This window comes from Bos taurus, chromosome 22, assembly GCF_002263795.3.
Source record: "Bos taurus isolate L1 Dominette 01449 registration number 42190680 breed Hereford chromosome 22, ARS-UCD2.0, whole genome shotgun sequence".
NCBI classification, from domain to species: domain Eukaryota; kingdom Metazoa; phylum Chordata; class Mammalia; order Artiodactyla; family Bovidae; genus Bos; species Bos taurus.
Window position 1 is genome coordinate 58,316,236 of NC_037349.1, and position 140,643 is coordinate 58,456,878.

Here is a 140,643-nt window from a genome sequence, read left to right on the forward strand (position 1 = left end):
CGCCTGCATTGCAGGCAGGTTCTTTACCAGCTTAGCCAGCAGGGAAGCCCTTAAGAGATTTCCTTTGTGGGGTGTTCTTCACACCTCAGCCTTCAGCTCTCTGGGACAACGTCGGCGCCCAGAGACCTCAGTTAAGGGCACACGTGCCCTTCAGAGAAGCCCACGACGCCATGAGGTCCCTCCCAGCCCCGGAGCTACTTCCTCTGAAGGAGCCCCTTCTCTAGGGCGGGAGCCGAGGTCGTGCTGGCTTCTGAGCCGCCGGCCGGTCCCTCCCCGCGGGCAGCGACGAGCGGCCAGACCCTGGGGTGAGAGCGCCCCCTGGCGGCGTCTGGCCTATCGGCTCCGACCTTCCTTCAGTACAGGGTCGGGGGGAGGGGAGAGGCCAGGGGGAACCGGGGTGCCAGGCAGCAGGGAGCCCCGAGGGCAGAGCAGGGATGGGGCTCCAGGCAACAGTGGGAGGGGATGACTCCGAGTGCCGGCTCCGCCAGCTGCAGGGGGACCCCTTCCGGGGGGCCCAGGCTTCCCGTCCCCCCAGACCGGGCAGCGGCAGGACCGGAAGACCTTCAATCACACCCCACACTAGCCCCGGAGGGTCAGGGACCTTCTGGCCATGCGTGCTCGGCCAGGAGGCAGGACCGGGTTTCCTGAGGGCTCAGGGTGCATCGTCACCTAAGTGCAGCCAGCTGATGGAAATGCCCGAGCTGGGGGTGCAGAGAAAGGCAGGGGACTTGCCTAAACACACGGGTGGGTCCAAATGCCTTGGGCCCCCGCGCCCCCCACCCTCCACCCACCCGGGGACGGCTGCCTTTTCATCAGGTGTCACCACCTGGTGGAGCGAGCGACTGGCAGGAGGGTCGGTCAGGAGGGTGGCCGGCCTGGCCCTCAACAAGCACAGACCTCAGGCGGCATTCTTCCCCGAAACCAGGCAGTGGGCCGCCCCCAGAAGTCAGCCCGCTCCGCGTCTAACAAAGGGCAGTGGAGGCTCCCTCCCGCTGGAGCCTCAGCCTCTGTTTCCATGGCAACCCTTCTTCCAGGACAAAGCGGAGACTCAGAATTACCCACAGCCACCCCCTGGCAGCCGGCGCCACCAGAGGGAGGGCCCAGGCCATCGGGCGCAGAGGGGAAACTGAGGCCTGGAGAGGGCCCGCACCCTGCTCCGTGTCCCCCCGACTCACCCACGCGTGGCCCCCCACGCAGCACTCATCACTCCATAGGGTCTGCAGGCGTGGACCTCGGACGGTGACCACACAACTAAATCTGTAGGATAGCATGAGTGGAAGTGGTTTGATGAAAATATAAAAGGCTGGGAGGAGGAGTAATGCCAGCTGGGGGGTCGGGGGCCGGGGCCAGGACTCCGAGGGTCTTAGAGGCCACAGTTAAGGAACTGCCGTTTGTCCTGGGAGTGATGGCAAACCCACGCGGGGAGGTAGGGACGGAAGGAACACAGAACAGGCATGTTATTTAGAGTGAGGAGAAGGTGCTGGGCAGACGGGCGGGGCAGGGCTCAGGAGGAGGAGGCAGGCGAGAGGGGCCGCAGAAGAGGAGGAGGTGGGGTTCTGGAATGTTCCGAGGGTTCGCAGGCAGGACTCTGACAGCGCGGATGCCGGGGCTCACAGAGAAGTCCGGCTACTCCGGATTCCTAACTCGACACCCGGGGGACTGGGGACACCACTGCCCGTGTACCCCGTGATCCACCTCCGGCTCACTGGGCCCTTCCCTCCGTCCGCTGTGACTTCTGCAGCCAGCAGCCCCCCACCAAACCCCCTCCCCTTCTTGAACACCTGATCCACCGTCAGTGTCTGAGGACCCCTGCTGACAAAGTTTCCGCATCAGCTCCCCTCGTCTGGAGGGATGGACACGAAGGTGGTCAGTGAAGACCCCTGGAGGAATACGGGGTGGGGGGGAAGGGGCTCCCCAGGCAGACACAGACAGCTGGCGCCCCCGCAATGGCCAGTGGACACGTACTGTCCGAGGGGGCTGAGGAGTGCCTACGGAGACTCACGCCCAGTCACGGTTGAGGAAACAGGCCCAGGGAGGCAGGATGCCCCGGCCAAGGTCTCAGCTGGCCCAGGCTGGGCCGGCCACTGCCGGGACGGGGACACTGCATCTACTCTGGGCCCAGCATGCCGGGCGCCTGGGGTCTCAGAACCCCTCTGCTGCTGCTGCGTCCTCCGGGCCAAGTCCCGGCGCCCAGGCCTGACCAGGCTCTCTGCAGGGATGGCCCAGGGTTGGCCCAGTGGAGTCAACCCGCTGCCCAGCTCTCAGGCATAAATCCTCATGCGGCTGACAGTGTCCTGGGGCCGGTGCAGAGACCCCGCCCTTCCTGCCAAGTTCCCCAGGGTCAGGGCGGCTGGGTGCGGAGGACAAGCACATAACCTTGGGCGCAGCTGGACCGGACCAGCCTTGAGCTTCCGATCTGATAAATGGACCGAGGAGCGGATGAGGTGGGGCGTGGCGCTGACCTTTTAGGGCTGACACGGAGAAAACCGCTGAGGTCCAAGCCCTTGGGGGACCCTCAGGGGGAACCCCCTCTCAAGATCAGGCTGATGGGAACCTGGAGCTGATGTTTCAGGTTCTAGGGGGGCCGTGAAGCTCGCAGATGGACCCCAGCCTGGGACCCCGCCCCAACGGTCCCTGCTCCTCCTGCAGCTCTGACTCAGCCTGGACAGTTGGGCAAACTCTGATCACCACCCGAACAGATGGAAAGGACCCCGCCTTTCTTTCCTGGGTGGGTGGGTGGGGGCGCGCAAAGATGTTTGTTTCTTCACTCAGCAAACATTTTTTAGAGCCTGCTTTGTGCCTGCCTGCTGCTGAGAGCTAGGGAAACGGAGATGGTGTCTGTGTGGGTTTCTCCTGAGAGGGGCTGTGCGGAGGCCATGGGGTGCAGAGCAGGACGCACCCCTCTGTGTGCCGTGGAGCGGGTCCACCGGGCACTCCCGGCACAGGGGACAGAGGGGCACACGCCTGGAGGTGTGGGGGCGCTTGAGGGAGCCAGGGAGGGCTGGGGCTGGGGTGGCGGGAGCACCAGGGTGGGCTGAGAGCGATGGCAGGCGTGGAGCTTGGACATGAAGCCAGGGAGGCAAGGACGAGGAGTTGGGTGGGGGTGCGCACGGGACAGGGGTCGGTGCAGAGCGCCCCCTTCCAGCCCAGCCTCACACCCCCCCTCTCCTGAAGTGACAGGCAGGGATTCGGAGGCTCAGAAAGACCCGCCCCTCGTCCGTGGCTGCACTTTCTGTGTGGCCTGTGCAAAAATACTCAACCTCCCTGGACCTCAGTTTCCGCATCTGTAAAATGGGGATGATCATGGAGGGGCTTCCCTCATAGCTCAGTTGGTAAAGAATCTGCCTGCAATGCAGGAGACCTGGGTTCGATTCCTGGGTTGTGAAGATCCGCTGGAGAAGGGATAGGCTACCCACTGTAGTACTCTTGCCTGGAAAATCCCATGGACAGAGGAGCCTGGCGGGCTACAGTCCATGGGGTCGCAAGAGTTGGACACAACTGAGCGACTTTCACTGTCACGGGAGGAAGGATGAGCTTGGTGATGCAAGAAGCTGACACACCCAGTCCATCGGTGTCTCTCAGAGGAGGCGGGGCAGAGCCCCTCCCAATTCCACATGGAGACGGCCGGGCAGGGCAATGAGAACGGCTGCAGGTGAGGCGGCTGCCGGAGCCCAGGCATCAGAACAGACCCCCTACACACACACACACAGACACACACAGACACACACATGCACAGACACACACAACACACACAGACACACACATACACACAAAGACAGACAGACACAGAAACACACACACACAGACACCCACATACACACAGAGACACAGACACACACACAGACACACACAGAGACACACACACACACAGAGACACACACACAGACACCCACATACACAGAGAGACACCGACACACACACAGACACATATGTACACACACAGACAGACACACAGACACGCATGTACACACACAGACACACACACAGAGACACGCACACACACAGAGACACACATAGACACACATGTACACACACACACACAGACACACAGAGACACACAGACACACACACACACACACAGATAAAGCACATGCACACACACACACAGAGACACAGACACATATACACACACACACACAGACATACACAGACACAGATACACACACAGACACACACAAAGACACACAGAGACACACACACATACATACACACACACACACACCCTGCACCCACCCTCAGATGCTCGCTGCTGCTTCCACCCTCAGGCTCACTCACCTAGAGACGCAACCACTGATGCCCCTTAAGCCCTCCATGCGAGGGGGAGGCCGTGCACCCACCCACTGCTCCGTTTTTCCTGGAGAGTGCAGATCCAGACGATCATTACACAGCCAGTGCCTCGCACGGAGTCCTTGCTGGTGTCGTTCTTCCTCCTGGGAAGCGGGTCTCAAACGCTGTGTGTGCGTGTCTGCGTGTGCACGTGTGTTTGTGTGTGCATATTTGTGTGTGCACGTGTGTCCCAGAGACACCTCTGGCAGCCTGGAGGAGCCTGTCGGTTTTTAAAACGCTAATTTAGATTGAAATTATAGTTCTCAAAACACTAAAAAGAAGTCTGTAATACGGCACAACGTGGGCCTGCTTCCTAGCGCCGTGAATAACACGATCGGCGGCAGGTGGTGATTTGCAAAGCACTGATGAGCCCCGGTGCTCTTCTGAGACACCTGAGAGAGACGGGAACACAGCTAACGCAACTGAGCGTTCCTGCCTGCGCTCGTACCGACAGCAAATGCTCCACTTCCACTCGAGGTTAGTGACAAACAAACCATGTCATCTTTGCACGTCTGTATTCGCAGATGCCCCTGATTCCTGCTCCACGACCGCGCCGGGTGCTCTGCCCAGGCCTGCCCGCCCAGGTAGGCACAGGCTGTCCGCGGTCTGCGCCTGCGCGGCCTCCCGCAATTTCCTGAGCCGCCGCCAGGTGTCGCCGCGCACACGTCTTGGCTCAGAGAAGCCCGAGCGAACCCAGAGACCTCACCTCCAGGCTGGGGGCGCCTCCTGAGACTCAACTCCGCACACGCTATGCACCCCCACACTTCCGCTGTGCCCACAACACCTCGCACCCTCGTGCCTTCCTGCGTGCTGCTTCCTCCGTCCCTAAGGCCGGCCCTGCCATTCCAGCTGGGCTGTCGAAGCTCACTGGCCACTTCCTCCAGGAAGCCTTCCATGATGCTGCCTGCCATTCCAGCTGGGCTGTCGAAGCTCACTGGCCACTTCCTCCAGGAAGCCTTCCATGATGCTGGTGTAACAGCTCCTGAGTATTCACAGCCCCCTCGCCCCCTGCGGCTTCCTCATCACTGCAGTGACTGTAGGAATGGTCGTACCTATTTCTGTGTCCAATTCCCACCAGACTGGGAGCTTCCAGGAGCTGGTTAGGGTAATGCGGTGACTTTTTTTTTTTAATAGACTACTTTTTCATAAGTTTTAGGTTCACGGCAATATTGTCTGGGAAATGCAGCGTGCCCACCTCCGCCCTCCCTCCACACAGGTGCAGTCTCCCCAGCCATCAGCATGCCCCACCACCGTGGTGTGTTGTAACCGTCGATGAGCCCATTTCACTGCACCGTTAGTAACTACAGTCCAGTTTATACTTAGTGGTGCACGTCCTCTGGGATTAGAAAAATGTACAATTACACGTGTCCACCGTTATAATACCATAAAGAATAGCTTCACTCCCTTAAACATCCTCCAGAATGCACCGGTTCGCCCCTCCCTCCCTGCTAACTCTTAGCAACTCCTCGTCTTTTCACCGTCTTCACAGTTCTGCTTTTTCCAGAATGTCACAGAGTGGGAATCACACTCTGCAGCCTTTTCAGATTGGCTTTTTCACTGAGTCATAAGCACTGAAGGTGCCTCCCTGCCTGTCTTTTCATGACTTGATAGCTCATTTCTTTACACTGCTGAACAATCTCCCATTGCCTGGAGGCACCAGCTTATTTATGCACTCACCTGCGGGAGGACATCTTGGTTGCTTCCTAGTTTTGCAGTATGAATAAAGCTGCTATAAATATCCATCTTTGCATTTTTTATGTGCACACAAGCTTTCAGCTCAGCTGGGTAAATCAAGGATGGTGACAGCTGACTAAAGAGTATTTTTAATTTTATAAGAAACTGCCTGGTATCTTGAGGAGTAGCTGTACAATTTTGTGTTCTCACAAGCAGTGAATGAGAAAGCCTGCTCATCCACAAGCTCACCAGAATGGGGCGTCACCCGCATTCAATATCTTAGCCATTCTAACAGGTGTGTGATGATACTTCCTCGTTTTAATCTGTAATTCCCTGACAACATACAATGCGGGGAATTTTTGCACCTGCTTCCTTGCCATCTGCAGGTCTTCTCTGGTGAAGTGTGTGTTCAAACCTTTCGCCCATTTTTAAGTTAGGTTATTCATTTTCTTACTGTTGATTTCTGAGTTCTCTGTATTTTTAGAGAACTCTCCTTCTTTTGCGTATGTCTTTTGCCAGTGTTTGGTCCCTTGTCTTCTAGTTCTATTGAGCCATGAGCTTTTGCAGTCAGGCACACCTGGGCCGGAATCTATGACCTTCAGCCAGTCCCACGCTCTCTCTGAGCCTCAGTCTTCGCTTCTGTGGAATGGGAACAGCAGCCCTCACTCACAGGTCACAGCGGGATGAAAAGCAATCTTAGCAACGCAGAGCCCCAAGCACAGAGCTGAACCCCTGCGGTGCCTCCAGGCAGATGCTGGTGGAGCCCAGGCATGTCAGTTCTCGGGGCTGGGGGGGCACCCTTTGCCCCCAGTTCCACCATTAACGCACCCGGCTGTCAACAGCGGTCCCATCCATGGCAGGGCAGGGCAGGGCAGCAAATCCGTCTGCCAGGAAGATTCCTGTGGGGGGGAATTCTCGGTCCCACAGATACAGTAGAGGAGCAGACCCCAGGAGACCTCAGCGTTGGGCCTGGGGACCCACTGCTGTTGAAGCAACGGGTGATCACTCTGCTGGGCATCACCCAGGCCCACGTCCCTCGAGGACCACCCCTCACTCTGCATCCGGTGCCCCCCCACCTGACCTCCCACAGACCTCCAGCCTCCAATGCCACTACACACTCCCCTCCAGCCACACAGGCCCGTGGTCAGGGTCTCTCGTGTGTCCCCATGAGCCAGCATGGACCCCCCTGCCACCAGAAACACCTTCCCCCACCCCACCTGTCCAAATCCATCTCTCTCCACAGGTTGTGGGCAGAGCTGCCGGGCTGGGCTGCAACCACGAGGGGGCACCATTGCCCAGCTCACGTGCCTGGGATGTCGGGCCTGCTGGAAGGAGCCGCCTCCATCCCACTGGCTTGCAGAGCAGCAGGACGGAGAACACTTGCCTCACAAAATCCTGGAACGTCCAGGGCCCCATCCCATGCCCAGCGGACCTTCTGGGCCCAACCTGCACATCTCCTGTGACGGGGAGCTTACCACCTCCAGCCAGGCTGTCACGGCCTTGCTGTGGCCTGCTCTGCAGGAGCTATGAGGTTATATGAGGTTAGATGAGGAGCCATCACTTCATGGCAAGTAGATGGGGAACCAATGCAAACAGTGAGAGACTTTGTTCTCTTGGGCTCCAAAGCACTGCCAGTGGTGACTGCAGCCATGAAATTAACAGACACTTGCTCCTTGGAGGAAAAGCTATGACCAGCCTAGACAGCATATTAAAAAGCAGAGACATTACTTTGCCAACAAAGGTCCATCTAGTCAAAGCTATGGTTTTTCCAGTGGTCATGTATGGATGTGAGAGTTGGACCATAAAGAAAGCTGAGCGCCAAAGAGTTGATGCTTTTGAACTGCTGTGTTGGAGAAGGTTCTTGAGAGTCCCTTGGACTGCAAGGAAATCCAACCAGTCCATCCTAAAGGAGATCAGTCCTGAATGTTCATTGGAAGGACTGATGCTGAAGCTGAAACTCCAATACTTTGGCCACCGGATGCGAAGAAGTGACTCACTGGAAAAGAGCCTAATGCTGGCAAAGATTGAAGGCAGGAGGAGAAGGGGATGACAGAGGATGAGATGGCTGGATGGCATCACCGACTCAATGGACATGAGTTTGAGTAAGCTCCAGGAGTTGGTGATGGACAGGGAGGCCTGGCGTGCTGCAGTCCATGGGTCACAGAGTCGGACAGGGCTGAGAGACTGAAATGAATTCAATGAGGTCATAAGGGGCCACTGCTAAGTCGCTTCAGTCGTGTCCGACTCTGTGAGACCCCAGAGATGGCAGCCCACCAGGCTCCCCCGTCCCTGGGATTCTCCAGGCAAGAACACTGGAGTGGGTTGCCACTTCCTTCTCCAATGCATGAAAGTGAAAAGTCAAAGTGAAGTCGCTCAGTCGTGTCCGACTCTTAGCGACCTCATGGACTGCAGCCTACCAGGCTCCTCCGTCCACAGGATTTTCCAGGCAAGAGTACTGGAGTGGGGTGCCATTGCCTTGCCACAGGGGTTACCAAATCAGCATTTTAGAACAGCTTTACCTTGGGAAATTACGAGGAGGAGGAAGCCTGGGGTTTCCAAAAAAGCTGAAAACCTACAAGTTCGGGTAAAAACTCTCAACATTTACATGTTGCTGCAAAGCTTTTCTAAAGATGGTGTCAGTCATGCCACGGAGCACGTGGGCCCTTGGCTCGCCGGGAGGGGCCCCAGTGTGGGGGGAGCTGAGTGAGGAAGCAAGCCTGGGCCACCCACGCGGGGCGCTCAGACACACCGCCTGCACAGCCCAACGGCCCTGGACCCTGGACACTCAAGCTTCCCCGCTGGGCGACACTCCCGCATCGAGGCTGGGAGGAGGTTATCACACACCTGGGACTCCACGGGGAAGGCGTGACCAGAACCTGTGTGCAGACGCCCCCGCGCCCTGCCCTGCGTGTCTCCTTCCTCGGCTGACTTTCGCTTGTGTCCTCTCGCTATCATCTGTTCCGTGGATTCTGCCAGCACGCATGTGCGTGCGCTTGGCCAGTTGTGTGCAGCTCTTTGCGACCCCCTGGACTGTAGCCCACCAGGCTCCTCTGTCCATGGGATTTCCCAGGTAAGAACACTGGAGTGGGGTGCCGTTGCCTTCTCCAGTGCATGAAAGTGAAAAGTGAAAGTGAAGTCGCTCAGTCGTGTCCAACTCCTAGCGACCCCACGGACTGCAGCCCACCGGGCTCCTCAGTCCATGGGATTTTCCAGGCAACAGTACTGGAGTGGGGTGCCACTGCCTTCTCCAGGGGATCTTCCGGACTCAGGGATCGAACTCACACCTATGCGTCTCCTGCACTGCAGGCGGATGCTTTACCACTGAGCCATCGGACACATCCCTTTGCTGTGAACAAAGCTGTAAAGCCCAGCGCGTTTCTGAGTTCCGTGGGTCATTACAGCGAATTACGGAGCCGGAAGGGAACACAGATTGAGCTGGCAGCTGCTCTGAAGTGAGTGTGGTCCTTGGATATCGTAGCTGGCGTCTGAGGATGTGATGGCTACTTTATGTAGCAACCTGACTGGATATTTGGCTAAACATTTTTTTTCCCAAGTGTAAATGGGAGGGAGTTTCTGGAGGAAATGAGCATTTGAACAGGAAGGTGCAGGAAAGTCGCCTGCCCTCCTCACTGTGGATGGGCTTCGTGCAGTCCGTTGAGGGTCTGAGCAGAACAATACGGCAGAGGAAGGGAGAAGCCCGCGCCCCCTGCCGGACTGTCTGAGCTGAGACGCCGACCTTCTGCCCCTCACGTGCTGGGCCCTCAGGCCTTCCACTCACACCGCACCACCCACCAGCTTTCCTGGGCCGCTAGCGTGCAGGCGGCAGGTCATAGGACTTGTTGGCTTCCCTAACTGTGCAAGCAATTCCTTATTTTATCTATACACACACATGTGCACACACACACACATATACATAAGTTCTATTTCTCTAGACAACTCTGACCGGCACACAACGGCAGTTGTGAGGGGATTACTTCCTCACTGTGCCATGTGCCAGACGTGGATTTGGGACCAGAGGCTCTCCACTTGAGAGACGATTACCGGCTGGATACTTTGAGACACTCAGTTGGCCCCATGTTGGGCCAAACGCTGACTCACGGGTGGTGGCCAGTGGCCTGCCATAAGTCAGGCAGAGGGCAATGGACACCCGGTCTACAATGCTGTCCAGTCGCTCAGCCCTGTCCAACTCTGTGACCCCATGGACTGCAGCACGCCAGGATCCCTGTCCATCACCATCTCTCGAAGTTTACTCACACTCATGTCCATTGAGTCGGTGATGCCATCCAACCGTCTCATCCTCTGCCGTCCCCTTCTCCTCCTGCCTTCAATCTTTCCCAGCATCAGGGTCTTTTCAAATGAGTCAGCTCTTCGCATCAGGTGGCCAGAGTATTGGAATTTCAGCTTCAGCATCAGTCCTTCTGATGAATATTCAGGATTGATTTCCTTTAGGACTGACTGGATTGATCTCCTTGCAGTCAAAGGGACTCTCAAGAGTCTTCTCCAGCACCACAGTTCAAAAGCATCAATTCTTTGGTGCTCAGCTTTCTTTATGGTCCAACTCTCACATCCATACATGACCCCTGGAAAAACCAGAGCTTTGACTAAGCGGCCCTTTGCCGGCAAAGTAACGCCTCCTACTCTCGAGACGGCCATACGGGCACCTATGAAAGTCACTATGAGGACTGGAGACTGCGTGCTCAGTCGCTCTGTCGTGACTCTGTGACCCCCTGGACTGCAGCCTGCCAGGCTCCCCTGTCTCCGGGATTTCCCAGACGAGAGTACTGGAGTGGGTTGCCATTTCCTTCTCCAGGGGATCTTCCCGACCCAGGGATCAAACCCGTGTGTCCTGCACCGCAGGCAGCTTCTTTACCACTGGACCTGGGAAGCCCAACGAGGGGTGCCTAACACTTGTTGCTGTTCAGTCACTAAGTCCTGTCCGACTCTCTGTGACCCCATGGGCTACAGCACGCCATGCTTCCCTGGCCTTCACCATTTTCCAGTTTGCTCAAACTCGTGGCCATTGAGTCGATTCAGCCCGGTGGTGGACACAAATGTTCAAGAACCTGTAAGAGCCTGGGCACAGGAAACAGTGTGCCAACTTGAACCAGCCAATCACGTTTCTTCAGACCAAGGATCACACATCACAGCCATAGTGCCAATGACAGGCAGAGACCTTCTCCTTGGAATGCTGCTTAGACAGAGTTAGACTGGCATCCGAAATGCTGGCTGTCTAACATGGCGTGGGGAGATAAAGCCATGACGTGCCGGCTTTCAAGGTTTCCTGGGTATTCGTTCAACACCAGGGGGACGAGGGAGGTCCCTGCTAGACGGATTCCTCGGTGTTTCTAGGTGGTCTGCAGTGACAGAGGGAGAGGCAGGGAATGCTATTACGAATACGCAATTCTTCCCACGGCGGGAGGACACTGCCATGCTGTTATCTCAACCTTCTTTTTCTGTATCTAACGCCAGGAACAAGGCTGCAACAGTGGCCTGATTCCTAAACAAGAAACTAAGACCTTAAAACCCCGGTGGCAGAATTCCAAAGGGCCTTGCCTTCAACCCCTCTGGCAAGACCAAGGCGGACGGTGGCTGCAGCCGTGTCGCCCGCTGGTAGGGATGACCCCTGGCTCTGTGTCTGCAACCCTACCTGGGGGGCAGAGTGGACTGGGGGAAGCGCTTGCTGGACGGGCACTGCTGCCTTCGGTCTAGACCAGCACCATGGCCAAATGCGATGTCCACTGTAGAGGTGAAGAATCAGGGTACAAACAGAAAGGGAGTCGCAGCCAAGGGGAAAGGAAGAATTGTTATACAAGAGGGAAAGGCGGTATTACGTTTGCCCAGCACCACATGACCATCTCGGGACTTGGAGAAAGAGACGACGTCATCTCTCAGCTCCATCACGCCAGACGTCTGAGAGCTCACGCCTGCCTCTGGAGTCTGACAAGGTGGAATGGAGGCTGGGGACCCCGGCGGACACGTGGTCACACGAGAGACGATGCAGTGGACGAATCGCTAATGACAGCTGGGACCCCAGCCTCAGTCTCATTCTGCAGGCGACTCCTGCCATGTGTCCACGTAGCCCTGGCACCGCCGGTGAGGCTATAAAGCCAGTGATAACAGCCAGATACGTGCGGACACTGAGCTACAGCTTCTGAAGGATGGAAGACACCAATGGAAAGTGGCTGGCCTGAGAGAGAAACTGGACTTGCCTAATCGTTAGCTAATTTCTCTGCTCAACAGTCCCACACACATTCATTGTAAGGTGCGAACAGTGGCAGGTTGAGAGGTCAAACAGGTAACACGTCCATGCGTGCGTGGACGCGAAGTCATGCCCAACTCTGGGCGACCCCATGGACTGCAGCCCGCCAGGCTCCTCTGTCCATGGCATTCTCCAGGCAAAAATACTGGAGTGGGCTGCCATGCCGTCCTCCAGGGGATCTTCCTGAACCAGGGGTCAAACCCACATCTCTTACATCTCCTGCACAGGCAGGCAGGCTCTTTACCACCATCACCACCGGGGAAGTCCCAATACTATACACAGATGTCCGGTTCCTGGGTGATGTCCAAGGTGACAAGCCAGGTGAGGGCCACACTGGGCGAAGGAAAGGGGGGACCAGGCAACGGGGCAGGAAGAGAAGCAGAGGCAGAAGTGGGCGTGTTCCCGCTGCCATCCTTCCAACGGGAGGCGAGGGAAGGCTGGGGACCGCAGACACTGGGGAACACCATCCCAAGCACTTCACAAAAGGAAGCAGGTTTTCTTTTTTCACTTTTTTACTTTATAACCCTTTGGGACTATTTGAATATATATATATTTGCAATATACATGTGCTACTTTTATAATTACACAAAAACACAAAAATGATCTTAAAAAAAAGTAAAGAGCTAATCACAGTGTAACATGAAACACAATATCATCGTTGGGGACGGGTCACGCAGTTGAGTCCAAAGCTCCGACTGGTCGCTCTTTCCGGTCTTGGTTGCCATGTCCAGCCTCCGATCCTCCGACCCCTTCCACGGGGCACCAGCGATGGCCTGGAACTGCCCTCACAGCTCCGTCCCGGGCCCAGGAGAGGCCAGAACGCGAGGAAGGAAGTCAGCAAATAATTAATTTACAGGGTCGGAGGAAACCGGCCACAGCGCCAGTCCCCCACGCGGCCGGCGGGAGCGTGGAGGCGGGTGCGCGGCCAGGGCGCCGGACCAGCGGGGGAACCCGGGCTCCACGCGCTGTCCACGGTGGGCGCCGCCTCACAGGGCAAAGGCGGTGAAGAAAATGTGCATCTTGGCCAGGAAGGTGGTGACGGAGCCCTGCCGCCAGAGCTTCATCTCCACGTCCAGCGCGAAGTCGCGCGGCTCGCGCACGGTGCGCTGCAGGAAGACCACGCCCGTGTAGGCGTTCAGGCGGCGCGTGCCGAAGTAGCCCTCCTCGTTGCCCTTGGTGATGGTCAGCGCGATGGTGTCGCCGGCGAAGGCGGGCACCGGGCTGATGCGGAAGATGTGCGCGGGCACCAGCAGCCCGGTCTGGAAGTTGAGCCGGTAGTGCGTGATGCGCGCGGGCGCGTTCTGGCACTCCAGGAAGTCGTGGCACAGGGCGCGCTCGCATTTCCTGCGGGGCGCACGCGGGGGCGTCAACCGAGGGAGGCTCCTGCTCGCAGCTCCCACCCAGCCTCCACCCGCAGCTCCGCCCTCGGCAGCCCCCAGCAGCCTGAGCTGGGTCACCTGACCCCCGTCGGACCTCAGCTTTCCCGTCTGCAGGATGGGTTAACAGCCACGCGGTGTCATTGGTGAAGTTATAACCCAGGCAGCGCGCGGCACAGTGCCCACAGCGTCTGGTCCCCGCGCTCCTTCCTGTCTGCCTTCATTCTTACCTCCCTACCCCTAGTTTTTTTCCTTCCCACACTATTTGCATGGATTCCCTGGCCATGGTGTTTCTATTACTCTAATTGTTTCTCAGATTCCCTTTTCTCCCGTAATTGACTCTCCTTCTGAGCCGTTTCCCCCACTGATGGCCTGCCCTTGTCCCTCTCCGAGTATCAGAGAGCTCTGAGTCACGCCTGCCCCAGAGGAGGCCGGGGAGCCCAGCCACACTACAGGGTGACCACCAAACCCCATGGGACCCCTGACTCGATTTCCAAGCTCAGCAATAATCTGGTCTCTTCCTGGCGCAATGAGACTCTGTCTCCTCCATCACTAAACCCCCGTCTTGAAGCTCAGTGCTTCCACCAGGGGCACCAGGGCTCCGCAGTTCTAGAGGATGCTCTGAGCAGAGTTCCCAAACGGGGGCACCACAGCAGGCAGGACCAGGCCACGTCACGCCCTGTGTAAACTCATGACCTGTTCTCGCTCATCACGTGTTCTCACCCTCCCTGGGGTTGGCGCTACCATCACCCGTGTGGCAGGCAGAGCAGCTGAGACCCAGGGAAGGGAGGCCACTGGCCACTCGACACACTCATGTAAACACCCCACCACATCTGCACACTGAGCCGCCCAGCACTGTGTATTAGAGAGCACGGCACAGGGTCAGTAGGGCAGCCAGGAGTAAACCGCGCACCACGGGCGCGTACGTGCCAGGAAGGGCCGCCTGAGGCGGGCCATGCGTGCAGAGGCAAAAGAGGCTGCAAAGCAGAGAAAGCAAGCTCGGAACACCCGAGCACGTCCGCGTGGCAGCACCGTGCAGAGGACGGATGCCGGACACTCTGGCAAGCACTTATGGAAACGTGTGTTTAGTAAGAAAAGTGAAAGTGAAGTCGCTTAGTCATGTCCAACTCTTTGTGACCCCATGGATTGTAACCTATCAGGCTCCTCTGACCATGGGATTCTCCAGGCAAGAATGCTGGAGTGGGTGGCCATTTCCTTCTCCAGGGGATCTTCCTGACCCAGGGATCGAACCTGGGTCTCCTGCATTGCAGGCAGACGCTTTACCATCTGAGCCACCAGGGAAGCCCTGTCTTCTTTAGTAAGAAGACAGGAAAAACGGCAAAATGCCAAGAAGCATCACGAGAGAATGTGGTCACCAGCCTGTGAGACAGCCCCCACGCCCCTCCCACGGTCACAGCGTGTGGGTCACCTCCCAGGTGACCCCTGCCCACCCTCATCCACAGCGCTGGACTGTGTGGCCAGTGGTAGAAGTGACGATACGGCGGTTTTAGGAGTAGCCTGGGTCACGAAGGACCGTCTGCTCCGAGACCCAGGCCCCCAGGGCGGGCTGGGGGGGCTCGGACGAGGGTCTCCATCACTGTGACCCATCACTGAGAAGGTCACTGCCTTCTCAGTGACCCGGGCTGGGGAGCTCTGGCCCCACCGAGAGGCCGAGGTGGTGAGGCGCTGGGGCCTCCCTCCCAGAGCCATGAGTGGGCAGCGGGATCCTGAAGCCCAGGCAAGCCTCCAGTGGACGTGGTCCCACGGGGCCCGGAGCAGAACCACCCAGCTCAGCTGCTCCTTGGTCATGACCCTCCAAACACCGGGGAGGACGGTAACTACTTGTCATACTTGTTAAGATGCTACGTGTTGGGAAAAACTCGTTACACAACAGAAAATGAGCATGTGCATGTTTGAGAGAGAGATGGAGGTTTTTTTTATGTGTGTGTGAGAGTCTTCTTTCTTTCATTCTCTCTGCTCCAAACTTCCTGCAAGGTGCTTTTTTTTGCACCATTTATGGTCAGTCAGACCACACCCCGGACAGGGGGCCTGGGAAGACCAGGAGGTGGCGAAGGCAGGCGCACTGGCCACCTGGCCTCTGCCCCGGGCAGCGCGGGACTGGTGCAGGGTGCCCGGGCCCAAGGCTGGGGCAGGGGGACGACTCACGTTTCAGAGACTCGGACGTAGTTCGGAGGGCAGTCGAAGCGCAGGCAGCGGAAGCCACCCTGGATGTTATGGCAGGTCTCGGCCTCGGAGCAGTTGTGGGTGCCCAGCGCGCACTCGTCCAGGTCTGTGGGGAACAGAGGGTGATGGGCGGGTTTACGGGGGCCCCGGTCTGGAGACCCTCGTCCCAGCACCCCCAGCCCGCCCTGGGGGCCTGGGTCTCGGAGCAGCTGGTCCTGTGGGTGCACAGCTCACACGTCCCCACCTCATCCACTCTGGACAGCAGTCAGGGCCCGGAGCCTCTGCTGTGGGGCTGGCACCGGGGAGGAAGGCTCAGGGGGAGACAATCTGAACGGACACAGGTGTCCAGCCTGAAGCACCTTCAAGAGCCAAAGTCACTGCAGCGTCTGAGCTTTGAGACGCCCCTCTGGGTTCCGCCATCAGGCAGACACGGCCTCAGCCTCCAGAGTGAAACCACGCTCTAGGCACATGAAGTCATCATTCCCACCTGGCTGTTTAGAGCGGGTGGGATCCTTGCCTTTTACAGAATCTAGAATGGTTATTTTTTTTTAATTAAAATTAGTAATAAACTGTGGAAAATTCTGAAAGAGATGGGAATACCAGACCACCTGACCTGCCTCTTGAGAAACCTGTATGCAGGTCAGGAAGCAACAGTTAGAACTGGACATGGAACAACAGACTGGTTCCAAATAGGAAAAGGAGTATGTCAAGGCTGTATATGGTCACCCTGCTTATTTGGCTGTATATGGTCACCCTGCTTATTTAACTTCTATGCAGAGTACATCATGAGAAACGCTGGGCTGGAAGAAACACAAGCTGGAATCAAGGTTGCTGGGAGAAATATCAATAACCTCAGATACAGAGATGACCCCACCCTTATGGCAGAAAGTGAAGAAGAACTAAAGAGACTCTTGATGAAAGTGAAAAAGGAGAGTGAAAAAGCTGGCTTAAAGATCAACATGCAGAAAACTAACATCATGGCATCTGGTCCCATCACTTCATGGCAAATAGATGGGAAAACAGTGGAAACAGTGGCTGACTTTTTTTGCGGGGGGGGGGGGGGGAGGCTCCAAAAATCACTGCAGATGGTGATTGCAGCCATGAAATTAAAAGACGCTTACTCTTTGGAAGGAAAGTTATGACCAACCTAGACAGCATATTGAAAAGAGACATTACTTTGTCGGCAAAGGTCCGTCTAGTCAAGGCTATGGTTTTTCCAGTGGTCACATATGAATGTGAGATTTGGACTCTAAAGAAAGCTGAGCGCTGAAGAATTGATGCTTTTGAACTGTGGTGTTGGAGAAGACTCTTGAGAGTCCCTTGGACTGCAAGGAGATCCAGCCAGTCCATCCTAAAGGAGATCAGTCCTAGGGGTTCATTGGAAGGACTGATGTTGAAACTGAAACTCCAGTACTTTGGCCACCTGATGCAAAGAGCTGACTCATTGGAAAAGACCCTGATGCTGGGCAAGATTGCGGGCAGGAAGAGAAGGGGATGACAGAGGATGAGATGGTTGGATGGCATCACCAACTCGATGGACACGGGTTTGGGTGGACTTTAGGAGTTGGTGATGGTCAGGGAGGCCTGGCATGCTGCGGTTCATGGGGTCACAAAGAGTCAGACACGACTGAGCGACTGAACTGAACTGAATATTAAAACAGTAATAACAGTAAGAACTCTGCAGCCAGGAAGCCCTGGCCAGCCCTGGGTTCCTCTTCTGTGGGATCCTCTCTGGGGAGGTCTCCCACCTTCGGGACCGCTCCCCAGGATCCCTGTCGCACTCACAGGACAGGGCCCAGAGTGGAGTCCAAGCCTCCAAGACTCTAAGCTGGGTCAAGCAGCAGAAAAACCGCCACGTTCCTCATCCCAGGCGTGGGCCCCGGTGAACCTGGCCACCAGCGGCATTGGCCGTTCTGGGCTCACGTGCTCGGTGTCATGGCTCCGGGCACACGGCAGGCTGTGAAAGGCTTCCTGCGCCTGCTTGGGGGCTGCCCAAGGCCCCGCCGGCGCGGACTCCGCACTCACCCTTGCAGGACCTGCCGTTGGCCGTCATGGTGTAGCCGCGCTCCGGGCACGTGCACTGGTAGCTCCCCGGCACATTGATGCAGCGGAAGGTACAGAGGATGCTAGCACCCTGGGCGCACTCGTCAATGTCTGCCAGAGAGAGGGTCAGCCCTCAGGAACCCCCGGTCACCCCGTCCCTGCCCCGGCCAGGGAGCCTGGGGGCCCTTCTCACAGATGAGGACAACGGGGCTGAGAGAGGACAGAGCCGCCCGTGGCCACACCGGGCCCACATGCCCGGGCCGCTCCGGGCTTGCTGCGGCCGGCTGAGGGCCCATCAGGTACCAGACGTGGCCTGGACGAGGCACAGCTGACCCCTGATGACACGGGTTTGGGCTGCGTGCATCCACATGCATAGGGACCTTTTTCAAAAATTACTGTGGGATCCACCCTCGGGCCAGTAACACATGTGGAACCACGGATACAGAGGGCGAGCTGTAAAGTTACACGTGACTCCAGGGGCGGGGAGGCCCTGAGCCCTGCAGGGTTCAAGGTCAACTATGTAACTTAAACCTTCACCCCGCTGAGGTCACGACCATCATCTCTGCTTTGCAGGGAAGGCGCCTGAAGTCAGACTTGGGGAGCCCCTGTCCAGGTGCCAGGAAGCCGCGCGGCAGGGATGGGACCGCCGCTCCGACGCTGAGGCCTCTGTGTGTCCGGAGCATCCCCTCACCGCGGCGGGGGCTCTCGAGCCTGGCACACGGGGCAGTGCCTCCGGGCGGGGGCCCCGGGCGGGCCAGGGGAGGTGGTACCTGTGCAGGTGTGCCCGTCCTCGGCCAGCTGGTAGCCCTGCCGGCAGTAGCACTGGTAGGAGCCGTAGATGTTGGCGCACTCCTGGCTGCAGCGCTGGGCCTCACACTCGTTCACATCTGCGCACAGACCGGCCGAAGGTCACGGAGGAGCCCGCCCAGACCAGAGCCGGGACCGAGGTCTCGCTCATGTGGAGCCTTCTCTCGAGAGACCATCGGGTCCAGCCTCCGCCTGGGGCTGATGGGGAACCCGAGGTCCAGAAAAAGGCAAGGGGTCAGCCGGGGACATGTGGCGAGGCAGAGGCGGGAGTGGTGGAATGCTGGCCTGCTGCCTGGAGGAGGCACCACAGTGGTGCGTAGATCCCCCGTGGGGAACTAGATGCTGGTCCAATGCAGGTCCATGGCAGCTTGGGCAGGTGGCTCTGAGAATGTCACCTGAGGTGCTGACAGGGACCTGCCCTCAACCCCCTTCACGGGGCTGGGGGAGAAGCAAGAGCCGGTCTGCGGCGGACGGGGAGGGAGCGAGTGGAGGACAGTGAGGGGAGCACTGGCTGGACCCCGAGCTCTGTGCAGGAAGGGACTTGTCTCTCGTTCATGCCAGCCGAGACCTGCTGAGCTCTGACAAGCGCCGGGTCTGTGCCCAGCTTGTAGACACGGCCCCAAACAAGACAGACAAACACCCCCACCCTCTGGAGCTGATGAGGTACAGAGCAGCTGAGGGTGGCCCTGTGCATGAGCATGGGGTGCTGGGGTATGAGCAGGGTGAGCCGCGGTGGGGTGGGGCTGACATCGCACACGCCCTTGGGGCCGCCGCCTGACCCGTGACGCTCACGGCCTCTCCGCACACACCGCTTTCACACGGAATGACTGAAGGCACTAACGAATGCATAAGTGCCTGGTCTCCTCTACCAGGCTCCGAGGCCACGCTGGTTCCTACCTCGCGTCTACCGTGCAGCCCGAGAAGTGGGCGAGGTAGGGACGAGGGGTGGGTGAAGGCAGAATGGCCCGGCCCCAGAGCTCTGTGCCCACCTGGCCCGGCGGAGGGGCTCAATGGTGACGGGAGCACCAGTGACTGAACGGCAGCCACAGGGTCTGTCTGGGGAGCCCATCCGAGTGCCGTGCGACGGAGCCAAGCCTGGCGACGCTCCGCTGCCCCTGGGCTGGACTTGTCCCAGGGAGGCCGGCTCTTTAGCCAGGCCAGGCAATCAGACGGAGGGGCCTGGCCTGCCTGCGGGTCTCAGCAAACTCACCTCCCCAGTAGGGAAGGAAGGAGGACACCTCTGGGGAAGGTGCCGGGAGAGACGGCGCCAGCTAGGGGAGGCTGGAGACCCCACAACCCCTTCACCCCCTCGACCCCTCCCCCTGCACTGAGCAGCCTGGGACCTCCGCCTCCCCTACCCCAGTCCCAGCAGACCTGGGACAGCCCCTCACAGGTCCTCTCTGTCAGCCCCGGGGCACCCCGTAGCGTGTTCTTTTAAGTTTAAACCTACCAGGAACATGTAAAACCCAGCAGGATTTATGCGTGATAAATATCTGGGATGCTGGGATCTGGAAAACCGTGACTGGTCCGCTTGCACAGCACATGGCCGGGTGGCATCAATGGGGTGCTGCGGGGCCGCGGGCCTGTCTCCTGTCTCGCTCACTTGGCTCCCTCCCCAGACCCCAGGGCACCGCAGTGGTGACCGGGACCAGAGCCTACCAAGGGGCAGAAGCTGGGCTGCCAGCCCTGCACACGGGGAAACTCCCACCTCTGGGCGTGCAGACAGCACAGCCGGCCCCCGCTCTGAGACGGGGGTTCCTGCAGGAAGCGGCGGGCAGCCGAGGGTGGGTGGGGGGCCGCCATACCTTCACAGTGCTTGCCGTCGGCCGCCAGCAGGAAGCCGGAGGCGCAGGAACAGCGGTAGGAGCCCAGCGTGTTCTCGCACGTGTGCTGGCAGAGACGTGTGGGTGACGTCCAGCACTCGTTCACATCTGCAGGCGGCAGGTGCGGGGGCTCAGGAGGGCAGAGGGGCCTGGATGCCAGCCCCCACCCCAACCCCGGGCAGAGGAGGGACCCAGGGACCCAAAGGAGCGAGGGGGAGGAAGGATCAGAGCAGGAAGCAGCCGGGGCACTGTAGGGAGACGGAGGGACGCACGGACAGACACAGCCGAAAAGCAAGAAACGAGGGCAACAGGAACCGTGAGGGGAGCCTCATCTGGGCAGACACGCCCAGAGAGGGCCAGGCAGGTGGTCAGAGCAAGGCTGGCTGGGGCCTGGGGCAGGCGGGCACTGCTGGGGGCACGTCCCAGCCACCAGCCCCACCTACCAATGCAGGTGCGGCCGAAGGCGTCCCGCTGGAAGCCAGGCTTGCAGTCACAGCGGTAGGAGCCGGGGAGGTTGTGGCACACCTGGCCCTCGCCGCAGCGGTGCACACCCGTCTCACACTCGTTCACGTCTGCAGGGGGAGGCCAGCAGGGCACGCTGAGGCCCGAGCTCTACCCCCTGCAGGAGCTGCCACGCCCAGGGCCCCCAGGAGGGCGGAGGCTGTGGGGGGAGCGGCAGGCCTCACCCACACACTTGGTCCCGTCCTGGCTGGCGTGGTAGCCGCGCCCACAGATCACCGGATTCCGCTGGCACGTGTAGGAGCCCACCGTGTTGATGCAGCTGAAGCCGGGCCGACACGGCTCGGAGAGAGATGTGCACTCATTGATGTCTGTGGAGGGGGTGCAGGTGACAGGGAGCCGGGTGCAGCCCCTCCTGGGGCCCCAGGCCAGCCCAGGTCAGGGCCGGAAGGTCAGACCCCCCCAGTGCCTGTGTCCCAGGACCCAAGGGTGTTCCCTCCCAGAAGCTGGGCACTGTTGACCAGGTCAAAACAGATGTGATGCACCTTCATCCAGCCCAGTCCCACAGATGGGGGAAACAGACTAGAGAAGAAGCAACTCAGCCATGATCAGACAGCTCAGGGTAATGGGAGCTTCTGTCTGCAAAGGCCTCCGGGGCCCAGGCACTGACATTGACAGGGAACACGGAGGCTGGGGGAGGGAAGGGCAGCCACCCAGGCCGCCCCGATCTCTAAAGCCCTCAGAGCCCATTCCCCCAAGCACCCTCCCTGAAGACCACACCCCCCCCCCACCCCGGGCCGGCAGACACAGCCGGGCAGACCCCGCTCACCCACGCAGTTGCCCTCGGGGTCCTGCAGGAAGCCTTCCAGGCAGCGCTGCCGAGCCTGGCAGTAAAAGGAGCCCTTGGTGTTGTGGCACACGGCGCCCGCCTGGCAGTTGTGCGTGCCCAGCTCACACTCGTCCACATCTGCCACAGAGACAGGGCCGGGGGTCAGCGGCTGGCGGGCACGCACCCGCACACCCCTGCCACAACCTTGATGTTACAAAGGTCTCCTGCATTGTGGGGCACCGCCGTGGCCCGTGCAGCAGTGATGGTGATGTCACCCCTCTCACTGCCGCGCACTCTGAGATGTACGTCTTTACTCAGTGCGCGTGGGAACCCAGGGCCGGGGCCAAGACGAGCCCCCTCCCGCATGGGGGAAGCTGAGGCACAGGCACAGTTCAGCGCTGCTCCTGGGCCGCCGGGCTTGGAGCTTCCAAGGATGGAGCCGCCAGACCTGCGTGTCTCCACTGTCCCCACCTGCCATGCGGCCCCAGCGGGTCACGGCCCACCCCCGCCCCGCCCCATCCCGCCCCCGCTGCCAGACCCACAGTTTACAAAGTGCCGGCCTGTGTCCCCCCCACCCCGCAACAGGCACGTCGGGCTCTTTCCCCAGATGAGGAAGCCGAGGACGGAGTCAAAAGGCGACACGCGGGGCTCGTGGGACGGCCGAGACTTCATCAGCCTCCTGACGGCCAGGCCCACCTCGTGTGTCTGTCTGTTGTCCATCCGTCCACCCCCTCTGGTTTCCACAGCAGTCCTGTCTCTAGGGGGCCCATGCTGGGTTCGAGGACCCCCTCCAACGACCCCCAGAAGCCTGAGGACACAGCCTCTGCCTGGCCACTCTGGTCTAAGGAGGATGCCCTGGGAGCAGACGGCCAGGGGTGCTGGGTGTCCAGGGAGCCAGGACCGCTCCCCAGGGGTCAGGGTTCTCTAAAGGGGGCTCGCCATTGGTGTGCGTGTGCCCTGGGCGTGCGTGGGTGTACACAGGTGTGCAATAAGGGGTCTGGGCTCCTCTCCTCTCAGCTCATTTCACCCCTGCTCTGAGCCCAGCTCAGGGCCTGGCACAGAGTGTGTTCAGCCACTTCCCTGAGCTGATGCCCAACCTCAGAGTTGGTTCCCATCAAAATTTTCTGAGCTTGCAACAATGGAGCACTGCTCTGGGTCTCACCTCCTGGGTGACATTCTTCTGGACATTTAAATAAACTGTCACCGATCATGTGTGAAACAGACTCCCAAGCCCTTGCCTGCCTGGGCCTGCCAACCCAGCAGCCTCCTTGCACTGGCAGTGTGCCGCCAGCCAAGACTGCCCTCTGCTCCTTGCACCAAGGCCCCCTCCTCCCCTCTCCCCTAAGGGCTGGCACCCTTCCCAGGGGCTCTACATTCTGTAGGTCCCTGCCTCGGCATCACCCCCACAGGGGGCTGGCCTCTTTGAACCCCCAACTAAAGCAAAACCCAGCCTTAGCCCTGCCATCCTGGTGTGCCTGTGAGCCCCTGCCTCCCTGGTCAACAGACCAGACAGAGAAACACGCCCCCGCAGCACCCCCACCACCCAGAACCCTGCCGGGCCCATAAACGAAGCCGGGGAAGCAGCTGTTGAAATGGCTCAGCAGAACTTCTCTCTTCTGAGGTTAGAATCTTCTGGTTAAAAAGGACAGAAACGACCCTTCTGTGGGAACGGAGGCATGAAAAGACTAACATGACCCAGACACGTTTACCTCGCCCCTCCCCCCCGCCACCAGTTTGGAGGCCACCTCTGCCCCCAAACACCATCGTCTGTGGGGTCTCTTAACGGGCCAGAAACCCTGGAGCTTGGAACTTTCTTGAGGGAGCAAGCTCTGAGCGGCCCGTGGGGGAGGCGGCGAGAAGGGTGAGGGGGTGGAGCGGAGCTTGGCGAGGGGCTGGGCGGAGCAGGGTGAGGGGGGGGTGGGGGGGCAGAGCAGGGTAAGGGGTGAGGGCAGGGTGAGGGGGCGGGGCGCGAGGCGAAGGGGCGGGACAGGGTGAAGGGTGGGGCGGAGCATGGTGAGGGGCGGGGCAGAGCAGGGTAAGGGGCGGGGCAGAGCAAGCTAAGGGGTTGGGGCAGGGCAGGGTAAGTGGGCGGGGCTGGACGTGTGAGGGGCGGGGTGAGGGGAGGGGCGGGGCAGGGTAAGGGGGCGGGGCGGCGGGGCAGGGTGAGGGGCGGGGCAGGGTAAGGGCGGGGCGGCGGGGCAGGGTGAGGGGCGGGGCAGGGCCTGCAGCCAGCCCTCCTCACCTGTACACTCGCCATCCTCGAGCCTGTAGCCCGGCTCGCAGGTCAGAGCCTTGTAGCAGTGGAAGGAGCCCACCGTGTTCACGCAGTGCTCGCGGCGGCTGCACGTGTGCAGGTCTGTCACGCACTCGTTGATGTCTGCGGGGAGGGCCAGGCCGTCAGGGGCTGCGGGGTGGTCCTGGGGACGGCAGCAGCCAACCAGTCCCGCCCTCAAGGTGCTCGCCTGCCAGACAGCAGCAGGCTCTGTGCCACCACCCATTCAACAAAGATTTATGGAGCACTTGCCTGGTGCCAGCAGCACTGTGCTTGGCCCCAGGGCACCGGTGAACTAGACAGACAGGAGCCCTGCCATGGGGCACACTCAGAAGAGGATGCCCCACAGACAGACCTAAGAGGGAGGGTGGTCTGGAGTCTTATGGAAGAAACAGTGGGATGGAGGAGACCAGGAGTATGGGGCACGAAGGGTCATCAGGGCAGAGGGCACTTGAGCAATCATCTGAAGAGACCCAGGACGAGCCAAACACACATCCCAGGCAGAGGGGGCAGGTTCAGGGTAGGGTCCAGATGGTGTGGTGTGGGAAGAGGTGATCAGGAGACGCGGGGGGAGGCGGGAGCCATCGAGGGTTCCAGCAGAGGAGGAGAGTGGACTGACTTGTTTGTAACAGGGGCCCCTGGTGGAGAGTGAACACTCCAGGAATGAGGGGTTCATAGAATAGGAGATGAAGGGGCTGAGGCTGCCATCCACGGAGGTGAGGAGACGCAGTCACGTTCTGAAAACAATGTGAAAGTCAAAGCAACAGATCTATGATGAATGAGATGAAGGAGAGAAGAAAAAAGAAGCCAAGGGGTCTTGCCAAAGCTTCTTGGCCAAGCAGCTGGGCAGCTGAGGATGGGGCCAGCTGAGGGGAGCAGGCTCACAGAGGAAGGCTGGGAGCCCTGGAGGTGACACTGAGTTTGAGGGTCAAGGGCCAGCCGGGGTCCTGCCTTGGAGTTCACAGAACGGGTCTTAGTGAAGCTGGGACTGGTGGATGCTAAGGTCAGCTCGGGGACAGGACAGGCACAGAAGAGGCCTAGGACGGACGCCTGGTGGGAGCAGGCAGTGGGGAGACGTCCCGTAAAGGAGGGAGAAGCAGCCCCGGGGGGGGCGGCCTAGGGGACTCAGAGCGGTGATCAACGCAGACGTCCCACAGGCGGGAGCTAAGCACGCGCGGAGGACAGCGCCTGCCGACCCCACCCGGCCGCGGAGACGCAGCAGTCCTTGCTGATTCCTTCATTCCCTGGACACACCTCAACCAGCACCTATTCTGTGCTGAGCCCAGGTGGCCTAGCCGCGTGGGGGCCCCCCGAGCTGGCAGGGGAGAGGGGACAGGCGGGTGGAGACACTGGGGAGGAAGGCGGCACGGTCTCAGAAGCACCACCTGCTCGGGGGCTGGAATGTCAGGGTTGCTCTGGGGGACACTGAGATCAGAGCTGATCCTACAAGCAGGACGGGGACAAGGTGGAGAGGAGGGGTACCGGGCTGTGGGGCATGTGTGTGTTAGTCACTCGGCCGTGTCTGACTCTGCGACCCCATGGACTGTAGCCCACCAGGCTCCTCGGTCCATGGGATTGTCCAGGCCAGAATACTGCAGTGGGTAGCCTTTCCCGTCTCCAGGGGATCTTCCTGACTCAGGGATCGAAACCATGTCTCCTGCATCGCCGGTGGATTCTTTATTTTCTGAGCCACCAGAAAAAAAATGCTCCCAAAGTCCCAGGTGAGCCGACTGGTGTATAAGCCGAGCCAAGCCTGGTTGGTGGGGATGAGGGAGAAGAAAAGGGGATTCTGGACCCACAGTTTCCAAGAAAGGCTTGGCTCTGCGAGATAGAGACTTCTGATTTACAGGCTGGACTGACACTTTCTCAGGACCCCAGAAATGTCGTGGGTCAGGAGCTCCCCCATCCCAAGTCCCCACCCTGCTCCGGAGCCTGGGAGGAAGCATGCTGAGGGACGACAGCAGACGCCACTGACTGCACGGCTCACTAGGGATCCGGTGATTTAGAGAAGGGGCCCCCAACCACACTGGTCTGCGGGCTGTTAGAAGCCAGGCCACGCAGCAGAAGGTGCGCCATAGGCAAGCGGGCACCACTCCGCTGCCGTTCCCCATCACTCGCGTTACCGCCCGAGCCGTCCCCCTCCTCCCCGTGGAAACCCTGTCTCCACAAAGCCAGTCCCTGGTGCGGAAAAGGGTGCAGAGCGCTGGCTTAGAGGAAATGCCCTTCCATGACCCTGAACACTCCTTCCCAGCTAAGGAAGTAGGTCTCACTGAGGGGATGTGACCGGACCAAAGTCCCACGGCCTGCACGTGGCAACAAGAACAGAGCCTGGAGTGCCCAGCCCTCTCCTCACCCCCGCAGAGTGGGCCGCAGAGCCAAGACTCCCATCTTCCCAAAGCCCGGCCCACCTGGAACACTCTTCCCCAGGGCCCGCGCCAGTCCTCAAAGGACAGGGCACAACAGGCCAACAGAAAAGCACAGGGGTGCCCCCACAGAGGTCACCAGCCTGTCTAAAGTCCTCTGGACTCGGCACCACTCAGTCCTGTCCCACTCTGGCTTACATACCTCCAGTGATGGGGAGCTCACTACCTATACAGGCTGCCTCAGTATAACACATTTGTTGAATCATTAGTATGACATCAAACTCTAGCAAGTTGTTTACACAGACTCATCTAAGCAGCACAGTGACCCTTGGAGGTGGATGCTGTTTCTCTTTTCACAGGTGAAGAAACTTGAGTCTTAGAGAGATTAAACGACTGGTCCTGGATCCTACAAGTAGAAAGTGGCAGAGCCAGGGCTTGAACCCTGGCCGTCTGGCTGCAGAGACCACACTCCTCACCCAGGCACCCATCTCCCGTCTCACCAGCCGAGGTTAACAGAACACGCCTGGAGCTTACAAACGCACCACAGAAGACACGTTTGTGGACAGACAAGTGATGCAAAGAATGAGTGAGTGCTCACGGACGAGATGAACATGTGCGTGGAACAAGGATGAAGAGGAGACCGGGGTCCAGGCAGGATGACATGGAGGGAAAGACTGAACGAACGACCATAAACCTTGCTGAATGGAGGCACCTCTGTTCTTTAATCCCAAAACCCGTTTTCCAGCCCCCGGGCAACCCCTTTGAGAACAAAGTCATCTGTCCAGACCACCAGGAAAACGTGCATACCACATCCTGGGAGGGCGCTGGCAGGCCCCGCGGACCATCCTCCCAGACACACACACAGACACGACCCAGACGGGAGGAGCTGCCGACAAGCAGGCTCTGCAGGGCTCATGTTGTGCCCACGACCGGGGACCGGGGGGCAAACATGTCTGCAGTGGCCACACAGCTGCCCAGCGGTGGTGGGTGAGGCAAAGGACATGCCCAAGGTGGGCATGGTCCTCAAGCACAGAGACAACAGGCGGGGGCGTCTGGGCGCAAGCCGTTCCCACCTCCATGTGCTTCCTGCCGCGGCTCTTCCTCCCCGCGTGCCCTCCTCATCTCCGGCGTCCCTGCCGTCCCTGGAGACCCGTGCCAATGCCGCCTTCTCCAGGGAGGGTGTCCAGACGCCGCCGGCTGGAACGGCCTCCCCCTCGGCCTGTGCCCCTGCCATAGCATTTCCCAGTCTGCCCCATGCCCCGCTACCCTGGGTCCCTCTCTGGTCAGGTCCATGATGTTTCCTCCGAGAAAACCTCAGATGCCCCCCTCCAGCCATGGAAGACCAGCTGCCCAGGCAGCCATGGCTCAGGGTCACACAGCAAATGAACACCCAGCTGGGGTATACAACCCTGGACCATCCGGACCCCAGCTCCATCCATTTGCCTTGGAAGGGACTTTGGCCCCACTGAAGTACAACCTCAGCAGCTGAGGTCACATGCTCACTGTGCCTGGCATTCTGGGTATGCCACGCACATGTCACATAATCACCAAAGGGGGAGCAGTGCTCTGAGCACCCCCTTCTCACAGATGAAACAGAGGCCCAAGAGGAAGCTCAAGACCTGGCGGTCCTGCTCTGAAGCCCGGCCTCCCTGCCCCCAAGCCCCACACATCCTGTCCTGCTGCCCACGCGTCTCAATGCCCCCTCTTCAGTGAGCAGCCAGGTCACGCCTCGGTTCCAGCTCTGACTCAGGCCCATCCCTGGGGAGAGCGGCTTCCCCGGGGGTCAGTGGAGAAGCAGGGCAGGACATGGAGCGTGGTGGCCGTGCTGAGGGCTCACATGCAAAGGTCGGGCCCTTTGGCACGTGGCTGCGGCAGCGTGGAGCAGAGCGGGGGGCGTGGCGGTGGGCGGGGCTCAGGCTTACCCACGCATTTCCTGTGCATGTTGAGGATAAAGCCCTCAGCACAGAGCACTGTGTGGTTGACACAGTAGAAGGATCCCAAGGTGTTCACACAGAACTGTCGCCGGTTACAATCGTGAGTGCCAAGCAGGCACTCGTCTTGGTCTAGTGATAAGTCGCAGGAGGAGAAACAGAAGGGCCGTTAGAGAGGTGTGGCCTCCAGTGACAGATGGGAAACTGAGGCCCAGAGGGGCAGGGAGCTGCCCGGGGCCTCTCGGCCCATCCATCAGCGGTCCCTCTGGGCTTTGGGCCCAAGTCTGAGTTTGTGCGGTCAAAAGATGAGGGAGCAGAAGCTCTGGTAAGGACAGGTGGCCAGGTGAAGCTCAGAGAGGGCAGACAGCCTGCCTGGGGTAACACAGCGGGCGGGACGAGAGGCTGTCCCCCACCCATGCTCCGGAGACACTCCAGCTCCACAGGCGGCCAGGGGAGGCACAGATGCTGGGGGCTGTAAATCTGAGCGCGTAGGGGGCCAGGCTGGGGACACCCACAGGAGCAGGGGCCAAGGGGGCTCCGTGGGCACTGCTGAGCCTGTGCTCTGTCCAAAGGGGAAGCGGGGCTGCAGGCTCGGATATTATAACGATCCGAGAAAAACCTGAAATCTGGACACTTGAAAATGATTCTTGAGCCGTCACTGTTGGTCACCTGGTGGATGATTTTAAACAGGATGGAGCCCAGCAGGACTCCCCTGCAGGGCAGACTGCACCCACGGAACACCCTCGCATGCACCCCCTGACCTGGACACCACAGCCTTCACCGCTGGGGGCCCTGCAGAGAGAAGCGGGGGCCTGGAGGAGCAGGGACATGGGCCCAGGAAAGACACAGGTCCCGGAAGACGGGGAGCAGAGCCAGCTTGGTCCCCACCATCTGAGAGAAAGGCTTTCCAGGCACCGCCGTGCTGTGCACCCTGGGCAAGTCTCCTGCCCTTGCTGAGCATAAGGATGGTTTCCGCCTACACCAGAACGGTCTCGGGCAAGCGGCCGGAGGCAGGTTTTGGCTGCTGACAGGGATGGGGGTCTTTCCCAGACAGACGTAACCCCCCAGGACCCCCACCAGCGTCATGGCTCCTGAACGTGAACTAAAGCATCTCCGACACCATTGGCTCGCTCTGCGCCCACACCGCCTCCAGACATGGAGGGGCTCCAGGTGATGCTCGCTGTGGGCACCATGCCCTGATGACCCCGCCTCACAGAGGGCGGGCCCGGCCCGCAGGGCAGACCCCTCCCCTGGGACGAGACCCAGACTGAGCGGGCTCACAGGTGAGAAAGGGACGCGCTTCCAGACCCTTTCCAGCCCCTTTGTGAAGGCAGCGTCACCGACACCCACACCCCTCCGTGGTTTCTGAGAGCAGGTCCCCAACCTGGGCCACCCCCGCCCCGGCCTGGCTCCCCAAGGCAGCCAGCGGAGGGCACTGCCTGCTGTCCTGGCTTCACCCATGGCTGGAACAGGGGCTGTGAGCGAGAGGAGGCGTGTTAGGCACTCAGTCGTGTCCAACTCTTTGCGACCCCAGGGACTGTAGCCGGCCAGGCGCCTCTGCCCATGGGGATTCTCCAGGCAAGAATACTGGAGTGGGTTGCCGTGCTTTCCTACAGGGGATCTTTCCGACCCAGCGATCAAACCCAAGTCTCTTGCGTTGCAGGCAGTTTCTTTACCGTCTGAGCCACCAGCAGGGCTAACAGAAAGGTCCCACCGAGATACGAACTCGGATTGCTGGATTCAGAGTCTGGAGTGCTCACCATTACAGGGCAAGGCGGTCACAAGCCAAGACAGGCCACTCACGCGGGGTGACCCTCAGGGACAGAGGCGGTCAGAGCGGGGCCCAGGGGGGCCTCGGGCCCCTCCCCACACCTACTGGGTCGGATCTCTGGGGCCAGGTGGCAATCATAGGATCGGCGTGTTCCCAGGCCCCCAGGGCACCGGCTGCACACTCAGGTTTGGGAAGGCCCGCTCCAGGGGGTGCCGGGGCTACACGCACCCCTGGCATGTGGTGAGGCAGTGGTCTCAGCCGCTCCCCGTGCCACCAGCGGTCGCGGCAGCCGCACCTGCTCCCCGCTCTCTGCACAGCGGGGCCCAGCCCTGGACCGCCTCCCCCGTGCCGGCCCGCTCAGGTAGGCGGCGGGGACTCACCTTCACATGAGACGCCGTCCGCCATGATGGCGTAGCCAGGGAAGCAGGAGCACATGGCCGTGTCCCCGACGACCCTACAGACTTGCTTGCAGGGCCCGTTGTCTGCCAGGAGAGTGGGCGCGTTAGCCGCTCAGTCGGGTCTGACTCTTCGCGACCCCACGGACTGCGGCCCCACCAGGCTCCTCTGTCCCTGGGATTCTCCAGGCAAGGCTACCGGAGTGCGTTGCCGTGCCCTCCTCCAGGGGATCTTCCCGACCCAGGGATTGAGCCCGGCTCTCCTGTGCTGCAGAGACTCCTTACTGTCTGCCAGGAGACCAGCCGGCCCAGCACCCCCGGCTCCAGCCTACATGCGGAGGGGCCGGGCCGGGGAACCCCAGTCCCAACCCTTTCCACAAGGTCTCCCTCCCTGCTCAATCCCTGCTGGGGTCTGGGCTCTGCCACCATCACCCACCCCTCCCTCAAGTACCAGGGATGCCGGGGAGAAGGAGATGGGGAGGGAGGAGGGGAGGATGCAGAGAACTTCCCCTGTGTCGCTGAATCCAGGCTGTACGGTGCCTGGGCAGGTGGGGATTCTACGCCCTCGGTTTTACAGAAACTGAGCCTAAAGGCAGCTGACGGGCCGTCCAGGGGCCACACACGCTCGTCCCAGGCCGTGTCCCCCAGCTCACCTCTCACAGCGCAGACAGAGAATTCAGCCAACCTCCCCGAGCAGAAGCACCCCTTGGCAGGGCCACCTTGCTCATGCCCAGCCCCTGAGGGCTCCCCGCCTGCCCGCGCCCGGGTTTACCTTGGCAGGTGTTGGGCTGTGGCACGGGCAGCGCGATGGTGTTGGGGGCCACCTGGGCAGACTCGGGCCTCTGTGCAGACTCTTCGGCGGCCTCTGGCTTGGGGGGGGCGCCTTCTGTCACAGACAGGGCAGACAAGCGAGGGGGTCTCAGTCTGCAGTCAACCTCAGGCCCTTACAGGTGTCACTCGGGGCACTCAAGTGGGGAAGGGTCATTTCACACACACACCCCGCACCCCCAACCCCAAGGCAGAGGAAACGGAGGCTCAGGGAGGAACACATTTCAGGCAAGATCCATCTCGCAGCTGATCAGAGTTGGGGGCAGGGAGGGGAAAGGGTCTCTAGACTCAGATGACTCTACCCTGGAAGCTGGCAGGGAGAAAGTCCTCCTGGACAGGGTGCTGGGGCCTGACCTCCACGGGCCCAGTGCTGGGGACACAGTGTGGGGACATGGGGGCCTCCTCTATGGACCAGGTCCTGGCCCTGAGCTTGAACCCAGCTCGGGGTGCTGGGGCTCCCCTGTAGATGGAGCTCCAGGAGGGAGCCATCTGCCTGGGCTCACAAACCGATCGCTTGGGACCCCTGGCAACTGTGGGTTCCTACCTGTGCATGGCGGAAGGGGCAGGACTAACCCCCATCCCAGGACCACCAGGCCCTGCTGGCAGGGCCAGCCCCGCCCCCACCACCGGCCTCACCTGGGCGGCAGGTGCGGCCGTCATCCTGCAGCGAGAAGCCGGGGAAGCAGGCGCAGCGGTAGGAGCCCACGGTGTTGATGCACAGGTGCTGGCACAGCTCCCCCGGCAGGAGCAGGCACTCGTCCTGGTCGTCGCCCGGCAGGCTGTTGGGCAGCTCAGTCTCCGTGCCCAGCGACAGGGCCTCCCGGCTCGCTAACTCTGCCTCTGAAACTGGGGCGGGGGTCCATGCTCATGATGAGAGCCAGGCTGGCCCCAACGAGTGGCTGAGACCACACCACAGGCCCTCAGGAAATCTGATCAGGTCCTCCCCAGAACATTCCATGTGCTCAGCTGAGACAGCATGATGTAGGATGGAGGGGCGGGTGGACGGAGGGGTGGATGGATGGAGGGGTGGGTGGACGGATGGATGGATGGATGGATGAATGGATGGAGGAGTGGGTGGGTGGATGTGATGGATGGAGGGGTGGGTGGGTGGGCAGATGGATGGGTAGGTGGATGAGCAGGGAGATGAACAGGCTGATGGAGAGGTCAGTGTTTGGCTCAGTGGATGGATGGAAGGGTGGGTGGATGAGAGGATGAGGGAATGAGTGGTAGAAAGATGGACCAGGATTGGCGGGGGCTGGTTGAAATGGATGAGTGGATGGGGAGGAAGAAGTATGGATGTATAGGTGAAAAAGCAAATTGGAGGGTGGGTGGGCAGAGAGCAGAGGGAGATGAGTGGTTCGCAGTTGTGCAGAATGGATGGTTACATAGAAAAGCAAATGAGACCACCATCTTGAAAATAATAGGAGTCTATCATCGGAAGCCGCAGAACTCTGTCCAGACCGGACCTTGGGAAGGTGACCAAGGTCCCCACAGAAGGCCAGAGGGCACCAGCCCTGTCTAGAAGCCCCAGCAGCTGTCCCCTGTCACCCACTAGCCCCCACGCCTGGCTTGGGGAGCAGCACCCACCTCTCCGTGGTACGGCCTCAGGCTCTGGAGGCCGGCGGACCTCAGGCACAATGAGGGGGTCTTCGCCCTCACAGCAGGAGAGCATGACGTGGTTGCAGGGGTAGCCAAGGTTGGGGTTGGACTCGCACGACTGGCCCTCAGCCCGCACGCGGAGCCCCAGGCCGCAGCAGTCACAACATTGCTGGAGAGAAACGGATAGTCGCTGCCCAGCCCACAGGCCTTCCCCACCTGCCTTCCACACGGCCTGAGGGCCCACGGGGCTCACTCCAGGCCCCCAGGCTCAGAGGAGGGGCTGATTTCACCCTCCTCTTGTTTCTTCTGCCCAGGACGTGCTATCCAGAGACAGACGTGCCACCTGTCCCCACGTCCTGTGTCTGGCTCAGCTAGTGCAAGTGTTTTTGAATAATTCATAAATGACTTCTTATGAAAAGAACTACAAGTTAACCCCTGTCCACGCCCATTAACTGCCCCCATATTTGCCAGCAGACTCCAATTCTATTCTGGCTGCCTAAAAGATAGCACTTCCCATGGCCCCTTGAAGTTAGAGATAGGAGTCGCTGGGTAAAGCTTTCAGGAGAGCTCCTAACTGGGGTTAACTCAACTTGAAAACACATCTCTTTACATTCCTACTTCCTCCTTTCTGGAACAGATGTGATGGCTGGAGCTCTAGCAGCTATCCTGTGTCATGAGGTGACCTTAAAGTTGGAAATTACAAGCTAAAAAAGATCAAGCAGAAATACAGAAACTTAGGTGCTCAAAGATATTTTTAGATTCACTGTGCCAGCCTGCCTGCCTCCAAAATCAAAGCCTTTAATTTGTTTAAACTACTGTGGCAGACGGATTGCAATAAAAGCCCCGGTTGTTCACTCTTCACTGTCTCCTGTCTTCACAGTGTGATAGTGCTGATTCTCCACTGAAAGAGAGGGTTCGTTTCCCAGTCTCTTGATTGTGCCTCATGACTCGCTTCAGCCAACAGGAGGAGACAGAATTGACGGGGTGGTCTTCTGGCCACAAAAGGCCTCACACACCTCTGCTTCCTGTGTTGGAGACCTGCCCAGCCACTACCTGAACAAGCCCAAGCTAGCCCGCTGGACAGTGGGACCACACGGAGCAGAGAAACATTGTCCCAAGTGACGGCCATCCTAGATCTAGCCAGCAAAGCCACTGGCTTAGAGCAGCCACACACGGACCAGAAAAGAAAAAGAAAGCCCTGTGAGGGCAGGGGGTCTCGTGTGAGCCATTTCCGTGTTGTTAACACATGACACAGGGCCCGACACACACTGGTGTTCCGTCCATATTCCCGAATGAATGGGTCCAAGGGTAACTGGCGGTGTCTCCTTTGTAGGTGCAGGGCCGCCCCCAGGAGTGAGCCCCACAGCCTGCCCGCTCCCTCTGCCCTCAAGGACTTGCAGGCTCGGGCCGCGCGCCCCCGGGCAGCTTGCCTTGTACAGGGAGACGCCGCAGGTGTCGCTGTCCTCGTCCCCGCAGGCCTCGCCCTCCTTGGCGCCCAACACGCCGGCCATGCAGCTCTTCTCCTTCAAGTAGGACACGCAGCACTGCTTCTGGGCCGTCCTGCAACAGAGCCGCGCCTCAGCCCCACCGAGCACCCCGTCCTCCAGGGCCCCCGCTTTCCCAGCGGAGGACGCTCGGCTCAGGGAAGGAAAGCCCCGCCGAGCTCCACCGCGGGCGGGGTCCCTGCTGGCACCGGGGCAGCAGCCAGACGGCACGTCCCCACCGAGCGAGATGAGCTCTGTTCTCAGCCTAACCAGGATGACTCAGGCCTGGGCCCCACAGGGCTCCGGGCTCGGCGTCCCTGACCAGTGCGGGTCAGGGTCCCTGGTCCTGCCTCCAGTAACCATAGGCGTGAGAGAGCCGACAGACCAGAACCCAAGACGGGGGGGTGAAAAGTCAGGCTTCAGCCTCACTAGAGGAAGGCCGTGTCCCAGCAAGGGCCACCCGGTGACAGAAATGGCTACCTATGAAGTAGTGAGGTTCCCATCACAGGAGGGATACAAGCAAGCACTAGACTGCTAGGTTCACGACTCATGAATACTGCACGCCCTAACTCCTAGGCAGCCCGAAAGCCAAGGGATGAGGCTAGAATTTGCATATTTCTAACAGAGGGCTTTCCAGGTGGCTCAGTGGTTAAAGTACCCGCCTGCCAATGCAAGAGAGGTAAGAGACCTGGGTTCGACCCCTGGGTCGGGGAGATCCCCTGGAGGAGGGCATGGCAACCCACTCCAGTATTCTTGCCTGGAGAATCCCATGGACAGAGAAGCGAGATGGGCTACTACAGTCCGTGGGGTCACACACAGTGGGACATGACTGAGCGGCTCAGCACGCAGCAGAGGCATGGTGGGTGGACAGCAGGGAAGTGCGTGTGTTAGTCAGAAGAGCAGGCAGATTCTTTACCGTCTGAGCCACTGGGACAGTAGGAAGCACGGGATCTAACACAGCCCAATGTCCAACGAGCTGTGTGGCTTGGGGTGAACCATACGCCCTCTCTGAACCTTATGTAGAAAGAGGAGCAGGCTGGATGAGATGGTGCGTCCCAGGAATAGAGGGGGTGTGTGTCTGAGAGGACGTCCCCTGGGCCTGGCACAGGGAGGGCGTGGGTAAAAAGCTTCCTTTCCTGAGAACAGTGTCAGAAGGAGCGATCAAGGCTCAGAGCCGAGCAGGGCCCAGAGCAGCACCTGGTCAGAGAAGCAGCCGGCTGTTCCCGGCTGCCGGCGGGTCCGTCACCCGCTCCCAGCTGCCCACTTCTGACCAGTCAGCCGCTTAGTCTGCACGGTGGGCTGGCTGTCAGGGCCAGTCGGGAGCTCCCACACCTGGAGAGCGCCCGCGGGCACCTGACGTGTGCAGAGGGCTCCCGGGGCAGCGCAGGGTCCGGGGCTGGGGACACGGGGCGGGCACCTGACGTGTGCAGCGGGCTCCCGGGGCAGCGTGGGGTCCGGGGCTGGGGACACGGGACGCGGAGCCGGCTCCGCCTACCTGCATGCATCGCCCTCGGCGCCGCTCTCGGGGATGTCCAGACACTCGTCGCTGTCGATGGCCCACTGCTGCCCAGCCGCACAGCACGTCTCGATCAGGTCCTTCGTGGACACTGTGGGCAGCAACGCGGGCAGAGTCAGTGCCTGGAGGGGGCCCGTGGTGCCCAGGCGTGCAGGCCCGGCAGGTACGGAGGCTGCCGGCGCCTGGCCAGATCCCCGTCCATCGCTGGGCAGCGGCCTCGCCCACCTGCTGCCAACCACGCGGGCTGCTAGCCCGCAGCTCGCAGGCACGACCGTCTCTGCAGAGCTGCCTGGGCGGGCAAGTCCAGCCGGGGGGAGCCGGCCAGGTGGGGTTCACGGACCCACTCCATCTCCAAGGGGACAGCCCAGTGGGACCGGAGTATCATCAGCTCCTTCCCCGGTCCCCTCCCTGGGCAGTTTCACCGAACGAACCACAAAGTGCCCAAGGACCTCCGACCCAGACTCTGCCTCTGAGGGACCAGATAAGACACCAACACATGAGCAGTGGCATCATCATCGGGGAAAGTTCTTGGGGAGGACGGGTGTGATGACTGTGGAGGGCAGGAGGAGCTGGGGCTTGGGAGAAGGTCTTAAAGGCATGGACCACAGGTTAAAACATGGATGCCTTTTCCTACCTCAGAATTAACATTCTCTGAATAACCAAGAACTCCGTGGATAAATACAGCAGACTGTTGACAGGTTAGGAGGTGTTTTTGGAGCGTCTATACTGACAAAGAGTTGTTACTGAGAAATACAGTAACCTCCTAGAAATAAACATGAAAAAAATCAACCCCCAAAATAGAGTATCTGTGAAACCAGAAAAATGGGAAACAGTGATGAATGCCAGGCACAGGCGGGAGCCCTGGTGCCCTGGGCGCAGGAGAGGTGACCACAGCAGCCAGTCCGGGTGGAGACCTGGCCCCTCGGACACAGTTAGGCGCATCGGCGTCCCGGGCCCAGCGGTCCTGCTCCCGGTGTCTACGGCAGGACAGTCATCATCGCACGGACCCACATTCCAGCAGCTCGAGGACGCTCACTTCAGTGAGGCTTATGCCAGTGGTGAGGAGGCAGCCGGAGTGCTCATCACTGCGGGAGTCGTGGACGGAACGTGGGGACGTCCTCCACGGAGGGCCCCACGGCCGTCAGAAGCAGCAGGCGAGATGTCTGCACAACACTGAACCTGGACACAAACACGCACGGCAACCAGCAGCAGCAGGGATCAGAGCACTGGGCGGGAACGGCACTGAGAAGGCTGCGTGCAAATCACAAGTGTACACGTGCAGGAACCCAGAAAAGCAAAAAAGCAATCCAGACAGACTGAGGAAAACCACTGCCTAGGCTGAGACGGAGGGAGAGGTGGCCCTGGGGAAAGAGGATCAGTTCAGTTCAGGCGCTCAGTCGTGTCCAACGCTTTGCGACCCCGTGGACTGCAGCACGCCAGGCCTCCCTGTCCATCCCCAACTCCCAGAGCTTGCTCAAACTCATCTTCATCGAGTCGGTAATAAACAGGAATAAATAAATAAAACGAGAGAGTCCTGCTAAGATGATAAGGAACCAGGAAATGAGGGAGGTAATTGATGCAACCATTTGCCTCCGCAGTCTGAAAACAAATGACATTCAAAGACGAAGCCTAACTTGGACGCCTATGTACGTGCTGAGGGGCAGCAAAGCTTCACAGAATAACGTCGTACCTGGGTCCACAACTCGGGGCTGCCGTGCACAGTCATCTCTCTTCCCTGAAGACTCAGAGCCCTGCTCTGTTATGCAGACCCACAGCTGCACAGCTGCCAAAGCCTATGAGGACCTCTAAATGTCCTTGAGCAGTTCACAGAACCCAGCAGCGCTGAGGAAGAAAGGCATCAGGACACATCAGCAGCCTGCAAGGTTCTGGCAACGGAGAGCTCACCAAGAACCATCTGCGTCATTGGCGTAGTGTGCATTTCAAGTCACCGAGCTTTCCTGAGTTTCAATTTCCCTTCTGAAAGCAGGGGCAGTAGGCTTTGACATCAACCTGAAGGCTGTTCTGAGGCACCAGGAGGCGTGCAAAACATTCCTGAAAATCAGTGTCTACCAAAACGAGTAACAAACATCACGCCCAGTGGTGAAACAGCAGACAGTGCCCCACTGCAGGCAGAAAAGTATCCACTCATCCTCCTGTTTAACGCTGTCTGAGAGATGCCAGCAGACACAATAAAGCAAGAAAAAGAAAAGAGGCGGCAGAAACATTAGAAAAGAAGACATGACTGTCGTTCCCTGCAGATGTTATGGTTTCATTTCTCTACAAAGTCCAAAGGAATCAATGTTGACACAGTACGAAAATGAATGCTAATTATTATTATTTGGTAGAAAAATTCAACACATACAAAGTAGTGGCTTTACCATACACCAGCAACAATTAAATAGAAAAGGTAAAAGAAAAGAAGTTCCATACTAAAAAGAAACCTGGAAATAAATCTATGGTAAATACACTAAATCTATGTGAAGAAAAAAATCGGCTAATAGGTAAGAGCCAGCTCATTGGAAAAGACCTTGATTGAAGGCCAAAGGAGAAGGGGGGCAGCAGAGGATGAGATGGCTGGATAGCATCACCAACTCAAAGGACATGAATTTCAGAAAATTCCAGGAGACAGTGGGGGACAGAGGAGCCTGGCGTGCTATAGTCCAGGGGGTCGCAAAGAGTCGGACACGACTTAGTGACTGAACAACCACCATAGATATAACCACATACTTTGTTAGAAATGTACAATATGTATTTAGATGAGAAGGTTAAAGACCTTAAAGATGTCCATTTTCCTTTACTTAATCTACAGCTTCAGTGGAATCCCCGAGGTCCAAAACAGCTCGTCATGAAATTTATCAAGTTGATTCTAAAATTCACCGCAAAGAGGATATGTCTTAAGAATACCCAAGAAAATCCATGAAAAGAAATAAAGAGGAGCACACCTTAAAGTTTTAATAATTAAAAAGACAAAGAGATGAATGCAACAAAATAAAATTCAGAAACAGAACTACGTGTACGTGGGTATTTAGTATACGATAAAGGTGGCATTCATACCCAGTGGGGAAAGGACTGAATATCTGGTGTTGGTATCTACCCCACATCACACACAAAAATAAATTCCACATCTATAAGGGCAGTATTAGAAGAAAACCTAAGGAAATAACTTTAGGATAAAGAGAGGCTTCTTCAGAAATAAAATCCACTGAATTAAACTGGACTCTCACCTCACACCATATACCAAAATCAACTCAAAACGATTTACTCAAACCATACAACTCCTAGAAGAAACCACAGAGGGAAAAGATCCTTAACAGTGGTCTTCGCAACAAATTTTTGGTAATGATGCCTGAAGTGCAGGCAACAGCAGCAAACGTCAACAGACGGTACTACGTCAAACTGAAAAGACTTTTTGCAGCCAAAGAAGCAGTCAAGAAAATGAAGACAATCTATGAAGTGGGAGAACACAGCTGAAAACCAGGTATGTGATAAGAGGGTTAACAAGAATATATAAGGAACCCATACAAGTCAACAGCAAACCGAAAATTATTTTCACGGTAGGCAAAGGACTAAAAGAGACGTTTTCCTAGAGATATGTGAGTGGCCAGAGGTGTGACAAGGCGCTAACATCACTCGTCATCAGAGAAACGGAGTCAAACCACGACGCGCTACCACCTCACGCCGGGCAGGACGGCTGTCACGTCACCCAGACGACAAGAGACAGCAGGTGTTGCTGAAGCTGCGGAGAAAAGGGAGAACCCTCCTACGCTGCTGGTGCGGATGCAAGCTGGGGCAGCCACTGTGGGCAGTGTGGGGGCTCCTCAGAACATTAAGGGCAGAACTCGCATCTACCCCACTTCTGGGCATTTATCTGAAGGAAACAAGAGCACAAACTCAAAAACATGCGTGCGTCCCTATGTGCACAGCAGCACTGTTTATAGAAGCCAAGACGCAGCAGCAACCTGAGTGTCCATCGACAGTGAATAAAGCACCACACGCACACACGAGTATTACTCAGCCATAAACAAGAAGGGAATCCTACCATCTGCAACAACGGGGTGCACCTTGAGAGCATTACGCTAAGTGAAATACGTCCGATGGAGAAAGAGAAATACTGTAATATTACTTACATATGGAATCTAAAACAGCCAAGCTCACAGAAAGAGTAGAATGGTCGCCGAGAACTGGGGTGGGTGGCGAGGCGAGGTGAGCAGTTAGAGGAACGGAGAGGTGTTGGTCAAAGGACGCAAGCTTCCGGTTACACGACGAGTAGGTCCCAGGACCTAATGCGGAGCACGGTGCCTACAGTTACCTGCGCTGTGCTACGCACTTGAACACCCCATGAGAGATCTGAAACGTTCTCAGCACAAACAAGAACAAAAACGAGACCTATACGAGCCGACGGATGTGTTAACCAACCTAGCTGTAATCATCACTTCACTGTTTATGTGTATATCAAAGCATCATATCGTACACCTTAAATCTACACAATATTATACAGCAGTTATATCTCAATAATCAAACCAGTCAATCCTAAAGGAAGTCAATCCTGAATATTCACTGGAAGGACTAACGCTGAAGCTCCAATACTTTGGCCACCTGATGCAAAGGGCCGACTCACTTGAAAAGACCCTGATGCTGGGAAAGATTGGAGGCAGGGGGAGAAGGGGATGACAGAGGATGAGATGGCTGGATGGCATCACCGACTCAATGGACATGGGTTTGGGTGAACTCAGGGAGATAGTGAAGGACAGGGAAGCCTGGCATGCTGCGGTTCGTGTGGTCACAAAGAGTTGGACACGACTCACAGACTGAACAACAGTTAAACATCTCAATAGAGCTAGGGGAAAAAGAAAATACAATTCACAAGCAAAAAGGAAAACCTTAATCCAAGCAACTGGATAAAAGCTGAAAACACCCGATGGTAAAACACGGCCCCAATCTTATCACGTCACTCACTTTCCAGTCTCCGCACAGCGCGTATCACTATGTGAGACCCTCCTGTTATTTATGAGCTTACTTTTTCACTTGTCTGTTTCGTCCCCTCAGGGTAGGGGCCTGAGTCTCTGTGGCCCCTGAGAGTGACGCCACCACCCACACTTAATCCTCTCCCATCCCACTCCAGGCACGTGGGAGTCTCGCCTTGCTTGAACACCTCTGGTGGTGGGGAGCTCACTCTATCCAGGCAGCTTGTCCCTTTCCGCTCAGCTCAGCACACAACGTCCTTTCTTTCACTGGACTGAATTCTTTCTTCCTAAGCCTTCTCCAAGACGGCCTTAAAGATTAGCAGATTGCAACAGACCCCTGGGGCTCAGCCAGATGGCAGGAGATGGGTGCCGTATCAGGGTAACACCATCGGCTGGAATGCGCTGAGTGCCGGCCAGGAGCCAGGTGGGAGCCAGGCGCTTTGATCTCCACAGGCATTTATGAGGGGTGGGAACCGCTGTCAGGCCCACTCGAGATCAGGCGGGGAGCTGGACGTCCCACACCTCAACTTCCCATCTCCAGCCTCAGCTTCTCCACTTGGGCGCCGGGGCGGCTTGATGCAGCCGATCCTGGAGGCCCTGTCTGAGAATCTCAGCGCCAGCCCGGGAGGAGGCTCTCTGCCCTGTGGACGGAGCAGGCTCCCTTCCTGCCCCCGCCCCTCCAGCAGACGCCAGGTCCCAGCCTGCACTTGGCAGCCTTCCCACCATTCTGTCCTAGTCTTCCCCACGCTGGCTTCCCCCCTTTCTCAGACAAAGGAACTCAGGGGCATGACCCCTGAGCCTGGGAGGGCCACCCACTTGGAGCGGGTGGGGAATCAGCTCAGGACCAAGCCTAGCACTGCCCGGTACTGTCCGCAGCGCGGGAGCGGGAGGCAGGGCCAGCAAAGACCAGCAGGTGTGGACCCCGGCTCCTCGTCCAGACCCAGCACCCCCAGGACCCCCGCCCCACCCATCACCCCCTCTGTGGTCGCAAGCTTCGCCTCTCGGGCTCTTTTTAAGCTCCTGGGCACCAAGCCCACAGAGTTCTGGCCCCAGGGCTCTTCCGTGCGTCCACACCCTGGTTGGCAGAGCTTGTCTGGGCTTGCTCCTGCACATGTGTTTGAGTGATCAGCCCGGGGCACCCTCTGGCGCTCCCACGGCCAAGGTCTGTCCAGTAACTGACTTTCCCCAGACCACGTCTCCCCGGGTCGTCCCTGCGCTAACCTCAGGACCTTCCTGGACTCCCCAGCCCCTGCCCCCTACCCTCAGTGACCTCTGTTCTGCTTCCTGTCTCTGAATTTGTGGCCAAGAGAAGGTGGACACGCGGGCAGGTCCATGTGGTGCAAAGGGGCACACGGCACACCATGCCCCACGAAGACACGGCAAACCGCAGAGACACAGCCTCGAGGGAGCAGCCGTCATGGCCAGACACTGAGCTTCCTCTCAGGGGAAGCTCCAACCCACAGAAGGGCAGAGCGCCTTCTGAGGCGATGATGCTGTCACGAACACGAGGCGCTCATGCCTGCAGAAGTGAGGATGGTGGTGACCGGGCAGGCGGCCGCAGCCTCTGCCCCCACGGCTGGTGCTGTGGTAGGTGGTACCCACCTCGAGCCCTTCCGCCACCGTCCAGCAAGTGCCCCATGCTCCTCTACTCACAAATACCCCATAACAAAGGCATTACTGGAAAAGATCATCTGGCTAGAAAATTCTCAGACTGAAGATGCAAAGAGTCCTGAACAACTTTGTCCCTAAAAGTGCCACAAGCAAGACACCAAAGGCCAAGTGTGATAGGATTCTACTTACAGAGGATTCTACTTACACAGAGGATTCTACTTACATAGGATTCTAGTGACAGAGAGAGAAAGCAGAGGAGAGGTTACTGAGGGCAGCGGGCAGGGATGGGGGGGTTAGTGTTTCACGGGGACAGAGGTTCCGTTTGGGAAGAAGAGAATACGCTCGGGAGCTGGACGGTGGGGAGGGTGGTGATGGTTACATAACAGGGTGGGCGTACCTAGCGCCACGGATGTGTACGTTTAAAACCAGTTACAACTCCGAGCGCTACGCTACGTGCTGTTAACCACAACAGGGAGAAAATAACGCACACAGCGCAGAAACAGAGGGGTGATGTAGTGCCTCCCCTCTGAGAAATCTAACAGCTCACAGGTCACAGCGGGCACTCACATGCAAGTCCTGGATACCAGCTGCCCCGGAACGTGAGACAGCGAAGATGCAGGCCCAGCCAGCCCCGCCGACAGGGCAGCGATGAAACAGCTGGTGTCATGACCGCCGCATCGCACACGAGTGTCAAAAAGGACGTGCTCCGTGTGAGATCTTCATGCAACTCCGTGCAACAATTTCCCAACAGACGACAAAGAGCAAAGAAGACAGGCTTCACGCTGAGCAGCGTCTAGTAAGCCACTGCCGACCTCTTCAAACCTGGAGGAGGAAATAGCACCCTACTCCAACATTCCTGCCTGTCAAAATCCCATGGACAGAGGAGCCTGGTGGGCTACAGTCCGTGGGGTCGCCGAGAGTCAGGCACGACTCAGCAGGACCTTTCCAAAGGGACACAGGCACATACACGGAGGGTTTCAGGAGGGGGTAGCAGTGCGTGCCCAGCGAGGGCCCGGCCCTGGCGGGGAGGCAGCACCCCGTCATTCACTGTTGGCCTCCTTTGTACTTTTTATGTCTTTTCCTTATCGCAGGCAGGTATCGCCTATTGAAGAAAAGTACTGTTATAAAAAAGACCCTGAGCTTCTGGGGACTCTAACCTCCTTTGATCACAGGAAACGGGGGGGCCCAGAACAATCCAGCCCGGAGGCCGTGACCCCTCCAGAGGGTGCCCTCTCCCAGACATCAGAGCCCTAGAGAATGGCGGCTTTGGAAATGCTGCAGAAAAATGTCCACCTGCAGGGTGATGGGCGGCCACCGCCACCAGCGCCCTGTTTGGACAGGATGTTTGCGGGGCCTGAGCAAACAGCCCGGGGAACGCTGAGGCGCCAGTGCTCCGTGCTCTTGGGGGGAGGGGTCACCTGCAGGCCCTGGCTGTGCCTGGACGCCTTTCACAGTGACTGGAAGATGGGCAGACAAGCGAGACTCTGAGCGCTGTCTTCCCGCCCCAGGATCCCGGACACGATGGCTGAGAACCAGCAGGAGTGGCTGGGCTGAGCCCAGCTGCCAGGCTCAGGCCATCCAGCCCCTCAGAGAGGCCTCCATCCCTCCCCCAGGGCAGGAGGCCCCCAGCACCGCCGCCCCTCACAGCCCCTCTCACCGCCTAGCTTCCCTGTGGGGGGTGCCCACTGACTCCCTCCCCCGAGTCAGCACCCCGCCCACCTGCCGACTACCCCAGCATGACCTGGGAGGTGCCTGGCCACCTTGGCTCACTGGCCAGATCACCGCCTACCCCAGCCTGACCTGGGAGGTGCCCGGCCACCCTGGCTCACTGGCTAGATCGCTGACTACCCCAGCCTGACCTGGGAGGTGCCCGGCCACCCTGGCTCACTGGTAGATCTCTGGCCTGGTGGGCGCCAGCTTGCAGCCACAGCACCGTCCCTCCAGGTACAGGACAAGGTCCCATCCCCAGCCCCGTTTTAGAGGTGAGCAGACAGCAGCCCCGACCACACGCCCAGCCAGGGGTAGTCAGGCAGCCAGACGGCAAAAGTTCCCAAGGGACTCCAGTAACTCAGGGCAGTGTGCAAAGACAGCTTGACCATGGAACAGAAAAGAGAGATCAGAAAAAACCTACTCACACGCACCAGATCCTGACTAAGGAGACTGCAGTGGGTAGGGTTGGGGGCTGGCGGGGAGACGGGCTTCTCAACACCCAGACTGGGGGCAACTGAATATCCATTTGAATCAAGACAGTATGGTACTGGCACAAAACCAGAGATACAGACAAGATGGAAAGCCCAGAGATAAGCCCACGCGCCTGTGGGCACTTTATCTTTGACAAAGGAACCAAGAAGACAATGAGGGAATAGCCTCTTCAGTCAGTTGGTGCCGGGAAACTGGGCAGCTACGTGTAAGAGAATGAAATGAGAACGCTCCAACACCACACACAAAGATAAACTCAAAATGGATTAAAGACCTAAATGTAAGACCAGAAACTATAAAACTCTTAGCAGAAAACATAGGCAGAACACTCTGACGTAAATCACAGCAGGATCCTGTGTGACCCACCTCCTAGAGTAATGGAAATAAAAACAAAAATAAACAAGTGGGACCTGATTAAACCTAAAAGCTTTTGTACAGAAAAAGGAAGGAATTTTGACTCCTACTCACTTCACCCAGAGAAACAAACGAGCTCTGATGTGGAAGGTGAAATAAGTTAAAAGATCTAGAATGTCACAAAGGAAAATATTTTCATGACTCCAGGGTAGACAAAGATTTCTTGAAAAGGGCAAAAAATACATTACCATAAAAATAAAGGTCAATAAAGTGCATTTCACGAAACTGAGAAGCCTTCATTCCTCAGAAGACAGCGTCTGCAATGTGCTGATCAGAAAATGTCATCATGAGAGTGGAAAGAAAAGTCAGAGAATGAGATGAGGCATTTGTGACCCAGCTAAAGATGTATCCCCAGAACATCTCAAGAATTCCTAGGCCCTGGCAAGACAAAGAAACCTAATTTAGAAACGGGCAAAGAACAACAAACTGTTCAACAGTAATATGAAAATGTGCTCAACGTCATCAGATGCGAGGGAATGCAAATTAAAGCCACCGTGAGATCCGGCTACACGGCCACCAGGTTGGCGATGATGAAACAGACAGACCACATCCAGTGTCGGCAAAGACGGGGACAGCTGGAGTCTTGCTCACGGCTGGTGGGGACAGAAACCGGTGACACTCTGGAAGACTGGCAGGGCTGGCCACAGCTCCGATGCAGCAATTCCTCTGCTGGGTGGACGCCCTTCGGAAACACACAGAATGTCCACAGCCACGGCATTCACTCACCAGAAACAGCCCGAACCTCCATCCACACCACGACAGATCAATGAACTATGATTTATCCCTACGACAGAGCAATAAAGAGCAGCATTTTAAAATGAATTACTGCTACACGCAGCAGTCTGGATGACTCTCAAACACATGGTCCTGAACTCAAGAAGTTAAACACAAGCGAAACCGTATCATATGGTTCCCATTACACAGAATAAATTCAAGAATAGGCAGGAGTCATTGATAGCGATAAGTCAGCCTTGTGGCTCCATGGTGGGGGTGGGGCGGGGGGAGGGAGAGCAGAACCGGCCGAGAAGGGACACCAGGAAGAGTCTGGCCCACTCGAGATGTTCTGTGTCTTGATCCGGGTGGAGATGCCTGGAACCTACTAAGCTTTTTTTATGAAGATCCCTGTGCTTTACAGACATGATACTTTATAGAACTATATAGTAAGACATAAGAAAGTTTTAAGGGAGTACTATTAAATTAATCTAGATGAAAAGATGCTCCAGAGCCTCCATGGTATTCTTTAATAAAAGCTTTCAGAAAGAAGGAAATTCAAGAAATAAAACAACACGAACCGGAAAAGATCTCATCGTCCCTGATTAGATACTCCTTTACAAAAGGGACTGGAGGCAGCTCTCTGGGGACTGGCGGAGAAGTATGCACGCAGCAGGAGGGCGCTGCGACTGTTAGGTGGAGGACCACAGCATGTAGCAATGTACCCAGAGATGTCTTTATTTCTGTTGCAAATACTGTGCCAGACTCAACCGGGTCCATCACACACGCATGTGCATGTGGTAACTGAAACCAGAGAGAAAGAACAAGCCATGGACAGTTACGGGTCTGAGATTTCTTTCCCGAGCCCAAGCGCTTAGAGGGTCTGTCCCAACCTGGTGGGGGCTGGCGTAGCAGGTGGTACTTGAGATGCTGGTTGCCGTGGCTGGCAGAGCCGCAGTTACTTGCAGGCTCTACGGTGGGCTTTGTTGATGTGGACGGGCTGTGCCAGGCTTCCAGCCAGTCCTGGGAAGCTCTGGAAGGCGGTAGGGGGTGGTCGCATGACCAGCACAAGTCCTACCCTCCCGGCCTCCCAGGGAGTAGGGGTGTGGGTCTGTCGTGGGCATTTGAAAGAGCTAGGGCTGTTGGTACCCTCACTATCAATGAGAAGCCAACACCACAGAAAAGAGAAAAGCCGCTTGTAGGAAAGCAGGCTGCCCTGATCAGGGCCATGCAGAGACTCCTGACAGGCTCTGCTCTGTTTAAGAGGTGTGTGGGGCCCGGGCACCATGGTTAGCGGATGCCACCCCAGAAAGAGCCACTGGGCACATGGAACCTGCAGGCAAACGCTGACAAACTGAACGGGACCAGCCTTGTTCTCTGAGAAGATAACTTTCCCAGAAACAAGGAAGGAACAACGAGACCCAAGCACTTGGACGTTGCAGTGGACAGCTCACACCCTAAGAATGAACGAGTCACTGGGAGAGGAGTCTAGAAGCAGACCACTGCAAGCATCTTCCTGACGCAGGGCACGTGACCGAGGCTGGACGCCCATGAGAGTGGCCTTCGTCTGGAAGGAGACCTGTCCCTCCCTCCACCCAGGCTCACCTCGGCCACCGGCCAGCCCAGCCCCTGCCGAGGCTCCTGGTGGCCCCAGATGTGGGGGCACTCCCTTGCTGTGCTTCTAGAGGCTTCTGCAGACCCCTGTACCCCAGCACAGGCTTGCAGTGTAACTCACACTGCAGAAAAACCAAGACATCTGACATGGATTCTGTTCTCCTTAGAAAGAACTATGAACTCGCTCTTGTTCATTATGAGCTTCAGAAACGGCCGCTACCCCAGACGATGCTTTGGCTCAAACTAGAGTCTGATGGCATTCCAGTTCTTGGGATAGCTTTTTGTTTTATAGACGAATCTTGTAAACGACATCATTCTATTTTCCTGTTCTTTCCAGATAGTTTAATTACCAGTTCATTGTACATGCACACAGTTTAATAAGAGAAGATGTTTATCTGTAAGGCAATTTGGGTTTTCCAGAGCCAGTATTTACTCTAAGAGAAATGTAAATATAACTTCAATTTCCATCTTAATAAAACTGACTCATCAAAAACATTGTTCGATGCACGATGCTGGATGCTTGGGGCTGGTGCACTGGGACGGCCCAGAGGGATGGTATGGGGAGGGAGGAGGGAGGAGGGTTCCGGATGGGGAACACATGTATACCTGTGGCGGATTCATTTTGATATTTGGCAAAACTAATACAATTATGTAAAGTTTAAAAATAAAATAAAATAAGAAAAAAAAAAAGAAAAAAAAATCACATAAAAAAACTGGACAAGTTTTTTTTCTGTTCTGAGATGAGACGCAAACAGGAAGCAGAGCATCAGCAGAGGGGACATGAAAAATCCTGGCTGGGGAAGGGGCAGCGGGCACCCTGGAGTCCGTCATCAGATGAGGCAGTGGGGTAGGGTGGTGGGGGGGTGCATACTGGGCAAGGGTCAGGGGTTGCAAGGTTTCCAGTGTTCCCAAGTGGGATGCCACTGGGCCAGGCTGGGGTCCTTCTGGAACCAAATTCCCAGCGACCCCGCCCAGCGACTTTCCGTTTCTCATAACCCACACACGTGGCCTACCCAACCTAGATCTTGGCCAGATCTCTTCCCCACCCCACCCACAAATATCTCCATCCTTTGTCCCCATCCCCCGCAGTCTGCAGTGTCTGGCGAATATTCAAAGTGAAGGGACCGTGAAGAGATGGGTAACACCCTCACCCCCACTGAGGACCCTAAACTGGATGTCACTGGGAGCAGAGCTGGGAAGCCGGAGCCCTGTTCTGCCTCCCCCAGGCTGGGCCACCACAGACAACACCCTCAGCCTCTCTGTTCCGGGATCCAGGATTTGGGGGCCAGGCGGTGATGGGCAAGGAATCACGAGACCTTCCCTGAGCGACCAGCCCCCACCCCCGAGGCCACCCACCTGACCAGGTGGGGCCAACTTGGCAGGAAAGAAACAGGCCGGCCTCTCCCCTCTCTGAGCAGGTCTCCATGGCCCAGCCTCCACTCTGACTCCCACAGCTCCTCCACCCGGCAGTCGGCGTCTGCCCCTCATGCCTCCCTCCAGCATGGGCCCGCGAGCCACCCTGGCGCACTGAGCTGGGGCTGCCTGTCTCAGGAAGCACACGCCGCTCCCCGGCTGCAAGGTGGCGTCCAGCTGACCCTGATCCACCGCCTGGCCTGCTCACCGTGGACGGAGCTGGGTCCCCGCTTGGGCACAGCCGCCTAGGCCTAAGGTCACAGCCCCCCTCCAGGCCGGGGGTGACCGCCCCCATTGCAGTGCGCTCATTCTGCAGCCCCCTCGGTCACCCTCTCCAGGAGCCTAGAGCCTATTTTCTGGACTTGGATTCCGCTGGGCCAGGAGTTGGAGCTTTGGAGACCCCACCCTCTGAGCTCGCTGTGAAGTCTGCCAGACCCCCCGTCGGCCTCTGTGTCCCAGACGTATAATTAGGGGCAGTTGGCGCTCTGTGAGTCTAAACCATGGCAGCAAGCTGGTGCCCACTGCACACTTTGCTGGGGCCTTGATATACATTTACAGATCTGCAGACTTGATTCAAAATTCCAGATCCGAGGCATCTTTTGGAAAATCTAAAGTGACAGGTCATGCCGCCTCGTCCCCTCTCATTCTGCAGTGATGCTGGAGCTGGGCACCTGGAGCCTCGATTTTCTGACCACAGGGAAAACCAGCCCCTCCCCGGGCCAGGCAGCTGGACGAACCCCAGGAGGTGCCACTGGCGGTCAGTCGGCAAATATCCGCTTCACCGCCCTCAGTGACCCTGCACGTGGACATCACCTCTCTGTCCCTCAGGCACCTCGGCCGTGAGGTGGGGATGACAGCCCTCCACGTTATGGGTGTCCCGGGCGGTAACACCCCAACCGATACGTGTCCAGGGAGGACCACAGCGCCTGCCACGGGATGCGTACGCAGCCCGACCGAGGCTGAAGGAGGAGACACTCCCCGTTTCTGGGATGTCAGCCCATGGCCAGGCTGTGCCGCCCAAGGCGGGACCCCCCAGGATGGGGGCTGAGTCCGTGGGCAGGTGCCAGAATGAAGGTGCAGGGCAGGGGCCAGCCTGGCGGGGAGTGGGGGGAAATCTCTACACATCTGGGGGTGCTGGAGGAGCAGGCAGGGGTGGGGGCAGGCAGTAAGCCGCTGAACGCCCCCAGCCAACCCTACGAGGCCCGGCCCCTTTGCCTCTTCACCAGAGGGACAACTCTTGGCCCCAGAAAAGGCCACATCTGTTTACTTAAGCAGAAACAAACCCGCAGCCCACCACCCAGAGTCCTGGGCCCCGGGGCAGGGATAGAATGGAGCTCAGGCCACAGCAGCTGCTCTGAGCAGGCGGTCGTCCCCTCTTCGCTGGTCAGTAATCCTTGGCGGGGAGAGCTTACCCTTCCATCTCACCAATGCTGACACTGAGGCTCAGAGAGGGTGCGTTCATCGCCTGACGTCACACAGCCAGAGACTCAGAGGCAGGGCTCTCACCCAGGGACTCACCCTCGGAGGACCAAGCTGGCTCATGACCAGTACAACTCAGTCCCACACCCAACTTCCCTGCATGGAGATCCCGGAGCAGGCAGGGAGGGCCCAGTAGACACCCGGTCCATGCACAGCTGACCTTGGCCGGACAGAAGCTCCTCCTGGAGGCCCCAGACGCTGGACGACCAGGGGCCCGAGGCTGTACAACCCCGGCCCCGCCTGCAGGAGGCGCTGGAGGACGATGGGGCTGACACTCCCCCGGGGGAGCCCACTGCCCCCACCTCTGAGCTGCAGGTCACGAGGCACCCAGGCTCTGGAAGGTTCACAGCGCAGGAGGTCCAGGGGGCTTGGCTGGGCCTCAGGAGAGCCAGTTGGGGGATGAATGGGAAGCAGCCTGGAGCTCAGAGGGGCTGCCCTCCAGTGGAGCGCCCGGGACACCAGCGTGAGGGCAACCTTGCTACGCGGCAGACCCCAGCACGTGGCGCCAGCTTCCTGCCAGCTGAGAACGCACCCTAGCAGGGAGCCCTCAGGAAGCCCACTGTACAGACGAGAAAACCGAGGCCCGGGGCAGTGAAGCGATGTGCCTGAGGTCACACAGCCAGCGTGGGGAAGGGCAGCTTCAGCCTTGGGGACCAGGCCAGGGACCCCCAAGGGTCAGAAGGACCTGGATCCGCAGCTGGCCTACCACTGCTCGCTGCTGGGCCATGGGCTATGTCCCGTGGTGGGAGGGGACTCGCTGGAAGGCTGTTTGGGGGCTGAGATGAGGTTCCCAGAGCACCGGCCTGGGGTAGATTCACTGCAATGACCACCCAGTGTGCTTCCTTTCTTTCCCAAACCCTCTGTAGCGTCCATCAAGAGGGACCCTCGACCCCAGGCCGGCGTCCTGCCCGGCGGGCAGCAGACGTGGAGAAAGCAGTGGCTGAGGCGGTTCCGAGCCCGGTCCGAGAGTCCCCATGTGCATCTCACCTTTCCCTGGGAGCCCTGTTTCCACGATGGAAACGAGCGTGTGGGGCGGAGGCAGCTGCCCTGGTGGGGGCCATCCTGAAACAACCACTCCCAAAGCAGCCCCTCCCAGTGGCCACTCCCAGCCTGGGGCAGTGAGCCTGGCCGCCCCGTGGTCTTGGAATCGGGAAGAAATGCATACAGTGCACCACAGAGGTTCCGCGGCCGCAGCAGACCTCGCTTTCATTCATGCCGTGACTGAGGCGTGTGCCCCGCAGGAAGGACTGTCACCGGTTTGGCGAGACGGCAGAGAGATCACCCCGCACCCCACACAGGGCTGGCAGACCTCCCGGGGGGCCCTCGGCCAAAGCAGGGGAGAGAGGAGTGCATGCCAACACCAACAGTCCTGGGGGACACGTCCCTCCGGCCGAGGTGCGAGCATCTCGCAGCCATGCTCAGCGCTCTCCTTGGTCTCTTCAGCATCTGACACAGATCTGACGTGTTCTCACGGCTGGCTGTGGGCACCCCCTCCCACAGGGTGGAAGGCCCGTGAGGGGTGCCAACTTCATTCAGTTTTGATCTCAGCTGTCTCTCTGGCACCTAGAATCGTGCAGGAGGCTCTCATAAATATTTGCTGACTCAGTAACGTAGGGAAACAGGCATTCCTGTACACGGCAGGTGTGAGTACTGTCTGGTACCATCAGTGCAGGGGAGCTGGCAGGCACCGGTTAGAAGGACACACCCCGTGGTCGCCAGCAGAGCCCATGGCAGCCGGCTGGCGCCTCCCTGGAGAAAAGCGTGTAGGCAGTCATCAAAACATGGAGTGGCGTGAGCACAGCAGCCCTCCTCCAAAGGGTCCAGACTGGAAAAAAGCCCACAGCCCTTCAGGAGAAGGAACCACCAACCAGGGTCTGTCCTCACCATGGAGCAGCTCTCAACCACAAAAAGGACCCACCACGGCACCCACAACATGTGGACATGAAGTGCTATGCTGAGCGCAAGTCGCCACCCCAGAGAGCAGGCTGCTGCTGCTGCTGCAAGGACTACACGGCCCCGTTCACAAAACTCCCAGAGCTGTTTGCGGTCAGGGCAGCAGTTCTGGGGACGGGCACAGAAGAGGGGAGCCTGCTCATCTCGGGATGCTGCCTCATGATCTGGGTGCTGGGCATGCGGGCGTTCACCTCTGAGACGTCTCACTGAGCTGCAAGCTTCTGAGGCTGCCCAGGGGGCGCGGTGGGAAGAACATGCCTGCCAAGGCAGGGGACACAGGGACACAGGGGACAGAGCTTCAATCCCTGGGTCAGGAGGATGCCCTGGAGCAGCGGTGGCAGAGTGGGGCACAGCTGGTGACTGGGAGCACGCACAGGCGCACGCTTCTGAGAGGGCCTCCTGATCATATCGGCTAAACGTCTCACCGAGAGAAAAGAGAGAAACCCAGGTGGACACGGACCCGACAACTTCCTGCCATGACGGGAAGACGCTCACTGAGGCAATGGAGACAACCGAGCGTCCGCCAGCAGGGACAGTGAGCGACTGCGGGGGCGTGCAGGGAGCAGAGCTCCTCCCCACGTGCCGACAGGGAGAGCCCCAGGGTGGGCTGTGCACAGAGGAACGCAGAGGACAGAAAGGTGCACGCACGACGCTGGATCTGTGAAAGCGAGTGCACACCCCCAACACACGTGGGAACCTGTGGTTCCCGGGCGTGCTCCCACGTCCTGCAGTCCCTGAGATTGAGCCAGGGACCCACGGGGTCAAGGTACTTTCCAAACAACACTGGCGGCCCCCTTCCTGCCTGCCCCTTCTCCTACAAGTAGGCGGTAGAACCTTCCAGAAACCACGTGTCGGTGATGATGGCACTGCTCTGATGGCTAACGGAACGCGGACGTGCGTATTCAGGGCTGTCTAAACTCGAGAAAAGGAGCTTAGCGTCACTAGCCTTTAGGGAACCGCCAGTGAAACCCGCAGTGAGGTATCACCTAACACTTCAACACATCACATTCAAAAAGGCAGACAGGGACTGCCTGCCTGGTGGTCCAGTGGTTAAGATTCTGGGCTCCCAACGCAGGGGGCTGGGGTTCAATTCCCGGTTGGGGAACCAGGTCCCATAGGCTACAACTAAAACCCAGCAGAGCCAAAAACTGAAAAACTAAATACATATTTTTAAAAAAATACAGACAATAACAAGTGCTGGTGAAGATAGCGGGGCAGCCGCTGTGGGTTAACAGTTCGGTGTTTCATCTGACAGTTACACAGAGTTACCAGACGACCCAGCAATACTACGTTCCTGGGTACGTTCCCCAAAGATAGGAATACACGTCCACTCAAAGATAGGTAGTGAACGCAAGAGCAGTGGCACTCACAGTAGCTGAAAGGTGCCAACTTCATCACCTGGCACATGAACAAACAAAGACGTGGCCCATCCACACGCGGGAATGCCCGCCACGAGAAGGAATGCAGCCCCGATTCATGCTGCAACACAAGGAAACTCCACAGAGTCACGCTGAGTAACTAACCGGGGACGTGGCCCATCCACGCGCTGGAATGCCCGCCACGAGAAGGAATGCAGCCCTGATTCATGCTGCAACAGAAGGAAACTCCACAGAGTCACGCTGAGTAACTAACCGGGGATAGTCCCCAAAGGCCACGTACTCTGTGATTCCATGTCCAGGAACGTACAGCACATGCAATCCATGCGGATGGCGACTAAACCCGAGCCTGCTGGGGGCTGGGAAGAGGAAGCCGGAGGTGGCTGCTACTGGCATGGGGTTTCTTTCTGGGGTTATCAGAGTGTTCTAGAATTCGATTCTGATGATGTTTTCATGACCCTGACAAAACCTACTGAATTGTACGCTTTAAATGGGAGGATTTACTGGTGCACGAACAATGTCTCATAAAGCTGTCTAGGAAGGAAGGGAGGGAGGGAGGCAGGAAGGAAGGAAACTGTTTTTCTAAAGCCAAGAAACCCCCCTCAGGCCAGACCTTCACTATGGGGAGCGGCTGTGAAATGCGCCCTTTTCCTCCAAGTGCCATAGGCTCTGCGGGCAGCCAAAGCCGGGGACCCCTTCCTGCCCTGGTGCCCCATGGGAGCTGTGAGCCCACCCCTCGCCTGGAAGACGAGGGCCCCCTGCTCAGCTCTACTACGACCTCTAGAAAAGCACTGCCATCCCCTCCACTCTCAGAATCCCAGTTCCTCTTCCATGGAATAGAAGGACCACACAGACCCTCCCAAGGTCACCACACAGGACATCTCAGTGCCCTGACAGGCACCCCCTGCAGAGGACCCATCCACCACCCAGCTGCCAACTGGGGCCGAGCCAGTGACGAAAGCAAGGGGAACCAGCCCAGGACAGTCCAGCTGCCCCCCTGCACCCCGACGGGCAGGCAGCCCCTCCTCAGGTCAGGTCCCCCGGCAGCTGCCCCAGGACACATGCGCCTGGCAGGCCCACAGCTGCCAATTTCACAAAAGCCAGGAAGCTCGTGTTCACGTTACGTCTTCTAAACGTTGCAGCAAAACTCGAGGGCTTACGAAGGTGCTTTCCAGAAAGACACTAACCCGTGACACGGGCGTGCACCCTCAGCCCAACAGCAGACAGAGTGTGAGACAGCTGGCGGTGTCGTCGACTCGACAGACAGGAGTTTGAGCAAACTCCGGGAGGTGGTGAAGGACAGGGAAGCCTGGCGTGCTGCAGTCCAAGGGATCACAAAGGGTCGGACACGACCGAGTGACTGAACAAAACAAGACAGAGCAGGGCCGGCCCAGCTGTGCGGGGTCAGTGAGGCGCCTGGGGCTCAGAAAGGTGGCATCCCAGGCCTCAGGTCACACGAGGAGCGAGGCCGAGCTTTGCCCGGGGACTCAGCGTGGACGGGCAGGGGCCGGGGGAGGCCTGGGTCCCTGGTCTGCTCCCAGCAGCCGTGGGCTGGGGCAGGGCTACCTGGCCTGCCTGTGAGCTCGGCGTGGGGGGCAGGGGGGACACCCCCTCTCCAGGCCACTCCAGGAGCCAGGCGCTCTCGCACAGGACGTGGGCTCAGCTGTCCGGGTTTCCAGCCCGGCTCCCTCGGGTCCCCTGGCCGTGCTCGGGGACCTCTCAGACCCGGCGCGAGTTTAAATCTCCCACATGCCTGGACTGGAGAGGACAGCAGAGAGGACGGTCTGCGGCAATCGTCCAGGGACCAGGCAGAGGTTGGGCGGGTCTCTCTGCTGCCTGGACCCACAACCCGGGGACTCTGGGGGACCCTGGAGAACCCCAGACGCTGAAGGCCCCACGTTCTGCCCCCTGCACCCGGAGGAAGCATTCCATGACCCAAGTAAGACTGTACCAGCTCCTGCCTCACACTGGCAGAGGCGCCCCCTGCCCCTGGGGAAAGGCCCCAGTCTTCGTGCTGAGGGTAACGCTGCTGCCCTGGGCCCAGTTCCTGCCCCTCCCTGTTGGGGGCCAGAGTGAGGTACTCTGCGAAGGTCATGAGGAAGGAGGCTCGACATACGCAAAGGCGGGATCGAGCCTCAGGAGTCCCCCTGGAAATCCTCGAGCATCTACCCCCATAACCAGAGCCTGCCTACTTTACTACTTTGTGCTCTCACCTACACTTCTGACTTTACGGGGGGCTGTCCCCCACCACCTCTTTCGGAGAAGGAGTTAACCTAGAGCTCCAGTCAATAAAAACTCCTGGGCGTGACAAGAGTGTTTTAACCTACAAACTCCTCTGAAGGTTCTCTAGCCTGCCTGACAGGCTCGTCCGGCCACATGTGATTGCTCACAGCCTCCCAACCGTGAGAGGCACGAGATGCTTTAAACCCTCTAAAAACAGGTTCTTTAGAGAAGTTAGAAAACTATTAGTATAAGTATAATGGGCTGATTAGAAACTGTATTGGTGAAGGGTTTTTCATTTGTTGAGCCAATGTTTGTTGCTAAGTCTCCACATCCCCTGCCCTTACACACATTAATGAATATATAGAAGAAATAAGTATTAACCTTTGATATTAATCACGTTAGACCTTAGGCTAAGTAAATTCTTTCCTTAACTAAACCCCACTACACCCTCACCCTATAGGAATGTAACTTTATTTGGGTGGCGTCTGTTTTAAGAATAATCACCCCTGGAGAAATAAGTGTCCTGGTTGACTGACTGTTGTCACAAGGAGAGGGTCATAAATTGTCAGCAGGCCCCCCTGGCCAGAAGATGATGTAACACCCCTAAGACCTCTGTATACATTTGTATGAAGCACCTGACTTTGATAAAAGTCAGGACTGCTGACCCCGCGTGACTTTTGCATAACATCTCAGTGTATAAACGTAGACCACGGAAAATAAAGAATTGGGATCAGTTTCTCGAAATACTGGTCTCCCCATGTCGCTTTCTCTCTCACTCTGGTTGAGTCTCCATCTGGAGCGCGGAACCCGCCATGCTTACTAATTATGCCCGGGCTTCTAAGATCCAACCGGGGAGGCCTCAGTGTCTCCTCTCCTTCGGGAGAATGGAAGGACGCCTGCGGCCTACGTAAGTGGTGCAAACTTCTTGTCTTGAAGTTTTATTGGTCTCCCGCGTAAACCAAGCTACTCAGCCTCTTTTCTCCACTGAATTTCCTCACTGAGCTATCCTTATTTCAGCCTCTTTTCTTCACTGAATTTTACTGAGCTATCCTCATTCTATTACTCTTTATATCCTTAATTAACATTTAATTAAGCAATTGTTTCCTGATCTTCGCCTACGCCATCTCTCCTTCGAATACCCTGGATCAGCCGGGGCTGGTCCCCGGCACCTCCCAGGCCTCTTCTCACCCCAGCCACACAGCCTCATTCCAACCCAACCTCCTCTCCACCTGCAGGGCCTCTGTACCTGCTGTGGCCTCTGCCAGACGCACTCTCTGATCCCCACTGCCACCCGGTCAAAAGCTCCTCCTGCTCAAACAGCCCTTCCTCCAGGGAGCCCTCCCTCCAGGGAGCCCTCCCTCCAGGGAGCCCTCCCTGATCTCCAGGGATGTCAGCTCCCCTGGACAGGCCCGCAGAGCACATCCGCTGCACTCCCACGACGCAGGGGTTTTCTCTCCTGCTGAACTATACGGTCCCGGCGACAAGGCCACACTGGGTGTGGGGAACATCTGGCATGCATCACAGCCCTCAGGCAGGCTGGGCACCGGAAGTGATTGTTGGGGTGAAGACGTGGAGAAATGGGGGGTGAGGTGGGCTCACCACTTCCTGCACGTGTGTCGGTGGGGAAGCAGCCCCAATTCCTCCACCGTGTACCGAGGGGGCGGCTGTGACGATTGAAAGGGCCTCTGATCTGAGAGAGCTTACGACGGTGCAAAAATAGGCCTCGAGCGTGATACGGGGTCTGCAGTTTGCATCCAGCTATCTCAACGTCAAAGCTTCTCTATTAACTGGACGTCGAGCCACTCAAACACCCCTGCCCAGCAGAATCCAGGGATGTAAAGTCCCGACGGGGGCGGGGGTGCTCCTCCTCCCACAGGGTCCCGGGGCCTGCAGGTTTCACTGGGGTCCTTTTCTGGGGAGGGGGCTGCCTCTAGCTGGGCCACCCTGACCCCAGGTTCCCGCCCTTGTGCTCAGGGGGGCGGGGTGGGGTGGTCCCCGGGTCCCTCCATCCTGCCAGCCCAGCGGTAGAAGCCCCTGAGTGACAGGAGACGTCAGAGCCCCTCTCCCCGCGGGGCAGTCAGGCATGTGGCTTCCGTCAGGTTCCATCTGGACACGCCCAGAGGCAGCCGGGAACCCTGGCAAGGCTCGGAACCCTGCCCGAGTGGGGCCTGGGGCGATGGCTGGCAACCACCTTCTCCAGGCCCGGGCTGCCACGGCAGCGTGGCCAAGGGGCATTTCCACCCTGTGACCCACCTCTCAGCAGGTCCCATGGGCAAGCAGGACCAAGCTACCAGCTCCCCAGTTTCACCCAAGGGCCCTCCTTCCCTCGGGATCCCCCAGCCACCCCCTGCAAAAGCAGCCAGAGGGCACCGAGGCCCTGGCTGCCCCAGCGATGCGCCATCAGACCCCTGACCCCCACCCACCAGGCCTCCCCCACCGCCCCCCACGCCAGAGGGCACCGAGGCCCTGGCTGCCCCAGCGATGCGCCATCAGACCCCTGACCCCCACCCACCAGGCCTCCCCCACCGCCCCCCACGCTGTGTGCATGGTGGCGACCACAAATAATTCCGTGTGCCCATCCACGCATGCCCTCTGCCCCCACCAGACCACGAAGGGCAGAGGCTGTGCCCACTCAGTTTCACCAGCACGACCCCCGGTGCAGAGAGGCTGTTCTGTACTTGTCTGTTGTAGAAACTGAGTGGGCAGTGACCAAGTAACAGAGAGTGAATAATCAAAGCGAGCGTTTTTAGTTACTCAGCAGTGCTGAGCCCCTCCCCGAGCTTGAATGAGTTAGTTCATTTAATGCTCAGAACCCTCCCCGCCCCCGACGCAGGGCCTTCCCTGCGCTTATAGATGGAGAGAGTGAGGCACAAAGTGGTGCCCGCCTGAGTTACAGGTGGAGAGCTGGTAGGGGTCAGGGGTCAGGGAGAGGGGTCAGGGTGAGGAGGAGGCGGCGGCGAGATGATGGGGTGATGGGCGGCCATCAGTCCTTGTTCAGGCGGCCAGGGCCAAACTCCTGGGTCCCACTGACCCTCACCCCACCCGCCCCCCACCATCCACACCTCCCTCCCCAGAGGAGCACCGAGAAACCCAGCCCGTCCTGTCTGCGCCCTCCGCTGGGCCCCTGCCAGGACAACCCTCGGATGGGATGAGGGGCACTGAGTCAGGGGCCCCTACTCCCTGGCCAACTGCAGCGGCAGCCACACCCCAAAGACCATCTGAGAAAGCCCAGGCAGAGGAAAAAACCTGGGGCGCCCGAGAACAAAGCAAGCCTCCAGGATTCCAAGGCCCACAGCCACAGAGGCCTCTGGCAGCAAGCAGAGGGGGCGGGGGGGCCGTGTCTGTTTTGGAAACCCCGGAGGCTGCAGGCACAGACTCGGGAGGCAGGCCTGCGAGCCCGCCCGCTCGGGCACACGTGGCCTTCATTACGCTCCCCGCCTCCTGCAGGCCCGGGGGCCTGGGTGAGGAGGAGCCCCCGGAAGCCCGCTGCCCTGGTGGCAGCCCGCCACCTCCCGCCATGCGACCCGCTTCCACGAACCACGCCTTTCCACTCTCGACCTGGTGAGCTGAAAATCAGGAGCCCAGCTTGTGGGGGTCGAGCCACAGGTGGGGCAGGCACTCAGTGAGGGCGAGTTCTGTGCCGCCCACTGGGAGCAGGATGCAGGGAAGGAGCTGCCGGGCCAGGGGCCTGCAGTCTCAGTCTCAGCACACTGTGGACACCCGCCAAGGGCCACAGCTCTGGACAGACGGGCCCCCCGTCCCCAGGAAACCCTCCTGGACCCCGCCCAGGGGTGGCCCGCTCATAGCCCATGGACCAGGGCCAGCCGGGCCCACGCTGCCTCCCTAGGGTCCTGCAGGGCCTGCCCACAGCTGATGCCCATTGAAGGTTTTCAGAGCGAACGACCCAGGACTGGACAGGACGTGGACTCCCTGCCGTGGAGAGAGGTCTCCAGACAACAGGTTCCCAGGGCTCCCTCAGAGGGGTGGGGCTCGGCCACAGACCCCCCAACCCCCCTCCAGCTGAGCACAGACCTGGGCCAGAACCAAGACCCAAGGACGCCCTCCACTGGTCGAGCATCCCGGGAGGAACCAGGGAAGAGTCTTACCTTCGAGGCCAGCTCTCGGGACAGAGTGCACGGAGTTGGGGTCCTCCTCCTCCTCCAGCCGGGACCGGGGCCCAGCCGGCTGCTGGGGCACCTCCTGGGTAGGCGGAGCACGGGCCGTCTCCTGCTGAAGTGTGGTCAGGGCGGCATGGGCACTGGGCTCGGTGGGGGCCTCGGGGGGGCCCTGCGTGGTCTCAGTCAGGAGGATGTTGGGCATGCTGAACGTGGGAGGGGGCCCGGCGCTGCGGTGCGTGGCCTGCACGTCAGGGATGAGGTTCTCTTCCACCCCAGCCCTGGCCTCGGCCCCCTCCTCCCGGACAGGGTGGGCCGGCATCGGGCCTGCCGTGGGCCGTCCGTCCAGCCCCCGGGGGCCGCCTGCGGCCAGCTGCTCCTGGACAGCTGGCACCTCCCTGTCTTCCTGACCATCGTCCGTCACTCTCCTGGCTTTGGCCTGCACAGGGGCCGGGGGACCCAGGGCGGCGGCTGCCGTGGGCCTGGGGAGGGCTGCCGGCCAGAGAGTGGCCTGGAGGGCCGAAGGTGGCTGACCCCCGCCTCCCAGAGCGGCTGGGCCCCCAGCGCCCGCCTGGAGCTCGCCCGCCAGGGCCTCCGCTTCGGCCACCTCCTGGTCGTAGCTGTAGGGGTCCTCATAGTGCCGCTCGGGGTCCCCATCCTCGGCATCCGAGGTGTTCCCGGGGGCGGCGTCTCCGTGGCAGTCGGGCAGCGGGTAGCAGATGAGCTCACCGCCTGCGTCCGGGCAATGGCAGGCCCGGCAGGGCGCCAGGCGGACGGTGTGGCCGGCGGCGTACTTGCGGCCGGAGTGGACGCAGCCCACCTGGCCGCACTGCGGGCAGCTGTCGGCCGCCACCACGGCCTCGATGCAGTTGGGTGGCAGCTCTGGGCAGGGCATGAACTGGCAGCTGATCTTGCCGCCGCCCGGCGGGCAGGAGCACTCGGTGCTGCCGAAGTCCACGAAGTAGGACTGGCCGGCGGGCACGCGGCCGCGCACGAAGCCGCCCTGCAGGCAGTCGTAGTACTGGTAGCCCTCGCAGGCACAGCCCCGCTGCACGCACGTGGCGCAGCAGGCCCCCGGCTCCAGCGCGTCCTCGATGCAGTTCTCCAGCGGCGGGCACTCAACGCCTGTGCAGTCCTGCCCCGGGGCTGCCGCACCGCCGGGACTCAGGGCCAGGGCCAGGGCCAGGGCCAGCCAGGCTCCCATGGGCTCCCCGAGCCGTGCCATGCCCTGCAGCCGGTCACGTGCAGCCTCCAGACGGACCGTCCTCGCCCGCAAAGCCCTGGGGGAATCGGAAAGGACAGGGGTCAGCACTGCATGGTGGGGGTGGGGGGACTCGCGTGCATGCCCGGCACACATGCCAGCACATGGGGGCATGTCTGGACAGCCTCACCGTCTCCGTTCACACACGAACTCGCCCCACATCCCCGCACACACTCTCCCACCTGCTCGGACGCTGCACAGACAGGTCACCTCGACTCTCACCTGGGTGATGTACAGGGTCGCCAGCACCCAGCTCAGGGCCACGGCCCCCGCCCTCACCCGCCTCCTGACACGTCCCCGAGTGGGACCCTCTGCCCCTAGTCCCGCAGGCACACACACACACACACACACGTCACACGCGTTCACTGGGCACTCGGCCACAGGCACGCGGGTGACGGCCAGGCAGAGGCCCCACCACAGTCCTCCAGGCAGTTATAAGCACCGTGTCACCAAGCCTCACCCGTGTGCCGGGACACGACGGGTGGTCTTGCACACAGGGTCCCAGGCACGTGCACACGGCAGCACCCAGTTTATCTCCCCCCTCGAAATCCAGGTTGAGCCCCAGTCACGCGCCCACAGGCCCGGGGCGGCCAGCCGAAGGACACGGCCAGGTAGGTGGACGCGGGGCAGGAACCAGGCCCTCCCAGGTCTCACGCAGCAAACAAGCCCCCCACCACTGCGGCCCTCAGGTCCCAGGGCTCAGGAACAACCCCCAACAGACCCCCCACGACTGCAAGCTTAGCTGCAGGGCAGCCTTCTGCCAACCTCCTCAGCAAACGTTACTGTCGTTTGCAGAATCAGCCTTGCACGTTCACTGTCCTGCACACACGCACACACACGTGCGCACACATGTACACACGCCAACGCCATGCATTCATGGGGCCCTGTGAAGAGCTCCCCGCCTCTGCCCGCCCCCTCCACCCACCTCTGCCCACCCCCTGCATCCACCCTGCCCGCCCCCCTCCATCCACTCGCCTCTGCCCGCCCCCCTCCATCCACCCTGCCCGCCCCCCTCCACCCACCCCTGCCCAACCCCTCCATCTAGCCGCACACTCCCCTCCCCCTACCAGTACCCTGGAAGCCGCCTGCCGCCTCCCTCCCCCGATCCCTTTCTCTGCAAAGCCAGTGTGCTCTGAGAGCAGCTGACCCCACAGCTTCCCGGCCAGCAAGGAGCAGCCTGGATTCCCTGTGGGAGCTGCCCCGACCTGCCCTCCAGGGCCCTCACGTGACCCCCGCAGCCCCTCCTCAGCCTCCTCTACATGCTCCTCGAATGTCACCTTCTCACAGGGCCTCACTCGTCCCCTCACCTCCATCCTCACAAAGGTCACTGGTCCCACGGCCCTGGGACCTGCCGTGACTCGGGGACAGGCCTGCCCTGCCCGGGGCCGCATGCTCCTGGTCAGAGACAAGGGGTCCCCCTCCACCCGCTCCCCGCCCCAGAGCTGTGCTGTCAGTCACTGCTAAAGTTCTCTGACCTAGAAACGAACACATTGAAGCCACATTGCTAGTACTTTAAGTTTGTAAATTTCACACCCAAGAAATATAAGGATAGGGACTTCACTTTACTACGTTTATAACAGAGATAAAGAGGTAACAGCCTTTAAGCTGCCCACCTCCTGGCTGAGCTGGGGAGAACACAATGAAAGAATGTGGGAGAACATGAAAGAACACAGGAGAACACGATGAGAACACGGGAGAAACGATGAGAGAACACGGGAGAAACGAGAGAACATGGGAGAACACCATGAAAGAACACAGGAGAAACGATGAGAGAACACGGGAGAACACCATGAGAGAACACAAAAGGACACAGGAGAACACGGGAGAACAACATGAGAGAACACGATGAGCGAACATGGGAGAAACGATGGGAGAAGAAGGGAGAAACGATGGGAGAACACCATGAGAGAACATGAAAGGACACAGAAGAACGCCATGAGAGAACACGGGAGACACGATGAGCGAACACTGGAGAAACGATGAGAGAACACGGGAGAACACCGTGAGAGAACACGAGAGAACATCATGAGAACATAAGAGAACACAGGAGAACACCATGAGAGAACACGGAAGAACACAGGAGAACACCATGAGAGAACACGAGAGAACACAGGAGAACACCATGAGAGAACAGGAGAGAACATCATGAGAACATAAGAGAACACAGGAGAACACCATGAGAGAACACGAGAGAACACAGGAGAACATCATGAGAGAACACGGGAGACACGATGAGAGAACACTATGAGAGAAACGATGAGAGAACACGAGAGAACACTATGAAGAACACCGTGAGAGAACACGAAAGAACACAGGAGAACACCATGAGAGAACACATGAGACACGATGAGCAAACACTGGAGAAACGATGAGAGAACACGGGAGAACACCGTGAGAGAACATCATGAGAACATAAGAGAACACAGGAGAACACCATAAGAGAGCACGAGAGAACATGGGAGAAACGATGTGAGAACACGGGAGACATGATGAGAGAACATGGGAGAACACCATGAGAGAACACAAGAGAACAACATGAGAGAACACGATGAGTGAACACGGGAGAAACAATGAGCGAACACGGGAGAAACAATGAGAGAACACGGGAGAACACCGTGAGAGAACACGAAAAAACACAGGAAAACACCATGAGAGAACACGGGAGAACACAAGAGAACACCATGAGAGAACACGGGAGACACGATGAGAGAACATGGGAGAACACCGTGAGAGAACATGAGAGAACATCACGAGAGAACACGGGAGAAACGATGAGTGAACACGGGAAAAATGATGAGAGAACACGGGAGGACACCATGAGAGAACACGAGATAACACAGGAGAACACCATGAGAGAACATGATGAGTGAACACGGGAGAAACAATGAACGAACATGGGAGAAATGATGAGAGAACATGGGAGAACACCCTGAGAGAACACAAAAAAACACACACCACCATGAGAGAACACGGGAGAACACAAGAGAACACCGTGAGCGAACACGGGAGACACGATGAGCGAACATGGGAGACATGATGAGAGAACATGGGAGAACACTGTGAGAGAACATGAGAGAACATCATGAGAGGACACGGGAGAAACGATGAGTGAACACAGGAGAAATGATGAGAGAACATGGGAGAACACAGGAGGACACCAAGATAGAACACGGGAGAACGCCATGAGAGAACACGATGAGCGAACAGGGGAGAAACAATGAACGAACATGGGAGAAATGATGAGAGAACATGGGAGAACACCGTGAGAGAACACGAAAAACACAGGACGCCATGAGAGAACACGAGATAACACAGGAGAACACCATGAGAGAACACGGGAGAACACAGGAGAACACCATGAGAGAACACAGGAGAAACGATGAGTGAACACGGGAAAAATGATGAGAGAACACGGGAGGACACCAAGATAGAACACGAGATAACACAGGAGAACACCAGGAGAGAACACGGGAGAAACGTGAGAGAACACGATGAGAGAACACGGGAGAACACGATGAGAGAACACGAGAGAACACGATGAGAGAACACAATGAGAGAACACGGGAGAAGCGTGGGACAATGCGGGAGGACACGACGGTGGCACAAGGGCCTGGCCGGCAGGGCGGTGACGGCGCGGCGGCCACAGAGCAGCAGGAGCAGCCCGCACCCGCAGCCCATCAGCCAGGGGCTGAGGGCACAGCCCCCCAAGCCGGCGCCCTGCAGAACGCGGCTTGTTCCGCCAGCGCTGTGGCCCCAGCGTGGGGAGGCGGGTGCCAGCCCACAGGGACTCCGGAGATTACTGAACGCCAGGCGGCCGTGAGGACAATGGAGACGTAAATGAATGAAAGCCAGGAAATGGGACAGGAAGAGGCCGGGGCAGGGGAGAGGCTGTGTCAGCCAGGGGAGTCGGGCAAGGCTTCTCTGAGGAAGCGACATGTGAGCGGAGGCCTGAGCCCCGGCCCTCTCGGGAGGCAAAGCACAGCAGACGCAGAGACGGCGAGTGCAAGGGGCCAGAGGCAGGACCGGGGAAGGGGAGAGGGGCTCCCCACCACCCGCAGGGTCTACCCACCATGGTGGAGCCCAGCGAGCAAGGGCCAGGGTGCTAATGGCCAATGAGCCCCAGAGCCTGGAACGATCCGACAGGATCCTCGACTTAAAGGGCTTCTCTGCTGCCGTGTTGAGAGCAGGAAGCTGGGCAAATGATGGGTGGTGGGAGAGGACGTGGCAGGGCCGGCTGACAGCCTAGGTGGGGGGTAAGGAGTCCAGGAGAAGCGGAGGTCTGGGCCCGAAAGTCGAAGGATGGATGGAGCTGGGGCTTCCATGGAGGAGGGTCACGACGTGCTGGGGAGACTGGGCCAGGCTAGTTTGAGAAGCCCGGGGACGGTCCAGGTGAGGACGGTAAGGATGCAGGTGAGGACAGGAGCAAGTGCGCAGTGGGGCCAGAAGCCAGGGCGTCCCTGGGCGAGGGCTGACCCCCACGGCCCACCTCAGGCGGGTAGAAGACCCCCCAGCAAGGAGGCCCAAGATCCACATGACAAACCACAGAGATGGGGGAACAAAGGCAGCCCCTCTGGGTCAGAGACAGACCAGGCTGCAGGGAGCAGAGGGAGCTCCCCGCCCCCGGAGACAAGCAAGCCGACTGGGAACCTGCACTCGAGACAGGACTGGGAGGGCACGATCTCTACACGGCTGGTTCTCGGATCCAAACACCCTGTTCCAGGGGGTGCCCACTGCTGTTCTCCCAGGGCCCCTGCCGGACAGAGCCCCCCAAATGTTTCTTCTATAGGCTTCTACAGAGGGCCCCCCCTTCCGATCTAAAAAGAGGAATCACGAGGGGAGGGGCTGAGAAAGGGTTCTTGACCTCCTGCAGCCAGAGAGTGGGGGGACACACAGAGACCCTGTGGCGGACTGCCCAGGGCCTGTGGCTGGGCCGAGGTTGGGGGGTGCCGGGCCCGAGGTAGGGGCTCATTGGGGACCACGGAGACGCAGAGGCTCCCCCAGGCTCTCCCGACACCCACAGATGAGCCAAGCTGGGTAAGGAAGGCATGCACGCTGATGATAACAAGACTACGACTGTCACAGTGCCAGCGGCCTACGTGAGCCCTGGAGCGGACACTGAGAAAGGGGCATTCGTGCGTGCAGGGCGGGCGCCAGGCTCTCCTGATCCACGGGGTCCTCCCAAGGGATCTGCAGCCCGCGGCGATGGCCAGTGATGGGCATCCTCTCGGGGCCTCATGCTCCATCACCAAGAGGCAAAAACAAGAGGCCTTTAGACAGGAAGGAAGATGGGAGATGCCTTCGGCTGGGGGCGTCCCGCCCTGTGGACCCAGGGCAGGCTTGGGGCAGCAGTGGAGAGGTGGGTTGGCCTGGGCTGACCACAGCTCTGCCAGGGAGGGGTTCTGATGCAGCCCCGGGGCCAGGGTCTCACAAGTGGGGTGTGGGCAGGGCAGGGCCAGGGCTCGCTCAGCAAGGCTGTCTTCCGAGGGTGCCCAGGGAGACATGCCTACTGTCCCACAGCCCCACATCCACAGGGCGCCCAGGGAACGGGGGGCTGATGACGCTGACCACACCTCCACTGCCCTCCCTGCCCGGCTGCGAGCTCCCCCCCAAACACAGACACACGTTCCTCCATTCAGATGACCCCCACCCCCATAAACGGACTACAGCACACCTGTCCACAGAAGCCCCGGGTTCATACTCTCTGAGCTGGCAAAGCCACCCTGGTGCCCCCCACATGGGGCACCGACTCATCGCCACTACCAAGCCTCCACTCCTGAGCGTGGGGTCTGGCCTCATGTGACAGACAGAAACTCACAAGATAAGGGAATTCTTCCTTTCTCCAGCTCGCTAAGCCTTCTGATTCTGACAAGAACAGGCTTGCCAGAGCTGGCCAATAAAAATACAAGACAGGCAGTTACAGAGGAATTTCAGATAAACAAGGCATGATTGTTTGGTACTAAGTCAGTCCTGTGCGATATTTGGGAGATACTTATTCCATCGTTTCTCTGAAATTCCAACGTAACTGGGCATCCTACATCTTTACTGGGCAACCCCAGACGAGAACAAAGTCTCAGGTTGACGCTGGTGTGGCTTCAAAACTTTAAAAATATCTGTAAGGCATCTTTCTTTTAAACCCAAGGCAGACACAGCCAAACGCTGAGGCTCTCAAGCAGCTGGGGAATGACAGAAGGGAAATAAACACTCAGGACCCTTGTAGACACACCAGTTACAAGCACACGAGCAATCGGGACCACCTGGCCTGCTGGCCGCCACCTCACAGAGCAGCGCTGGCCCCAGCATCTCCCAGAAGCCTCTCCAGACCGCTGCCCGCTGCCCCCAAGTCCAAGCAGAGGGTGAGTGCCGACCAGCCACCCCACCGTCTGTCCACGGGGTGTGTTTGGAACCCACACGGTGCTTCTGAAATTAGTTGCTGTTATTAACGTTGCACTGTTACTAATTTATAGAATCGATTTAATGTTATGACACAGAAAATCAGAACATTTTACAGTCAACCTGGATTTCCAATTTCTCTAGGAAAATCTGAAGCTGGGCCTGACGGCAGGGCCTCAGTGGTCCACGGCGGGGCCACGCTCGCTGTCCATCGGCATCACGGGGCTCCCCCCGGCACCCCGTTTCTGTCTCCTGGAACCCTCCCAGGCCTCTCCTGTCTAAACACAGGCGAGAGAGTCCCGGGGGGCGGGCGGGGGGCGGGGAGGGGGGGCGGTCCCTGCTTCTTCCCGCCTAGAGTTCTGAACCACCTAGTGTTCTGGGCTAGGAACTGTCTCTTCTCTAAGTGGAAGCTGGGGAATCGTGCCCACTCCAAGAAGTCCACTCCAAGGAGCCTCGAAACCTAGAGAACATATTAAAAACCAGAGATGTCACTTTGCCAACAAAGGTCTGTATAGTCAAAGTTGTGGTTTTTCCAGCAGTCAGGTACAGACGTGAGAGGTGGACCACAAAGAAGGCTGAGTGCTGAAGAAATGATGCTTTCAAACTGTGGTGTTGGAGGAGACTCTTGAGAGTCCCTTGGACTGCAAGGAGATCCAACCAGTCATTCCCAAAGGAAATTAACCATGAATATACATTGGAATTCCAGGACTGATGCTGAAGCTGAAGCTCTAATACTTTGGCCACCTGATGCAAAGAGCGACTCACTGAAAGAGACCCTGATGCTGGGAAAGATTGAGGGCATGAGGAGAAGGGGCAACAGAGGATGAGATGGCTGGATGGCATCACCGACTCGAGGGACATGAGTTTGAGCAAGCTCCAGGAGACAGTGAAGGACAGGGAAGCCTGGCGTGCTGCAGTCCATGCGGTTGCAAAGAGTCGGACACCACTGAGAGACTGAAAAACAACCAAGGAGCCCGCTCCTACCCGGGCGGCCTGGAAGGTCAACGGTGTGAGAATCCGACATCATCCGCGCAGCCACATGAGACACACAAGCAAGGGAGGGAAAGCGGGAGTGACACGCTGGTGCCTCCCAGAAGCAGAGCCTGAGATGGGTTCTGAGCACGCTGGTGCCTCCCAGAAGCAGAGCCTGAGATGGGTTCTGAGCACGGGAAGAAGGGTGGTTCTCCCTGGAAGAACCCTTGGGAGAAGAGAAAAGGGGACACGATGGCAACGGTGCTGTCTCGGCCGAAGTCTGACACCTGCCTGACCCCACGGGGAGCGCCCAGGGCTCACCCCCATCAGGCACGTCTGAGGGCCACCTGCTGACGATGGCGGAGGGACGCCAGCGGGAGATCACCTCCTGGGCCTGAGGCGGGGGCGGGGCGGGGTGGGGAGCAACACCGGTTGGCCAAGGGTGAGTGTCTGGAGAGGGTGCCGGCGTGAGCCAGGAGGAGCAGCAGCCTGGGCGCCAGCGGGGACCACAGGTTCTGCCACGTACAGACGCACACACGTGTGCGTGTGCACAAGAGCAGGTCAGGGAGCCTAATCCAAGGAACTCCCCCAAACCCAGCTTTACTTTCTATATAATTTGGGCTGGGATCACCCCAGGCTCAGAAAGGTAAGAAGTAATGTCCTAAAATGTCGACTCAATGGACATGAGTTTGAACAAACCCCGAAAGATGGTGAAGGACAGAGAAGCCTGGTGTGCTGCAGTCCATGGCGTCAGAAAGAGTCGGGCACGACTGAGCGACTGAACCACCACAACACGTGTCCTGAAAATAGTCTTTGCACACAGATGTTCACAACAGCATCATTCACACCAGCCAAAAGGGAAAAGTAACCCAGGCGTCCATCAACAGACAGATGGATCAACATTATACGGTTCCCTACACACAACGGAATATTATCCAGCCGTAAAAGGGAAGTGCTAACACTCGTGACCACATGGATGAACCTGGAGAACACAGCCCGGTGAAAGAGGTCAGATACACGAGCGAGGACTGAACGACCCACTTACGCGCGGTCCTTGGAGAAGTCAGCTCCACGGAGACGGAGAGCAAGATGGTGCGTGCGGTGGGTGGGAGGAGCGAGGGTCTAACGGAGAGCAAGATGGTGCGTGCAGTGGGTGGGAGGAGCGAGGGTCTAACGGAGAGCAAGATGGTGCGTGCGGTGGGTGGGAGGGGCGCGGGTCTAATGGGGAAGAGGGTCGGCTTGGGAAGAGGAAGGTTTTGGAGAGGATGGTGGGGACCTTTACACAACAGTGGGAATGGACTTAGCGGTACTGAGGTGTCCATTCAAAAATGGCTCAGCGGGTCAGTTTTATATGTATCTTCTACAGCCAAAAGTAATAAAATGTGTGCTATGAGCCTAAAGTCAACAGTCAAGGAGCAGAGGGCAGAAGTGCTGTGCTGAAGACCTAACAGGAAGCCAGGGCCGCCCCCGAGACCTCCCCGTTGTAGGAAGCTTCCTGGCAGCCAAGGCTAAAAGGGAAATTGGAGGATGACCCAGTGCTCCTTGTCTGATCAGAGGAAGTCATCTAATTCTCTGGGAAAAATAAACGTGCTCTTGGCACAAAGAGTCAGGAGGGATTTTAGCTGTTGATCAGGTTCGTATTAACCTTTGCTTCCTCAGCACCGACAGAACGCCCAGCACCGGCCTGAGAACTTCCAGCGTGTTGATTTTATTTAACCACGCTCGACAAATAAGGAAACGCAGGCCCACACAGGCCCACAGTGACACCAACGGTAAAAGGTGGTTCAGATATCGGAAGGCAGATCCGCCAGGCCAGGGAGCACAGCCTGGGTCCTCCACGTTGCAGACATTCATTGCCCACGTGCTACTTGCCAGTCTCCACGACAGGTATTGGGATGCGGCCACGAACAAGACCCCTGGTGGCCAAGACCTCGTGTGGCCAACATCCTGGTGGATGGAAGAGACAAATACCACATAAGAAGGGAACAAGGAGCTTCTGAGGGATTACCCTGGCAAGATGGGGCCGCACAGGCCTCCCCAAGAAGGCGACACTTGGGCTGAGAGTCTCCTGGCACAAGTGCAGTGGCCGCGCTAAGATGTGGGAGAAGCCAGCCAGGAGGCGGTAACAGCACGTGCAAAGGCCCTGTGGCATGAACCGGCTACACTCCCTGTGGCCGGCACGCAGGGAGACAAAGAACAAAGGGAGAAGAGCTGACGGGAACAGCAAGATGGAAAAGAGGCGGGGGTGTGAAAATTAAGGAAGAAGAGAAGGTCAGAAGGAGACCAGTCAGTCACCCATGCCCAGGGCCCCAGGGAACGTGGCAAAGTGTCTTGGTGGACACTATTCCAACAGGGTGGCGGGAGGCATCACCGGGTCCCAGCACGTTAGGAAGTCGTCAGGAAGCCGGAGGAAGATTCCAGCCACGGGAAGCAGGGAGCCGGCTCAAACTCTGTCATCGTCAAAGAGGGAGAGCAGGCACAGGGGGCAGGGCTAGCCAGCCACGCCAGTGAGGCTGGTGGGTACCTGGGTGCGGTGCGGGCGGGGATGGGCGAAGGGCCATGGAAGGAAGGGGCGTCCTCCGGGGTCAGAGGCCGTGGTGGTCACAGGGGCGTCTCTTCATTGGTATGCTGACTTTCATGGACTTTCGGGTATGTTTTGGTATGCGTGTTTTTTCCCAAGGGAAGAGAGTTTTAAAAGAAAAGAGCCTATTATAATAGTCCAGAAAAAGGAAACAAGAGAGCTGTTGGCAGAAAAAATGGACAGGAGTGGACAGATATGAAAAATCGTCACAGACCACCCAAAGAAAAGTGATTAGGCCTGGCTTCCACCTTCAAAGGCCGATATTCCTTCCCTTTCTCATGGAAAGACATCTCAGTAATCGATGCCGTCATCTGCAAAAAGACAGGGCTGGCCAGGGGACAGCGGGCACGGCTGAGGGCACAGGGGACTAGCCTGGGACCCCCAAGGCAGACAGGGACTGGAGGGAGAGTGCAGGGGACCCCGGGTCTCGGGCCAACCTGAGGTGCAAAGTACTGACCGCAGTGGGGCCCAGGTGGAAGGCACAGAGGGTGTTGGGGCCCATGTGCTTACACTCATGGCCCTGGAGACCCTCCACGGGCGAGCTTGTGAAAACCGGGAAGACCATCCTTCCAGTTTAACAGCCAGACTTCTTCCCCTCCCTTCCCTCTCTTTGCTCATAAAGAGAAACAAACAAACAAAAAAAAGTAAGTAAAATGATTAAAATCTCCTTAAATCCAGAGTGAGAGTTGAGCCTTCATATATAATCACTAATCTCATTACCAACATAAGCAGGTGAAAAATTACAAAGATGAACACCCAAGACTCACAGTCAACCCTCGAGAAAAGAAAATGCTGCTTCTGGCACAGGACGGAGCTGATATTTTCCTTCCCCAGGAGTCAAGACTCTGGAGAGAGGAAACACACTGGGCGGAGCGGTGAGCAATGGCCCTACCCGGGCCAAGGCTGAGCTCATCACCCTCCCCACCTGCGTCCCCACACCCTCCACCCGGTCCCAGGCAGACAGACAGGCATCCAGCCTGCCCGCGGTCCTACCCGCCGAGGACCTCTCGCCCGACTGCCTCCCAGTTGCTAGAAATTCTGATGGTTCTCTACCACCCGCAATCTCTCGGTTAATGCACCCGTCTCCACCACAAAAGGAAAATGTGAGCGTTCCCTGGACATGGCACGGCTTCTCATTCGCCCATCGCACACTCACCCTCCTTCCAAGAAGGGCCCCTGCATTTCATTCTGGGGTCCACACCACTCAATCGCCATGCCATCCGTGCTTCTCATTCCTCTCGCAACAGTGCCTAGCCCAGCGATGGACACCAGGCCGACCTGAGCCCATGAGGCCCAATTCAGGGCCTGTTGCCCTGTTTGCCCTGGGCAAACAGCCCCTCTTGTTCCCACTGTATTAGATGTGAGCTGATTTAACAATGAGGGTCCCTGAAGCCATCGTGTTGTCAGGTGGAGACTGTCTGAGGCTGGAGTCAACTCAAAAACAAACAAAAAAACAAAGGCAAAGCCAAGATATAGGAAAAGAGCGATGGAGTCACAGCGACAGCTGTCGAGTACCTGGATCCAGCCAGACCTGAAGCTAACAGATAAGCTGAGCTCTGCCAGTCATGAACCCATCTTGCTTATGCTTTCCATCACTTGCAACCCAAAGTCTTAACAGATATATGGGCTTATATAAAAAAAAAACTGATGCCTATCATTTTAGGGGTCTCAGAGACTCTCTGGGATTCATGGAACCAGGGTTGAATACCCCTGGCCCAAGGATAAAGTGAAAACTCCTAGGGTTAGCTTTCAAAGTCCTTCACCATCCAACTCCCACCTATCTTTCCTACTCCATTTCTCTGAGTTGCCCTCCACATACGTAATTCCTGCTAAATTCTAAGGCTCTGGTTTACAGCCGCTCATTTTGGCTAATATCGTTATCCCAAACAAGAGTGCCCTCCCTCCTGATTCTCTGCACACCCAAATCTAAGGCCAAGACCCAAGGGCCGGTGGACGGATGAATGGATGGGTGGATGAAGGCACAGATGAAAGCATGAATCACTGGACGGATGAGTGGGTGGGCACCAGAGGGAAGGTGGATGAGAAGGTGGACTAGCAGATGGGTACATGAATTGGCACGTGGATGGACAATGATGAAGAGATGGACGGGTGTCTGACGGATGGCGGTCCAATCAGGGATGATGGGTGAATGAATGGCAGATGGAAGACAGATGGATGTGAAGATGGATTGGTGGATGGAGGAGTAACCAGCCCGTGGATAAATGTCTGGTGGATGGGCAGGCGGGTGGGTGGAAAGATGGGTGAGGAGATGCAGGCAGCGTGGACGGGAGGGTGGGTTAGCAGCGGGGGCAGCAGCATGGGGCCGAAGGGCTGAAGGACAACGGGCTGGCTGGGCAGGAAGTGGGTCAGCAGACAAGCGGATGCTCGGATGGCGGGTGGGCCAGCAGACCGTGAGCAAGTGAGGGGAGCTCTCGCTCCACCAGTGCTCCTCCCAGCCTCCCTGGAAAACCCAGAACAAGGCCCGCAGCTCCCCCACAGGCCAGCGTCTCAGGGGAGTCCTGCATTGCGGTGAACAGTGTGCAAAGCGCGGGGCGGGTGTCAGACTGGCTCACGTTCACAGCCCAGCGGAGCCCCCTCCTGCCGTCTGAGAGGCTCCACCTCTGAGCTTCCTTTTCCCCGTCTCCATCCAGAGAGGAGAACACGCTGCCCTCGCAGGGCGCCGTGGGATGAAATCGAAACGTAGCTGCAGCGGCCAGCCCAAGACCTGGTCCAATCGAGCTGACGATAGTTCCCACTCTATTAAAAATTGTTCCAGCGCCTAGAATAAGAACGGGGCCTCCTCCTCCCGTTTTATGAGACTAGGGAAAGTCCTGATACCAAAAGCAGACGTGGACACGACAAGAGTGAGGTACCAGCCAGCCTCACTTATGAATCGAGCTGCCAAGCCCTAAGTAAAATATCAGAAAGTTGAATCGAGCAGCACATTACAGGAGTAATAATACATCGTGTCCAAACAGGGCTTACCTCAGGAATGCAACCGCCGTACAACACTGAAAAATCAAGGCAATTCCCTAAAAGACAAATTCGATGTGAGCCTTTCAATAGATGCTACTCAGTAAGCTTCAACATTTTGTGATTAAAAGCCCTGAGAGAAGTCAGTTGCTCCTGGTACAGCAGATCATCCACTCGGTCCTTATTGGAGGGGCTCCCTCCCTGACAGACATAGAGAATGGGTTCACCCATCACCCACCCCCCCACCACCACACACAGGCAGAATAAACTGGCCTTTACAGGGATTTAATTCCTCTCCTGCGTGTGTGCATGCTGTTATATGTGACTCTATGTGACCGCATGGACTGTAGCCCTCCAGGCTCCTCCATCCATGGGATTCTCCAGGCAAGAATACTGGAGGGGGTCACCATGCCCTCCTCCAGGGGATCTTCCCAACCCAGGGACTGAACCCACGTCTCCTGTGTCTCCTGCATTGCAGGTGGACTCTTTAGCCACTGAGCCACCTGGGAAGCCCAACGTCTCCCCTGAAAGGGACACAAAGGTAGGAGATCACCTCTGGGGTCCACCGTTCCTTCAGAGCCTCCCAAACCAGGCACGTGCCCTTCTCCAGCCCCTGGACTCCAGGGGTCCATGCACACCGAGAAACTGCTGGAGGAGGAGAGGGGAGTCCCCGAGCGGGGCCGGGACCTGGTTCTCTCCCTACCTCCCTACCTACCACGCAGACCGCCTCTGGCTTCCTGTTTTCCTTCTCCATCGGAAGCAACATGCGTTTTCAAGGGAAGCTGAAAGACCAAGGGTCCCTCCACAAGAGACGCATGTCCATTACCTGCGGGTCCGTGTGAGCAGGAGTGCTGGGGCAGAGGGGGGTGAGGTAAGTGCATCTGAGTGCACGTGAAGTCTAAGTGAGTACGCGTGTGGGCAGGTGTGTGCCCCGAGGCACGTTTAAGCATGTAGGAGTACGTGTGCGTGAGTGTGAGCCTGTGCACGCCTGCCCCACTGGGTTCTCAGCTGCGCTGATGTGACCAGGTGTCAGCGCCCATCACACCCCGCGTCCTGTCCGAGCTCAGCGCGGGCAGCTCTGCCCACATCCCTGCGCTCCGGGCTCCCGCGGTGCCCTGGGCAGGCTGGTTCTGCTACCACCTCCCCTCTGCCAGACAGGCCAGATGCCCACGGGGCCAAGGTGGGCAGGTCGCCTCCCCGTGCTGGGAGCTGACATCTGGCGCACATGGGCCGGAGGCGGGGACCCAGCTCTCCTGCTCAGCCCTGATGCTTCTGGTGGGTGGGAGAGTGGGGATGGGTGGCTGGATTCACTCGCCTGGCCCCAGCACAAGACCGGCACAGGATACGAGATGTGTCCTCAACGTGACTGTCGGCTGCGCTCATCCCAGAAGGGCCTTCAGCAACGGGGAAAAACTCACGTGACGTCACCCGGCAAGTCACTGGCCAAGCTGGAGGTGGTGGTCCCACTGTAACCACCGCTGGCATGTGTCCACCCTTCATACAGAAGCCCCGTCTCCTGGGTCCTCCTTTGAGCCTCACGGAGGCCAGGGAGGGACTCTGGGATCGGGGATGGGGGCAGGGAGACAGACAGAGACACAGAGACACAGAGGGAAGCAGCGGCAGGCAGACAGACAAACAGACAGACAGATAGGGATGGGCAGGAGGTGTGATGAAGCGGATGGGCAGGGGGCCGGTCCCGCAGACCCGGGCTCCTGGACCACCCTCCGAAGCATCAGCGTCCGGAAGGCGGTGCAGTCAGGGAGGCTCTGTGACCATCTGGGGCCTCTGCTAGGCCAGCATCCCCATTTATTTGCATGGCCCTGAAATTTAGAAACTTCTTACGGCTGTCCCCAAAGGGCCCCCAAGGCCGTCAGTCAACTCTGCTGGAGCAGAGATGGGCAACAAGTGGGATCAAGCCCTGGACCCTGGAGGTCAGGGTTCAAATGTGAGCCCAGCTCCCCCCAGGCTGTGGGCGGCTCAGAGGATGTGACCCCAGAGCAGACCCGCTCCTGTCTGCTCGTGAGCCCGATCACAACAGCCTCCGGGCAACACGGGCTGACTCCAGAGGAGATGTAAAGACCGCAGCTCGGCACCAGGCAAACCAGGCATTCAATAAAGGACCTGCCTCAGCTCCTCTCAATCTCACGGCCCCTCAGGTCTGCCCAGTACCCTGGGCCCTCTGCCAGGCACACCCATGGCCTGAGCAAACTCCTATTCATCCCTAAAGACCCAGCTCAGTATGCCCCCTGCCAGTCAATCTTTCCTGGGCGTTCACAGCTGCCTTTTTTGCCCTCCCTGTGCCCTGTGTGTGGAGTCCCAACCATTTGGAGTAAGGAAGGCCGGGCTGGAGGTCAGGACTCCACAGCCTCACTCTGAATCTCCAACTCCCCATTTTCCAGGCCCAGGCAGGTGCACGGGCGCCCTGGCCTGGCGGGGTCCTCACCCCACCGTCACCCAGCACCTTGGACCCCTCTTCTCACACTTCAGGCCATTCCTGGGCTCCAAGTGACAGCAGAGCCAGGAGGGCTGGCCCCAGTTTGCAGATGAGGAAGAAACTGAGGCCCTAGGAGGTGAGATGGCCTGAGGCCAGCAGAGTCTGCTCGAAGGCAAAAGCCTCCAGGGCCGCAGGAGGTCGCCCACTCCTGGGCACACGGGGGCTGGTGGCCCCACCCTCTTGGCCACACAGAGGCTCTTGATGCTCCCCGCCAACTACGCCCCCCTGGCAGACAGGCACAGCACTTCCTCACCGCCGCTGACCCAGGCAGGGCTGCCCTGGCCGCCCATATTACAGCGCACGTACCCCCCACCGAAAAGCCAGGCTCCCCACCCTGGAGGAAGGAAATGACCTTTCTCCAAACCAGCACTTTCTTTGCTATAATCTCCATATATGAGAAGACGGGCATTTTTGCAATGCTTCCAGATTCCAACAACCCTGAGGACAATGGTGCGAAATGACGAACGACTTGACCCACAGGGGCCCCGGGAAGGGACCAGCCCAAAGGAAAGGGATTAGTGGCTCCTGCGTGCCACGGTACCCCGAACCCAGGGCAGGATCCGAGGTGGACAGACCTGGCCCCCGCGCAGCCCTGGTCCTCACATGCTGTTTGACTGCAGCCAGCCTCCCACCTACGCTGAGCCTGGTTCCCTGCCCTGTCACCTGCCCAGGCCTCCCGCTGGCCGGCGGACCCTCGCCCCTCCGCTCAGAAATGCCCGAGGCTGCCCACCCGCTACCCTCTGAGCAGGACTTAAGGTCCTCCCTGTCTGGTCCAGGACGTGAGGCCAGCCTCACAGCCCGCCTCGCCTCCCACTCATCCGAGAGGAACCAGTGTTCTGCTCACCCCTCAACGTTCACATTACAGAGAAAGTATCGCCCCCTCCAGGAAGCCCTCCCTGACCACGCCCAAACTCCCAGAGGCTCCGTGCTCTCCCCCAGAACCACTCTGACAGAAGCATTTCAGAACTGCCTAAATGGGTCCCTGGGGCCCTCAGGATGGCTACTGGAGGGACCCTGGGTTGGCCCACACCAGAGGCTGTTCTGAGTGCTGGGTGTGAGGGGGGGACTCAAGGTCCCTCACATGGAAGGAACCCCAAGGCCAGCCAGCCTCTCCCGGCTGCTCCCACACAATCCCCACCCTGGATTCCCAACCTTCCCGGAGGCAGGCTATAACCCCACTCCCAGAAGCCAGGGGTCCCTGAAAATCCCAATCAGATCGGCCTGCGCTCATCTAATTTCTTATCACACCCAGGGTAAAACTGCAAGTCCCCCTGTATCCCCAGATCTGACCACCCCCTTGCTCACGGGGGTCCTTCCTCCAGCTGTTCTGGGTTATAGTCCCTGCTGTGCCGCCTTCCCCGAACTCCACTGGCCTCCGCTGACGTCCCCCCTACAGCAGCCCCACCCCCACCCCGGTTCCCGGCCAGCTTCACCTGCTCTGCAGCCCAGGTGCACCCGGCCGCCTCGGGACTTCACAGTGAGCATCCGTCTGTCTCCCTGAGACAGCGAGCTCTCTGGTGGGCAGAGGAGCTGGTCCTGGCACTGCTTTCCCCAAGGACAGCGACCAGCACCCACTGGGCATCACTCCCTTCCTCCTTCCAACAACCCTAAGAGATGGGTTGTGACGCCATTTGACAGAGGGGGTCCTGTCCCAAAGAAAGCATGGCCTGCGACCAGCAGAGGTGGGATCTGAGCCTTGAGGGTCGCCAAGGCGGGGACTTCCTTGTGCCCAGCAGGCCCCCGTGGTCTGGACCTGTCGCTAAGCTCCAGCCCACTGGCAGGCGGACTGCGGAGGCAGGCTGAGGATGGGCGCCAGTGCCATGGTGCCCACCCCAGGAAGAGCCAGCAGTCAAACCTGGAGAAGGAAACTCCCACAGGAAAAGGGGCAGAGAAAAGGGCGGCATTTTTTCTTTTGTCCAGTTGCCAAACTTTGCAAAACGTGACTTTGCTTGCATCTAATTTTCATCACAGTGGAAACCTTTGTATACCGTGCCAGGAAGAAGTCAGTCTGTTCGGTAGAGCAAGGAACTTAGAAACCGTCCTTAAACATTGCACTTAAAACTCACAAATGAACACTCACCCACCAACTGCTCAGCTGAGTCTGACTCTAATGTAATGCTTAAACAGCGAATACAGTGGTGTGGCTCAAAATCCAAAAATATAAGGCTGGCAATGGCAGTGCCACCTGATCTCACACCCTGGCCCCCACCTGCACCCGCCCTCCAGGCAAAGCACAGGTAACCACTGCAACTCACCCCAGGGCTTCCTCCCAGCGCTTGCCTACGAGCGTATAAGCAAATGCGGGTTCACAGCTCTCACTTGGCACGAGACACACTGTATTTTACACACCGTTCAGCACCTTCTTCTCTTCTCTCGACGGACCTCGAGGATCAGCGCCTCCTTTCTACAGCTGCATAGTACTCCATTGGAGGTTGCACCAACGCCTATTTCTCTAGCATGCATCACCCTGGATCTCAAAGGTCTGTTGATGGCCCTGTCTCCTCACCTCCCCTGTAGGTTCTCAAGGGGGATACCTGCCCTCGGGCCCAGGCCCAGAGAAGGCCTCCCTACTCCCGCCAGCACCCTCTTGGTGGGGGCACACAGCCCTCAGGTTGCACCGCCAGGGAGGCTGTCTTAAAATGGCAATTAGAGCTCGTGGCTCCCTGGATAAACACTTCTCCGCAGCTTTCCAACTCCCTGCCCTGCCCCTCCTCCCCTCCCCTACCAGCTCCAGCCTCCTCCCTTTCAGTCCCTCGTCCCTCGAACACGCCAAGGCTCATGCACAGCACGCCAGGGTCCCACCAAAGGCCATTTGCACCAGCTGCGCCCTCAGCCAGCACGCTCCCATTGCAGCTCAGAGATCCCCTCCTCCGAGGACCCTGTCCTCCCAGCTGGGCTGGGCTGCCCTGTTGGCTTCAGTGCCTTTACAGCAACTACACCTGCCTGAAGTCAACCTAATTCAACTCTCTGTTGCTTCAGTCACCCTACCTGGCAGGCTGGAACTACATCCCAGGACCAGGCCTTCAGTTTAGGGGGGGCAGGTGGTGAGAGGTGGGACATCAGGGTTCAAGAAGCCAGAGGGGAGAGATACCCAGACACTTCCTGGGCAGCGGGCCCCAGGCTCCCCTCCTCAACACCCCATTTCAGGACTGTGAGCCCTGGAAAGCCATCAGACAGAACCCACTTTACAGAAGAGAAGACACAGGGTCAAGGAAGGGCGGAACAGGCCCTTGGCACCCTCCTCCATAGCAGGAACGAAAGCCTCAGAAGGTACAGGGACGAGGCCAGGGGCTGAGTCCAGCCCCCAAGTCCCGCGTGCCGCCCACAGGGCCGGTCCTCAGTCAGTCAGTCAGCAAACTTCCAGGGAGCCATCCACCACAGGCACAGTCAGCTGGCATGAGTTCGGCCACATCCATGCGGCAGAAAGAGAGCAGAGAGTCACAGCAACCAGGCCTTAAGGCAGCCACCGCCCCGCCCCACGCCACCCAGCTAGAGGCCGCCAAGAAGTGGGAACTGGGAGCCTGTCCCCCGGCCTGAGCCCCGCCCTGCAGAGAGCACCTCCTCCTCCAAGGCCGGCCAGGGGTGGGGAAGGGAAGTGCTCCCTGCTCCCCACCACGGCAGACACAGAATTCTGATGTCCAACAGGACACACCGAGGTCCTCCGGAGGCCCTGCAGCCTTGGGGAACTCGGAGTCTGCAGCCTGGCGGTCCTGGAGTCACAGTGACTGCAAGGCCATGTCAGGAAGAGTGTCCACCGGCCCAGGCCCACTTGGGGTGGCCGCTGCTGCTGCAAGAACATCCCAGTTTATACAGCAGGTCTGGAGGGAGCCGCAAATGTGAAAGCGGCCAGCTGGGGACTACAGCCAAGTGGGCCCCGGCCCCGACCTCAGGGGCGGCAGGCAAGCCAAACTACTCAAGGGCACCAACCCCCGGCGACATGGGTCCCAAGCCGCCGGAACCCTGCGATTTCTCACAAGACAGAAATCCGGACTTTTCTGTGAAGCTCACCGATCTGTAAATGCTGACAGCTAATTAAATTTTTAAAAAGAATACTAACGTGCTGAGAGCCAAACCAAACAGGCAGGGCCAGGCTCGGTGGGGGCTGGCAAGTCCGCGCCTCCCAAGTAAGAGCCTCTGACTCCATCCACGCCCTGCCCACCGCCCTTCCCAAAGCTCTGGATCTGGTCGGGGGTTGGGGCGGTGGGCAGTCGATCCAGCAGTAGTTCCCAGGTCCTCCCTTCCTCCTGGGGGAGGGGCGGCGGGGAGGGGGATCTTCAGCCCTGTTTGCATGTGGGGACGGGGACACTCAGAGTCCCAACCACTCAGCCACAGACTCGGGCCAGGCCCAGGCACCAGCTGACCCCAGAAGGGCCCTGCAGCCGCACCGTGATCCGAGGGGCTCGGGGTGATGGCCAGCACCCAAACGTTCTTTCCATTTTTCCATTTCTGGCCGGTCACGGTGACACCTGCTGGCTCAGGCCAGCTTTGGACCAGCCCAAGTGGTGGGCACACACTGAGGTGGGAATGAGACCCTGTGACCGCAAAGGGCAAGAGGGCACCCCTGCCTGGAGAGTAGGCAGGAGAGGATACAGGGAGGGGGTGTGTGGGGGTGGGAGTGAAGAGGGGGGGGTTGGCAGGGCCAGTCACCCCGGCCTGTGCTCCCGGGAGGCACCCAGGCTCCCCAACAAGGGACAAAGCCTCTGGGGGCTTGCCTGGGCCCCCACCGGGGTCAGGAGGGCATGAAGCGGGGTGCCCACGGGGGTGGGGGGGCCGGGGTCCCCCAACGAGGAAGCTATTGGCCTCTGCAGGCATTCATGGTGTGTGTGTGGGAGGGGGGTCTGCTCACCACCGCAGGTATGCGTGTGACACACGGGAGAGGCGTGTGGGACAGACACGTGTGTGGCACACCCGCGTGCACGGCGGCGAGGCACACGCGCTTCACAGGCAGCGGGGTGGAGGCTGGCGTGCGTGTCTGGGGCCGCCCGTGTGCAAGGCACGTGTGGGTGAAACCTGTGCGCGCACAAGAGACGTGAGAGAGCGGAGTGTGAGGGGCCGGGCGTGCGCAGGGGGTCTGGGGTGGGCGTGCGCGGGAGCAGGAGAACTTGGGCCGCCCGCGGTAGGGGGACGCGCGGGGGAGGAGAGCGGTACCAACCGACCAGGGCCCGGTTCCCTCCGGGGCCGGGGGCCGGGGGCCGGACTAGGCGGGGAAGCGCCGCAGAGGGGGAGCCGGGGGGCCCGGGGGTGCGGGCCGGGGTCCGCGTGCACTCACCGCGCTGCGCTCCGTTCGCCCGGCCGCCGGCGTGTCCACCCGTCCGTCCGTCCAGCCGTCGGCGCGTCGAGAGCTCGGGGAGCCCGGCGGCGGCGCGGGGCGGGCCGGGGGGCGGGCCGGGGGCGGGCCGAGCGGGCGCCGGGCCCCCGGGCCGCCCTGCCCCCTCCGCCTCCGGGGCGGGGTCTCGGCCGCGGCCGGGGAGGGGGCCGAGCGCGCGCCGCCGCTCCCCGCCCCGCCGCGCCCCCGGGGCCGGACGTGGCCGCGCCGCGCGTGCGCCTCGAGCCCCGAGCGCCCTGGGCGCGCCCCTTCGCCGACCCGTTTTGGCGCAGAGTCCTCGCCCTGGCCCGGCCGCCTCGGCCAGCTGGGCCTCAGTGTCCCCGCCGGGAAGATGGGCGGGCCTCCCCGAGCATGTTGAGAGGGCCCGAGGGGCCTGGCCGCCTCTCACCCGCTCGCTCCCCGTCTGGGGGTCTCCCACACCACCCCGGCCTGCTGGCACCAGGTCCCAGCCCCCAGCCTCGGCTTGTCCTTTTCCCCAGCCCACACAGCTGCCTGTGGCCACTGTGTGACCTCAGCCAAGGCCCTTGACCTCTCTGAGCCCAGGCTCCTCATCTCTTGAGCAGCCATATCCTGGGCTGTTGGTGGGGAGCCATGGAGAACCCCGTATTATGCCCTCCTGGCTAGGTGCGACAGGCAGTGAACACCCCAAGCTGTCAGCTCAGAAGGTTGAGTGCCCTGACGCTGACCCCCACAGCCGGGGCGGGGGGCCTCGTCCGGCCCCCACTCACTGGGTTTGGCAGCCTTGGAGCTGGCGACAGGACCTACAGGGACAGGCTGCCTTCCCCAGACCTCCCAGGCCCTGTCTCCTGTCCAAGGGCTCAGAACCCGTCCCAAAGCCCACATAAGCAAAACCGGCCACTGCCAGACCGGGGCAGCCCGGTGAAAGGGGGACTGGCCCCCAGACCCCTGGGCCCTGGAGGCCTGGACTCTGCACAGGGACCCAGCCCCGGTCCCTTCCCCACCACCGCTTAGGGCCCCAGAGAGTGAGGATCCCAGAAGTCTGTCCTTCATCGCTGTCTCTCTTTTCGCTGTAAAATTTACACAGCGTGAAATTCATCACGGCAAGTACCATTCAGTGGCGTCCGGACAGTCAGCTTTCTCTGCTAGCGTCTCCGTCCCCATCTCTCTGCTGCTGCGGGTCAACGTCTCCCTGTGTCTCTGGGTGTCTCCTTCAGATGGCCCGTGTCTCCCAGGCTCTCTGGGGGCGTTTCCCCCTCCCCACCGACCCTGTCTCTCCGTCTCTGCATCTCTGCCTGTGTCTCTCTGTCTTCCTCTATTCTTCTCGGTCCCCACATCTCCCTCTGACTCTGTCCTCCGTCTCTGTGTGTGTCTCAGCCCAGCGACCTCTGGGAGCACCTTCCATCCCTGCCAGGAGACATGTGGTAGCGGTCGCTGCCTCACATCTGAGCAGCAGCCATGGGCCCTGCCCCCACCCTAGGGGCCTCCAGAGCCCAGACTGGGATGAGGCAGCCAAGGGCAAAGGCAGAGAGAAGGGAAGCCGCCTGCCCAGGGTCACCCATCTGGGAGGAGGTGAGGCCAGAGAGTGCCGAGGGGCTCAGACTGGCTGCAGACGAGCCAGAACCGGATGGAGGGGCCAGCTCTGTACTGAAAGCCTGGGGCCAGGCCAGCGGCTTCCCCTAACCCCGCCAGGCCCTTTCTCTGCGGGCCCTTTCCCCTGGAGCTTGTTCTCGCCTGGGGCCTCTGCACTAGCCGTTCCCTCCGCCTGGAATGCCCTTCCCCCAGATCCCCATACAGTGGGATGTCACTCCCCACCCCACCCCCAGGGAGCCCTCCCTGAGACCCCAGCAGAGATAGCAACTGCCCCTCCCTCCATCCCTCTCTACCCGCTTTGTTCCTGAGAGTTCTTGTCCCTAGATGCCTTTTTAAAGTCCATTTATAAGTAACTCTAAGTAAGCTAGAGTTTACGGATGACAGCTATGTTTATCAGATATACAGAGTTTATCAGATATGCAGATGACACCACCCTTATGGCAGAAAGTGAAGAGGAACTAAAAAGCCTCTTGATGAAAGTGAAAGTGGAGAGTGAAAAAGTTGGCTTAAAGCTCAACATTCAGAAAACGAAGATCATGGCATCCGGTCCCATCACTTCATGGGAAATAGATGGGGAAACAATGGAAACAGTGTCAGACTTTATTTTTTTGGGCTCCAAAATCACTGCAGATGGTGACTGCAGCCATAAAATTAAAAGACGCTTACTCCTTGGAAGGAAAGTTATGACCAACCTAGACAGCATATTCAAAAGCAGAGACATTACTTTGTCAACAAAGGTCCGTCTAGTCAAGGCTATGGTTTTTCCAGTGGTCATGTATGGATATGAGAGTTGGACTGTGAAGAAGGCTGAGCGCTGAAGAATTGATGCTTTTGAACTGTGGTGTTAGAGAAGACTCTTGAGAGTGCCTTGGACTGCAAGGAGATCCAACCAGTCCATTCTGAAGGAGATCAGTCCTGGGATTTCTTTGGAAGGAATGATGCTAAAGCTGAAACTCCAGTACTTTGGCCACCTCATGCGAAGAGTTGACTCATTGGAAAAGACTCTGATGCTGGGAGGGATTGGGGGCAGGAGGAGAAGGGGACGACAGAGCATGAGATGGCTGGATGGCATCACTGACTCGATGGACGTGAGTCTGAGTGAACTCCGGGAGTTGGTGATGGACAGGGAGGCCTGGTGTGCTGCAATTCATGGGGTCACAAAGAGCCGGACACGACTGAGCGACTGAACTGAACTGAAGTAAGCTAACCTGGTAAGGACTCCACCACCCACCAGCTGTGTGACCTTGGGCGAGTTGCTTGACCTCCCTGGGCCTTGATTGTCTCAACTGTCAAATGAGCCGAATAACATCAGGGCCAATCCCGTGGGATTTGTGGGGAGGATTAAATGAGTTGAAGTCCCAGAGCACTTTGAACAGGGCTTGGCCCCGGGAGCGAGCTCAGTAAATATCTGGTGATGCTGTGGGCAGCTGTGGAAGGCTCTGGGCAGCCCTCCGCTCTCAGATGCACTCCCTTTCCGCCCCAGGTGTCCAGGCCGGGAGGGGCGGCAGTGAGGTTGGGCCTCACCTTCCAACCCGCCCCCAAGGCCTGGCCAGCTTTCCAGAAGATAAAGCGGAGATACCTCCCTGTTATCTGAGCTGGAGATGAGCCAAGGCAGCCGGCCCCTCAGAGTCCTGCCAGGGCCGTTATCGCAAGCAGCGTGCACATCACCCACCAGGAATTTGGGGCCCGGGGCCCAGCCAAGACACGATTGGAGGAAGTTCCGGGCCGATAAGGCTGAGACAGAACGCTCAGAGTGGGCAGAGGGGTTACATTGGTGATGATCTCCCAGGCATCGAGGCGCCAGGGCTGGCGGGTGTGGGGGCTCACCTGAATCCCTCTGCCAGCACCGGTGGGGCAGAGAAGGCCTACTGAGCTGGCTGGGACTATATCCTTGCTGCGTAGGCAGGAGGAGGTCCCGTGCCTCTCCTGGTGCATGAGAGACGAGAGTGACCCCAGACAGTGATAACCCCAGACAACAATCACGTAGGTTTGGACGCACGGGCTCTGCAGCCAAAGGGTTGGTTTAAAGCCACATCTGCCTGCATGACGTTCGTGGGGGGGGGCTTTAGCCCTCTGCCCTCAGTGGACTTGTCTGGAAAATAGTTCCTGCCCCGTGGGATTGTTTTGAAGATGCTTACGGCGAGTCTGGCACGTGATGAGCCTTCAATTAAATGTCCGCTGTCGCTAGCTCCACGCAGCCGGCACCAGCTTGAGCCGGCCGCCTTCTCCCTGCAGCCCTGTGTGCCGGCAGTGTAGGGGCTGTTCACTCCCCCAGGATCCGCCTGCTGCTGCCTCTAGGGGTCACGGGGAACCCCCTCCTTTTCCCAAGACTGAGCTCTGCGCTGGGCTGGCTTTCCCATCGCTCTGGCCTCACATTCACAGAAACTGGGGGGCACAGAAAGTGAAGCGTCCGGGCCCAGCCAGAATGTCTCCCACATACGGGAAAGACATTCAGAGAGGATGGACAGTGACTTTCAGACAGGCCCTCCTCCCCAGAGCGGCGCTGCCTAGGCTTCTGTCCGACAGACCCGGGGTTGCCCCGCCCCTGGGAACTCAGCTCTAGGACAAAGCTGCTGTCTAGAATCACCCTACTCCAGAACGATTAAATCTGAGTCTCTGGAGGGTGCAGCCAGGTGTTGGGATTTTTGTTTTTTAAGCCCCAGTTGCCTGGAGGTGCTGCCAAGTGGGGAAAACTCAGGCTCCCTGTAGCCTTCTGGCAGAGCTGTGTCCCTGCTGCCTGGAGTCCACCATGCCTCACGCCAGGCCCTGGAATCCCCTGCTCAAACGGCCCCCGAGTCCCATGATCTGCCCCAGGAGTGGCCGCAGTGGACACACGCCAGTCCCAAGGGGTGGCCAAGGGCAGCTGCTGGCAGGTAGCATGGAGGGAGCTCAGATCCGGGCACAGAGTCAGGCCTGGAGCCCCGCGCAAGCCCCTCTGCTCTGGACTCCACCCGTCCCTGCAGCCCCTTTGCCCGTCTGCGCTCCTTTCTGCATCCCCAGCATCCTACTTGTCAACCTGATGAAAGCTGATTGTACCCAGTCTCTTCGTGGCCCCACTCTCTGGCTGCAGGAGGTCAAGAACCCTTTCCCCTTCCTGCTGGCTAAAGTGAGGGCCTGGGGTGGGCACGGAGCTGGAGCAGCCCCCTGTCTACCAGGGGGAAGTCAGGCTGGGGTGGAACCATCCCTGAGGCTCGTGGAGTCACTGAACCTGGCCTGGCCATTCACCTGCAAGAGAAATGAGCCCTCAGGTGTGCTGAGCCCTGGGTCTGTAGGCCTGAAGCCAGCCCACCCCCCTGTTCCAGGGCATACTAAATTCCCTTTGGGGCTTCAGCCAATCTGAACTGGGGTTTTATCACTTGCACCCAAGAGCTTCAGCTGATAGCCTGAGTTTCACTGTGGCGACGTTACCTCCCGGCAGTTCCCAGGCCCACTTAGGACACCAGGTTAGTTAGCCATCAGGAATCTGTTTTTCATGATCTCCAAGGATGCTCTGCCTTAAATAAAGGTGACACTGATTGGAATGAAAAATAAACTCATATCTGTTAATCATATACTTTAATAGTTCAAACTGTGGTGCTGGCGAAGACTCTTGAGAGTCTCTTGGACTGCAAGGAGATCCAACCAGTCCATCCTAAAGGAAATCAACCCTGAATATTCACTGGAAGGACTGATGCTGAAGTTCCAATACTTTGGCCACCTGATGTGAAGAGCTGACTCATTGGAAAAGACCCTGATGCTGGGAAAGACTGAAGGCGGGAGGAGAAGGGGACGGCAGAGGATGCGATGGTTGGATGGCATCACTGACTCAATGGACATGAGTCTGAGCAAACTCTGGGAGACGGGGAAGGACAGGGAAGCCTGGTGTGCTCCAGTCCATGGGGTCACAACGAGCCGGACGCAACTTAGTGACTGAACAACGACAGTACTTGAATGGGAACCCTACACTGATGAATTCATTTGATCCTAAAAGTAGTCTTTGAGAAACTAGGTATTATCACCCCCATCTCACAGACAAAGAAACCACAGCTTGTTGGCAAAGCTAAGGCCCCAGCCCAGAGCAGTCTGAGCGCAGAGTCCGCTCACTCTCCCTGCCCTCCCAGAGGCAGGAGGGGAGCACCCTGCAGCCAGGCAGGAGGTTCCCCATCCACGGGGCGTGAGCAGGGGCGGGGGACCCCTTGGCAGAGTGGTTGGAGCGGGCTGTGTGGAGAGAGGAGCTGGAGGAGCTGGAGGAAGCCTTCACAGTCTCTCACTCTAGGATTTCTCTCCACTTTCCCAAGCCATCTGCTGATTCCAGGAAAGCCTGACGCCTCCCAGCTGGGAATGGCCAGACCCTACCTCCTGTGGCCTAGCTCATTCGTGACTCACCACCGCCCATCCCTCTGCCTGGTGTGATGAAATTTCTGGCACTTCTGAAAAGTTCTGGTCACCCTAGACAAGACTTGGCCCAGTCTCACCACCAGGCCAGCTTTCCTGGGAGGGGGAAAGGTGGGGAGGGGGCTAGGGGCACTCTGCTCAGGGGGCCAGGACCTCCCTGGAGGGCTGGAAAACTAGGTCTCAGCGCCCCTTCCCTACTGGGGCAGCCCAGAGACAGGAGGCCTGATCCCAGCAAGTCTCTTGTCTGCTCTGAGCCTCAGTTTTCCCATCTGTGAAACGGGAGAGGCTGGTTCTGATTTTACTAAATAAGTTAGGAAATGCATAATAAAACACTCAACACTAGCAAATCTACCTTCACAAGAGAAACTCTCCCAGCCCCTTTTGTTTTATAAAAACGAGTAGTTGTGTGAATGAATGTATGTGCGTACACATACGTGCCTGCTAAGTCGCTTCAGTTGTGTCTGACTCTGTGACCCTGTGGACTGTAGCCCCCCAGGCTCCTCTGTCCCGGGGATTCTCCAGGCAAGAATACCGGAGTGGGGTGCCATTTCCTCCTCCAGGGGATCTTCCCTACCCAGGGATCGAACTCAAGTTTCCTGTGTCTCCTGCATTGGCAGGCAGGTTCTTTACCACTAGCGCCCTGGGAAGCCCGTCCGTGTGCATGCTCACAATCAAATTCTAACACACTTTCTGCTCCATTTTTATGTGATACACTGTGGCCATTTCCTACATCAACACGCGTGTCTACATAACTACAGTCGAGAGCTGCCCCGTGTTCCGCTGTCTGCTGTAACCGCGCTTGATCTGATCCTCCTTTCATCATTTCCAATGTTTTTATCATGAAAAATAATTTGAAGACTAACCTCCAACCTATATTTTTGGGCACTTGTCCACCATCCAGAAGTTGCAAGGGTGTGCAGGTGTGTAAATGCTTGCGATATATCCTGCCAAAGGACCCCGGAAAGTCACACAGATTTCCTCCCCACAGCCGTGTGAGGGCGCTTGCTCCTCACCCAGTCACCATGTCTGGGGACCACCCGTCTTCTGAGGTCTTAGTCCATCTGCCAGGCGAAGGCGTTCTCCCACCGCCTGAAGTTGATTGCCTTTGTAAATGATTATGTGTCTTCTGAGAACTCCATGCACCTGTTCTTCATTTGCTGTCACCATTGAGGAGTTCATCTGAAAAATTTTTGAGAGTTCTTTGTATAGTGGGAGCGCCGACCCTTTGTCTGCCAAGTACCTGCTGCAGACACCTTTGTTTTAAGATTATTTGTTTGTTTCTTTTTTTTTTTTTAACATGTAGAGCTTGTAAAGTTTTTTTTTTTTAACTTGTAAAGTTTGATGTAGAAAAACTGTCTAGCAGTTTCCTCTGTGCGTAGGATTTCTCCATTCTAAGACGGACTAGTAAGCGACCTGTGTTTTCTTCCAGCTCTTTTTCATTCATCCAGCCTTCATCCACTGTTACTCTCATATTTAAGCCCTAGGTCTCTGGCCACCCTAGCCCACACCCCGGTGGCTGGGCCCTCAGCACCATGACTTGTTGAGGGACAGGAATTTCCAGTAATTCCTTGAAGCCTCCCCTTCTGGGAACGTGGGACGGAAAACACATCTCTATTTAAATCATGAAGTTTGGCCTCTGAGGCTCCAAATAACCTCCAGGTACCCAACAGGGCTCCACCCGACCAGTCCGCGGGTACCGAGGAGTTTCGGGTGCTGATGCTCTCAGTGGCCCTGGGAATGCCTCACTCAGACCTCCCGCTCCAAGGAGCCTGGTCGACCCCCACTCCCACCGTGTGAGCTGCCCCCCAGCCAGCAACTGAGCGCAGTGGCTGCTGATGCAGGATCACTCCAGCAGGACCCAGGGTTCCCCCAGAAGAAAGTGGCTGAGGGCTCCCTCGTCCTGGCTGAAGCTTTCGGGAATAATGGTAAAGATAGTAATTAAGATAGTCACGGGCTTCCCTGGTGGCTCAGCAATAAAGAATCCACCTACAAAGCAGGAGACGTGGATTCGATCCCTGGGTCAGGACGATTCCCTGGAGAAGGAAATGGCAACCCACGCCAGTATTCCTGCCTGGGAAATTTCACAGACAGAGGAGCCTGGTGGGCTACAGTCTACAGGGTTGCAAAGAGTCAAACATGTTGTTTGACTCTTTGTTTAGTGAGTAAACAACAAAACACATAATCCACAGCTTCATTTAGCTTATGAACCTCTGATACAACCACCTCTCTCGTGTCCTTCTCCACCACACAGCTGAGACTCAGACCTGAGCTTGGATGCAAACCCAGCCTGTCTCCTTCCCACCAGGAAGCTCACGTGAGCCCTGTGCCCACCCTACCCACACCCCGGAGTCCCACGTCCTTACGTCCAGGTGTCCCAGTCCAGAGACACACCCACCAGGCTCCAGGTTTCCTCTTCCAGCTCTGAGACCCCTGGACCCCAGCTGGTTATAGTGATGCCGGGGGAAAGGGCCCAGAATGCCCTTCCCTGAGTAGAGGAGCCCAGATCCTCCTGTCCCAGCTGAATCCGAAAGAAGGAGCCAGAAACTGGGCTGTTAGATGTGAAGAGAAAAGTCTTCCTCACACAGGAAGGCGACTCCTTTTTGGGCTCTGGCCCTGCCCTCTGGTACCTGCAGACCTCTCTGCTACTCCTCAGTCAGAGCTCCAGGGTGCCAGTTTTCCAAGCTGACAGACCCCCAACTCCTCCAGTACCCTATGATGAACTAAGCCCATCCCTCTCCCAGGGCTGGGCCCGAGGCTGTCTACACCGTCCAAAGAGAATTTTCACCTTCCACATTCCAACCTTTAGACCTCATGTGATGTGACCCATGCTGGAGGTGGTTATTTAGGGTGGCCATATTGAAGCACCTGCACACTGACCGCAGTGCCCTTAGCTGCCCGGCTGCCCACACGAAGCTGAGGAGTCCTTCGAAGGGACGGTGGTGAGGAGAGGACTTGGCCAGGCCCGGTGGGCTGTCAGAAGAGTTTGGTGTTTATTCGGAGAGCTATGAGGAACTGCTAGAGGATTTTAAAGAGAGAGACTGAGAAGGCTGGGGCTTCCCTGGTGGCTCAGCAGTTACAAGAATCCTCTTGCAATTCAGGGGATGCAGGAGGCGTGGGCTTGATCCCTGGGTCGGGAAGATCCCCTGGAGGAGGGCATGGCAGCCCACTCCAGTATTCTTGCCTGGAGAATCCCATGGACAGAGGAGTCTGGGAGGCTGCAGTCCATGGGGTCCGCAGAGTCAGACATGACTGAGCGACTGAGCGGCACGCACACACTGAGAAGCTGGGTGCTAGAGTTCAGGTGAGAGATGACACAGTTCAGATGAGGGTCGTGGCGTGAGGATGTGGCAGGACTGGAGAGACACTGAGGAGCAAGACCACCCGGGCTAGTGTGACACTGGGAGCTGGGGAGAGGGAGGGGTGGGGCGACTCCCAGGCTTCTGGCTCCAGAGGTGTCACTGATGAGCTGGGAGGGGTGCTGGAGTGCACTTTCTGCTGCAAGTCACAGAACACTTGACTCACAGAGGCCTAGAGCCAAAAAAAAAGAGGGGTGGGGGAGGTAGTTAATTCCATAATGGAACAATATAGAGAGGAGGACTTCAGGCATAGCTGGATCCAGGTGCCCAAATGTCTCCAGGAACAAGTTTCTCCCCCTCGGCTTTCAGCTCTTCTCTCCTCTCTCCGCTTTCCACCCATAGCATCTCTCCTGGTGACCAAAATTCCCAAAAGTTCCAGCCCACAACCCTTCATGTCTAGACGAAATGAAGCAATACTCCACTGGCCTTAAGGTTCTCTCCTGATGGAGGGGCTTAAGTCAGATGCTCAGCCCTGGACCAATCACTGCAGCCAGAGGAACAGGCTGTGTTGATTGGCTTAGCCCCGATCGTACGCTCTCCCAAAAGCCTGGGTGTGGGAGTGAGCCTCTCAATGGAAACTGGGGGCTGTTGCCAGATCCTGGAGAGGAATCCGTGAATGACCCTCACAGGGTGACTGCATTTGCGTTCTTGGGTTTGAACTTGATTTCTTCTGCATTCGATTCAGATGCTGTCAGATAATAGCAAACATTTCTGAAGCATGTTCTCTGTAAAATCCCCCAAAACACACATTTCTGAAGTGTGTTCTCTGTAAAATCCCCAGCAGACACTTTGGGGACTTCATCGAGCTCATCAGTGATTGGCTGTCAGCCAACGAAGCCCTGAGCCACCAGCCAATGAGAGCCCAGAGATTCCTGCATCTCACATGGTCGCTGACTGGGGCTGGACTGGGTACCAGGAACCCCGGCAGCACCGGGGAAGCAACGTGGGCCTGATAGGAATGCCGTCGCCTGCGGCTGGTGACTAATAACAAAACAAGCAGGCTACACCCATTGCAAAAATGTGAAGCCAGCAGGAGGGAATGTGACACGAGCCCAGTGGCTGATTCCCACTTTGTGAAAATACCAGAAGCGGGGGATTGTGGACGACGGGGTCTACCAGATCCAGAAAGCCTCTCCTAGGCCCCTCCCCGGTTGCAGCATCTCCCCTTAAAAGCAGTGGCCAGCTCTGGGTACATCCGTAAATCGTTATGTTGTTTGGGTTGGTTTTGAAGTGGACCTTAGCAGACCCCCTGTAAACGTTCCTCTTTGCATCAGTGAGCACGCGCACGTCGGTCTGGGTTTCCTTTCAGTGCTGCGTAATATTCCACCAGGGTGAGCACAGCGGGTGAATCTGCTGTCTGGATGTTCCAGGCTGTGGTCTGGTTCCCCTGTTACGCGTGACACCGCTCTGGCTGCTCCAGTGACATGGGTTCTAGTCCTCCAGGGCCAGCGTCCGGCCGGGTCACGGCTGTGCACGTTTTCAAGTCCACCGGCTCAAGCCAAACTGCTCTTTCCAAGTGTTTGCACCCACACGGGCTCCCGCCAACTGCTGCTGGCGGCGTGGGGCCGCGCCTCCTCGCCAACCCTTGTTAACGTTGGCCTGTGCAGTAGGTGTGAAATGGTGTCTCGGCGTGGTTCTAATTTACATGTCCCTGGTCACTAATGGGGATGAGGATTCTGACATGTTTGCCAGGGGTCTGCAGCTGCTCTTCAGTGAAGTTTCCGCTCAGGCCTTTCGCGCCTGAAAATATTGTTTTCTTCTCGGCAATCACTGATTTGTAAAGCACAGTCTGCCCATGTGACTCCCTGCCTTTAAGCCCTTCCATGGCTCCCTGGGGGCCCTGGAGCAAAGCCCACGCCTGAGGCCAGGCCGGCAAGGCCCTCGAGTGGTTGGGCTCTGATCGGCATCTACCCTCAGTAGGAGCCGAGCGTTTCTCTCTCTCCTCTCACAGTCTCCCCTCCTCTCTGCGCCTGTGGGGCTGTATCCACTTATTGTCCACACCCTGCTCTCTGCAACCTCCCAGCTCCTGCTTGTGCTGTGACACCTGCCAGAAACAGCCTCCCTCTCCCCACCAGCCCCACGTCCTTGCCTGCTCGCTCCGTTCTCAGCCTTTGCGTCTCAGCTGAAACATCACTTCCTCCAGGGAGCCCTCCTGGCTTCTGTCCACCCCTATCCAGACTGTGGGGCCACAGGGCCTGTCTCCAGGCTCTGTTCTGTGTGCCATAACTGTCAACCGGCTCATGAGCCTTTGCCACTAAACAGCAGACTCCCTGAGGGTCAAGAGCATGACTGTTTTGCTCCCAAGTATATGCCTCGTAAGTGGGAACATAGCTGCACAGAAGCAGATCAGCAAAACTCCGTGGAAGACACAGATGGACAGAGGCAGCTAGGGGATGTTTGAGAAAAGCGGCTGCACTGATGGAGACCCTGGGAGAGCCCCAGGGGCCACAGGGTGGAGGAGGGGCAGGCACTGGACTGGGAGCCCTGGAGGCGGGTTCCAGTCCTGCCAGACTGAGTTCTCAGGCACCTCTCGTGTCTTCTGAGTCTCCCCGTCTTGCAGAGGGGTATCCTGGCTCTCCTCTCATCACAGGTCATGCTGTGGGTGGCCAGCCCGAGGTCGGGCCCACAACTTCAGTCTCGGGGAGCAGACAGACCTGGGATCAAACAAAGAGGCCGTGTTCTGGGCTCTTTCAGCAGCTTGGCTGCAGCTGAACAAAGCCACGTGCCAACACGTGGCGGGAGGGGCTGGGGGCGGGCAGCACCCCAGCCCCGTCTCGGCCTCCAGGCCCCGCTGCTGAGTCTCCCATGGACCCAAGGGCGCTGGAGGAAGCGTGCTCGCCACCCTGGCTCTTGCAGGGCTCATGCCCATGGCCTGTTGAGCAGATGGGGAACTAGAGAGGCTTGGAGGTCGTGGTCAGAGGTCCTGGGACGCTGCTAGGAGGGGCAGAGACTGGACTGCACTCCGCTGCACTGCCCGGAGGCTCCTTGCTGGGGTCTCAGCAGCCAGGGCGGGCGAGTTGTCCACTCAACCTCCCCTGGTCCTGCCCTGGGAAGATGGGGCATGGTACCCTCCTGTTGGCTGATCAGAGGACGGGCAGGGGCAGCTGTCATCACCCGGCCAGCTGCATGGCTTCCAGGGGAGGAGCGGGCCTCAGTCCCGATCACCACCTCGCATCCGGAAATCTGCCGAGTATCCACCCACGTCCCCTCCACCCACGTCCCCTCCACTTGCCTCCTGCCAGCTGGCAGAAGGCCTCCCACAGAGAGCCTGGCTCAAGCCCCGGCCAGCCGCCCGCACGCTGTGTGACGTGGGGCCAGGGACTCCCTCTCTGGGCCTCTGTTCTGTCTCGTCTCTGAAGCGTGGAGGAGGCCGGCAGGGGTCAGAAGGGCGTGGTGCCTGTGGACAAGCCCCATGGCCGCTAGGTTTGTAGAAGGAAGAGGACGCAAGTCTGCAGTGTGGGCGGGAGGAGCCGCAGCTGGAATCCCTGTCCGCCGCGGGTGGGAGCTTCACGCCTTACGCTCATCTCAGAAACCATTTGGTAGAATTGGCTACAGCTGAGCACTTGAACTTGGATGACCCGAAACTCCCCTGCAGAGGAGGCGAGCGTGTGTCCGCCAGCGGCCGGGCAAGTCGGTCCTCACCAGCTCTGCCCTTAGTCCCCCAAACTGGAAGTCACTCGCATGCCCAACGCAGAGGGATGGATACGGGGGTCAGGGTGCGTCCACACAGCTGCAACTGGCATCACGGTGAAAACAAACGGTTCCCAGCCACATGGGACAACCTGCACATCGCTCAGCAGCGCAGCCCAAGAAGTCAGGCGCAAACAGCAAGCAGAGGAAGTTCGGGAACACACAAAACTGATCTGTGCGGCCAGAAGTTGGGAGCAGGGACCCTCAGGGTAGTTAGAACTGGGAGGTGGCACGGAGGGGACTTTTGAAGGGTTCTTGGGTTGCGGTTATTTTTTTTTTGGTCACGTGCATGGCATGTGGGATCTTAGTTCCCCGACCAGGAATCGAACCCGTGTCCCTGTTGGAGGTGCAGAGTCACAGCCCCTGGACCGCCAGTGAAGTCCCTGGGTTCTGAATCTTAACCTGGGGGCCAGTTTCATGAGTCTGTGTGATTCATGAAGATCCAGTATGCACACCTGATGCTGGGGGCGTGAGAAGTTACCCCAAGACAGGATCACGTGGGAACTGGGATATCCCCCCAGCTCTGTTTATGTGAGTTTTGATGAGGTCTCAGGAGGGTAGCAGAGTGGCCCAAAGGCAGGCAACACCCTGCCTGCTGCCCTCAGCCCATGCAGGAGGTCACTGCAGCCCCCGTGGTCAGCCTTGCACACACGTGTGGCTTCTGGCTTCAGGGGCACAGCTGGCCCGTGTGTGTGTGCAGAGCCACCCCAGTGCTGTGGAGTTAACCTCAGCCAGCAAGGGGCAGGGTTGCTGGGCAAACACCCAGCTTCCTCGGCCCCCATGGGAGCAGTTCTCAAGCGTGCCCTGCGCAGTCCCTGCGGGGACCCTGGCTGGCTGCGCCCCAGTTACCCCAGGGCTGACGCAACCCCTGCTGGTGACTTTCCCCCTCGCCTCCCTCCCTCCCTCACTGAGCTTTCCGGGTTACCCCTTGTGCCTGAATCCTTGCTCCAAGTCACCTTTTGTGTCCTTAGATGTGGAACAAAAGGGCAGCCGGAGGGATTACCCCTATCTGGGAATCTGGAGGCAGGCGGCCGCCTCAGATCTAATCAGGAGACTGCGGGTGCCCGGCGCTGAGTCACCGACTTATCTGAGCCGCTCAGCATCTTGACGGCGGCTTTTGCTTTTGCAAAAACTAGTAACCAGGACCCAGAGCAAAGGACAAAGAAGCCCACCGAAGCCCACGTTCTGTGATAGACTCAGATTGTGAATTTCTTGCATATTTTTCTTTCTTTTTATACTGGCTGCGCTACTTGGCGTGTGGGGTCTTTGTTCCCCGACCGGGGATTGAACTCAAGCCCTCGGCTGAGTGAGCGCAGAATCCTAGCCACCAGACCCCCAGGGAAGTCCCAAACCCCACCTTCTAAAGACAGCCAGAGAGCCGCAGCTCCATCACCCCCACAGGAGCACCCACCACACACCTGAATCCGCAGTGGAGCGGGAGGATGTGGTGGCTGGGGGCTCAACAACCAGGGAGGGCTCTACACTGTTAGGACATGAGCCGCATTTCCCCTCCCCCAGAAGCCAAGGTAACCCCCAAACCCGCACCCCCCAAAGCCGGATCTCCAGACCGTGTGGATCTGCAAGGAGGCAGGCCTGTCGCTCCCGGTTGGATCCCAGCCGCCCTGAGTCCAGGGCCCAGGTGTGCAGGGGAGAAGAGGGCAGAGGGCAGTCGCTGGTGCCCACCGATGGTCAGCGCTGGAGGGGGCCAGGCTTGGGCTGTCAGGTCAGCTCTTCACGCTAGAGGGACGCCTGGCCTGGAGCACCCTGCTGGGGCAGCATCAGAGCGGATAGGGAAGGTGCTCCGGGGTCAGCGCGCTCCCTAACAGTGCTTCTGGAAGATTCTCACATGCCCACGAATGCGATGGTGGGGATGGAGGCCACCCCAGGGACCCTGATAGCCACAAAGGGCAGCCCAAGGGGCTGGGAGACGGCAGTGAGAGGGCAGCAGAGGCGAGGGGGCAGCAGAGGCGAGGGCGCAGCAGAGGCGGGGGTCAGCGGAGGCGGGGGTCAGCGGAGGCGGGGGGCAGCGGAGGCGGGGATCAGCGGAGGCGGGGGGCAGCGGAGGCGGGGGTCAGCGGAGGTTGGGGTCAGCGGAGGCGGGGGGCAGCGGAGACGGGGGTCAGCGGAGGCGGGGGTCAGCGGAGGCGGGGGGCAGCCGAGGCGGGGGGCAGCGGAGGCGGGGGGCAGCGGAGGCGGGGGGCAGCAGAGGCGGGCGCCGCCTCCTCCCTGCAACCTCCGGCCTCTGCGGCTGGACGCAGAGGAGGGTGGGGGCGGGGGGTGGGGTGCGCAGCCACACCCGCTGCACCCGCCCCACCCTGCCCCAGGCCACAGGCCACGTCCCACCTGGGAGGGGCACAGAGGAGGAGGTTCGCAGTATCCTGAACCCGCCTTCCCTGGCTGACCCCTCTGGGTTCTGCCGGAGGTGGGGATCAGGGAACAGCCCGCCCGCAGAGCTAGGATGGAAGGAAAAGAGCTTTCTGCCTTGTCTGCCCAGGAGTGCAGGCTGCTCGTCGAGCCAGTGGCGGTGAAACAGGAAGCTGGGCCTTGTGAAGGAAGAGACCGGGGCTTCGTGGGGCGCCAGGCTGTGGCCCAGCTGCAGGAGCCCCCCCATTAAACCCCCATATGCCAGGCAGACTGAGGAGGCCTCTGCCCGCTTGGTGACACTGCCAGCGGGCACCATCCTCAGAAAACAGGACCGCCGCCCCAGGACCCCCAGGCTACATAGAGGGGCTCAGGCTCCCCAGACCCCGGGAGCAGCACCCCAGCGATGGCCTGCCCCTCGGTCCTGGAGCCCCCATGAGCTTAGACGGCTGAGCTGTGAGAGCATGGCCGGGGCCGGGGCAGGGGAGAGGGCTGAGAAATGGAAGACCCCCCAGCTAGGAGGAAGGACAGGCACAGGCCAGTCTCATCCAGAGACATGGGCGCGAAGGACCCCAACGAAGGCGAACAAAGCAAATCCGGCTGCCTCCGCAGAGAGAAGCGTCGTGTGTGAGCGTGGCCCACCCAGGACGGCGAGCCTGGAGGGCAGGACGACCGGTCACTGCGGCAAAAGAGACGCGGGAGGCCACGCCGTCGCCTCAGTGGGCACAGAGAACAGTGCTCGATGCAGTCAATGGCTTTGCGCAGACTGGCCTGGACAGTAACCCTACAAAGGGCGGGGATGTATCGATTCCACTGCGGCAGGTTAAAGGCAGGGCTGGTGGACAAGCCCACGCCAGCGTCCAGTGTCACCCCATCCCCGATCGCCCTCCCAGACAGCAGCTCACTGGGCACCTCCCGGCCGGGTCCATCACCATACTGACCGCCCAGAGCAGCGCTAGGTCCCCGGCCGGCGGGCCAGGTGTGCAGAGCCCGTGTCCCGCTGCAGCGCTGGGTGTGCCCCGGGGCTTTGGGAGCAGGCAGCACTGGCTCCGGTGCCTCCACGCCGGCCTCCCCAGCCCGCCTCTCCCCTCCCCACGGGAACTTCATGGCCACTGCCCATAAATTGTAGTCATTTTACACGTAACACATAATTGTAGTAAAATACACATAACAAAAGTCCGTGTAGTCAAAGCTATGGTTTTTCCAGGAGTCATGTGTGGATGTGATTGTTGGACTATAAAGGAAGCTGAGCGCTGAAGAATTGATGCTTTTGAACTGTGGTGTTGGAGAATACTCTTGAGAGTCCCTTGGACTGCAAGGAGATCCAGCCAGTCCATCCTAAAGATCAGTCCTGAATAGTCATTGACAGGACTGATGTTGAAGCTGAAATTCCAATACTTTGGCCACTGGATGCGAAGAGCTGACTCTTTTGAAAAGATCCTGATGCTGGGAAAGATTGAGGGCAGGAGGAGAAGGGGACGACAGAGGATGAGATGGTTGGATGGCATCACCGACTCCGTGGACATGGGTTTGGGTGAACTCCGGGAGCTGGTGATGGACAGGGAGGCCTGGCGTGCTGCGGTTCATGGGGTCGCAGAGAGTTGGACCCGACTGAGCGACTGCACTGCCCTGAGCTGACACAGGGCCCAGCGTTACCGTCTGGACTGTTGCCAGGCGCACAGCGCGGCGGCGTCAAGTCCGCTCATGGTGTTGTGCAAACGCCCCCACCATCATCTCCGGAACAAAGTGAAGCCCTGCGCCCTTTAAACTCTAACTCCCCGGCCCCTTTCCCCAGCCCTTGGCAACACCCTCCCCCGCATAATCCTACTTCCTGTGTCTAAGGATTCAACTGTTCCAGGGACCTCATATATGTGGAATCATAAGAGTGGGGGACAACAGAGGATGAGACGGTTGGATGGCATCACCAACTCAATGGACGTGAGTTGGAGCAAATTCCGTGATGGACGGGGAGGCCTGGTGTGCTGCATTCTCTGGGTTCACAAAGAGCCGGACACGCCTGAGGGCCTGAAAACACGCTCTGAAGAATATCGCTGTGGACACGGGTGTGCAGATATCTGTTGCACACCTCACTTTTAATCACGAAATGAAAATATTTTATGTCTGAACAAAAATGTGCACCCACCAAGTGCATGCATTTCTCTCAGAATTTGCATCTTTCATCAAAAGATTTGAGATCTTAAATCCAGATAAAAGCTGCATGCGGTCACGTAGAATAGAAGTGAGTCAGCTTCTCTCTCTCCCAGCTCTATAATCACAGTGCAGGAACTGATTATTTCCAATCTACCGATCAAGCACAGGAGTAGGTGGCACGGCGGACAGCAGAGACCCCAAATGCACCTTATGTGGCCTGAGGGCGCTGAGCCGTCACCAACTTAACCCTCCAAACATGTGCTTGGAGCTGAGTCCTCAGGTGCCAGGGCAGCCGGATCGCAGGGAGTTGAATTCAATTCCATGGATGACGTGGTGCTTATGAAAAGGTGAGTCTCTAAAACACGCACATCTGAAGCACCCGTCTGTGTCACGAAAGCGACCGTGTCCACGGCGATGGCTTAACACAGGCAAGCACTTTATCCAGAACTCATTTTAGAATTTCTGGAGCATGGTGATCATAAAAAGCAGACTGTCCTTATGACTGATTCAACTCATGCACAGGCAAGGCCCCCATGTTGGCTGTGCCAGGGCGGGGGTGGGGGCTGCTGTTCCTACCAGCCCGCCGGGTTCTGCATGGCCCTGTCAAGTCACTAGCTCTGGAAAGAGTCCTGCTCGCCAGGCCTCGGCCCAGGACCACCGCTCAGGCCCTGCGGCTATAGGCTTTCTCTGGGTTTGCTGGGCCCCCCTGGTGGGCCACCAGTCAGCAGGGTCTTCAGCTTCTGTCCCACCTGGGGCAACTGCCGGGCCCCCACTCCGAGTGGTGTCATTGTAGGGCTGGATCGAGGTGGACCCTTGGAGGGGGAGCCTTTTCTGGCTCTGCCCTGCACCCCAGAAAGATGCTTGTCAGGCTCTCTCTGTCTCTCTCTGACTTCCCCAGCCCCGATGGCCTCGAGCACACTGCTGAAGAGACGTGACCCGGCAGACAAGCCCCCGCGCCAGCCGGGATGCTGTGCCCAGCAGGCAGCCTGGACCAACCCGGGCCTGCTCTGCCAGACCAATGACTCCAATCCTGCATGCAGACAGGCCGGCCAGAAACCCTCCCGCACATAAAAGGCCTTTGTTTAGCTGCCTTCACCACGGCCCCCTGTCTCGGCCTTCCCCACGGCCAGGGAGGAAGCAGGCTGCCTGCCCAGCGTCTGTCGACCCCTGCCAGGCCCTGTGCCGTCCGGCCCTTGTGCTAAGCTGCGGAAAATGCTGGAGAGGTCACGAACGTGGGCTTTGGTGTCACACCCATGGGGGGCTGCTGCTCACGACCACACACCAGCTGCACAAGCCTGGGTTTGCTCCTGACCACTCTAAGCCGCCCCGCCCCCACCCCCCGCCGTGGCTCAGACGGTAAAGAACGTACTCGTGATGCGGGAGACCCGGGTTCCATCCCTGGGTCGGGAAGATCCCCTGGAGGAGGAAACGGCAACCCACTCCAGTGTTCTTGCCTGGGAAATCCCACAGAGAGAGGAGCCTGGGGACATACAGTCCATGGGGTCGTAGAGTCGGACACAACTGAGCGACTAACACTCTCTGAACGTTAACTCTCTCTAACTCTCTCTGTCTGTCTTATGGACAAAGAGATGTTCTGTCCCCAGGACAGGTCTGGCGCGGAGGGGCCCCTTATCCCCACGTGCCTCTGCTATGTCTCCCATCCCCAGCCTGTCTGGACCCTGGGCCCTGGTGCTCGCGGATTCTCTGTCTGAGCCCCGTGTCACCGTGTCCCTGGGCACGCGAGCCAGCAGTGCTCTCCCCAGCTCTCTGCATCCTTACCTGGAGGGACGCTGACAGGCACATCACCCGGCGGGCCTCACTTTGCTTTCAGGACCCTTGACGAGGGTCGCCAGGTTTAGTATAGCTGGAAAGCAGAGCACGGTGACTGCGCACACGTGCCCACCACGAGGTTCCCTGCGTTCCCGACCCCAGGAAGAGTCTGTCCTCGCCTGAGACCCCCGAGCCCAGGACCCCACATCAGGAAGAGGCGCTGGCACCAGGACCGCAGGGGGATCGCCCTGTTGGACGGCTGCCCAGGTATCCCTGGCTGACCTGGGTTCCATGGTGTTATCTCCGGGATGATGCCCTCCCTATGGAGCCTGCTGGGCAGGAAGCTGTCCTCGGCGGGCGGGGAGTGCCTCCCTGAGGTGGGCACAGCCCTGTCCCTACCTGGGCAGCTGACCACGTTTCCTCCGGCCTCAGCTTTCCCCGCCCCCTACCTTGGACCCCCCTCCATCCAGCTGGGAATGGCCTGGCCGGAGCGCGAGTTGGGGAAACAGGCGCAGAAGAGTGGAGGGCTCTCCCCACATCTGTGATGCTCGGGCTGCAAAGTGGGGGGCTCTTCAGAGACCCCGGGGTGCCATGGAGGGAGGGGCACCCCGTCTCAGCCTGGCGCTGCCGGGTGGAGGAGGGGAGCTGGGGCATCAGGGGGCCAGGCTTCCCCAGCACCCCAGGGAGTGGAAGGAGGCTGCAGGAGGCAGGCCGCCCTGGCCTGAGCCCACGGGTGTCTGTGGGGGCAGCCAGAGGTCCCTTTGGTCGTCCATGGGGACCCTGCCCGATCTCACTCCAGGGGACACTCCCCTCGGGTGGCGCCTTCATCTACACACAAGATCCTAAACCATCCAGCCCTGGGGCTGCAGAGCCAGCACTCTGGGTGTTGGAGAAAGGTTGGAGTCATCGGTGAGGGCGGAGGGGCTCAAGGTCAAGTTCGAGGGCCGTGCTGGGAGCCAGCCTCCCCCCCAAGGGGGCTGCCCGTCTGGACCCCGAGGAGGCATCAGCTCTGAGGACGGCCAGGGCTGCTGCATCTACAAGGGCACGGGGGGCATGCCCCCCACGAATCCTGAGCCTGCCTGCTGTGTCTGCGCAGGGTCCCCCCTTTCCCAGCGGGCGTCTCGGAGGGCTCTGAGGGGCTGCAGGCTGGCCCTTAGAGCCATGGCCCCAGCCCCGGACACCTCACCCTGGCCCCCTGGCTCTGCACCTGACTGCCAAGCCCAGCTGGACGCCCTCTCCTCACTCCCAGCTGGTGCCTCCCTCCCTCCCGGTCCACACGTCCAGCCGCCACAGGGAGCTCCCGATTCAGCTCAGTTCCAGGCGTCTTTTGGGGAGACATTTGCTCACAGCCTGCAGGCTGCCCTGGCTCCCCTTTCCAGCCCCCAGAGGGGGAGGACCACTGTCTGCTGTAGACCCTGGCCGGCAGCCGCTGGCACTGGATGGGCAGGCAGTGCCCACTGTCCGTCCTGGGTCAGAGAGAGCTTGGCAGAGCTCTGCCCTCCTGTTCCTGGGACAGACCCAAGTTCCCATGGGCAGAGCACCCGTCCCAGGACTGACCTGGCAGCTTCCAGGGTCTTGGGAGCTGGAGCCAGCGCAATCAGTGCCCACGACTGCATCCTCCAGCCCCCGGACAGAGCAGGAGGCCCAAGGTGGCCAGAGGCTCAGAGCCCTGCCTGCCTGCCTGCCTGCCGGCCACTGGAGTATGCCAGGGCCAAGTTGCACATGTTGGGGGCATTCCTCCTCGGCTTTGTGGACGAGGAGTGGGGAATCAGAGGGGAGAAGGGCCCTGCTCATGGTCACACAGCTGGGATGAGGTCCAGGCGGGACTGGAACCGGGGCCTGGTCTCTGCAACGCCGCTCAAGTTGGCCTCTCCCTGCCTGGGCCCTGTGCCTCCTTCCATTGGCAGGCAGGCCCTGCAGTGCCAGTGACCCCGGTGCCCCGGTGCCCACGCAGCTACCGTCTCCCTGCTGGGTTGTGTTTGTCATCAAGCCCTGGAACCGGGCTCCTGGAGGTGCCCCTGCCGCCCCCAGCGGGGTCCTCCCCGGGATCCAACTGGCCTAGGACAAGCTCCCCCAGCCGGTGTTAATGACTCTCCCCTCCCCTTTCTGAGGCCTCGTCCCTTTCTGGGGCACGTGGTAATTCCACAGCCCAGCAGCTGCTTCTCAGCCTAGGCCCGGCCGGGTCAGGAGGGATGAGGGACAAGGCACATCTCACTAACAGATTGCACACCCACCTGAGCACCTTCTTCTCTAAAAGGGCCTCTCAAATGCCACTGGGAGTATAACGTCCCGAGTGCCCCCCGGCCCCCACCCGCACACCCCATCCTTATCTCCCAGGCCCGGAGCGGGGAGGGCACACGGAGACCGACTGCTCCATCCCCCTGATTTTCACGTGGAGGCCGGGGGAGAGCAGGCCTGCAGCACTGACCACCAGGGTCAGACTCGGTCAGCCAGGGCCTGTCCCAGGCCAAGAGCCGGGGGAGCCAAGGGGCAGGCAGGGAGGCCCGCCGGAGTGTGATGACCTGTGTCTCCTCCAAACAACAGCGAGGGACGGCGGCCAGGTGGGTGGGGACAGCTTGTTCTCACAGCCAGGCCCTGGGGACCTGAGTGGCCGCCCTCAGCCCCGCTGGACCTCACAGCTGCGGGGCTGCCCTGCCCCCAGCCCCGGCCTGGATGTCGAAATCCGCGCAGAGGCTGCTGGGACGTGGCGATATCCGTAGGCCCACCACATCTGCAGTGCAGGGGGCCGGCAGGTGACCTATCCTTTACACTTTGGGGGCAGCCGCCAGGCTAAAGGCAGGAAGAGGGGTCAGGGACCAGTGGGAGGCCGGGGGTGTCTGTGGGCTCACGGCTTCCCTACATACACAGCGGCTCGGAGACAGGTCCAACCTGCTTCACCACAGACGCGGCGTCAGCGTCAAGACGACAACCGCAGGAGCGATGCCTTATAACCGTAAGGATCACGGCAACAGACTTCTGGAGCCTTCGTCCAGGGCCAGGCGCTGTTCTAAGGCCTTTGCATGGGGCCCCCCAGCCAGGCTGAGATGTCGTCCCCATTTCATGGATGAAACGGGAGCCGAGGGCGGTTCAGTCGTGCACCCGGGGTCAAAGGACAGTGCACAGCCGACCTGCGGTGTCCACTTCACTCCGTGGATGGAGTGGCTGAAACTCGGCTCCTCCCGCGCCCACTGGCGGCTCACCCGAGCCCCCCGGCTTGGCTGCCAGCCGCCCCTTGGAAGCTCCAGGTGGAAAAACAATTGTGGTGTTGGCCCAGGGCTGCTGGCGGGGCCCAGGGCCCCCCCCTCCCTGCACCAGAGGTGCCAAGCAGCCTGCCGGGGAGCCCTGGGGAGGGCCTGGCGGGAGGGGGGGAGCGTGGATGGGGCACTTGCTCAGAATTCAGGGGGGCAAGGGGGCCCCCTCCCGGATGTGGAGTGGGGAGGGGGTCTCTAGGCTGGCCCAGCAAAGACCGCTCCCAGCCAGTCTCCTGCAGCCTGTGGGCACAGACCAGAACACAAATGGGGTGCTTCTGAGGACCCACTTCCTGCCTGCAGGCCCTGTTCTGGGACTGACGCGGGGTGTACAGACCCCCACCTCCACCCCCACCCCCTTGCTGCCCGGCAGGGAAGCAGAAAGGGCCTGGTTGTTCCTTGCACCCTGAGAAGCCACCTCTTGATGGACGAGGAAACCCAGACTCCCAGAGGTGAAGCGACTTGCCATGGGCACCCAGGGACCCACGTCAGGGCCCCTGGGCCCTGTGCCTGCCAGCCACACCCTGGGCCCCTCGCCCACCCACCAGACCCTTCCGAGGACCCCGCAGGTAGGTGTCAACTTTCCCACTCTTGGCTGCCGCAGCTCCAAATGGGCAGGGGCAGGGGCTTGTCTGGAGTCATCTCGCCAGGAAGGGCAACACCAAGACTGCCTCCTGGCGCCCTGATGGTCCGACGTCAGAGCCCACAGACTTGCATGCTCAGTCGCTCAGTCGTGTCCGACTCTGCAAACTGCTGGACAGTAGCCCGCCAGGCTCCTCTGTTCATGGGATTTTTCAGGCCAGAATACTGGACTGGGTTGCCATTTCCTCCTCCAGGGGATCTTCCCGACCCAGGGATGGAACCCATGTCTCCTGCATGGCAGATGGATTCTTCACCTGCTGAGCCATCAGGGAAGACCCACTGTCTCTCCCAAAACTTTTCCTGAAACTCCCCACATTTTGAGTCATAGGAGGGAGTCCGCATGAGCCCGGCAGAGTGGGGTTAGGCCCCGGCCAGCAGGCAGCCCCCTCCTGTGCTGGGGACAGCTGGGGGACTGGGCCTCGGCCAACAGCATCCTTTTACAATGATACATTATTTACCTAGCTCAAGCCACACACACATGCGCCCTCTGCGGATAATTTTGGTCTGTCCTTTTTAAGCAACAACACAGTTATACTTAACCATTCAAGAGGAAGTGAAGCCCACACAGTGTCTCCTCTGTGATCCTACAGAAAAACGACCAGGCCAGCCAGCCGTGCTCAGGCTACAGCACACCAGCACAGCAGAGCATCTGGCACCTGTGGAGAAAGCGGGGGTTACTCGCCTCTACACAGACAGCCCCAAACTGGCAGTCGGCTGGTGCTGTTCTTGTGTTTACTTCTAGCGGTTATTCTGTCTCCTCTCCTGTCGTTGGCCAGTCACTTCTAGAAGCACCCAGGCTCTGCTTGGAAAGCGGCTAACAAGCTCGATGCCTCTTGCCAGTGAATGGACCATCGATGACTACTGCGAGCAGAGCTTAACAAGGGGAATTCATGGTGAGAACAAGCGCCATCGAGTCCTCCTTGAGCTCCGGACGCTCTGGGGGCTCCAGGACAGAACTCGGGGATCTGACACCGCAAGGGTGCCAGCCTGGATGAAGTTCTGTGCCAAGCTCAGCAAGGCTCCACTTCCTTGAGATGCTTTACCGCCACCTGCTGGAAAAGTATCCTGGCAAATACATCTCCCCTGATGCCCCTCTGAGCAGCACACATCAGAGCTGTGTAGTGCACAACTTGTCCAGCTGTCCATGGCAACCCCGTCTCAGCGCCGCCAGGCTTCCTTGTTTCCCCATCGTGTTTTATCCGTTTCTCTCTCCGTTTCATTCTCTAGTACCTTAGACAGGCTTTATCTTTGTGGCTGAAATCAGGCTGCTCTGTGACTTGTGAGACAAAGTCCCTTCCCCTCCCGCCCCCAAATATAAAAGTCTAGGTAAGGACTCTGGTCCATCACTGAGCCTTCTCCGTGGTCAGAGGCAGGGGACAGGTGTCAGGATGGGCAAGGTTGTGCCGTGCAACGCGCCACGTAGAACCTCAGCGGTGCTTTATTTCTCCCTCACTCTGAACATCCACCCCTGTCTGCCCAGGGGGCTCTGCTCACCTGGGGCTTTCAGGGACCCAGACTGACAGATGCCTCAGCTCAAAATGTGTTCCCGCCATTGCTGCAGCAAGAGCAAGGCACTTGGAGCATCGCCCACTGGCTGGGAAAGTGTCCCCAGGGAGGAAAGCGTCCCCGGGGAGACACACAGGCACTGAGCTCACGGTTCATGAAGCAAGTCCGTGGGCATGTCCAAGCTCAGGGGTGGAGAGAAGCACCCTCCAGGAGGATCTGTCCTTGGATCACACTGCACTCTCGGGGCAGCAGGGGCTAGGCTGGGGGGCGGGCAGGGGACCATGATCGCTACAGCCTGGGCTGGAGGGGTGGGAGCTCCTCCAGGAAGGGGAGGAGGGTGCCAGCGACTCTGAACACGCCCGGGGTTGCGGCCAAGAGGGAGCTGGGCCAGGCAGGAGAGTGTGAGCAGGGGCAGTGGGCGGCCGCACGCGGCTCTGGGCACTGCAGCAGCAGGAGCCCCGAGGGCCCCCGGGACCAGCTCTCTGGGAATAAAGAGTCAGGCTCCAGCCCAGGCGAGACAGCAGGAGTGGTCTGGCCTGGACTCCACCGGGATGGGTTAGACGGGGACCCTCTCTATTTGCTTCCCCTCTGGTGCTGGGGTTGGCTGTGGGCAGGCTGGGGTGTTAGGAATGACTCATCCGTCAGAGTTGAAGCTTCCGCTAGACAGAGGCTACTGGCCCTCGGACTGGTCAAAGAACGGTCTCAGGTTCGAGGAGCTCTCGGGGAAGCCACCACTGCTGGATAGGTGCCCACCACGTGCCAGGCTAGCGTGCCCCCCAGCCCCACCACCAGGAGTGCCCATCTCAGCTGCGCGGACGAGAGCCTGGGGTTCGGGAACGCATCACACAGCTGGCACCCCATGCCAGGCCTCGGACCCCCGCGGCATCACAGGATTCCTGGGGAAGGAGCCACAGCCTTTGAAACGACGACGGGTCCTCACGTGACCGAAGACCTCGGGAACCAGATGGGCGTCCGCCGGCCTGTGTTTTCGGCACATTCCTGAGCTCCGAGAGGAGAAATAAAAGTGTTCCCTTGTCTGCAAGCTGAAGAGACAGCAATATTGTGGCGTAACTAGGACCAGATGGGCTCCAGGAATTTCCAAACGCCTCTCAGCGCATTAGACAAAATAGCCTCCCAGCCGCACACCATAACTCCGTCTGGCCGCCCGGGTATCGGTTACCGCGATGACTGGCGGGGTGTGAGTGCTGGCTCGGGGGTCCCAGCAGGGAAGGGGTCTCCGGTTGGGCCATCGCCCCCTCCTCCTGGCCCCTTGGGAGCACCCCTCATGTGTGAGCCCTCCTCAGAGCTCCAAGGCCAGGGTGCCCAATGGGAAATCTCAGAAAGGGGTGGGACGCCCCTCAGCCACGGAGCTGGATGCCTGAGGCCCCCTCGCTAGCACACCCCTTGGGAGGGGAGGTCACGGCCACGGGGCACCCAAGGGTGGGCACTTCCAGCACACGGGGTGCAGGCTCTGGGGGGCTGGGGGGTATGTCTGGAGACCCATCCTCTCTGCATCCGTCTTCCTCCGTGGACACAGCTGTGCTGAGAATGAAGCCAGTGAACACACGCCTGTGCACGACTCACGTCGTGAACCCAGAAGCTGCACGCAGAGGCCACAAGATGATTTCAGATGCCCCGGCCCCGAGAACATCCCATCCGGTGCCCTCCTGAAGGATGCCAATGTTAACTGAGAACATGCCGACACCAGGGCATCTTACGGGGGAGGAGATCAGGGCTCAGCATGGTGACCACAGCTCAAGGCCGCACAGCTGGCAAGAAAGTCCAGCTCCAAACACCATGTCCTCCACCTTCCGATGAGTCAGCTCCCACGTGCAATGAAGCCGTGTCTCTCTAGGTGTCCGTTTCCCGTCTGTGTAGCAAGAGACTGGAGAGCAGGCCAGAAGGGCACCCCACACTCTCCCGCCGGACCCTAAGTCCGTCCTCAAGTGACTGGAGCGCATAGGCCAGGCCACTTCCGTTCCCTCACACAGGCCTGTGTGGAGGGAGGGCCAGCCTGCGGTCGGGGCTGCGCTTGCCCAGGGTCACTCCGAGGCCAGTGGCAAAGCAGGTTCAGACTGAGGCTGGCCGGCCACAAAGCCCACGTCCTTCCTGCAGAGACCGCGCCCCTGAAGGCAGAGCCCAGGGCTCCCTCGTGCCCTGACAGCCGTGCCTTGACCCTGGTGGTGACAAGGCAGAGGAAAATGCCCAAGGGGGTGGCCGGGGCGACGCTCGGGACCCCCCGACTCCCCATCGGAAAGCTGCCATGGGCGGGATCCAGGAGGCTGAGCTCTGGTCCCCAGCTGGCCACCAGGCTCCTTAACAGCCCTCCCTGGGCGTCAGTTTCCAGACTGACCACCAGCCCCGAGCTGGTATCCCAGCGGGCCCTCCACAAAGGACAGCTCCGCCTCTTCTGCCCCCTGGTCATTACAAACCTTTGCCAGACGGTCTGCTTGTGGGGTTGGGGGGCAAGGGCGCTCATTCTAGAGTCAGGCGGCCTCGGGTCCGTTCCCTGGCTTTTCTGTTGCCTGTGTGACCTTGGGCAAGTCACTTGACCTCTGTGAGTCTCAACCTCCTTGTCCCTAAGGCAGTGACGCAGCTGCTGATGGGTAACTGGTATGGAGTGTCTGTTCCAGGCTTGACACCACTATAAGCTCTCAACAAATATTGGCTCCTTGAGTTCTCTTGACAACTGCCCCCATGCAGAGTATCATTCCCACTTTGCAGATGAGTATACTGAGGCAGAGAGGGAAAAGCACCTGGCTAGCCACAGGTGGAGGGTTGGGACTCAAGGTCTGGCCAGTGAGGGGTGGGCGCTCATGGCTTAACCGCTGTCCCCCTGCAGCCTGGCTGACAGTCCTGGGAAGGCACCACTCCCGACATGGCACCAAGCCTCCCCGCGGTGGCCCTCCGCTCGGGGCAGGGCGTCCCCAGCTGGGGATGGCTGGGCTAAATGAAACCGACACGAGGCCAGGGCAGCATTGTGTCTCCCTCAGATCTGCCCAGGAGTCCTGCAAAGCTGGGGGGCCCTGCCAGTGCCCCTGCCTGTGTTTATGCCCTGGGCGGCAGGCTGGGCATGTCCCTTCCTGCCTCTGCCTCCTCCAGCCTCAGGCATGGTGCCCTGGGCGGGCAGTGCTGCCTGAGAACGCGCACCAGCCCCAAGCCGAGAATGGGGCCGTGAACTCTCTCGAGATGACCTCCCAGGACTTGCGGGCCTCCAGTCGGGCCTGGCGCTGGGGTCTTGGGGATGACGGGGGGGACGCGATCATGCACCAGCTTCGTGGGGTCAGGCTCTGAGCTGGCTCCAGCGTCACCCTGGACACCCTGGCCAGCCTCGCAAGTTCAGGACACGAGCCACCAGGAGGGCTGAGGACGGAGGCTCGGAGAGGCCCCGGAGGGCTCCCTATGTGTTGGGCGTGGGGCCCAGGGGTCTGCCCACTCCCCAGCATGGGGCGTGGTAGGGGCGAGGGGTTCTCCTAGGTCAGATCTTCAGGACGCTCTGGAGCTGCCTGCTGCAGACATTCCACCACCGCCGGGCAGCATGCTGGCCCACGTGGGCTCCTTTTTGCAGGACCTTTTCCAAGCTTGCCAGGCCCCTGGGTTCTCTCCGAGCACGTGTCAGACCCCAGACCTCCCAGCCTGGCCCCATTCTTGCCCACCCGGTCAGCCAGGGCTTGGCACATTCCCCTTGGGGATTCATAACTTGGGGGATCACTTGCAAAGAGCACAGAGTGCACATCCTAAGAACAGAGCCCAAACACCTCATGGGAACCAGCCCGGACTCTCCTCCTGCTCTGCAGCAGTCACCATTGTGGTCACGAATGGTCCCAAACATCCTCCAGGTGTTCAGTCCTGGGCCCACGCTCCGGGTGAGTACCGCGTCCTTCGAGGCCCATCTCACGGAGGATGAAAGAGTTGCGGATTCCAGAGCCAAGGCCTTGGTGGGAAGCTTGCTCCTCCAGCCCCCAGTGTGCGCTCTGAGCAAGTAACCCCGCCCCCGCCAATCGCATGCCTCGGCATCTACAGCTGTAAACAGAGACGACGGCCTTGCCAGCCTTCACCCGCCTCGCACCTGGCGCAGGGCACACCTGGACCCCAACCACCACCCAATGTCTTCATCACTTGTCCTTGCCCCGGCACTGATCCTCGAGCAACACCCACTCCCCACCCAGGCTGTGCCCCTAATGCTGGGGGTGCCCTGGCCGCTCTGCCAGGCTAAGGACAAGGTCCCACTCCCCACCTGCCCCAACCCTTCTGCCCCTGCTCAGCCCATCCCAACATGTGCTCCCTGTCTGGCACCTTCCCATCCCCACCCTCCCCTGCCCCTGAAACCCTTCTGTCTGGAGAGCACCCTCTCTTCACCCCTGCTAAATCAGAGGCAGCTGCGAACATGCTGTGGGATCTGGCAGAGCTGCGGTCAAGCCTGGGGCAAACTCACTGAGCCTCAGTTGCCTCATCTGTAAAATGGGCACAGTGACCTTCCTTCTCCAGGGGACTCTGAGGACAGAATGAAACACTAGCATTCACCAGCCCGCTGCCCCAGGCCCCTTGCTGTGCGAACTTTCAGCCTTTATTTCCTGGGATACTTAGGAGGGACAGACTCCTCTGAAGAACACACATCAGCCAGCTCTCATTGGGAAGGGCCTTTATGGTTCTCTGGAACAGAGGCTCCACGACACAAGCCCATCGCCGCCTGCCCCCTGGGGTCACAGGCCCGTGTTGAAGGAGAAGGGGTGTTAGGTGCAGAGACCGGGGGGTGGGGTGGCAGGGCAGGGCGTCCAAGGTTTGTGACACTTGGTCATCTTGGGACCCTCCCCACCCCCACAGCAGAGGGGGTGCGAGGGAGAAGGCAGGAGAATTCAGGGCACCCCCAGGTGGCGAGGAGCAGAGTCCCCAGGGGGGTTGATCGTGGACGGCCTGCCTTCCCTCCCCCAACTCTGATCTCCGAGAACACACCAGGCGTGGGGCACTGGACGCCTCGCCCAGTCCCAGCTTCCCAGTGGGTCCTGAGCATCCCCTTCAGAGCAGAGCCGGTGACAAGGTCAGGGCCCACCTGGGACGCAGGTGCAGGGCAGGCCTGGTGTTTTCAGGGAGGCCAGTGCAGGCTGTAGCCCTGCCCCCAACCCCTACCTGCTGCAGGCCAAGATGGAGACCCTCCGCTTGCCCCCAGCAACCCCAGCCTGGCGTCACCAGCACCACAGTCCCCAACTGGGCCTCAGGGCCTGCGGGACTCTGCTTGGCCACCTGCCCCTCCGTGGTCTCCTGGGCTGGGCCTCGGTTTCCTCCGCCCCTCTGGCCTCCAGAGCTCAGGCCTGTCCTGTCCCTGAGGTCAGAGCTCATTCCCCGCTTCCCCACCCCGAGCCTGCCCTTCCCTCTGGACAAGCAAGATGTTGCTGGAACAGGCTCCCCTCTCCACCCCACCACGAGTGGGGAGGGGCTCAGGGACAGCGGGTCCAGCCCTTCCTTTATTGATGGAGAAGTCAGACGGGAAAACCCACCTGCACTTGCACACCCTTCCCCGCAACCCCACATCAGGACCAGGGTTCCTGCCTGCTGCCTGGGAATCCCTGCCCTGAGAGACCGGCTCAGCCCCCTCTTGGACGCCCCACCCCTGGTGGGAGGGGGAGAGGGTGTGGAAGAGGCAGGAGGGAGGTCCTGCAAGCCTCCTCAGTCTGAAACGGCGGTGCTGTGCTGAAAACTGGAGCACCCCACCCTGAGGGGCGCCCCCTGCCCCAGAGCCTCACCTGCCTCCTCCCTCCTGGGAGAACCATCACCTCTGCAGGGTCTGGTCAGGCCGTGCCCCCATGGGTCCTGCCGGGACTCGGGCCCTGCCCTCTGCCCCGTCCGCAGAGGGGCCCAGAGCCCCCAACACCCGGGGAGGGGGGAGAGTGGAGCTGTGCAAGGCGCCCCCTGGTCCCTCGGCTGGAGGAGGAGACACGCTGGGAGGCTGGTGGGTGGGCGGATGGGCGGCAGGCGGGGAGCCTCCGAGACGGCGGCATGGTCAGGGAACCTCCGGGGGCAGCAGAGGTGTGTCTGAGTTCTGTGCTGAGACGCTGGCGGACTCGGGCCCGATGAGCCCCAGGCTGTACAGGTTAAGGATGGAGTCGGCGATGATGCGGGCCGTGCGCTTCTGGTAGCCGCCCGAGGTCACCATGAGGATAGGCAGCTGGCGGCCACGGACTATCCGGAACACCAGCTCGTCCCGCTTCACGACACCCTGGGTGGGTAGGGGGAGGACGGGGAAGATGGGCTCAGGCAGGCCCGGGCCCTCAGGGTGGCAGAGGTCCTGCTCTGAGTCTAACCCCGCTCTGAGCTGCTGCTGCTGCCCAGCCCCTCTGGCCTCAGGAGGAACGCCCGTGCCGCCCACATTCCCATCGCTGCTGAGTCCCCAGAGCAGAGCCCGCCCCTGCGCCCGCCCCGGGACGCACCTGCGGACTGATGGCCAGCCCGCCGAGGCGGTCCCCCTCGAGGATGTCCGTGCCCGCGTTGTACACCACGATGTCGGGGCGGTGCTCCTGCAGGGCTTTCTCCAGGTTCCTCTCCACCTTCTGCAGGTACTCGTCATCCTCCGTGCCCCACTCCAGCTCCACCTTCCGCCTGATGGCCTCTGGCGGGGGAGACAGCGATGCCCCAGCGTGCAGGCGGGAAACGGGGCTGGGGGCACTACCTGCTTTCCCGTCTGACTCGAGTGCTGCTCAGCCACTCATCCACCCAAACTAAGCTAACAGAGCACGAAGACCACGGATGGAGCACTGCCCTGGGGCTCAGGGACCCACGCCGGGCCCCGAGCTCGCTGCCCCGCAAGCACTCGCCAGAGACAGGGACACCCCACGCACCCTCGGGTCTGAAGCCAGGCCCCTCGAGACGAGACTCAGTTCAGAAACGGGTCCCTGGGACCACAGCGTGGCTGGGTCACCTGCAGCAGGCCCGCAGGCGCTTCCTGTATAAACGTCCCCTCCCCACAAGGTGGGCAGGTCCCCCTGTCTTCAAAGCTTCATCGAAGAGTCTCTGCCTTTGGATCAATGAGTTTAACCCACTTGCATTAACATCTGTCAAGTTTGAACTGATTTCTGCCGTCTTATCTCGTATCTTCTGCTTCTACATTTTCCTGTTTCTTTCTTGTTCTTCTGTTTTTGACTGGACAGCTGCATACCTGGGAGAAAATCCTACTCTATTCTCCAGGTGGTCACCCCAGTAGAGGGATTCACGGTGTGTTTATTGGGGTGGGGGGGTGGTTACGTGGTCTTCGGTGGGTCAAGCGACCTCTTTGGGTCTCAGTTTCCTTGTCTGCGAAGTGGGGACGGCCTCCCCCTCCCTGGGATGCTGAAGATCAAGAAGTGAAGTGACGTCTGCAGGGCCCGGCACGTGGGAGCAGCCCGGCAGACAGAGCCCGGTTCAGGGGGGCGCGCTGGGGTGGGCGGGCACTCACGCTTGGCGAAGCGGTCCCCGGGGTAGATGTGGCGGTTGTACACGTCCATGATGTACACGCGCTTGTCGCCCATGAAGTCGCGCTCGTGCCCGTTGCCCTGGCGGGGGACACAGAAGCTGCTCACGGCAGGCCAGTGCCCGGGCCAGGCCCGGACCCCCAGCACTCCCCAGAGAACGCCCCCTGTGCCTGGGTGGAGGGGCAGCAGAGGCCCAGCCTGGGGCTTGGGGGTGTTCTTGGGGGCAGGGAACCCCACCTCATGGGGCCATGTGTCAGAGGCCGCCTGGGGAGGGGAGGACCCCAGCCTCGCCGGGCACTCACCTGATGGGCGTCGAGGTCCACGATGGTGGCTTTGGAGATGCCCTCCACTCGGTCAAACAGGAACTGCCCAGGGCAAGAAAGGGGAGAGGTGAGGACCCCCTGGGCCAGAAGGTGCAGGCCCCCAGGGGCCCCAGTCAGCGACAGGGTGGACTGGGAGCATCTCCGTGCTTGTGGGGGACCCCAGGCCAGCAGGAGGTCCATGTGGCTCAGAGGAGCCTGTGTGTGTCTGCAGCGGGGTCCCCCTCCCAGCTGTACCCGGTGCTCCATCTGGCCATCTCCGCCTTCTTACAGGGGCCCAGCCCTAAAGCCACCTCCTCGGGAAGCCCTTCCTTCCCCCGCCCTCCCCTCCCGCCAGGTCTCCTGGCATCTCACTCTCCAAACGGCCAGGGTCTGCCGCCCCCTCCTACCAATCCGTTCCCATGCCGTGTGCAGACAGGAGCCGCGAGGACCACACGGACTCCCAGCCTGAGCCTGGACGCAGGTGCTGGGGGAGCGCTGGCTTCTGACAGCCGCGGAGGCCACGGCCAGCGCTTCCCCTTCAGGCTGTGCCCTCACCCCCTCCAGCCCCGTTCCCTGAGGGTGAAGGGGTGAGCCCTGCAGATGCCAGCCGCTGTCAGCACCATCAAGATCTTGATCCCTGTCTCCTCCCCGCTCTCCTGAGCAAAGCCCTGTCTCCTGTTAATAATCTAGCGGCGTCCTGTAAGCTGCTCTCCTCCGGCCCCCAGCCCCTGGAGAAGCGGGTCACCTCTGGGCCGTCACGGGCAGCGCCGACGAGCAGGTGCACGCCTACGTCTGAGTCTCAGCCCAGCTTAGGGACCCGGTGAGCTCTCTCCCATTCGGGACCTCGATCCCTTCACAACACGGGGTGAGAACACCAGACTGGGGTTCCAGGGAGGCTCCTGGAGGCGATCACCCTCCCCACCGCCCGTCACGTGCGCTCGGACGCACCTTGATGGCAAGTGTGATGTCCGCGTAGGCGCAGAAGCCCCCGCCCCGGTCGCTGGAGCAGTGGTGGAAGCCGCCGCCTGCGAGGACAGTCATGCAGTGGGCAGGGCCGGGCAAGGGCGCGCCCCAGGTGCCCCCCACCCCCGTCCTCCCAGGGACAGCTCTGGGCCTGCAGGCTGGTCGTGCAGTGGGCAGGGCCGGGCAAGGGCGCGCCTCAGGTGCCCCCCACCCCCGTCCTCCCAGGGACAGCTCTGGGCCTCCAGGCTGTTCCGGCAAACAGACCCCCCCCCCCCGGGGCAGGTCAGCACCCCGGGGCCCTGGGTTGGGGGGCAGCTCTGCCATCAGGGCATCCGAGCTGCCGCCAGCAGGCCCCGGCCCGGCCCGGGCACTCACCTACGTTGATGGCCCAGCCGCGGTCCACTGCCAGCTTGCCCGCCTTTGGAAACAAGCACAGGCTGAGGCAGGCAGGGGCCGAGCCCTCCACTCGCTCCTGCGCTGACTCACGGCCCCCGTGAACACTGCAGCCAGCTCCCAGGGGGGATGAGCTGTGAGGTGGGGTACAGGGGGCACCACCCGCCCTCGTCCGGCAAATCCCCAACGGGCCGGCCTATGAGACGGGCAGTGTGTGATATGTGCGTGCTCAGCCGCGTCCGACTCTGTGACCTTGTGGACTGTAGCCCGCCAGGCTCCTCTGTCCACAGGACTTCCAGGCAAGAATGCTGGAGTGGGCTGCCATTCCCTCTTCCAGGGGATCTTCCCAACCCAGGGATCGAACCCACATCTCCTGTGGCTCCTGCATTGGCAGGCGGATTCTGTACCACTGAGCCACCTGCAAAGTGTAAACCCCTGTGTGACTGTGTGAGGGAGCTGGAGGAAACCAAAGTTCCGTCTCAGGCTTGCATGTGAGCTGACAAGGATTCTCACGTGGCTTCCGAAGGGAAAACAAAATTTTGCTCATGGAAATACTGTTGCTCTAGTCCTGAAATCATGTAGGAGCTCATCATTCTGGGGTGAGCAGGACTATTCTAATAAACTTTAAAAGTGCACAAATTTGCAAAGCTAAGAAGAAAACTATAAGGGGTCAGCCGGTGTTGATCCAGGTCTGGTTAGATCACTGTACATTTCAATCATTTCCACTTCTTTTCCTCACTGACTGTGGCTAATTTTCATTGGAAGGACTGATGCTGAAGCGGAAACTCTGATACTTTGGCCACCTGATGTGAAGAGCTGACTCATTGGAAAAGACCCTGATGCTGGCAAAGATTGAAGGTGGGAGGAGAAGGGGATGACAGAATGAGATGGCTGGATGGCATTGCTGACTCAATGCACATGAGTCTGAGTGAACTCCGGGAGTTGGTGATGGACAGGGAGGCCTGGGTGCTGCCATCCACGGGGTCACAAAGAGTCAGACACGACTGAGCGACTGAACTGAGCTGACACGCGACGTGAAGCCCAGTTTTGCCTCGAGTGCTGGTGGCTGCCGCACCCCGATGCGGGTGAGGCCCCCGTCCACCGCTGAGGCCACGGGCTTGTTTTCATCTGAAATGTGAGCAGCTCAGAGCCACAGTTTCAGGACACACCCTGGTGGGGGTGGCTGGCTAAGGACACCTCTTACACACCAGTAAATACTCTAACAGGGGGGCTTGGGGGAAAAGCAGTGATTTCTACGGGAGAAGCTTTGGAAGAAAGAGTTCCTGTTGCCGCCTTGAAGAACATTTGCGATTTTTCTCAACTACTCAGCGGGACGAGGCCTTCTGGAGGCAAAACCCCAGGTGGGCAAAGGCCCAGGGAGCAAAGGAGCCGGGGCTGGGGGTTCCCGCCCAGCCACTGCCCTCTACTCCCCACCTACCATTATGGTTCCTCCCGTCTGGGTCCGCAGGGGCCTGAGCACCTTCCTCTGTACCAGGAAGTTGGGCAGGAAGATGACCGGGGGGATCTCTGTGATGGTCGCGACGGCGAAGGACCACTGCGGGGAAGAGATACGGGCTGTGTGGCCTCCCTCTGCCCGACGGCCCAGAGGCAGCAGATTCCCTCTGGACCAGCTTCGGGGCGCCTGGGGGGCTGCAGGCAAGTGCAGCTCCTTGGGTGAGAAATGGGGGCCCTCCCACCGTGGCTGAACTTCAGGCTCAGCACGGAGACGCTCACAACAGGGTGTTCTTAAAGTGAAGTCAGCGCAAGGGCCTTGTGGGCCACGGCCCTCAGCTGCCCTCTTGTGTCTAGAAGGAGAACTGCAGGGGACGGCCGGTCACCACCCAGCCTACCCGGAACTGGCCTGGCTCGCACCCCGGCGGGCAGCAAGGCCCTGCGGGGGCAGGCAGAGGGGGTAAGGAAGGAGGATCCTTCTTTACAAGGTCACAGCGAGTCATCGACAGAGTCCAGACTGGATGCCCAGGGCTGCTCGTCCCCCAGAGCAGCAAGCCCCGTCCCTGCAAATGGGGCCGCACGCTCTCGTCCCCTGCTGCCGAGGCAGGAGGGCCTGGGGCACCCAGACCAGGATACAGCCTCCCTTCGACCTCCCAGGCCCTGGGCCGGTGTCCATGCACCCTGGTCCTGGACCTCTCCTGGCTGGCTGGGAACACCTGGTCCAGACCCTGCTCTCCACCAACGCTAGGCAGAGCCCTGCAAGGACTCTGGCACCTGGCAGATACTTCCCAAGAGCCTGGGGAGGCGCCAGGCCCGGAGATGGAGCTGGTCTGTCCTCACAGACACACAGCAGCATGGTGGGGAGGTGCTGACCTGCAATGTGACAGCTTTGCTGGGGGAGGGAGAACATGGTCTGGCTGGACAGCTGCAAGACGTGTGTGTGTGTGTGTGTGTGTACGCACATGTGCACGTGCGTTCATGTGTATGCACATGTGAGTGAGTGGGGGCATGTGTGTGCACGTGTGTGGAGGAAGGCAGGGGCTCCACCTGTCCGTCACACCAACCCCACCCCAGCAGCAGCCCAGCACATGGGAGCCAGGGAACGACTGTCCCTGGAAGGGAGCGACGAGCCCCCGAAGGAGAACATCGACCACTGCCTCCTTCCACCCCCAGCAAGCCAGCAGGGGACAGAGAAGGAAAGAAAATGAAGCCACCGCCCCCAAAAGGAAATTAAGAAAGCAATTTCATTTACAAGGACATCAAAAAGAATAAATTAACCAAACAGGTATAAGACTTGTACAGTGGAAACTATGAAATGCTGCTGAAAGAACTTAAAGAAGATCTGAATAAGGGGAAAGACATCTGTGTCCATGGGCTGGAAGACCTAACCTTGTGAGGATGGCGGTTCTCCCCTAACTCATCTATAGATTCATAATCACTACTGAAATCCCAATAGCGTTTTTTGGTTTTTGTGTTTTGCAGAAGTGGAGAAGCTGTCCTATAACCCTGGGGGTCCCATTTCCCGGGGACCCTCGGAGGCTCAACCCCGGGTACTCTGTGCACGGGGGTCTGTGTCTCTGCTCTCACAGACTCAGGGCACCGTGGTGGCAGCAACAAGGCCCAGGTTGTGCCCAGACTCCGTGGGGCTCCGGCCACAGTTTCCAGGACATCCTTGGCCTCCAGACCCCACACCCGATCTGAGCCCAGGAAAGTCCTGTTGTTTCAACTTCACAACAAACCCCGGGTGCTGCCAGGTGTACCCCCGGCCACGGCTGCTTCCAGCCTTGTCTGAGCGCCCAGGCTCTCCCACCAGGATCACGGCAACCACCCGCTTCCTCTTGGGCTCCTGATGTCATCCTGATAGCCGGGTCTCATCTATTCCCATCACAGCTGCCAAGCAAGCTTTGGAAACCTAGGTCAGATCACGTCCCCCTGCTTGAAACAGCCCTGGGCTCCCACCGCCCTCAGAGCAAAGTCGCAGAGACCACAGGCCCTCGGTGCTCCTGACCCTCATCTGACCCCGCCTCTTACCGTCTCCCCTCCATTCCCTCCAATCCAGTGGGGTCACTGCTGCTGGGGCACTCCTGCCTCAGGGCCCTTGCCCTTGCTCCTCCTCCTGCTCGCTCAGAATGCCTCCCCCAGATACCTGCCTAGCCCACTCCCTCACTCTCCCCTTCGGGAGGCTGAGCCCCCTCCCACTCCAGGCCTGAGTCTCTACAACTGTCTTACTCTGAAATGCCACACGTATCGCCTGCTCATCATTCTCTGGTCTCAGCTCACAGCCCGCCTCCTCGAGGCCCTCCCGGATCACTCAGCCTGCACGAGCCCGCCTCTGCCCAGCGACCCTCCTTCTTCTCCCTCTGTTGCTCTGAAACGCTTTTGTACCGTTACTTCTTTTCAGTCTTCTACCAGGAAATGCGGATCCTTGGCAGCAGGGAACATTGCTTATTGTTGTTTTTGCACCCAATACACAGTCAGATTTCCATACAGAGGTGTTGCCTGACTGAATACTTCTTCACCTCAGTAGGTCATATGGAAATCATCATGTTTCTCCTTTTGCTCTGGCCACCAGGGAGCTCCAGACACGTAGCTCGGCCGTGGCCTCTTGGTTACGTTGGCATATCTGAATTCTCCTCCTGCCCCTGACGTCGGTTTTCTACTTGAGACTCTACCTGTGAATACTTGTTCGTATTATCACGTAGCACCTAGAAAGCTGCCTTCAGGGTACTAGGGGGCCCAAGGCCAGCCACGCGGTCAGCCCCCGATGGTTCCCTGAAAGGACCTCCAAACAGATGGAGCCCGGCCCCCACCCAGCTTTCTCCGGGCGCTGGCTCCAGCCCGGCCCCGCTCCGTCCCAGCCTCGCCCTGGTCCCACCCTCACCCTCTGGACTCTGGCAGGCATGTCCTCCTGGCCCTGCCCCTGGGCTGTGGACTGTGACCACGCAGGTCCCAGCCCTGGGAAACCAGGGCAGCCAAGCGCTGGGCTTCCTGCCAGGGCCTCGCACCCCTCGCTCTCCTGGGAGCCAGGTTTCACCCTCTTCCTGGTAATCTTTCAGGAGCGCGCGCTGCCAACGGCTCCATCTAGAATTCTCACAGCTCGGGCCGGCGCGTGGGAGGACGAGGGGCAGCAGGCGTGACCAGGAGCCTAGGAGACCCTGCCAGGTGGCCTGTCTGGGGCCCCCCCGAGGCCTGCGGGACCGCCTGGGTGACCTTGAGCAGGTGTGGCCTCTTTGCAGGCTTGTCCACCTGGGGGGGCAGGGCCTGGTGACCTCGGGTGTCCACTCTGGCTCTAAGATGAGTCCTGCTGGGAGCCCAGCGGTACATGTCAGGGTTCCACGCTCCCAGGAGCAGAGAACCTGGGGCATCCTCGACCCACCATGTTCTGATGCCGCCCCCAGGCCCGCCTGCCTCCCGCCCCCACAAAGGGGCCCAACAGTTTCTCCGCCCTCAGAAGCGGAGGGGAGCCGTGCGGCTCTTCTAGAGAGAGGTCGCCACAGGCAGCCTGCAGGTGAATTTACAAACCTTCCGATGAGTCGCTGCATTAAGAAATCAGGTGCCATCACCCACTGGTCTGCATTCCTGGCTTCTCTTTGAAAGCCAGGCCCACGGAGGAGCTGGGCGGCAGCCACCGCCTGGGAGGGGCCGGAGCTCGGGTTCGCCCCGATACCACCCACCACCCACCTGACCACTTGTGTACGTTCCCAGCTGGGCCCTGGGGCACAAAGGCTAGCTTTCAGCGCAACAGTTTCCAACAAATCTCCAGCAGTAGAAGCCCTTGAAACAGAATCTTCAACTTCAGCCCAATATAAACATAGGCCAAGGTGGAAGAGACGTGGCTGGAGGGAGACAGGGAGCTGGGGTCCGCCACCCCTCACCCCAGCAGGGGTCTTGGAGGCCTGTCCACAAAGCCCAGATGGAAAGTCACCGAGGCAGAAGCCCTGAACCCCAGCGAAGTTTCAATCCCCATCAAGGGGGTGTCCATGCTTTCATACTTCCAGGGATGGGGGCTCACGGACCCCAGGAGCAGCCACGCGCATCCCTAGTACCTGCCCCTCTAGGGCCCCTGGCTCCCGATGGGGACCGAAGACTCACACGCTCCCCCTGCGCAGGGACAGGAATGGAGCCCCTCGAGCCTGTGGCCCTCCTCCCGGCTGGCCGCCCCCAGGCCCCGCACCTTCAGCTCGTTGAGATAGCGCCTCGTGTGCACCACCAGCAGGTCTTCGTCCGAGGCCTCCCGCGCCTCCACCAGCATGCTGTCTGACAGCAGCTTCTCTTCTGAAACCACAAAGTGGGCACCATGCACCCCTGCCGGCCTCCAGCCCCAGCCCCTCCCGCGGGCTCAGACATGGCCCCTAGCAGCCCCGTCCCAGGAGAAGGTGGCCCCTGCTGGCTTGCGGGTGGTCTCAGAACGGGCCACCTCTCAGGCCAGTGTGGAGAGAGTCGCCAGGCCCTCGGGCCAGGGGGCAAAGGATGTTGTGCCCAGCGATCCTCCAGTGTCCCAGGGCACTGAGAGCCAGGGGGTGAGCTCAGGCGTGGCTGGGCAACTTGCAGAGGCAGGTGGCACAGGGGTCGGTCATTAATGCTGCATCTCAAGGTGAGAAAAACTCTCCTGATTGAGTCTCCTCCACCTTGGGGTGACGTCATGGGGGTGTCGTGTGTGGGGGCCTCTCTTTTAACACTTGCCTGATCCTTGCTCCTCTCCCTTTTTTTAACCCCCTCACCAGCAGCAATCGTTCCACAGTCTGTCCCAACAGTAAGCTGCCTGAGCTGGAACACACTGCTGCTTTCATCGCATTTATTTTTTTACCATGACCTTCTATTTATGGCAGATGAAACTGGCTTTTTCCATTGAGATGACCTAATGTTCCCTTTTAAAACAGGCTTATTTAAAAGTTTTTAAAAATGAAGGCTAGGTCAATAAAAACTCTGATGTAAATAACGAAACAGGTGGTATGAGTTGACGGCACATTCCCAAGAGTGGTTTGCCAATGACTGATGTTTGGGAAACACCACGCTATGTCGTCACCCCCCACACACACCAGACAAAATTTCCTCCTTTTTGCAACAGAAGAAGTTAGACAGAGGGGAGGAAACGCTCTGTCTAGGGCACTGTGAGAACGGATCCATGACGCTCTGGTTCTAGGGACACTGAAGGACAAGGTCAGAATCTACGGGACTGTACTAACATGTCACTCTCAGAAGCCACCCCTGGTAGAATCCACGGGACCTGTACTAACATGTCACTCTCAGAAGCCACCCCTGGTAGAATCTACAGGACCTGTACTAACATGTCACTCTCAGAAGCCACCCCTGGTAGAATCTACTGGACCTGTACTAACACGTCACTCTCAGAAGCCACCCCTGGTAGAATCTACTGGACCTGTACTAACACGTCACTCTCAGAAGCCACCCCTGGTAGAATCTACGGGACCTGTACTAACACGTCACTCTCAGAAGCCACCCCTGGTAGAATCTACAGGACCTGTACTAACATGTCACTCTCAGAAGCCACCCCTGGTAGAATCTACGGGACCTGTACTAACACGTCACTCTCAGAAGCCACCCCTGGTAGAAGCCCATTGCTGTTTAGTCACTAAGTCACGTCCGCCTCTGCGACCCCGTGGACTGTAGCCCGCCAGGCTCCTCCGTCCACAGGCTTCCCAGGCAAGAATACTGGAGTGGGTTGCTATTTCCCCTCCGGAATCTTCCCAGATCAGGGGTTGAACCCGCATCTCCAGCACTGGCAGGCAGATTCTTTACTACGGAGCCACCTGGAAGACCCTAGACACCACCTGGTTCCCTACATCTCCCACAAAGAGCTCCATGGAGAGCCCAGAGCACTTCATGGCTCCCTACTGCCTTCCCCAAAGGACCAGCTCTGTTCCTGGCAGTACCCAAGGCCCCTCACCACATGGCCCTGCCTCCGATCTACATCCTCATCACAGAAGGAAGCGAACTCAGGAAGATGGTCAGCTCAGAGGGATGGGGACAAAGCACCCTTAGGTTGCACTGCAGGGTGACATGCGAGCCCAAGAAGGGGCTTGGGCTCCTCTCCTGCAGAGAGCCTCAGGCCCGCTGGAAGGAGAGAGGAAAGGACCTCTTTCAGGGAGGCGCCAGGGAACCCTGAGGTCTAGTGGTTACAGCTGCGAGCTTCCACCCCCAGGAGAGAACAGTCAGGGGAGGCAGGCTGGCTCCGCCCCCCCACCCCCAGAGCTCTTCCCAGGCCTGCACACTTGTCCTCTTTTCTACATAATCTTTTTCTTTGAATAAGCACTCTGGTCGCTACTGCAGGTGGAAAATCAGTATCGCCTGCCAGAAACAGAAGGCAACCAAAACTAAAAACAAAAAAAAATACAAACGCATGAGTGTCATTAACCTCCACTGAGACTATTTTCTGCAAGGTGCAGGGCCGGAGGCTCGCTCTAAATTTGGTAAAGAGGGAGATGGGCTTAGGTGTTAAAGGCGGGCTAGCCCCAAAATGAAACATCCCCCAGGACGTGATCAAAGGCATTGTGTGATGCAGAGATACTCAATGCTTCATCCCATGCCAGGTAACACTTCATGTAATACTTCCTACTTCCCTCTGTTAAAGAACCCCCAATATTGGAAATTGGAATATCTTTTTTTTTCCCACCAGTCTACTGTGATGCTTGAATTTTCAACCCTGGATTACAAACCACGGTTGAAACAGCACACTCCCCACAGCATTACCCTACTCAGGGGACGAGCCATAAACGGGATGAGGCTAGAGCTCTGAGGTTCAGAGCTTTCTGGGCCCAGTTTCCTAGATTTTTCATCAGTGGGGTTGGAGCAAAGGTGGTCCAGCTCCAGGATTCTCGGACTTTGTGGGGTATGGACAGTGCGTCCCTCCAGATGTCAGCTTGCCTGGCTCCATGGCAACCAGCTCCCCTGCTACTGGGTCTCCGGGGGCAGAGACAGAGTTTGGGTCCCCAGGGAACGGGAGCCGGTGAAGGTGTGCTGTGGGGCCAGGTTGAGCTCAGAGGGCTGTGTTGGCGAGATCCTCTGACAGCACGGGTGCAAGGCAGTCAGGGTAGAGGCTGGAGCGGGAGCGTCTGAAGCTTGCATGAGGGCAAGGCAGCAGGGTGGTGGCGGCAGGTGGGCTGCAGGGAGCAGATGCAGGTCCGGGGCGGGGGCTTCCATACCTTTCAGGAGGCTGATCACTTTGCCCCATTTTCCGGCGTCAAAGGGGTGCAGCTTCTCCAGGCCCAGGAAGGTTATGTTGTAGCGCGGCGAGTACACGATGGGCCAGCGCGAGTCCGGCACATGCTGGTACAGCTGGGTTGGGTGTGGCCTTCGTGGGCATGGGGACAGACACGCACAGACAGGAACAGCCTCAGTGTGGGAGCAGCTGCACCTTCGCGCCAGCAGGCTCAGACCGAGCACACAGCCCTGACCCGGTACCACTAGCTCCCTTGGCGGCAGATAAGGGCCACAGCAACAACACGAAAACAGTGGTTCCCTCCTGACCTCCCTGAACCATCCGGCCCAATCCTGGCAGCAGCCCGGGGTGGGTGTACAGGCTCCACCATCATCCCACCAGAGGCTGAGAGAGAGGACCGGGGCACCCCAAGGTCACCCGGTCTCTGGAGCAGCCCATGTGCACCAGGTGTGTCTGGCTGCAAGCCTCAGCACCTCAGCTCCACATGACAACAATTACAACCAACAGCTGTGTGGCCTTAGGCCTGGCTTTCCTCGGCTGCAAACGTGCGGTTGTCTGTCGGGAGGACTGAGATAACACACTCAACCAAGCACAGAATGCGCCCTATCCCTGATAAGCAAGGGGGACAGCTCCCAGAAACAGCAGCTCGGGGCTCACGCAGGCTGCGGCCCAACCCGGAGCCAGGGATGGGGTCACCTCGGCACAACCCGGAGCCAGGGATGGGGTCACCTAGGGCCCTCCGCGCCAGCTGACCCCCATCACACCTCCGCAGCCGCCGCACAGGGCACAGAGAGCCGGCTTGCCACCGCAGGGGCCTCCGCTCTGCTGGGGGGCCCCGAGGAAAGACGCCAAGCCGCGCATGTCGCGGGCCCCCGCCCGGCCAGCGCCCCGTGTGCCGCAGATTAGTGGCGCTGGGCTGGCCACTGTACGCGGGGCGCTGACCCGGGCCAAGCGGCCCGACCGCCCGCCGTACCTGGGCCCGCACCTGGCGGGCTCGCCCGGCCGCCCGCGCACCGGTGCGCCCGCCCGCGGGGACCCCTGGGAACCCCCGCGGCCTGGCCGGCGCCCCAGCCCGCGCCCCCGCCCCCGCCGCACTCACATCCCGGGGCCGGGCCCTCCCTGCGCAGCCACCGCTCCGCGACCGGGCGGGGCGGGGCGCGGGCCCGCCCAGGACACGCCCCCGGCCTCGGCCGCCTCCGCTGGGGGCGGAGCTCGAGAGGCTCGGCCCGGCCCCGCCCCGACTCGGGCCTGCGTCACAGAGGGTCGGAGTCCCGCGCCGAGCTCTCCGGCGGCGCGGACGGAGGCCACGCCCCCAGCGCTCTTCAAGCTCCAAGTCCCGCCTTCCGCAGGCAAACATCCAGTGAGATTTCTCCTTGCTTAAAAGCCGCGCCCCTTAGGGGGAGGGCCGCTCGTCGCAGAACTGGAACAGGAGCAATCGTCCCGCCCTGGGGGCGGGGCCACATTATGCTCCGGGCCCGGCCTCTCGCCCAGTCTTCTTGGTCCCAAGGCCGGGAGATCCTGGGAGCTAGGGACGCCCGGCTTCCGGGCGGACTCGGAGGCGGAGTCGCTGTGTGACCCCGACCCCAGCTGGGCGAGCGTGTGCGCTCTAGGGTCTCTGTTTTGCACTAGCGAGATGAGGTCGGGGCCGGCTGTTCTGGCCTTGACATTTCCGACCTAATACGATGCATGACCTCGCTGCCTCGAGGTCCCCTGCTCCCTCGAGGTCCCCCGCTCCCACTGCCCAGCCACGTCCGGCAGCTCTGACTTGAGACAAGCGCTCCGCACACAGTCCTTTAGCCTCTCCGAGCCTCCGTGTCCTTATCAGTAGAACCAGACTGGGGATCCGGTCTTCGGGGTAGAGTTGTTTATCTGCACATTCACCCCTCCTCCACCTCGGGAAGCCAAGATTAGCCGGGTAACAGCTGAGTGTCTTGGGGCTGCGCCCTGGGAGGAGGCCCCAACAATAGAGCCCCAGAGGATAGAGACAATGGGCTTCTCTGTCGGCCCAGCCGCCCCGCCCGGCACACAGAAGCAGCTGACCCCAGGGCTGCCAGGCACAGGGCAGCTGGGATCCCTGCTGGCTGTGTGAGAGCGTAGGTGTGACGGGCCTGTCGGTTGGGGGTCCCTATGAAGGCGAATGGCACGGTCTTTTGAACGGTGTCCTCCACGTTCCTATCACCTGATCTTGTGACTGCACTGGACTCTCAGAGCTCCCCTAGCGGCTCAGAACGTGAACAGACTGCCTCCGACTCAGGAGACCTGGGTTTGATCCCTGGGTGGAGAAGATTCCCTGGAGAAGGGAAAGGCTACCCACTCCAGTATTCTTGCCTGGAGAATCCTATGGACAGAGATCAAGGGGTTGCAAAGAGTCAGACATGACTGACTAACCCTTTTCACTTTCAATGGACTCTCACAACCTAATACTACCGGGAGGCTCCATCATCACCCCAAGTTTATCATGAGGTCACTGAGGTTCAGGCCTGGATTAAGTCCAGACCCAGCCAGCAGCCTGCCAGCGCTGTGGCCTTGGGCAACTGGTCCTTCATTTCTTTGTCTCAAGGTGAAGCGATGCCTGCCCTTCCACCCCATGGAGAGATGGAGAGAATCCAAACAGATAATCATGCTGATTATTATTAAAATAGCACGGAGCATGTGTTAGGCTCAATTCTAAAAGCTTTAAGCTCAGTTGATCCTAGGAACAAACCTAGAATTTGATCCATACAGCAAACCTAGGAGTCGAACTATCGTTATCCCTGTTTTACAGATGAGGAAACTGGGGGTACAGAATAAAGTACTTTGCCCAAAGGCTGGGGATGTGGACAGATAACCTATAGCCACAAAAAGAAACAGTTAATATTTAATAATAACATGGGGAAAAAGTGCACACCCTAGTCCTGTGTCTTTGGGAGAGGCGGGCTTCATCTCAGGGAGCTTGCTCTGTGGTTTGGGAAGTCATGTGGCTGAGCCTCTTGGTGAGAGAACAAAGATCTTGGGCAGACTGAATTGGGACCTGAGGCCAAAAGAGTGGGCAACAGGTTTTCAAGTTGTGTGGTGCCTCTTCACCCCGGTGCCTCCGCCCCAGAGGCGGACGTTGCTGGAATACATATGTTGAGGGAAGCAAGGCGGGAGGGAGGGCAGAGACGCAGACGCGGACGTGTCGCATGTGACTTCTGACATGTGGGAAACAGAGATCTGTAAGCCCATAAACACCCATGGGAGCACATTCACAGGTTCCCGGGCTCCAGACCTCCTCCAGGTGACTATTAAGTGCCAGGAGCAGGAGCTCCGCCCCTGACAAAGGTCATGAGCGGGATCGAGCCTCAGGAGTCCCCCTGGAAATTCTCGAGCATCTACCCCCAAAACCAGAGTCTGCCTACTTTCTGCTTTGTGCTCTCACCTACACCTCTGACTTTATGGGGGGCTGTCCCCCACTACCTCTCTCTGAAAAAAGAATTAACTTACAGCTCCAGTTAATAATTCCTGGGTGTGACAGTGTTTCAACCTACAAACTCCTTTGGAAGTCCTCTAGCCTGCCTGAATAGGTTTTTCTGGCCACATGTGATTGCTCAGAGCCTCCCAACTGTGAGAGGCATAAGATGTTCTAAACTGTCTAAATACAGATTCCTTTGAGCAGTTAAAAGATTGATTAGAAATTGTATTGGTGAAGGGTTTTTCACTTGTTGGGCCAATGTTTGCTACTAAGTCTCCATATCCCTTACCTACTGTGTCCCTGGCAATGTATTGATTAATATAATTCGTGTAAGTAGTAGCTTTAATGTTTGTAACCTTGGACCCTTGAGTTAATTCTTTTTCTTGTTATAGCCCACCACACCTTTGCCCTATACGAATGAAACTTTATCTAATGCTTTTGGAGGGTGGCGACTGACTAATCACCTTTAGAGAAAAATAAGTTTTCTGAAGAAAGGGCCATTTCTGAAGAAATGTTAACAGGCCTCCGGGCCAGAAGATGATGCAAATCACCTAAACTTTTGCATATGATAAGTTTGCAGGAAGAAAGCCTGGCTTACTGCATGACTCTACCCCTTCCCCCATTATCCTCTATGCATAACTTAAGGTACAAAAACTACTTTGGAAAATAAAGTGCGGGCCTTGTTCACCGAAACTTGGTCTCCCCATGTCGTTCTTTCTCTCACCTTCTGGCTGAATTATTCAGCCTCTTTTCTCCACTAAATTTCCTCACTGAGCTATCCTTATTTCACCACTCTTTATATCTTTAATTAACATTTAATTAAGCAGTTGTTTCCTGATCCTCGCTGACGCTGTCCCCGCTTCGAATTCCCTGGATCCACCGGGGCTGCTGTTGCTGCTGTCGCTTCAGTCATGTCCGACTCTATGCGACCCCATAGACGGCAGCTCACCAGGCTTCCCCATCCCTGGGATTCTCCAGGCAAGAACACTGGAGTGGGTTGCCATTTCCTTCTCCAATGCATGAAAGTGAAAAGTCAAGTGAAGTTGCTCAGTCGTGTCCAACTCTTCGCAACCCCGTGGACTGCAGCCTACCAGGCTCCTCCGTCCATGGGATTCTCCAGGCAAGAGTCCTGGAGTGGGCTGCCACTGGACCCCGGCAATTAAGGGCTGGGCCCAGGTGCCACCAGCCTTTAGAGGCCCATTCAGCCCTCACTTAGAAAGTGGGCTTTGGTCGAGCTGGTTCATACCAGCAGAGCATCTGCTCAGAGCCTTCCCCGTCTGCACTCCTATTGTTTCAGAGGAGTGGACCCTGCTCCTGCCGTCTCACCTGGACCCCACCTCCAAGCTCACCTGCCCCCATAGAACCAGGTGGGCCGGCCGAGAAGGGTATGGGGCTGCCTCTGGAGAGAGCTTCGGGCTGTCAGTGAAGTTACAGCTTCTGGCCTTTAAAGCCAGCAGTACTCCCAGCCCACCTCCCCCAGCTCTTTCCCTGAGTATGAGAAACAGGCCCAGAGACCGAGGGCGTGGATTCTATGAGGGTCCTCACGGGCAACAGCAATTCATCACACACACACACACACACACACACACGCACAAAACCATCACACATTTGTCAGCAGTGCAAGAGATTTTTCAAGGTTTTCTTTTTCAATGCAGAAAAACATGAGGAAAATGAAAAATGGCTTGGAATGCCACAGCACAGATAATCCCAGTGGCATTTAAAAAATAAAGTTAATGTATGCACACATTTAGAAAATTTAAACAGTTCCCCAAAGATGATAAAATAAGAACTAAAAGCTTCTCTACCGCAGTCCTTCTCCTGGGAGATGATTCCCTTTTTTGCATTTCCTTCCTGAATACTTTGGTAAATCAGCATTTTTACTGATTAAAAGGGAATTGCTCTCTGCCCACTGTTCTGTGCTCTGCAAGTGTTGCACCTGAACGACGTCTCTGAAGATCTCTCCAGACGGATGCGTCCTCCGTCTCCACCTCTTTTTGAATGGTTGTATTTTATTTCCATGGTAAGAGTAAATTCTCTGTGCGCTTGTGTTCATTTCCTGTTTCTTTGCTCTTACAAAGCTCTGGCCGCATCTCCTGGGTGTACCTGGATGTGCAACATTTCCATAGGGTCAGTTGGAAGTGGAAGCCCTCAGATGAAGAGCGTGCGTGCTTTTAAATCTGGCAGCGGTTGCCAAAATGCTCTTCAGAAAGGTGGCACCAATTACACTTTTATCGACGGTATAAGAGGGAGTCTGTCTCCCTACACTCTCACTAATTTTGCCAGTCTGAGGAGTGAAAAGTCATATGTCAGTGTTTTCTTAACAGCTTTATTGAGATGTAATTCACCCATTTAAAGTGTACACTTTAATCATCTCAATATATTGAGTGTCATGCCACCATCCGCATAATCAGTTTTAGAACATTTCATCACCACTCTCCCACAAAAAAAAAAAATCTGTAATCACTAACAGATACTGCTGTGCTTCCTCCTGCCCCCGAGCCCAAGACAACCATCAATCCACTCTGCATCTGTTGATTGGCCTATTCTGGGCATTTTGTAAAATGAAATGATGTAATATCTAGACTTCCGTATCTGACATTTCACTGAGTGTGATGTTTTTGAGGTTCGTCCACGTCGTAGCAGGCCTCAGGACTTCATTTCTTTTGCGACAGAATAACATTCCACAACAGGAACAGAGCGCGTCCTGTTTATCCATTTATCAGATGATGGACGCTTGGGTTGTTCCCATCTTTCGGATCTTGGGAACACTGTTGCTATGCACATTAGGGCTCAAGTTCTGCGCGCACCTGTGACTTTCCTGTCACATGAACTTGGGCAAACTCCAGGAGCTGGTGAAGGACAGGGAGGCCTGGTGTGCTGCAGCCCATGAGGTTGCAAAGAGTCGGACATGACTGAGCAACTAACACTTACTCACAGTAGGGACACCCAGCTGGTGCCACAGACTTGCTTGCTGTCAGAACAGAGCCCACACAGTGTCACTGGCGGGCAGAGTTACAGCTGGTGTCAGAGCCTTACTGCTGACTTGAGCTCTTCATTAATCACGGAGAGGTAGTCCATTGTCGGGCACGTGTCTTCTAAACAGATTTTCCTAGTTTGTCATTCATTTTTTGACTTCATTTACCGTATTTGGTGACATTCAGGAATCAAATGTATTTATGTTTTTAAAGTTACAGGCTTTTTCCTCTTTAGGGTTATAACCAGCTTTGGCAGATCTTCCCCACCGTGATTATAAACTTATTCATAACTTCTTCAGGACTTTCACTTTTCCTTCCCCTCCTTCTTCTATTGTCACATTTAAGACTCTGACCTGTATGGGATTTAATCTGATTCCTGGCATAAGCACCGAGTGGTCTTTCCAAATGCTGGAGTAATTATCTCAGCATCGCTGGTTGGGGAACCCTTCTTGCTGCCACCGGTGTGAAATGCCACTTTATCATGAATCACACGTTGCTGGGTGCCAAGCCCGCTTCGGGACTCGCCAACCCAGTGGCTCTCAGTCCTGCCTGCGCAAGAGTCCCCTGGAGGCGTTTAAGAAAATACAGAATTAAACACTGGCAAATTTGAAGTTTTTAGAAAGGAAGAAAACTCCAGTACCCAGGTGCCACCCTGATGGATCACAATCTCTGGGAATAAGGCCCAAGTTTTGTCTTTTGTTTGTTTGTTTGCCTTTTTAGAAGCATTTTAGGGGAGTCTAACGTGAAGCCAGGGCTGAGAGCCACTGCTCAGCAGCACTCCACTGGTCTATCAAGCTACTTCTTTCCCACCAGACTGTCTTTTTAGGGCTGGCCCCGGTCCCTGCTCTTCTTTTTTCTGGCTAATCTTGGCCGTTATTCACAGATGTGTTTTTCCAGGTGAACTTTACTATCATTTTGTTGATTTAGGGAAGCGGGAAGCCTGTTATTCTAGTTTGAGCCACACTCTCTAATCTTTATGACCCAGATAACCACGATGGTGTGATCACTGACCTAGAGCCAGACATCCTGGAATGTGAAGTCAAGTGGGCCTTAGGAAGCATCACTATGGACAAAGCTAGTGGAGGTGATGGAATTCCAGCTGAGCTATTTCAAATCCTGAAAGATGATGCTGTGAAAGGGCTGCACTCAATATGCCAGCAAATGTGGAAAACTCAGCAGTGGCCACAGAACTGGAAAAGGTCAGTTTTCATTCCAATCCCAAAAAAAGGCAATGCCAAAAAATGCTCAAACTACCACACAATTGCACTCATCTCACACGCTAGTAAAGTCATGCTCAAAATTCTCCAAGCTGGGCTTCAGCAATACGTGAACTGTGAACTTTCATATGTTCAAGCTGGATTTAGAAAAGGCAGAAGAACCAGAGATCAAATTGTCAACATTCACTGGATCATTGAAAAAGCAAGAGAGTTCCAAAAAAGCATCTGCTTCTGCTTTATTGACTATGCCAAAGCCTTTGACTGTGTGGATCACAATAAACTGTGGAAAATTCTGAAAGAGATGGGAATTCCAAACCACCTGGCCTGCCTCCTGAGAAATCTGTGTGCAGGTCAAGAAGCATCTGCATACAGTTAGAACTGGATATGCAACGACAGACTGTGATTGCAGCCATACAATTAAAAGACGCTTGCTCCGTGGAAGAAAAGCTATGACCAACCTAGACAGCATATTAAAAAGCAGAGATATCACTTTGCCACCAAAGGTCCATCTAGTTAAAGCTATGGTTTTTCCAGTAGTCATGTATGGATCTGAGAGTTGGACTATAAAGAAAGCTGAGCACCGAAGAATTGATGCTTTTGAACCGTGATGTTGGAGAAGACTCTTGGGAGTCCCGTGGACAGCAAGGAGATCCAACCAGTCCATCCTAGAAGAAATCAGTCCTGAACATTCATTGGAAGGACTGACACTGAAGCTGAAACTCCAATACTTTGGCCACCTGATGCGAAGAACTGACTCATTTGAAAAGACCTTGATGCTGGGAAAGACTGAAGGCAGGAGGAGAGGGGAAGACAGAAGATGAGATGGTTGGGTCGCATCACCAACTCAATGGACATGAGTTTGGGTAAACTGCAGGAGTTGGTGATGGGCAGGGAGGCCTGGAGTGCTGTAGTCCACGGGGTTGCAAAGAGTTGGACACGACTGAGCAACTGAACTGAACTGATCTAATCTTCAGCCAACAGATATTTACTGAGAATCTATTATGTGCCATGTAGAGGAGGAAGTGGCAACTCACTCCAGTATTCTTGTTTGGGAAATCACACAGACAGAGGAGCCTGGTAGGCTACAGTCCGTGGAATTACAGAGTTGGATACAATGGACCCCTTGGGCATGAACATGCTTGAAGATTCCCAGCAAAATGCTGTTTGTCACTCAGGCTCTGTCATCTTCCCAAGCAAGAACTGGATGCCAGCAGGAGGGGTGGGCATGACTTTGTCGTCCTGGAGGATTGGCAGGATTTCAAGGGGCTTTTTCCCCATTGGAATATTTCACACAGTTACAAATGTGGAGAGAATTATACAAAAGAGCCCCAAGTCCCCATCCTCTGGCCTCAGTAAAGATCAACTCACGTAGAACTTGTTTCAACGGTATCTTTGGCTCCATTCTGAAGCAAATCCCAGGCAACATATCCTGACATTCATTTATTGCAATTAAAAGAGATAAGCCCCCTGATGCCTCTGGGAAGATACAGAAATGTGTTTCCTAACCAAGCAAAACTAAGTGCAATCCAAGTGTATAAATGAACATTGACCCCTGCTACATGAAAGTCATTTACTTCATGCTGGTCAACTGCTTTTTCTATTACACTTGCCAAAGCAGGTCACATGCGCAAGCCTGTCACCAGTGGGGGCAAGCACTACCAAAGCATACGGATGTTAGGAATCAAGAAAAATCGGGGCCATTATAACCATGAATTGACCACAAGCTGCATCCTCAGCAGATGGGAGCACGATCTCCATGGCAACCAGCAGGGACCACTCCTGATGCTCGGCTAGGACCAAGATGACACCTCAGTGGAGGCTGCTGACCTGCCCCCAACACACGCGTCAGCACCACATTTAATCCCCTTGGGATGTCGGTGTATCCTGGGGTTAGGGAGAGCGCAATCTTTGAACTGCCAACCTAGAGGAATGGGGTCTGGAAATAGAAATTAAATTGAGGGACGAAAATTACAGCTACTAGCATTTGAGCCCACAACGAGTGGGAGAATAATGGCCTTGGGGGAGTGCAGAGCGGAGGCGGAGGGGGGCGGGGAGCACTAGAATGCCATGAAGAAATGCCCAATGCTGGAGGGGAAAAAAACCCTCCCACCTCCTTGGACTTGCCCGTGTGGTGGTCAGCAGGGTCCTTAAATAGCAACCGGCATCACCCCCTCATTTCACAAGCCAGGAAGCAGAGCCCAGGGAGGGGAGACGCCTGGTCTGAGGTCCCTGTTTGAGCTGTGCGGGGGCGAGAGCAGCCTGAGGGTCTCTGCTGCACTGGCTGCGCTGGGTTTGCGGCAAGCACTCCAATTGCTTCTTAATTGGAGGCTCCTGCTTCATTAACGCCTTCCTGAGCAGCCTGTGCTCCTTGTCTGGAAATCTCAATCAACACCATCTCCTCTAATTGGTGTGACCGCGCTCTGCTCATCTTTCCGCACTGGGACGTGCTTCCTGGTTTTGGGGTGGGCGGTTAGGTAGGACGGCTGGGAAGGGGACGGCCTGCAGGCAGTGCTTGGAGAGGGACAGCTGTGCTGGCCAGCTCCCCTGCTCCCGGGACTTGGGAGCACTTGGCAGCCTCACACAGGGGCAGGAACCAGGAACGGGCACACTGCCCTCAATCCTGGGTTTGCTCTGATGTCCCCTGTGTTCTTTGGCTTTTTGTTTTACTTTCTGGCTGTACCCTGAGACATGTGGGATCCTAGGTCTTAGTTCCCTGATCAGGGCTCAAACCTGCGCCCCTGCATTGGAAGGCAGTCTTCAGCACTGGACGGTCAGGGAAGTCCCTTCCTGTGTGTTTTTGAGCAGATCGCTGTCCCTCTCTGGGCCTCAGTGGCCACTTAAGGTTAAGGTTAGTGGCCAACCCAGGTTAGGGTTACCAGGTTTAGCAAATAAAAGTGCAAGATGCTCATTTACATTTGAATTTCAATAAATAACAAAGACTCTTAACATTGGTTCGTCCCTGCAATGTGGGACGTGAAAGAAAGTGAAAGTGAAAGCGAAGTCACTCAGTCGTGTCCAACTCTTTGCGACCCCATGGACTGTAGCCTAAGAGGTTCCTCCATCCATGGAATTTTCCAGGCAAGAGTACTGGAGTGGGTTGCCATTGCCTTCTCCAGGGGATCTTCCCGACCCAGGGACTGAACCCGGGTCTCCAGCATTGCAAGCAGACAGTTTTACTGTCTGAGCCACTAGGAACTGAAAAAAAAAAATCGCTGTTTATGTGAAATTCAAATTTAACTAGGCATCTTTCACTTTGTCGGAGTGCTGTACTGCACATGGAAAATTCTATTCCATTCTGCTCTATGGAGGCGGCCGGATGCAGCACCCAGAGCAGAGATTGGGGGTAAATGCTGGTCTGAGTGTAAAGCCCATTTATCTGGCACCCATTCCTGTGTGATCTTGGGCAAGTCACTTCACTTCTCTGAGCCTCAAGTTTCTGAATGACAATGGACACGTCACTCCCTGGTTGGTTCTCTCTCAGGACTGACGTCAGCATAAATGGAAGGACATTAATTAAAATCCCCTTATAGAGAGAAAAATGTGCTGCAATCTTGAACATTTATTAAGATGCTCCTCCTACAATTTATAAAAGAAACTACTGTATGTAACATACTGTACCAAATATGAGAAACAGAGATAACAGTGCAACTGGCAAGACATTTGTGTAAGAAAAGGAAAATCCGAGGCTATCTATTTTTCCACAGAATCCTTCCATAAAGGGAAATTCCATCGTGAATGTGAATTATGACTGCCAGGAACCGATAAGGAGTTAGATGGTTTAGGAAAAAAATAATCTGTGCAGTCTTGAGAAAGAGTCACACCTGGGGCTTGATTCCAGAAAGAGCAGGAATAAATCCTTGGATACACTGGGCTTTCCAATGCACCTTTGGGACGGGACCTGACTAATTCAAGGTGATAGAGCTAATCATTTTGGGTGGAATCGTTCTCATCTTTCGGGTGGGCCTTGGAGGTGCCCCTTGAAGAGAAGACTAACGCCCACCTTCCAGAAGCCTAGACGGATCCAGTGTAGGTCAGGGGAATTGCCTGCCCCCACCCCCTGTTAAAAGGACCCATCTTGGCCACCAGAGCATGGGAGAAAATAGTTGCAAATTATACAGTGGTAAGCTGGACCTAAAGGAGGCTGAATGCAAAGAATTCTCCGGTTTAGGACTTGCTAGGTGGCGCAGTGGTAAAGAATCCACCTGCCAATGCAGGACACCCAAGAGACGCAGGTTCGAGCCCTGTGTTGGCAAGATCCCCTGGAGCAGGAAACGGCAGCCTACTCCAGCATTCTTGCCGGGGAAATCCCGTGAACGGAGGGGCTGGACGGGCTATGGTCCATGGGGTCGAAAAGAGTCTGAAACGACTGAGCAGCTGAGCACACCCAAAGCACACACTGACCTGTCTGACCAGTTGGGGTGGTCCTGACTGCAGACCCCGTGTAAGAATGGACGTGGAGAAGCCGTCAGTGGGGACATCACCCTGGGCCATCCTGACCGGGGCTCAACGCCAGGCCTAGTTGTGTGTGTTGGCAGAGGACTGTACGTGGTCCTCACACTAAGAACGCCCGGCGTGGTGGGCGTGATCTGGGGCCGACGGCTCAACATGAGATTAGGAACCCAAGCCTTAAACGATGTGGGACAGTGCTGCGGCCTGAACACTGGCCCAGGACCAGGCTGCACAGGACTGGGGCGCCACGGAAACTCACAGTGTGGCAGGGACGGGAGAAACCCCAACCAAAGCGCACCCTGTGAGAGGCTGGATCCAGCTCTCTTTCAAGAGCTCCTTTGAATTGCTGGATCAATTCTTCGCCATCCTCCAGAAAGTCATGCTTACCCGGCCTGTGCAGACTCAGGTCTGTTCTAGTTTCAAAAACTAGCTGCTGCTGCTGCTACATCGCTTCAGTCGTGTCCGACTCTTAGCGACCCCAGAGACGGCAGCCCACCAGGCTCCCCCGTCCCTGGGATTCTCCAGGCAAGAACACTGGAGTGGGTTGCCATTGCCTTCTCCAGTGCATGAAAGTGAAAAGTGAAAGTGAAGTCGCTCAGTCGTGTCCAACTCTGTGCGACCCCATGGACTGCAGCCCACCAGGCTCCTCCATCCATGGGATTTTCCAGGCAAGAGGACTATTTCCGCCCCCAAGTTGCTAAACAAAGCACAGGTCACCTTAATTTCGTTGTTCAGTTGTCTTTTCAATGCGGTTTTCTCCTGTTAGTCACAGTCCCTACCTGAGGCTTCTTTTCTTTTCTGGTTTGCTCCTAGATCTGCAACCATGACTGCAAAAGCAGGGGCGTGATTATTGGGATAAGGTTTAATGATCTCTCACTTACACGGGAAAGGGAAAACCAGGTCAAAGGCGTTGAAGATAATTAATTCCAATTTGTTTCCCAACCTCGGCATCCACCGAGGACCGCCAAGCTGATCATTTGTCAATACTCCCAGATTCCTTCTAATCGTGGGCCAGTTTCCCAGGAAGCTTTGGCTGTGCTGGAAATTTGTGCAGAGCGAGGGAAACTCGAGGCTGGGGGCTGGCAGAGAGGTGACACCCTCTAAGGGCCCTGTCTGTATTGTCTGTGTATTAGAGCTCCCTTTTTTCATGTTTTTTATTCTTTTGTTTTTTTTAACAATTTACTTTTTTAATAAATTAATTTAAAAAATTTTTTACAATGCTGTCTTGGTTTCTGCCCTACAACACTGCAGATCAGCCATAAGTATACATCCATCCCCTGTCTCTTGAGATTCCCACCCCTCCCCTCACCCGACCCCTCTAGGTCATCACAGACGGCCAGACTGGGCTCCCTGTGTTACACATGACTTCTCACCAGCTATCCATTTTACACACGATAGTTTCTCCATTCCTCTCCCTCCTTCCCTGACTGTGTCCACAAGTTCATTCTCTACATCTGCGTCTCCATTCCTTCTTTGCACATAGGGTCATCAGTACCATTTTTCTAGATTCCACATATATGTGCTAATATAGTAATACTATATTTGTTTTCCTCTTACTGACTTCACTCTGTATAACAGGCTCTAGGTTCATCCACCTCACTAAAAGTGACTCAAATTCATTCTTCTTATGGCTGAGTAATATTCCATTGTGTGTGTATATATATATATATATCCACATCTTCTTTATCCATTTATCTGCCGATGGACATCTAGGTTGCTTCCTTGTCCTGGTTATTGTAAACAGTGCTGCCCTGAGCGTTGGGGTACACGTGTCTTTTATAATTGTGGCTTTCTCAGGGTATATGCCCAGTAGGGGGGTTGCTGGGTCACACAGGACCTCTTTTTTATACTCACTCTTTCTTTCATAGAATCCTTTGAATTGACTGGCATAAAAACCTGGCTGCTAAACCCAGAAACAACAGCAAGCTTAAATCAGCTGGAGTTTTATTTCTGTCTCTCATAAAAGTCAGTGTGGGTGACCCAGGACAGGTACTGAGTGTACAGATGTCTCTTCAAGACCCTGCTTTCAGCTGTCTTCTGTATATTCTCAGAAGAGAAATTGCTGGAACATGTCGGTTCTATGTCTCACTTGTTGAGGACCCACCACTTTGTTGTTGGTAGCAGCTGCACCGTTTTGAAAATGTTTTCTCTTTATAATGAAAACCCTTGGGGTTTATTCTCCTAATAAGTTTCCAATACGCCATGTAGCCTCGGTCACCATAGATACCACGCCGTATGTTACATCCCTAGTAGTCATTTCTCAACAATGAGAAGTTTGTATCTTTTGGCCACCTTCCTCCAACTTCACCCCCCTCATAACCTGAGGTAACCACAAATCTGACCACTTTTCCTGGTTTTCTTTTGTTGTACATCCATGGGTAAAGGAGATCATATGGTGTTTATCTTTCTCAGACATTTCACTTAGTACCATGCCCTCAAGGTCCATCTACGTTGTCAAAAATGGCAGGATTTCCTCTTTTATATGAGTAAACAATCTTCCATTCTGGGATATATATATATACTGCTTCTGTGCTGTGCTCAGTCATGTTCGACTCTTTGCGACCCCATGGACTGCAGCACACCAGGCTTCCCTGTCCATCACCAACTCCCAGAGTTTACTCAAACTCATGTCCGTTGAGTCGGTGATGCCATCCAATCATCTCATCCTCTGTCGTCCCCTTCTCCTCCCGCCTTCAATCTTTCCCAGCATCAGGGTCTTTTTCAACGAGTTGGTTGTTTGCATCAGGTAGCTTAAGTATGGAGAAGGCAATGGCATCCCACTCCAGTACTCTTGCCCGGAGAATCCTATGGACGGAGGAGCCTGGAAGGCTGCAGTCCATGGGGTCGCTGAGGGTCAGACACGACTGAGCGACTTCACTTTCACTTTTCACTTTCATGCATTGGAGAAGGAAATGGCAACCCACTCCAGTGTTCTTGCCTGGAGAATCCCAGGGATGGAGGGGCCTGGTGGGCTGCCATCTATGGGATCACACAGAGTCGGTCACGACTGAAGTGACTTAGCAGCAGCTTAAGTATTGGAGTTTCAGCTTACACCATCAGTCCCTCCAATGAACTCTCAGGACTGATCTCCTTTAGGATGGACTGGTTGGATCTCCTTGCAGTCCAAGGGACTCTCAAGAGTCTTCTCCAACGCCACAGTTCAAAAGCATCAATTCTTCGGTGCCAGCTTTCTTTATAGCCCAACTCTCAGATCCATACATGACTATTGAAAAAACCACAGCCTTGACTAGAAGGACCTTTGTTGGCAAAGTAAGGTCTCTGCTTTTTAATATGCTGTCTAGGTTGGTCATAGCTTTTCTTCCAAGGAGAAAGCAATCAGCATAGCTTTTTTTTTTTTAGAGATTCCTCTCACCCTCTCGGATTAAGAGTTCCCTCAGACCCACCCTCACTCGGAGCTCCCCCTGAACCCCATCCCCACTGATCCCCCTCAGATCCCCTCAGATCCCCCTCACTCGGAGCTCCCCCTGAACCCCATCCCTGCTGATCCCCCTCAGATCCCCTCAGACCCCCCCTCACTCGGAGCTTCCCCTGAACCCCGCCCACCCAGGCCCCCCTCAGAGGCTCCCTCACTCAGACCCCCTCAGACCATCCCTCACGCAGAGCTCCCTCTGCTCTGTCTCCCTCCCTCCTCACTCTGCACTGCTGTTGATAAATTCACCCGTGCCCAGTTCATTGTCAACACACATCCCTTGTGTGGATATACCACAGTTGCATTTATCCACCCCCTGCTGATGGACATTTGGGTTTGTTTCAGTGTGGAGCTAAATCAGCCTGAGCTGCCGTGAACATCTGGGTCCAGTTCTCTGTGAGACATCATTGCCTTCCGCTTCTCTGGGTAAGTACTGAGGAGTGAGATGGCTGGTCACATCCTGGGTGTATGTTTCACTTCTTTAAAAGAGCGGAGCTGATTTCCAAAGTGGCTGTACCATTTCACATTCCCACCAGTTTGGGATGAGGATTCAGATTCCAACACATTCTCATCGCCATTCAGTTTGATCCATCTTTTTTATTCTAGCCTTTGTAATAGCTTTGTAAAGGTATCTCACTGTGAAAATATTTGCAAATATTTTCTCCAAATTTGTGGCCGTCTTTTCATTGTCTTACCAGTGTCTTCAACGAGCAGAAATTTAAAATTTTGATGAAGTCCAGTTTATCTGTTTGT

At 58.1% G+C, this 140,643-nt stretch overlaps 2 protein-coding genes, 1 long non-coding RNA gene and 1 other non-coding gene across 6 annotated transcripts; all 4 read right to left on the bottom strand.

The window, feature by feature from the left end:
* Positions 1-12,753: 12,753 nt before the first annotated feature.
* FBLN2 (fibulin 2) lies at positions 12,754-82,019 on the bottom strand. 2 transcript variants are annotated; one of them, XM_002697131.6, is made up of 18 exons: positions 81,952-82,019; positions 60,003-61,291; positions 35,919-36,030; positions 34,370-34,499; positions 32,928-33,108; positions 31,977-32,186; positions 31,285-31,398; positions 30,498-30,599; positions 28,338-28,478; positions 24,023-24,157; positions 21,781-21,918; positions 21,179-21,322; positions 20,936-21,064; positions 20,475-20,600; positions 18,633-18,749; positions 17,845-17,973; positions 15,802-15,925; positions 12,754-13,603 (listed from the first exon to the last, which is right to left on the bottom strand). In XM_002697131.6, exons 2-18 carry the CDS (start codon positions 61,234-61,236, stop codon positions 13,246-13,248), a joined length of 3,624 nt encoding a protein of 1,207 aa, XP_002697177.1. In that variant the 5' UTR covers positions 61,237-61,291; positions 81,952-82,019; the 3' UTR covers positions 12,754-13,245. The 2 variants fall into 2 exon arrangements, with proteins under 2 accessions (XP_002697177.1, XP_015315190.1); XM_015459704.3 differs by lacking the exon at positions 28,338-28,478.
* Positions 14,865-14,937, bottom strand: TRNAC-GCA (transfer RNA cysteine (anticodon GCA)). The gene has a single exon. It is a non-coding gene; the product is annotated as a tRNA-Cys (tRNA).
* Positions 82,020-111,284: 29,265 nt separating the features above from the next.
* HDAC11 (histone deacetylase 11) lies at positions 111,285-125,755 on the bottom strand. Of its 2 annotated transcripts, NM_001102056.1 has the most exon segments (11): positions 111,285-111,422; positions 112,677-112,871; positions 113,083-113,261; positions 114,084-114,180; positions 114,402-114,464; positions 115,350-115,426; positions 115,740-115,782; positions 117,196-117,312; positions 121,384-121,484; positions 124,373-124,521; positions 125,489-125,550. In NM_001102056.1, coding segments are annotated over 11 exon segments (1,161 nt in total). In that variant the 5' UTR covers positions 125,491-125,550.
* LOC132343531 (uncharacterized) lies at positions 118,436-120,724 on the bottom strand. The gene is made up of 2 exons (XR_009492419.1): positions 119,729-120,724; positions 118,436-119,633 (listed from the first exon to the last, which is right to left on the bottom strand). It is a non-coding gene; the product is annotated as an uncharacterized lncRNA (long non-coding RNA).
* Positions 125,756-140,643: the final 14,888 nt, after the last annotated feature.

Excerpts from the sequence above, each read along its gene's own strand:
- FBLN2 (XM_002697131.6), bottom strand. The coding sequence starts at position 61,236 with ATGGCACGGCTCGGGGAGCCCATGGGAGCCTGGCTGGCCCTGGCCCTG. Across the intron at positions 20,601-20,935 it reads CTTCGGCCGCACCTGCATTG|ATGTGAACGAGTGCTGGACG; the intron begins GTAGGTGGGGCT and ends TGCCGCCTGCAG. Across the intron at positions 18,750-20,474 it reads CGACGGCAAGCACTGTGAAG|ATGTGAACGAGTGTGAGGCC; the intron begins GTATGGCGGCCC and ends GTCTGTGCGCAG.
- HDAC11 (XM_024982717.2), bottom strand. Across the intron at positions 115,427-115,739 it reads CGGCTGGGCCATCAACGTAG|GCGGCGGCTTCCACCACTGC; the intron begins GTGAGTGCCCGG and ends CTGTCCTCGCAG. Across the intron at positions 114,181-114,401 it reads TGGACCTCGACGCCCATCAG|GGCAACGGGCACGAGCGCGA; the intron begins GTGAGTGCCCGG and ends GTCCCCCGCCAG.